This window comes from Diadema antillarum, unplaced genomic scaffold (genome assembly GCF_040938485.1).
Source record: "Diadema antillarum isolate AM-2024a unplaced genomic scaffold, OU_Dant_1.0 seq00001232_RagTag, whole genome shotgun sequence".
In the NCBI taxonomy this organism is placed as follows: domain Eukaryota; kingdom Metazoa; phylum Echinodermata; class Echinoidea; order Diadematoida; family Diadematidae; genus Diadema; species Diadema antillarum.
Window position 1 is genome coordinate 125,042 of NW_027272020.1, and position 127,423 is coordinate 252,464.

The following is a 127,423-nucleotide window of genomic DNA, read 5'->3' on the forward strand; positions in this document are numbered from 1 at the left end:
TATGAAATCTCTCATAAACTATTTTGATTATATTACGGAATGAAATTATATCGAGCAGAGAATCGATTGATATTTGTGTATTTTGCCTGCTTTTCTTAATATGTTTCTCTTCATATCTTTTTAACCAAGTTTCCATGTAAAACGTGTCAGGATTCAAATACTTAAGAGTTTCTTTATTCTTGCCAAGGAAGTGAGTTAAATCGAATCAATGCTGTGTATACATTTCTATAATTCCTTGATGAGCAATGCTGTTGCACGACATTCCTTGCTTAGCTTGCTGCATCCATGGCGATGAAACTTCTCAGTTTTAATTTCCTTTAACCTTTTACCTTCCAAAGTAATTTCTTGTGTAGTCTTGAGAAAGGCTATCATAGGCATGATAATCAGTAAAACAGTGGAACATTGAACATGACTGTGGCTCGGCCTGATGAACTTGGGGAATACGAAGAAATCATGTAGCGTGGTATCAAAGCTGCAGCGTTAACGAAGCATGTCAAATTAACCCAGATGCCCATCACGCTCGTGGCACAAGACTATTTTCTGAGCTTTCGTTCTGTCTATCTTGGCAGTTGTTTTGGTTTTTATGATCGTCTTCAAGGCCGGGTGTCGCATCATTTTCGCTACGGTCTTCTTTTTTTATAAGACGATAATGACTCGCTGTCATCCCAATATCATTAACCTTTATATGTGATTACCTTGCCCTCCATCCCACCCCACCCCCTGTGGAACCTGTTTTGTTTGCTTTTCATTTTTCCGTTTCTTCTTCTTATAAATGTCTCGCACCTACAAGATGTCCAGTAAAAGGGTTTTACCTTTATCAAATTGATATCCTCTCTCGTTTTATATTCAATTTTGTTGTTTTCATTTTGCTACTTACAGTTGGCCCTTCTCCTCGACAAACTTATCCGAGATAGACAACAATGACAATGCCGCGTCATGATAACACTTTCCGGCATTAGTGTTTACGTAATATCTTATGTCCAATAGCTCTCGTAGTGCGGCTATTTTTTAAACATTAAAAAGCATTTCCCGTGGAACTATGTACTTGTCGTATCTATCCATCAACCTGTTTGTAGAAGACTTATATACCTGTCTTTAATTTACAAGGTATGTTTCTATCCTTTTAGGCCTGTGTTATCTCTTTCTAGTCTCCCTCTTTTACACCTCCCTCCTCACCCACTTCCTGTCTTTCTCCCCCTCCCCCGTCTGTTTCTCTTCCTTAGCCTGTCTTACATAATCATGGAAGATGATATTTGCTGTTCTCTCCCTTGAGTATAACAAGAGGCATTCATGATGTATGGATGAGGACATTATTCAGCCTGTCTCTACGCAATTTTATACGTCGAGGTTTTTTCATTGTCTTTTTTTTTCTCAACCTGCTTTGAGTTTGATTCACCTTGCCATGTAGAGATGATGTCGTAGGGAACGGCCGGGGGGATAATGAAGAAAAGAGGCCGAGAGGCGACGGGAGGGAGTCATACCTTGAAGTAATGCCGTACGTAGAATGGAGCAAGTGATAAATCCCAGTCAATATTGGTGTAGGCGAGCCCGCCATTAGCATTCGAGTGTGAAGTCTGGGAGAGAAAATAGAGAAAATGTCAATCTTCCTCTTGCGCAGCCAATTTCACTGCATCATGCACGCGAACTGTGACTATATGGGGAGAGAGTGTGTGTGCAGATGCCGTAGCGAAGTGCTGCCACGGAGGAGTGAAAGAGACGACTCCTGACTGGTCATCTATAGGATGGCGAACGGACCGGCGCTGGGAAGGTTTGTGATTGTGATCAGTGGGTGTGACGACGACGGTATGAGATTTTGTGTTCAAGCAATGCCCAGCATCCCCGAAATTATACTATAACGTATTTCCCGTGCCTATATATCAAGTTACAAGAGCAAAACATTTCCTCCCATCTCAATCCCCTCTTCTCTCCTCCCCCCCCCTCATCTTCTATCTCCTCTCTCCTCCCCCCCCCCAACTCTCCTCCTCTGTGCATCTCCCATGGCCGTATGTATTTTTATTGTGTCTGTGTCTCTGCTTATACCGGTTATGAGATTCAACTTTGATGATATGGATGAAGATTTATACGTACATAAAAACGTGCGATATGTTTATATGCATCTATCCGTATCTCTTATATACTTATGAGCTATAAAGATTTATGCAAAGATATGGATGAACATACATGGATAAAAAGATAGATAGATTGATAGATAGATAGATAGATAGATAGATAGATAGATAGATAGATAGATAGATGGGGATAGATAGGTGGATAGATACACAGATAGATAGATAGATAGATAGATAGATAGATAGATAGATAGATAGATATAGATAGATAGATAGATAGATAGATAGATAGATAGATAGATAGATAGAGTGACAAGAGAAGTATTATGTTACGTTTTGTCTGTTTGTCTATTATGTGGCAATTTCAATTGGATTATTCTTGTCACTCGCTACTGTGTTTCTTGCGATTTGAAAGTCTTCAGTTTTGTTCGTGGCGACGTGGATCACGGCACTTAAGTTTGTAACCCTGACAGCCTCCAGCCCTCGCATAACATCACAAAGTGGCGAGGCAGCTTTCGTTGGGCACAGTCATGCATAATCGATTCATATCACTCAGTTCAGAGTTTCATCTCCTCCCCCTCCTCCTCCAACGTGCATTTTTCGTGACCTGGAGAGCGCGTGACAGCCTCGCACATCCGTAATTGGACTTGTAACATATCGCTATTTTTTTTGTGTTTGGGCACGTTCAACATCGTGTCTGCGAGCATGTGTGCTCAACGCTGTAGATGTGCTGCACTAGACACAGTGCTACGTCATACCTTATATGCAAGAGAACGTCTGAGGAGGTGGGGAGCTTCGCCACAAATAATGTAAACAAGCGTCGAAAAATCACCGATGGAGACTTATATCATCCAAAAAGCGTGCACGCAAGTATTAAACCTAGCTGGCGACATTCCACCCGTATTCAAAGCGCGCACGTCTAGTAATACATCGCCATTAGGTACAAAACTCTGAGACGTTTCAGAGTTTATTGCCGCATCAAGGTTCAAAGGTCTCTTTTTCTGTATTCGTTTCCAATGTGTCACAATGGTTACAGTGATTCTCGGTTACCAGCCCTTATCAAAGTATTATCTTCACACGGAAAATCTGGTGAGCAAGCAGTTATAGCGAAAGATCTCGGTCGAGTGCATGTTCAACCTTTTCCATTATTTTCATTTTCTATTTAGTCATTTACCTTTTCTTGAGGTGAAGACATGAATGTTCCACATGAAAAAAGTAAAGATTTATGTTTTCAACGCAAATGAGGGTTGTACGTTGTAATTTTGCTTTTTCAGACTGTGTATCTGAGAATGCATATGTTGTTTGAAAATGCAGCACTAAAATCAGAACAGAACGCATGTCATTTTGTATTTGTTATAGTTAAACGTTTCTGGTAAAGCAAAATAAAAGATAAGAAAAAAAACGCTGTTTTTGTGCAACTCGAAATTGTGGTGGACAGTATGTAAAAAGCAATCATTTATCACTGATTCATCTGATAATTTTATATGTTCGCATCCATGATCATGATGTGTTTGTAATAGTGCTCATCAGAATTGTCGGTATGATAATCAATAATGAAGATGATGATGATGATGATGATGATGATAATGATAATGATGATAACAATAATACATGTAACAAGAAGGACGAAGAGAAGAACAAGTCAGAAGAAAGTGATGTTGATGGTGATGATTATGGTGGTGTTGATGATAGTGATGATGATGATGATGATGATGATGATGACGACGACGATAATGATGAAGTCTAATCATTTTCATGATTGTAGTGATGGTTGCTCTCGTCTCCTAAGGTGGCCTCTTCAGTATTAGTTTTTCTCTTCAGGCGGGCCCTATATACCAGAAGATTATCACACCAGTATTATCTGGTACCTGGGTGTTGCTGTTTTTTTCTTAATCTGAATAAAGACTAACATTTTGTGTGAAATCACAATCATATCCACACACACACAAAAAAAAATCAACGCTCTGGAGGATTCGAACTCGTAACTCTTGTTTAAATGGGTGGTATGGTTTTGGTTGAGATGGGGCTTCGGGTTTCCATTTTTTTGTGAGATGATTAGAAACCTTTTATGAAAGAGCTTACAATTCTAAGAGGAAATCAAAGTTATTAGATGAAAATTGATTTTGAAATGGCTGAGATATCCAAAAACAAAGAGATTCTAATATAAGGAGGGACCCACTTTTTATCAGGACCATTTTGTTTTACTTTGTTCAAAACCAATTTTCATCAAATAATCCCCCTAATAAGTTAACATTTGAATCCCCATCTCAAGCAAAGCTGTAACATCCCTTTAAGGTTCTATGGGGGCTTGTTCACTGCAATAAGATACACATTTAACATTGAGCTTTTAGTTCGCGAGACATCTTCTTAGTTCTTCCCTAGTGACTATGCCTATAACTCGGCCCTTTCCATTCAAAGATATTTGAGGGTCAATCGTTACGAGTACCGGTAGCATGAGAAATCGCATAGAGGCCCAATTGAAGGATGGAGTTGAGTGTATACTTGCTCCTTCTAGAAACACAACCAACGCCAAAATGCACAAAAGCTACTCATGTTGACTTTATGGCCCGAGGGTCACCGCTTTTGTTTAGCTTCCCTACGGTAACGGGGCAAAACAATGACATTCGCCAAAAAGAAAACAACGTGGCCCCGTCTCGCACCCATTTGGCCTACATAAGTTTGAGAAGAGCTCCTAGACTCTAACCTGTTGAGTCCTCCGGTAGTGAGCACGCTGGTTTGTACAGATTTTTAGTCCTTGCAATGAATCTCGTGCGTGTGGCTTTAACCTCTCCTTGGGGATCCGTAATGCGATAGAATGTCACTATAACCCTTCTACTGGAGTAGTGTAATTCTGTCTTTGAAGACGATTCCTGGATAACTTCTGGAATAAATCATCAGAGATGGCACTATCGAGACTCATCCAAAAGGTATAAATCTTCAGAATAGCATATCGCTTCTTGATATCTGTCTGCAGATCGGAGAAAAACCTGAATGCATGAATACTTGGTAGACACATAGACCTATATCCCTACGATATGTTCCGTAAGCCTCATTGCGCTACTAAAGCATGTAAGCCCATTTTTTTTTTTACAAGATTCTATATTTTCATATTTATACGTTATAAAAATATGCATCAGGGTCCCACTCTACCTTCATTGTAATTAAATGTATTCCGGTTTATTAATGTGACCTTTTCGATTTAGTAATTGACTTGTACATCTGTATTATGATTCAATTTTCTTCAATCCCCTTCAGTGATATCAGATGCCAATTATAGAAGTACTGCACAGGAATCACCCGGTGACTTCTGACTTTTTAACCTGGGTAGTAATGTACGATTGATGATTCAGTATGGTACGGTGCATATTATAGTAATGATAGGCAGCCAGTATACCCTAGGTGTAAGTTACAAAAGGGCGGCGACACGGCACGCGTGAATGGTGTAGATAATAATGGAAAGCCAATATCGTTGTGTGCGGCAATGTTTTACAGGGCGCCCTTGGTGGTTATTGTAGTTACTGGAAGTATGAGAAGTCCACTGAATATATAATTGTACTAGAGTCAAGCTGCGCTATCATATAACGCCCATCCACTGATGTTGTTCAAACCAACCCTGTCATGAATATTGCCTAATATTCCAGTGGCGAAATGTGTAGTGTAATAGCAGTATACACGTACAATTGATAATCAATATCATGCATGATATGCACTGCGATTAATGATTCTCATTTATATGTGCATGTGTGTTAGTGGGAGGGGGTTCAAAAGACAGAGTATTGCTAATATACCACTACTTCCGCTACCTGACACTGCTGCTACTCCTACAACGACAACCATTACTACTTTTAAAAAGATTGCATCTGTTTTGATTGTAATAGGTGGTAATAACAGAAGCCAGATTTATCATCAGTTGTATAAGAAGTCGCAGAAACTGACCAATAGCAGCAGTATCATAGTTACAATAGTGATAGTAGTTGTAGTAGTGAAGTCCGGTAGCAGTAGTAGTAGCAGCATCAACAGTAGTAGTAGTAGCGGTGGTGGTGGTGAACTCAAGTATCATAACCAGTGATTGAATACTGATGACGGTGTTTGTTTGTTTTTTTTTTTTGTTTTTTTCTGGTAACTTTGCCGCCTTCATCAACTTTGCACCAGTATCGCTCAACTGAAGAACTGATGGCGATATAATGCGTACCTTTTATTATGAGTCGCATAGATGTCATATGCCGCCATAGAGATCTCATTCCCTTAAAAAGACTTACCCCACGAGATCAACGTAAAGCACGGCAGCACCAGAGCGCAAGAAGGGAATGCACTTCTTGGAAAGCGTCGCTCTATCCCGGAGCTCGATTCCGCACAGGGAGCTAGAAGAGGATGATAGGGGATCACTTAACTCTTTTTATTAACTAGAAGACGCATTTACCGCCAGGCGCGTCCCCGCGGAATGCGCGCGCGAGCCGATCGGAGCTCCACTGATCCCCGTTCAAATTGCTTTGATTACTGGAGTACGCTTTCTCAACAGGAACCGACGAGATTCCTATCCCACTCATTCAGAAGCCATCCTACCTTAATCGAGATACTAGTGTGTAACGATCTACCGTTCCGCCCCTGTCTCCTACGATAGGTAATACATGTTTTTGTTTTGTATTTCTGATCCATGATTGCACCCTCTGCCATGATTATAATACTGCATAATATATACAGTGAGAGATAGGGAGAGATAGTAACTGGGATTTTATGGAAACGGCGTCAGTGGTGAAGAAAAAAATCCCTGAGTTCAGTTAGCAACCGCTTATTATTCACACAGTTCTTTCCGAGCTACGTTTGTCATTTGTGTCGAATTTGAGTAATTTCTTTTCGTTCTAACTGCAAAGTCATAGAGAATCAACAAGTGTTTATGTCCTCATTTGTGACGTATAATGAAGGCATCATTGTATGCGTGATACATGTACCATCTTCATGCAGGATATTTCATTGTGATTCTTTGGGCGGAAACCAGTAGCGGTGATGAAAAAGAAATGAATTCCGAAATGGCTATGCTCGATTTGTTGTGTTAGGAAGAAATAGGATACAAATTAGCCATTTTTTTTCATATCACAAGCAGATTTTTTTTTCTCCGTGGCCAAAATGTATGAAGAAAAAAAAACGCATCTAAAACTCGAAAGCTGATTACATGTGTCGTGTAGCTTGCAGTGTGTATAGTACTCATAAGCATAGCTATTGTCGTCATTCTTGAAATACGCATATGAAATATTATGTTTTCCACTCAGCGTAACTCCCGTGCAATCAGTCTAAATAGCTCAAATCGAATGGATTTACCTTTATGCATACATGTCATGCACATTCCTGATACAGTTTGAGTCTTCGTTAATCAGTTTCGAATTGTCGGCGCGCTCGGACACGGTCATGTGGGCATCCACGCGCCGTCCAGTATCATGGCAGGTCGTTGAACCTCCGCCGTCGCATCATCGTCTGACAGCGGTCATCTTTTGTTGGGGATTATGACGGATCACTTCGGCGTGTCTTGAATTATGTATCGCATTAAACCTTTCCGCGTAAAGAGGGTGGGTCGGCGGAGATGAGAGGGTACAATCGATTGGCGGGTAACTTCATCTCATCAGTCTCCTTCCTCTCATCCTCCGCGTCGTTTTTACCGGTGTCCAGTCGTCAACTTGTATACACACAACAGTATCAACGTCCATTTTTCAGTGGAAGTAGGTTATTATAGCTTAGATACAAAGTAAAAGGGCGTTGGTACGACGCTGAAAGCAATGAGGCTTCAAAGCTCACTGGTTTTACCTTTTTCTTAATTCAATTCAATCAATTCATTTCACCTCTCTTAATGTACATAGACATATATCATATAAACATGACGCAGAAAAATACACAATTTCGAAACACAGATAGTACCAAGGACTGTTACATATATAGAAAGAGAATAGTAAAACAGTGAAGACAGTTAAAAAGAAAAAGATGCAGGGGGTGTGAGGGAATGACAACGGTCCTTTGCCTATCAGAGGCCAAACCCTAGTAGACTGCATCTGATAAATTATTTTGACACATTATAAAACTTATATTACTTAGCTTAAAAGACATATTGGTATACATGAACGTGAACGGAGACAAAGAGAAAGTCAGGCAGGAAAAATAGAAATGAGAAACCTGGCAGGATGAAAGCACTGACACGGCAAAATCAGATGAGAAAGAAAACGAAGTACTAATAACCCTAGCGACAAGGATTATAGTTGTCATGGTGATGACAACAGAGATATCATAATCTCTTTGGTGATGGTGGAGATGATACTGGTGACAAGAATGATTGATAATTCTCATAATAACGATAATAACGATGATTCTAGGTCTGATGATTAAAATAAAGATGATTATGACAGAGATTTTGATGATGACACAGTGATGATGTAGACAGAGTATGAAGATCACACATGGAACGATGAAAATAGTAATGATATCAATAATACCATACATAATTGGTGATCATTTCGTAATGGTCATGATGGTAGGATGAGGATCACGATATCAAGGATCATATTGATAATGATGAAGCTGCGTCCAATAATGCTTTCTTGAAAGTAGAATACTTTTCTTTGCTTGATTTCTCCATTCTCTTTCTGCAATTTCTATACTTTGAAGAGTTTTATTCATACTTTATGGAACAAGTAAAAAGGAATACATTTATGTTAAGAAAAAAAAAAGGTCCAATTTGATGAAAAATGGATTCAACACCTTTTGGAAAGGAGCTCTTCGCATATGGGTACCACTCCCATACATGCGCAGTTTGGCAGTGGTGATGGGCAGCAGCCCCTCCCCCCCCCCCCCAAAAAAAAAAAAGAAAGAAAGAAAGAAATTCTCTGGCCCTGCTATAATACAGCTATAACTTCCCTCTCCTCTTTATGAACGTCGGCTGGACTGCGTATCTTGATCGATCTTCAATGTTTAATCCCCATATGACTTGCTCACTGGCAGCATGCTGGAGTCGTGATTGATACATTAATGCTCTGTTTTTCGCACGCCGCCGCTCCGCGTCAAAAGGTCATGAGTGATTTCGCCGACCCTCGGCGTGTCTCGGCATTGCGTTTGCAAATACCGCGAGTTCAGCGAAATGATGTGGGCTTCCCCTTTACCTGTGTGATGTCGACAGAATATCATTCATCCACTCATAACTTTGACATTTTTCGGTTCAGAAGCTCCAGTTACCCTTTGAGGAGAGCGTGATACCCCTCCCTCTTCTTTTCAACGATATTAACATTTTCAACAGTACGTCCGATGGCGGTCAAAAGTGCCCTGTACCGTAGAAGTACTGGAGAATGAGAATGAAAAGTCACTGTTTGGGAACTTGGCAACTATTCAGCCCCATGATCCCACTTATACTCTACCGTCTTATTCCCCTCCCCGTTCCTCCCTCTCTCATCTCTTTCTCTCTTAATTTCTTTCTCTTACCCTTCTTCTTCTCCATCTTCTTGATTTTTTTCTCCTCCTCCTTCTGCTCCCTCCGCTTCTGCTTTTATTTTTGTATCTCCTGTTTCGTTTCCCCTTATCCTCTTCCTTCTTCCTTTCTTCTCTTTCTTTTTCCTTTTCTAACCAGTAGGCCTATATATGCGTGTGTGTTTGAATTACTTGTATGATACGTCTGAATGTCCAGTTATTTGTAAAAGTCCAGGAAAGTAGATTTTACCTGGGAACTTTGGGCAAACTAGTGTATGCGGGGAAACGTTTAGTTTTGTGTAAACATTCAGAAAAAAAATACAGAAAACGTTTCGTCATTGCCCGTTTTAGATGTAAATTACGCATGATTCAGCTGTGCAGGTGATTTATAATCAAAACTTATAAGGAGCCTGTCAACCCCTCAAACATCGCTTTATTAAAGGCATACGGACCCGAGATTCATGAGGGCGCTGTTCTACCGTATGATGATCGATCGCCACCCTTTGATTACGAAGCTCGATGATATCAAGCCAGTTAAGTGTCATGAAAGTAGATGCGCTCTTTTCTTCTTCTTCTTCTTCTTCTTCTTCTTCTTCTTTTTCTTCTTCTTCTTCTTCTTGATTACAAGTTCAATAGTCGTTCACATTCGTTCACATGCCGAATCAAAAGACGGACAACGAACTAGAATTGGCATTGTTTCGACTAATATCAACATAATTGTATTATCCATGAGAGTCAGTTTTATTCGGACGTTCGGAACGTGGCAGATGCGTTCATGCAACAGCGCTCTCTTGAATGCTGTGTCCGTTTCCCTTAAGATGTTGCGTTCCTCTCCCATCCTTTGATACACCCGAGAGTGTTTTATGATTGTTTTTTAATACGCTCCACTCCGTCGCATCTTGTAATATCCTTTGCATTTTGCATGATGAACGTACTTAGTGGGTGTGCGGCCTGGCTTCATCCAAAGCAATACAGTCTCATGTGCTCAATTTCAGTTAGTGTTCTCTTCAATTTTGTCGTCATCTTTTTTTTTCTTCTTCTTTTTCTCTCAATCCCTCACGCAGATCGTGAGCTGAGTGACAAGCACATGCCGTACGTGCGTATAGGTCAGCCAAGGTCCCCGGCTCGCACCAACTTACTGTGACCAGGTGTAAAGGTGTGGAGACAGCAGAGCACGACTTGTTCCGATACGACTTTCAACAGTGGGACATTCATCATAATACACATCGTTTAAAGGTAAGCGAGTAATCCAGCGGAGAGACGAGAATGGTGGCTTTTGCAAGATTCCCTCTAATGTTTCTTTTTTTTAATAGTCTGAGTGGCGCCCTGGTAGCTTCACTTGGTTTTTAAGCGCGTGCGTCCAATGTCCTTTGGTTTATTCTACGTCAGTGACTCGCACGGAGTAGTCATGCCTAAAGCCCGGGGCCTGTTCCACTATGCCGTTCTCGCTACGATTTGACAATTTTCTCAGATCGGGAAGGATCGGGTAAAATCTGAGCCGATCAGGGGAGCATTTCATGAAGGAACTTGTCGGATAAAATGTCCGACAAGTCAATTATATCCGACAAGTTCAGAGAAATCAGCCAATCAGACTAAAGAATTTCTCAAAACTTGTCGGATAAAAGTGACTTGTCAGATATTTTATCCGACAAGTTCCTTCATGAAATGCCCCCCTGGACACAGTACGATGTTAGAACGCTCTAAGTACGCTGCAGTTACGACTAACACGTGCTTGCTACGCTCTTACTACGATGATCGGGAATGAGGCATTACGATCTCTGTCGCTGCAGCTACGCTTTAGAACGATGTAGCTACGCTGTCAGAGCGATGTTGCCGATGTAATCCGATCGATGTACGCTGTATCTACGCTCTGAACGATCTATACGATCTTATCACGCTGTCACCCCGTTCAGAGAGCTGAAAAGTGCCCGGTGTGCCCCGATGTACCCCGATTCGACTGTCGATCTGCAGTCCGTCAACTTATTAGTATGCAGAACCGAAGAAATATACTGTGTACCTCGAAGAGTCTCCTCAACTCCCGGTTCTTTTGCAGCAATGCATTGTTATAAACAAAGACGTGCTGATTTTTCCAAGACTTTTTCTTGATGTCCTTGCTTTTATAGTCCGTCTTCTTCCAGTTGTAGATGATTTCACATTCTTCAAAATTTTGCTATGTCCTCTTCCTCCTCTTTAAGCATCACGTGCAGTCTCTCTTTCTTCGCCTTTTGGGTAGCTGCTTTGCTGCTTTCTTCTCTTCTTTTTCTTCATCTCTTCTCCTTCTTCGAAAATTTGAGCTCCTTCTTCTTCATGTTCTGCCCTGACAGGTGCAGTGACAATGCCATCCTCCTCCTCAACAGTTCTGCCTCTCGATCTCCTTGATCTTCTTCTGGCAGACATTTTTGTGTAAGTTTTCTTCCCGTTCTTGTGCCGATGTTACTACGCTCAGAAAGACCTTGTTACGCTCATCCCGCTGCGTTTACGCTGTCACTACGCTCTCCCCGCTGCGTCTACGCTGTTACTACGCTCTCCCCGCTGCGTCTACGCTGTTACTACGCTCTCCCCGCTTGCCGTACGATTGAAAATAGGTCAATTTTGATCGGGGAGATCGGGAGGAAATTTTGAACAGGTTCGAAATTTCTTCCCGATCTGAAAAAATGCCCGCTCCAACCCAGACCTCCACACGCTGCTGCTACGATGCTTCCGATCCCCGCACGCTTTTGCCGCTCTCTCCAGATCTTCTAGATCGGGACAGATCGGGGTCCAGATCGTGATAGTGGAACGTGGGCTTTACATCGAATGATGTGGTTTAAGGTCGTGCTTTTGCGGACGTCAAGGGAAGCGCTGCAGGATCATGAGCGCCGCAACAGTTATTGCTCAACGGACTTCCATGAGTGCTAAGTTGTCGTTATTGTCTTAAGTGTGAACGCAGTTGCAGGTTTCACCTCCGTCGAAATCGTGGTTGTTATGAACCCGCTTCCATCGTCTATGGATAGTACACTGTGTAGGGTATGTTCAGAAACATACCACGCGCTCGCTGTTGCGTCAACACCAAGTTAACAGGTCAATTTACGTCACATTTACGCCTCGGTCACCATTAGTGTTTGTCACTTGAAATGACAAAAACAACGAAGTCGTTGCAGGTGTTTATTTCTTGATGGTAAACTTCGCGATACGATATACGAAAGCAAAGGGGCACCTAACGTTTTGCAAGTATGACAGCTGGCAAGGAATGTCAAGGAATGTATACACGTCGTTATTTCGTTATTGTTTACTTACCCTTTGCGCAAACATGACAATAGTAATTACAAATTTCAAACCATGCCCCATTGTCTAATTGTCTCCTTTTCGATTTCATTTTGTTGTTGTCAAAAGGACATTGCTTATGGGTTAAAGGCAACGAGATATCAAACATTTACTCAACGGGTAAAGGCAAGACGCACGTGTATACAACCATACGTAATTATGTCATTGCGTTGAAATTTACAAGCCCTGAGCAATGTTTATGCCGGCGACGCGATGTAGAATCTAAACCAATTGAAGTCTGAGTGACGTTTGGCCAATGAGATGTGAGTTTTTTCTTGCGTCATCCGCTAGATAATTTCAGGCGCGATGATTTAATTTTCTTAGTGCACTTGATTCCAAAGAGAAAACGGATAATGATGTAATTACCTTATGGATGGTGCAACCATCTACGGCATTAATTTCTTCAGCATAGTAGGAAAGTGCTCAAACTCTACACTGAGGCCGTTAAACGTAGACTTAGATTTTAACACAATATTTCATTCGTGTTGTGAATTCCTCTATATTAAAATAATGAAAAACGTGTCCTGTCTTCCAAAGTGGCACAATGTTCATTTTTATAGAGAAATTAAAAATGAAATTTCTTCAGTTTTTATAACTTTGTTAGGGTACATGCAGGTAATATGAGACTGCAGGTAATATGGCACGCGTGACTTAAAAACCCTTATTACTCCACCTGAACCACTTCCAAAATGCATATAGCGCCATCTGTAGTTTTATATCATCACTGTGCTTAGTTCTTGATGATTTTCCTGCTCGCTGACTGAAAGTTTGGTGAGAATATCACCAAATACTGAAAAGATATGTAAAAATTACAGTATTTTTTAGCCTTGATATAAGATTTGGCATTTCACCAATTACACTGGTGTAAGTAAAGTTATTGTGTGTGAAATCAATTCTTTGCATTTTACGGAAGCTCATTGAATGGTTTAACCAAAGAAAGTGTGTTTTGGTCTATATACTATACTAAATATGTGTTATATGGCTTCAAAGAGGACCAACAAGACCCAACAAGCTGCAGGTAATATGAGACGTCAATATGGCGGACAGGTTTTATTGACATCTCTCATTTCAAGTGACTTGCCCAATTAGATAGAAGCCAACATCAAAATACCTCATTTTCTTCTCTGAGTTTTTTATATTCAAAGTATATAAAAATGTATCACAAAGTACAACACACAGCTGTATGAACATGTATGTAAATTAATATTTGTGTACTTTAGATAGGGTGCTTCCAAATTAATGCCACAATTAATTTGGTTTGCTATAATCTTCAGTTTAAGTGTTATTTTATATGTGTTAGATACTGTACACGATTACTTCAAACATATGAATTCACAATTTTCATAGTTTTAAACATAAAAGACTGGGGTCTCAACGTTTTGTGTGATATTTCCACGGTTTTTATTATTTTTTATCAATTTTCTTTTTGCAACTGAGCTAGGCCAGGCCTAGCTCAGTTGCAAAAAAACAAACAAACAAGAATGATAAAATAGTAATAAAATGCCCATCAGGATTATCTTTTTTTCTTTGAACTTTTGTGCAACATTTGATACCAATTTTGTAAAAATAAAAGTAAAAGACCTTTACGTAATAATCTCATGTCGGTAATGAAATCTCATGTCGGCGTCAAATTTGAGAATTTCTGAGATTTGTGTACAAACACACGGAAAATGGCGTTTCATGCTTAAAATCAATTGTTAGCTTAAAATTGTGTTATTTGTCTCAGTTTTAGATAATATTCATATGATATCTATTAAGATTAGATAGTCAAACAACACCAATAGAAAAAAAAATCATGAATTTAAGACATAAGATTGTCATTTTAACATTGACACAATGTCTACCATGCACAGTCTCGTATTACCTGCACATGCAGGTAATATGAGACTTCTGCGATGATGTCATAATTTGCATATTAACTGTCAACAAAAATATTTGATTGGTGCAAATGCTATATAAAAGGAAGGATGAATAGTTGCTAATTCCCCAAAACAAAGTTTGATGGGTTTCTCTTTATGCATCTTCATGCCAATTATGCAAATGAGCTTAATAGTCTCATATTACCTGCATGTACCCTATATATAATATGTGGTAAAGTTGTGCAAACAATGTCATACGATGTGACGTGACATGTGATACGATATAATATGATATGGAATGATATGATGTGATATGATATGATATGAAAACAGGATATTCAAGTTCCTGTTCAGCAGGAAGGGTGGGACCCATGTTCGCAAAGAGTTCAGTGTTTTTTCCCCGTAAACTGGGTACAGGGATTAATGTGGTCAGATGGCCGCGATAGCTCATGAACGCTATATGCAGATGATGACGAAAAGTCGTAAACGTTATCCCACGACGTCGCCGTGCAAATGTATTTTGGATTTTGTAATCCCTATTTAGCTGTACGCAGCATTTCACCATCCTTATTGGCACTTGTATATCTTGATACGGATCCAATCCAATCCAATCCAATATGGATCCAATCAAAATGATATTGAAAATTTGTGTGGTGTATTGAAAAGGTTTCTGAAAAGGTTTCCCTATCTAGCTGTACGCAGCATTTCGCCATCCTTATTGGCACTTGTATATCTTGATATGGATCCAATCCAATCCAGTCCAATGTGGATCCAATCAAAATGATATTGACAATTTTTGTGGTGTATTGGAAAGGTTTCTGCGTTAAGTACATAGAGCGGAAAGTGGGTATACCAAATTCGAAATGCCTGGTCATCTGCGTCCAGCTCTCATTTTTCTTCCGACTCTACATCTTTGCTAAAACTCTGTTTTAACAGACCCTACCCTGACAACGTCAGGAAAACCTTAGGATAGTTTCCACTAAGGGGATGTGTCCACTGATGCGACTGCCTCGACCACCGTCCAGCGCCGCCTATCGTTCTAGATAGTGCACGTCCAGGTACAGATAATCGTGTTAGCAAACAAGGTTACAATCACTGATCTTAACTACGCAGAGATCCGTGGTTACTATCAATCATTCTCTGTCTGCAAGGCTGCGCATGCGTGCTGAGTGTATCAAAAGAATGTTACCGCAGTTGCGGTCTAATGTAGAAGGGTTGTCTGGGTAATGTCGGGGTAATGTCGGGGTAATTACCCTATAACCGTGGCTAGGGTAGATTTTGGCAAAAGTTACCGCGACAATGTCTGAGCAACATTTTGCGGTGACCGTTGTAACAGGCAAGGTTAAACCAAAAAAAAATTAAAAAAAAAAGATTACCCAGACGCTACCCGGACGTTGTAGTGGTAACTCTTGTTTGAAAGACGCTGTTAAAATGCCACTTAGGTAAGCCATTCCTGGAGAAAGGGGTTACGTACCAGAGGAGTCGGCGATTCAAATCAGACAATTTGAAAAAGCAATGGTCAACTATATCTAGCTTTCATGTCGAATGATTTGCAGATTGTGTTATGGGCTTCCTCTTGCCTATCTATATGGAAAATCAAACTTTACATATAAAATGGTGTAATATAGGTCCACTGTACTTCACTGCTGCCTTGCGCGTCTGTTACAGCATGGAGCTACTTGAAGCTCCATGGTTACACACTCATTTGAATTGCGCACTCCCACTCCTACTAGGTGACCTTTGAATTGAATACTTTGGCCGCCTCCAAGAAGAGCCATCCCGTGAATCATGCCGCATATCTGGACAAGGAGTTTGACTCTACACTCGTCGTCAGTTGGAGGGATAAGATAGGATGGCTCCTCAAATTTCTGTCAGTCCATCCACTCCCCCCCCCCCCCCCCCTTCCGTCTCAATCAGCAATGACATGTTTATTTCATGATCTTAAACTGGAGAGCGGCTGATTACATTTACGTCTCCACCTGTATTTTTTTGCTTTACCCGCCAACACGCATTTCCCGCCAACAACAAAAAAACAAAAACAAAAAAGCGGCGGAAGGTGACGGGGAAATGGTATAGGACAGGCATATCAGGACAAGACGTGAGAACGAGGAGGAGTTTGATCCACGACTAGTAGAGACTGGCTTGTTGGCATCATCAACAAGCCAATCAGGGCAAATTTGGCTCAGTCGGGAGCGCGTCTGCCGCTGGATCCAAAGGACCCGGGTTCGGTTCCCGAGCCTAATTGAGCAATGTTGTGTGTAATCATACCGTCCCCTCTAATAAGAGACAAAACACTCTGTCCCTCGGATAGGTCCCTCGGATAGGACATAAGATGGAGGTCCCGTGTGTAAAGAGTCACAACTCATGCACGAAAATAGACAAAATCCTGCTTAATACATTCATCGCAAGGAGCAGAGTGCATGACCCGGTGAAGTGGTCCCCCTCGCATCCAACTGGATCCTAGACCAGCTACCGTGTAGCTGCATATGGGCTATCCAGCCATCTTTCTCAGATGAAAACAATCAAATCATTGGATCTGTCATCAACAGCAACAACACCATTGATTTCCATGTTTCTAGGAGAAAATGAGGATCACGGGTAGTGCATTATGGGGAGTTTAGAGAGAGCTCAGAAGAAAAAAAAATCAGAGCATGAGGTAAGATGCAGGATGAAAACAAAGGCGACAAAAGCTCAGAGAAACATGCAAATAAAGAAGCTAACGCACAAAACAAACCTTCCGAAGCAACCCGAAATCTCTATCCTTTAAAAACCCAGGCTACGATCCCAGATTTCTTCACTAGTTCGTTTATCTCATTATGTAGAACACGGCTGGAGCGATGCATAATTGATCCCGAAGGGACGAGTCGGAAATGACGCACAATGCCACAGAGGCGGTCGAGTTTCAGCGATCAGCTAGCTGGTCCCAGCTCTCAATGATCACATCTTATTAACTCACGTGGGACGCTTCAGCAATAATCAGAGCATTATTAGTTTTCAAGTGTTCTTCTTCTAGCCCTGTTAAGCTCATTTTCTGTGCAGGAAAAAATTGAAAATATATCGTAAAACTGTAAACATTAATTTTCCTCTAACAGCAGACATGGGAATAACGTGCATAGAAAGCAATGTCTTCGAACGAGCACCGAGGATCGTAGGGAATACCGAAAGGGGTTTTTATCGATATACTGGAAGCACTGCGTTGAAGCGCACAATGGGTACACGACAACTTATCAAAAGTGGTGTTACCTATAGTACAGTAAAACTCCTCTGAGTGATGTCCTTGATCTTCATTGCACAGTGTCTGCCAAGAATCCGTGCATAGCATGATATCTTGTATCCTTCTCACAACAATCCCTAAACAGTATATAATTTTCCTTAACACTCCCCGTCCACTTCCACCCCCACACGCCCAAAAACACGTACTTTCCAATAGGTGTTTTGACATCAGCCCGAAGAGAATTAGCACGATTTTTTTTTTCTCGAAATAATTCGATAGCTGAGCATGCGCAAACAGCGTCGGTAGAGCGCGCACCTTCAAACGATTACCCGCGCGATCGGGTCACACACGCTGTAGGCATGATGGGATGCATCGCGTGAATTTCTTCGGGCGATTTCACATTATCAAATAGCGCGCTTGTTCGCAAATCATCCCGCTATTTCGGAAATTTCCCGAGTTCCCGAAATTTTCTCTATCAGAGCTTTCAAATTAGCGCGGTAGTTTGAATTCGCATTATCAAATAGCGCGCTATTTCTTCATCGGGTTAATTTCCTAAATTGCGAAACATCGGGCTGATATGAAAGCGCCTACTGTCACCACATTCGTACGTGCGCAAGGGACGTACGCGCGACTGCATATCTGATTGCACGGTCAAATTCATTTACACTCGGCGAGATTATATCGTCATCTTCGTCGCACCACTCCCCGCAGTAATTAAAGGGAGTATAAGGAAGTTACGGCTGATCCGCTCTCGACCCCGAGGTGGCAGCTGTGATCGTACCCCCCTGGAAGCGAGCGTGCGCATTTTAATCAGCCCGCGTCACGGCTTGGGCATGTTTCACGGGGACCGAGACATTAAAACCAAACATTTCTTCACATGAGACAAGTGCGTCATCACCGACCTGAGCTACTGTGCAAACATTTCTGCTAAGTGCTTGTCTGAAAGAGGGAAGGAAGAAAGAAATAAAGCCCTCACCAACTATACTATTTTTTTTTTATCTACACGAATATCAAATTCAACGACAGAATGCTTTCTTTTCGAAAACTGCTGACGAACAGAGCGCATTACCATAAGAAATAAAACGCGGTGAAGATATGGCAAATTGTGCTCAAGGGATATTTCTTGTTTCAACGGTATAGCTGGTTTCCTAGTAATGTATTTCACTTGCATTGTCGCTTCTCTCCCTCTACCCCCCCCCCCCCTCCATCTCACTATCATTCTCTCCCTTATTTCTCAAACCTTTCTAATGTGTTTGTGTATGAGCACATGAGTCGATGATCATGTGCTAGCTACACATTCTGTATTAAGTTCTTTGTTCTGCGTCTGAAGCGATACTTAAAGCGATGTATGTCTGAGGGAGTTAATTTGCATATTATGTTAAGTGCGTGGTGTGTGTATGTGTGTGTGTATATATATATATATGTTTGTGTGTTTGCGTACCGTGTGTGTATGGGTGTATTATGATGAGGTATATGTGAGAGCGTCTGTGTGTTCTCCAACATAATTGGAGCATCATGTTATACCCCCATCGCCTGCAACACGAACGTGATGAAAACTTGAAAATCAGCCCGGGCTATCACAGACACAGACACACACACACACACACTCACACTCACACTCACACAGAGCTCTACACGAAACATTTACAATATCGGGAAGGAGGAAATCCCCCTGGAAAGGATGAGCAGACACACTGCGCATGCTCCATGAAAGGCGCATCCCTGGATACCAAAATGACCGCGCCTCAACATCCATGCAGCCATTTCTGGCGTCTAGTGGTGGCAGTGATCTAGATCGACAAGAAGGAGTAGATGGAGAGAGAGAGAGATGGGGAGGGGTGGGTCGAGATCGAAGCTGGAATATCACATCGCTCTGAAATCTTTTTCGATGAGGCCAATACCTTCTCCAGTCGACGATAGAGTAAATAGATGGGAAGCCCGTCGCCATTCTAATGTCAATGTGGCGAATATACAGCGTTTTACCTCCCCTCCACCTCTCCCTCTCTCCTCTATCCACCCTTACCCATCTATCTCTGTTTGTCTACATCATTGTCTTCTTTTTCACTTTATCTTTCACCCCTATCTATAATATATCTCTCTTTCTCCCTGTGCCCTTCCTTCCCTTTTCCCTCCCCTTATACTTGTTTGTCTCCCAAAAGTCTCTCTCTCTCTCTCTCTCTGTCGTTCTTCTCTTTATCTTTTATTCTACTCGTCTCTTTTTCTCGTATTGTTCCCTCCCCTTCTTCCTCTGTTTGTCTGTTTGTCTGTTTGTCTATTTGTCTATTTCTCTTTGTCATTCTTTCTCTTTTCCCTCTCTATCATACATCAATTGTTGTTTTAATTTTTTTTTCTCTGCCCTTTACGATAGGAACGTACGTCATGCGCTCTTGAAAATGTTATTCGTCGTACATGTTAGCGGAGTGGCAACGCTCCAATGGAAGTCGAATTGAGGCTTCTAAAATTACCCATTTCAAATCCCGACGTCTCCCTGTCTATTTTCGTAGCATCGCGGTCGCCTGCGCTACGTGGTTCATTTTCTGCACTTGGCTACTGACGTTCCCGCTAAAGTGTTTTCCTCGCTTCTTTAACCCGTCCCTTCTCCCTTTCGTTCCTGTTTCTTTCTTCTTTCTTTAAGTTTCTATGCCAATATCTTCTTCGTTCTGTTTCCTTCTCTTGTTATTCAATTAATATAATCATTTTCTTTCTCTTTGTATCCATTTCCCCCTTCTCTTCCATGTCTTCGTTTCTTACTCTGTATCCTTTCACTTATACACTTCCGTCTGTTTTCACCGTCTCTTATCATACTTTATTTACCTTATTTTCTCTTCACACTCTCTGTGGGTTTTTTTTTCTTTTACACATTATTTGCAGCCAACTTTGTTGTCACACGTACATGTACCGTCGAAAAGTTTTGCTACGATTTTCCAAAAAGACGTCCTCTTCTCTCTGTTACCCCTCCTCCTTTTTTTTCTCTCTCTCTCTGACGCAAACAACAACAACACAAAGACACACAAAAACACACATACACACACATGCACAGACACACTGATGCATACTTTTTCTTCTTCTGGATACATGAGCAAAGAAGTACAACCAGTATCCCAGTTGTAGAGTTTTGTTTACAACAGCCGGAAGAAGAAGAAGAAGTGCGCATACCTTATGCTGTGGCACCAATGCGGTTGAGGGCGCTTCCGGGTTGAACATTAATCTCCCCAACCTCCTCGATTGGAGAAAACATAGCTAGAGATCAGTGGTATAGAAGCATGCGAGGCTATAAATTGTAGTGCGTATTGCCACGGTGGCCCCCATACCTTCTGTCGCAAATTACATTGCCACCCGCCATCTATCTTTGTAACGTTATATTTCCCCTGTCTCTGCTTCAGAAGAGCATTCCATATCGTTCTCTTTACCTCTCAAACAAGAAAACAGAATCAATACGGATTGGTTTGATAAAAGCGAGCAAACATGCCCGAAGATGCCACGAAAAAAGCTCAAAATTGGCGTGTTCCGTTTTGTGTGCATCAGATATTGTGACATGACATAGCACTAGGCGTGATTGTTACAGATGTGCATAAGTCATTATATACACAGTGCATAAGGGCCTACATTGCCCGACAAGTAACATCGACATTTCAGAAGAAGGGGGAAGGGAGTCGTACAGTTTTAGCTATTGAGTTGGGGTTTTTTTTTTCGTTTGTTTGTTTCCTTTGTTGTTGTTGTTGTTGTTGTCGGAAAAAAATACAAGACCAAGACCTGTCACTACTATTCTGAAGACTCGAGTAAAACAGATAAATATGTATATAGTAGGACATGGAGTCAGTGTAAAAAAACCTATATGCATGGACCACCACATAAAGAATGGCGTTGACATTGTGGTCGTACAAGCTGCCGATGAAAGATCCCAATGACAGGTAAATTGAGGACAGGTTTTTGAGTTAACTTGTGATTTTCTTTTGAACCTTGCGTCAGCCCGACAAGTTATCAGAATTTGATTTCAGTTCCAAAAAATAAAGATTCTCCTTCTATCCATTTAGAACTTGACAGACAGAAGCACGAAAAGAACGAGCATCAAGTGAGGTCCACTATACAGCTCAAGTGTGAATAAGGACAAGAAGATGAAGTGCCCATTAACCAATGTCCAATACAAAAACTTGCATTGAGCAGTGGTCTCTTCTCGTCCAGCGCGCGCGCCCCAGAGCAGAAAGTGATGATAGGAAAGTGTGCCAGGCGTCATTAACACGCCCTCCCGCTTCCAGCCCCGTTATATCGAGTTTTGCCGCCACCTGATTATAACACGCCGTTTACCAGTTCCTAACCGTGCATTCGTCTGTTGCGGGGTCTGGTGCACTTTTGTACAATCAGTGCTGCTGCTTTGGATTGTACCGAAGCTGTGTCTTAATGTTGCCGTGATGAGGACGGATATTACTGACACCGCGGAAGTCTGGTTCGGCGGTTCGATATGTGTCGCGATCATTGGCACCGGCCCTAGGGCTATGACTGAAGCAGGAACCATCCTCCAGAAGCTCTATGTGCATTTACATATGTATTGCTCATGGCTTTAGTCCATTTTTCACATTCTATGTCTCACCCACTGATCAGTTTGTGGACATCCAAGTCATCAACAAAATATTCCAACTAGTAGTACTATTCGCTAGCTGCATTAGATCTGCGACGCGAATGCTAAGACGACGCAGCCTCCCGGGTTGAACAATGGAAACAGCTGTCTCGCGCACGTCCACAAAACCATTTTTAGCCTAACGGCCATTAGCTCCGTCTTTAGCATTCACGGCCTATAGATCTAAAGTTCGTTATTATAGGCATGCCTCTTGCGTAAAGCAAAGTCACCATATACCATCATGGAGCCACACAATTTTGTAGCTCCATGTTACCATTCAGTCAGCATGATTATCAGCATATTCATTGCCACGTATTTTCATTTTTTTTTTAATTATCATTCAGTAAGGCCCGAGTACACGAAGGTGGTACAATTGAAACCATTGTTTAAACCATGGACGATTTGTATGGAGCGCCAAGTGTTGCATTGCCTATTTCGTTACGAAATCAGACATTTCGTAACGAAATGAGAACATTTTGTCGACGAAATGGTCATTTCCTTAACGAAATGACTGATTTCGTCAACGAAATGATCATTATTTTCGTCGACGAAATTACTCATTTCGTAACGAAATAGGCCATGTGACACTTGGCGCTCCATACAAATTGTCCATGGTTTCAGTTGTACCCCCTTCGTGTATTTGGGCCAAAGTGTTTAAAATAGCCAATCACGTACATACTTGCTTGTTTCGGGATGAGAGAAGTCACGGCTGAGAGCGTCGGGAGTCTTTAAAGCGGACTCTCATGGGTCAGGTGTATTATGATGTTGTAATAATGGCGCATGGTTATTACATCGCTCGGTTGGAATCTAAAATATGCTTGCGTCAAATTGGCAATGACCACAACGCCGAACAGGTGGAGAAAACTCAACGATGACGAAATGGCGCCCGGCTCTGACAAAGCTATCATTCACCCAAAACAGCATTCCATTGTGGTAACACGGAATGTCGTTTATGGCGGCTTCATCCGATCGCTTCTTGACTATATGAGGGGCACGGGGTGATCACCAGACCATTCAGGACATGTCGTCATGCAATGATAGCGGTACTAGGGTGTAAGTTATTTTAATGTATTAAGATTCATAGGAAAATATTTTCAGTGAGGAGACAAAAGATACGTCCAGACGGTGATCCTTGACTTTGAGGGTGAGCTTATTTCGAGGATCAGCTCGTAGGTAAGTATGGGGCGCCAAGTGTCGCATGGTTGCTCTTTCGTCACGAAATCGGCAATGTCTTCACGAAATGACAGTTTCCGGTCAACAAATAACAATTTCGTCAACAGAATGACAATTTCGTCAAAGAAATAACAATTTCGTTGACGAAATGACCGATTTCGTGACGAAAGAGACGATGCGACACTTGGCGCCCCATACTTTACTACGAGCTTATCCTCGAAGTTAAAGATCATCGGATCAATGTAACTACGTGTATACATGAATAGTCACTACACCTGTTTTCATCAAGTACACTACTTCAATACTTGGAATCCAACTGCGTACACTACTTGTTTGCATGCCATGTCGGGCAAGCATTGTTTGTTTATTTGGTTGGTTCGTTCGTTTGTCCGTTTCTCTCTGTTGTTTGTTTGTTTGGGTTTTTTATTTTAGGGGTTACACTTGTTGAGGGGTGATTGTAGGAGAAATGCATAAGTTGTAAAAATAAAGCTTGTCTAATGCCTAACGTCTATCAGGAGTGCGTTTTTGCTCTCCGCTCTCATGCACCCTCTCATAACTCGAAGTCGACGTGAACAGATTACTGACGTTGGTTTTGCATGCTTTGTTCACAAAAGAGTGCCTTAAAAACTTGAAAGTTTGCCAGAGACTTCCATACCAAGCAACAACAGATGAATGCTGAAACTTAAATGGAGGGAGCAGGTTGAGAAAATGATTCGTTAGTAGACTGTAAAAAAGAGACATCCATGAATTTTGATACATTACAGATACGGTCTAGTATTACAGCGGTGTCTCACATGTTTGTTTTTCTCTCCCTCTCTCTTTCTCTCTTCCTGTCTCCCCCCCCCTCTCTCTCTCTCTCTCTCTCTCTCTCTCTCATTCTTCTCTCCCAATCTACGTATGCATCTATTTATTTGTCTATCTGTTTATCTAGCTGGCTGCAAAAGTCTTGTAGCTATTCATCTCTTTGTCTCATTTCTTTATGTATGTGGCAGTTTTGCTGGTTGATGGTGGCGGTGATTATGGTAACTTATGTGGTAACTTATGACGCCTCGTTCGAGGAATTACTGATAGTTAAAAGGTCGTCGGTTACTTTCGATTTTTCTCCTCATCAGCAGCGATGCAATGATCTATTTCTTTCGCGATAATCGAAGCATGAATTTGAACCGATTACACTGTGGCTAAGACATGTATAACCTGTAATTGACGACCCCAGGGCAAGATATATATACGAATATATTATGATTACGTATATGCATATGATACAATATGATATAATACGTTTGTATGATATGAAATAAAATAAAATGGAATAATATAGTATATAACATAGAATAATTTGACATTGTAATATTTTCTGTTTGATATTATATATATAAAAATGTATCTTATATGTGTATATATATATGATGGTTGTAGTCCGCGTGTTGGTACCAGACCGAAAAGATGACGAAGTAGGGTAGTAATGCATTTCAGTCTAGCAGTGCTGTTTATTCAAACCAAATTTTCGACGCATGTACACATGTTTTGTTTTGTTGTTCTTTTTTTTTTTGGAAATGATGGCCCTGATGTATATATATATATATATATGTATGTATATATATATATATATATATATATATATATATATATATATATACATGCATATGTGTTTGTGTATGTGCGTAATTTCTTGCATTGTATCTATGGGTCTGCGTTCTCTGTTAATATTGTCCGTTGTACTTCAAAGAGGAATGCTCCCCTCCTTCACCACCCTCCCCCCTCCCCCCTCCTCCCCTTTCCCATCTCTTTCTCCGCCACATCCATCTACTTCCGAATTCATAAATTACGACTGCGTCCGATTCGACATTGAGGTCGGCGATGAGTGAAGCACTTCGGCGGGCTATCATGTCTTATGCATGAAACCATCGGACAGGCTTAGCACCGCCGATCCATCACAGTTTGAGATGCATTATGAATGTGTTCAATCGTCGGGCTGTGATTTCTCGAGCTAGCTGACATGACGCGTTTACTGTTGTGCGCAGACGATTTGATGATTGCAAATCATATCGCATCATTTCAAAGCTGCATGTAGAGTATTTTGTCCACTGTTTGTTTGTGTACCTGTTGTATGTTTGTATGTTCGTTTGTTTGTATGTATGTTTGTATGTTTGTTTGTTTGTATTTATGTGTGTGTGTGTGTGTGTGTGTGTGTGTGTGTGTGTGTGTGTGTGTGTGTGTGTGTGTATCTAATCCGTCTTTATCGCCCACCCTGGTCTCATCCCGACCCTGGCAACGTGGCCCATTCAAAGCCCCATTCAAAGCCCCACACTCCGGCTCCGCCCCAATTTTTCCTTCTTATTCACTCAATGTTCAACATGAGAGAGACACAAGTCTCGCATAGCAGTTCCTTTATCCCTGTACTTCAGTACTTCTATGCAGTTTGTGTTCACAAAGGTAGTAGGTTTTCCTTTCCTGAGCATACCCCGAGTTTTGTTAGGCTGACTTGCCTCTTGGATGCATCACAACGCTGGGTTCGTCACCATGATATTGAGGCAGAATGTAAGAGATTGTCGTTTCCTTGCTAATGAAAGTCACTGCATGCTATCCACTGTGATGTGTACGCAGCACACTCACACCACACACACTTTGCACAAAGTTGCACAAACATGCACATTACACATGTCCATTTGACACACACACACACACATACATACATACAAACATACATACATACATACATACATACATACATACATATATTTCTCTACATGCGCCATTAGGCATGTTAGGTGGACATTTGGGTTAAAACAAACTGCGTCATTAGGCGGACATCAACATTAAGTGGGCAAATCCATGTCCTGTTTTGACCGTCATCTGTGACGGAATCCGTTTACCCACACACCTCAACTTGTGAGTGAATGTTGGGAATTTATAAACTGTAAAAGAACAATCGAAGTAACCCCCATAGTCTCTTTTCAAGTCTTTTAGAAGACTTTTAATTGAGGTATGTTTATTTATTTTTTTTTTGGGGGGGGAGTGAGACAATAAGAAGACACTGCTGTTCTGCCGATTGAAAAAATTCCAGAAGAGTATATCTGTATTATCATGTATATCATTTTCCTTCATTTTCTATAGAAAACTAACATTTTGTACTTTTGTTTCGTTAGGATCCCTCTTTTACAAAAGAAATAATTACTATGAATATACCCCTGTTTGCCGCTTCTACAAAGTCTGGAAGAGTATAATTATCTGTATTATCGCCTATCTTTTTCTTTCATTTTCATATTTGTGAAATGCCCATGCTTAAGTAGGGTTACAATGAATAACATAATCAGTATAATCAGTATATATATAGAGAGAGAGAGAGAAAAAGAAGGAGAGAGAGAGTAGATAGATAGATAGATAGATAGATAGATAGATAGATAGACACACATTCACGATATGCGTATCTCCTGAAGTACATCATTTGAATCGTTGGCTATCTTTTCGTTTACTGGGCAAACCCTAATTACCAAGATGAATAGGCGCCATCTATAATTTTAATGGATTGAAATTCCCAGTTCTCCCCTTGTTTCAACGCCTACATCCCTCCTTTAAACTTGCAATTCCCCCCCCCCCACACACACACACACAAACGCACCATTTCAGTTCAGTTGCCACACCCTCAGATAGTATATGACGAGGAAGCTTAATTAACATAAACCATAAACATTTTGAGAATTATGATCTGAAAGTCAACCGCGCATGGAATGAGTGCAAGAGATCGGACATATCAAAAGCACGTCGTGGTTGGTAGAGTGTACTCGCTGAGTAATATTAGCTGTTTTAGTTTGCGTTGGAAGGGGACTATATTCGAAACTAAGTATTTTATTTTTTTTAGGGAGGTCAATCCAGTATCTGGATCCAGTAAAAAAACAAAAGAAATAAATAAATAATAGAAAATTACATATATATTTATATATATATAATACTAGTATATATACATGTATATAATATTATCTTTGCGAAGATGGTACGAATACGGGGAAGGTGATAGACACTCACTCGCGAGTCCTGAGCTCAACATTTTGCTTTAAGACACACATCATTTTCTGCAAATGCAAACTTCGTGCATCGGGACGAGAAGAATAGGTCGTGGATATTATCATACCATTCTGAAAATAGAGATAGATAGATGTTCGTTCGACTGTGCGCAAATAATGTCTAAAGTCGGTGTGTCATGTACAAGCATCGTCAATATTCTGCCTCCTGTTATAGACGAATGTGTGTATATTGCCTTTTGAACACACAATATTATCTTGTCGCGTTTTGGCTATGTAACAATAACGATGGTTTTGTTGTTTTCGTCGGACGGTTGGTTGGTGGGTTGATGGGTTGGTTGTCGTTTTTGTTTTGTTGTTACATCGCACCTTTTATCGCCCACACTCCAATCATATTTTTCTTGGAAAATAAATAAAGGTTAAACAAAGTGTCTAAGAGCATCAGGAGTCTTATCTCTTTCGCCTTGAAGTCGACGACATGTCTATTTTGTTTATAAGGTATGGCCAAAGTTGAATCCTCCTACGCCCAAATAAGTTAAATAGCGCGCGAAAGTGAAATTAGGCCTTCCTGCGAATCAGTAATAGCTCTTCATTGTCTGTCAGAGCTCAGTTTTGCAACTGACTCGATTGTCTCATGATGTGACCCGGCATATTAGAAGATCGGTATCAACGCACTTTTCGAATATACCATTATTCGAAATGGGTAGTGTCCTTTTCTAGAGACAGGACGCTTTAAGCGAATTTCTAAACAGACAGTTTGCGTGAGATAGCTCCATGTGACACAGCTATTAGCGAAGGAGTTTAGGCCTATAGGAGAGAGAGGGAGGAAAAGAGTACAGAACAAATTTCTCCAGAGCGATGTCAATGAAATGAGAAGGTACCGCTGAGAATAGGGATGAAATCAAAATATACGACACTGGGAAAGATGGATTGTCCATTAGTCATTTTATGAAAAAACATGGCGTCCTCTTGACACCGACGATTTCTCACTTCGTGGAGATGAATTAGTACATTGGATTACCCAAGTGACCAGGATGTGTCCGAAACAGAAGAAAATATTTCTTTCAAAAAAGAAAAAAGAAAATAAGATGTGATGTAATGGACTGATCATGCGCAATGCATGAGGAGGTACTCTTTAAATGACGTCACCGTCGCCTGACTATTAAAGAGAGCAGATGTTTATTGTTTTAAAGAGGAAATCCACCCCCAAAATAAGTAAACTTCAAAAGAAAGAGAAAAATGTTTCCTACAGAACGATACAAAATTGACAAAAATCAAATAAAAAACAAGGAAGATATGACATTTTGAAATTTCACTTTTTTTAAATCATCTCTTGACCAGTCCTTCACGTCCTTATGAATATTCAAATCAGCAAGTAGACGATGTCATACTCTCATAATTTCTTATTCATTTCATAATTTATACAGAAATGACAAAAATCTCATATTTCAGCTGTATGAATACAAAACTTGTCTTAAAACCACCCAAAATTAAAAAGAACTAGTGTTAATTCTGATACATCTTGATATGGGGACATGCTTTTACTTGTATGAGCTAAAAATATTTTTTTCCGAATTTCATATAACATACATGTAAAATTGTGAGGGTATGACATCATCAACTCACTCATTTGACTATTCATAAGGACTGTTCAACAAATGTTTTTGCGGAAAAAAATGAAATTTCAAAATGTCATATCTTCTTTATTTATTTATCCAATTTTTGTCATTTTTTATCATTCTGTAGGGAATATATTTCTCTCTCTTTTGAAGTTTATTTATTTCGGGGTGGATTTCTTCTTTAACCCTATAAAGCCCAAGGGGGGGGGGGGCACATTGTGCCCCCCTACCAGATTTTCATTTGCCACTCCTTCGCCCTTTATCCGATTTCAACCAAATTTGGTGACTTTTCCTAAGATCTTATTGCAAACATTTTGATATATAATTTAGCTATATTTGATGTTGCTGGTTGCCATGGTAACCATAAACTGACAACCATGTCAGTCAGATTTTGCATCTTTTTTTCTGTTCCCATTTTATTTAACAGCATTACAGTGGATGAAATGGGTGTTTCTTGGCTGAAATTTGTTGAAGGAGAAGAATTTGAAGTAATTATGGTCCTGGAAAGTTTTTCTTATTATTTCCTTTGTTTTTATGAGACAAAGGCATAAAACAATAGATATAATAGAGATAATTGAAAAAAATAATATTTTCTAAAGATTGCCCTCCTATTTTGTATTATTTTGATTCCCTCACCCAAGTTATGCCTCTAATATCATTAGTTTATCATATTATCAATTTGCAATCTTGAAATTCCACTATTATGCAAATATGAAGTGTCATAACTATACATGTACCCATCCGAAACATTTCATCTCAGGTCTCATAATGTATTATTATGTTGACATGAATAGTGCCCCCATGTGGTGACCTTGAGAAATGTCAACTGTAACAAATCATAAGATTCCACTTGCTTATCATTTGTGACAAATATGAAAATGATTGGTCAATAATAAGACATATATAATGGGGATAAAGAAATTATACAGAAAAATCATATTTTTAGCATATTTCCTATGTATTTCTTTATATTTTGGAAAATAGCGCCCTCCATGGGTGACCTTGAGAAAATTCAAATGTACGGTCATGTAGAGTATGAGTTACTCTACCCATGTGCCAAATATGACGATGATACATCAAATAATAAAAAACTTATACAGGGGGGCACAATGTGCCCCCCCCCCCCCCTTGGGCCTGCGAGGGGTCATTAGCTTGGGCTAAATAGGGTTAAGGTATGCGGAGGTGCCACATTAAGTGACACGCACTCACAATAAACTACATTGTAGTCATGTTCTCCTTCGTAATCATTAATCCATGTTCCTTCTCCCCCTTCGCTTATCTCTTAACTGATCTACTGGTATTGCGACACTTATTTTTATTCAAACAGCCCCCTCTCCTGTCACTTATCTGGGCATATTTTCTCTTTCTTTCTTTTCTTTTCTTTCTTTTTTTAGTTCATATTCATACTACCGTGCAACCTTTTCTCACTCCAAGTTGATCTTTTCCGATCACTTCCGACCCATCTGCATTCGCGTTTTGGTCTATACCTCCCCATGCAATACCGAGCGAGGGTTACAGATAATGCTCCGTGCGGTACTGTCTTGTCCGCCCTCATCACAAATAAAATGTGGATTATCTCGTTCGAGGCAAATGGCGGGTTGATGTTGATGTTGATGTTGATGTTCTCGCTATGGCGGGAGATTGAATTAAGATTCTATCGAGGGGATCGTCGTCTGCCTCATAACAATATTCCCTTATGCTCCTCTGGGGTGCATGAATAGGAGAAATGATCCAAAATAGAAATCAATCGGAAATGCGATAACTCACGTTGATGCATTTGTTCGCATCCCTAATAAACCTCATCATGACAGCATCTCCCCCCCCCCCCCGTTCTCCATTCATCCTTACCCCTCCCCCCCCCCCATTTCATTATCTCAGTTCATTCGCAGTAATGATTAAAGTAAGCTTTTCTTGGTCATGTGAATGGCTCCTACCACCCACATGCACATACGACCATCCATACACTCCCGCTCGGACATTCTCGGTAGCCATGGCAACGGTAAAGCGTGCAGACGGCACAAGAGCGCCGCTAATTGATCTTCGCGCGCCGATGACGCAACGCGATGTTGTTATGACGTGATAATTTACGTAGGAGAGAGTTCGATGTGTTTGTCAGTGGCTTTCATTCGCGCTCGAGATATACCCTAATATTCCTAATTTTAGATCGCGTCGAAAGGGCACCCAGATCATCTGCATAATCGTCAAAAGTTCACGAGTTGCTGGATAGTCGGCGCGCGTGTATACCCACTCCAATGCGATGTTCAAGGATAAAGTTGACGAACATCATTCACCGTGTTCACTGGGGCTCCGAAAAAAAAAAATGCGTAGTCACGCCCGAAGCTGTAACATAATATTCTTGGAAAGTCAAATTTAAAGCTGGCTAAAATATCTTGCATCTGGCAAAAGAGCATAAAATGGCGTAGACTTTGTCGAAGTCATTGTTGTTGTTGTTATTGTTGTTGTTGTTGTTGTTGTTGTTGTTGTTGTTGATTGTCAAAGAAATTTCGGGTATATTCAACATTTTCTCTTCATATATTTATCATATACATAATGGTTATAGAGAGAATATCAACACACAGTGCCACAAGAAATGCATGGATGTACGTACCTTTGTATGTATGCATACATGATTGGATAGATAGATGATATATGGATGGAAGGATAGATAGATAGATAGATAGATAGACAGACAGACAGATAGATAGACAGATATTGATGAAGATGTGTATAGGTTGTTAAAGAAGAAAGAGTGATGGAAATCAGATTGCTGTGATGATAAGAAAAAAAAAGACAAAAAGGAAGAGGAGCGGGGGTTCCCCCTTCGACCATCCCTTTTCTCTCATTCTTCGCTCCTTAGAAGGTTCTAAAAACACAGCGTCGCCCTGCTTGCTAGTGACTATTCTTTGCCCCAACTGTAGGGTAACTGCCTCGGTTCGAGGATGCGCACACGGCATTGCTCCTCATCTGCCTGGAACTCGACGCACGGTTTCCACGGAAGAACAATTCTTAAAGATACGGGAGATGGAATGAAAGAGAGCGTGGATTTGGTGCGCAGGGCTGTCTAGTCGTCATCTTGCCAATAAACGTCCGCTAAAAATAGAAGCTCTGAGAAATGGTCTTAACGACCATGAACTGAAGAGCATCGAGAAATGATACGTAGAATTGGAGGGACATGACTTGATGCATTGATAATAATCGAGGCACTTGAGCACTTACCATTCACCTTATTACACCGACTGTTTTGGCGGCGGGTTGGGGAAGGGAGTCAGCTCTGGAGTCGTTCGGGGAACGTCGACGCAACGTTGATGGCGCTATCAAACACCAAACGCACTACTATAATTCTTCTTGGTCTTTCCATCTCCTTTTCCTCCTCCTCCTCCTCCGTCGTATTTTACTTCTTCTCATCCTTTCTGTCTTGTTTCATTGTTATCATAATTACCCCTCTCTATTTACTTCACTTTGTCTACTTCTACTCGCTAGACCTGCTTGAAAACAAGGTAGTCTTGGTTCAGGCCAGGCTTGTCTGTGTATTCTTCATATAACCACCAATATGAATCAGTGTTCTAAACTCCTTGGATAATCTGAGATTCTGCTCATTCAAAACCCTAAAACTTAATATAGTTCAAACAACATTAATATTCAACCAAGGGTCATCGCCATACGCCATGAGACTGAAAACCGAAACTAAAATAAAAAGATAGTTAGAATTGAAGAGTTTGATCGCAAAACGGGTGAGGGCGCCATTTCTAAACGTTTTAAAGTAAGTCCGTAATCAGATAAAGCCCCCCCCCCCAAAAAAAAACAAACAAACAAACAAACAAACAAACAAACAACAACAACAACAACCCCAAAACAAAGGAAGCTTTCCAACCATACCTCATTTGTTGCATAACAGGGAATAGTCCTGAAATTAATGATTTAAAAAATCCCATAATTTCTTATTATTTTCTGTGATTTTCAGCAGATTTGATCCCAAATATCACAAATTGACAAAAAAATTAAGTTATTTCGTTTTGCGATGAAGTTCTTCAAGTTATGCTTGCTGCATATCCGGAAATCTTTCGGTTTCTTTTCATTTGAGAGTATATAGCGCACACCATTAGTATACATCCTGCAGCCTCCTATCTCCGTGGTCTACGAGTGTATACTGCTGAACTTTCTTGCAAAAATGTGGGAGCTTACAATGACAAGCAACCACCTGTTTTTTATCCTTTAGAAGGTGATATGAAAATTTTCCGATTTCACCATCCTTGGCAATCTTGGAAATTATTCTGTCGCTGATTATCGTTTGACGTCAATAGTACACAAAATCGTAAAAAGAAACAAAGTAAAAACAGAACAACTGTCAGAAAGAGGTATAGATTGTTCTGCTGTCGATGGTATATATAGTCGGAAACGTTCTGAATCATTTATACGGACAGCGCGAAAGGTATATAAGGGCATTCCTTTGATTATTCTAAAACAGCAGTTTTGTTTTTTCTCTACGAACACGCGGGTCACTTGTTCACCTTGAAATAACCTGCGTTGCCACCTGCACGCTGTAAACGTCCGTCTACCTCGGTTTCGCTCGATGGTCGCACTGGTCTCCCCCAGCCTATATTAGCCCTACTCACGCTCTACTATGCTATGTTAACCCTTTCTGTGTCAGGGACATTGAAGAGTGTGCGGAAACGCAGAAAACAATCGACAGACAAAGGGTTAATGTCCGCATTGTGATTCTCACGTGCTCCAAGACACTCAGCGACTCTATAAACGCCACTTTTGTCACATCGATACCATATGATGTTATAATGGTGCCACGATCAATGCAATGTAGTGGCCGTATCATTTTCAATCATTTTTTTTTTTTTTTTTGCTGTTGATTCTTAAAAGATTAATGATTAAAACTAAGTATTCCTATAAAAATCATTTTTATATTTCAAGATGCAAAAAGTTTGTCATTAGTTTCCTATGATTATCACTGTGTTTATCATTATCATTATGAATGTCATTACTGTATGATAAAATATTGCTATAATTATATAAATGCTAGCGTGTTTATCAATGTTATCGACGCTGTTTCTACTACCATCATTATCAGTATCACCGCTGTAATCACATTTAGTTAATTTTGAATTATGTCACTGACTTTTCTGTATATAAATACTCAAAGGAAACTAACAAACTGTAACAATAGTTCAATAGAATGACGTATTTTGAAAATGAATGATCATCTTGTTGCATTGCAGCCAAGAGCCTGAATGCACCTACATCAACAATATTATCTTCGACACGTACATAATATCTTTTTCTCTATTCCAAAGCCCTTCTTCACTTGCTAAGTAATCAGAGACCCGGATGCCTCAGCTTGCCTCTTTCTACCTCATAGCAAAGTCATGAGAGTGACTCAGGGTCTATAAAAACAGACATTTCTTCTCACGGTCCAGATGTGTCGCGAAAAAAAAAAATCGGTCCCGTTTACCACTTTTCCTATATCCCCTTGTAACAGAATGTATTCATGGAATTATGAAACTTCTGATGTTGATCATTTCCCTGTGACGTCAAAGCAGAATACTTTGTCGATGCCATCACTGATGCAAACTTTTTTGTCTTCTCGCTTATCCGTTCTGCAGGTATTCCTGTGCTACATTGATGACCACCGACTGTCTGTGTAGTGAACAGCGCCCCTTGCGGCGATGGAGCCCCAAGCATCAGCCGAGGCGGAATCAAACGCCTCGACTCCCAACGCGGAACGCGGTCCAGAATCCGAGCCATCGAGTCGTCTGGGCGACTCTCAGCCGTCCGAGCAGCGGGAGTGGTCGGACACCTCTCCGCAGAGAAGTGACGGGTCGCGGGGTAGCGAAGAGAGCAAACCTCAGGAGAGTAGCCCGACGGACTCGTCACCCACTCGCAAGCAGTCAGTGTGTACGCTGTCCCACACACAGAAGGAACACGGGACACCTCAATCCCAGGCAACGCCTCAGGCAGATGGGACCCAATCAAAGAGACGTTGTTGCGTGCGATGTAACCCAGTCCACATATGCCTTGTGTTGGGGATTGTGGTCGCCTCAGGAAGTGTGGCCATGACCGCATGCGGATACATGTCGCACGAAATTGCCATGCAAACCGTCGTGGTCGGCAACGACACGATAAAGATGGTTGACGAAAAGCTCCGAGCCCAGGTAGAGCGGTTCCGGACATTTGGACCCGTCCTCATAGGACTAGGATCGTTTATCGCAATGTGCGCGTGTGTCCTGATGTGCGAAGCGCGTGATGAGGCCAAGCGCCAAGCGAGGAAGCTTCTCGACGAGGACCAGGACTACGACGACATCCAGACACGACAGGAGCACATGTACGCGCTCCAGTGTGAGGTCATGAACAGCAACACGAGACTGAAGAGTACGTCCTGTCCGCATATAGCAAACAAAAGACTGGATGATGTAGCCTATGCAGACGAGTCATCGCACAGTTCGCCCGTTGTTCTCGTCCACGGACCTAGTCTAGTGGAGGGGAGACAGCGAAACGATTCCCAGGAGTCCAACGAAAGTGAAGCTGCCAAAGTAACTCTACTGAAAAATCCGTCTCAGGAAGAATCCTTAGATGTGTCCAGTATACCGACGTGTTCAAACTACGTAGGCCCGGTCAGGTCAGATGCAGAGACTACGTTTTCTACGACTACGCGAACGTTAAAAAAGGGTGTAGCTACAGTTCCGTCTCCAACTTTTAAGCACGATCCTACTAGAATCGAAAGACCTACACAGCTGTCGCCGATAAAGGCAAGGAGCGTCAATGGCCCTATTTCAATCAAATCATTGCCACCAGTAGAGGGCGTATGTCTATGTGGTGTACCACCAGTATGCACAACACCACCGCCACCAAGACAGACAAACTCAAAGGCAAAGCGAGTGAAGAGGGGAACCAGACACAAGAAGAAAAAGAAGGATTTAGAGAGTAAATCCGCCGGGTCCGACTCCGGGTCCGTCAAGTCCGTGCCAAGAAGTACTAAGAGTGTAGCTACGCAAAACTCGGATCTGACTACACACGTTAATCCTCTGCATGACATACCTTTAGTTAATTACACAAGTAGATCTCCTGAACGAACCGGTCCGACCAACCCTAAACCGGACGTAGGCAGTGCTGCAACGCCATGCACTGAGCTGCCGAGTGCCGCCGCTTCTCCCTTAGCACCGGTAGAGACGACGAGAGAGAGCCGCCCACCGGTCCCACGGACAGCCGACCGAGTGTGCTCGAGGAATCCCCTACAGAGCTCCCCCACGAAGGGTCTGAGTGGCGACTCCAAGAAACTCGTGTGGGTCAAGCAACAGCCAGACGAGGCGCCGAATAATAATAACGGAGGCAGCGAGGGCGACGACGAAAGTTCGCCGCCGATGGACGCCCGCGGCGCTATATGCAAACCTGAGAAGTCCATCAGCAATCGTGCAACTGTCAATGAACAGCCACGTGATAGCAACTCTAATGTGTCAACGATGTCTTCCAAACAACTCTCACCAAAAGCTACGCCCCCCAACGTCACATATGACGTCATACACGACAAGGGACAGCACGTACATACGTCGAAGAGTGAAGTCGTTTTATGAAATACGAGTCGTACTGCTGAGGCGCGATGGTTTTTTAGTTTTAGACTAGCGTGGTAAATGATTATTGTGATACGCAGTAGACGTAGAGTAAAATATCGTTGGTCATTTTGTACTGCACAGAGCAATGTGCCGTCTAATAAAGCCAGTGTGTTTTTTACGCATACTTATTGTAAGCTATGTAATTCTAAGTAGAACACCACGTCGAGTACAGGACCAAAACATTCCGCCTGTTTAGTTAGTGAAGGATGATATTTACCTATATGTTTACGTTTTGTTTTTACGATTCATTACCAAGAAGTCTCATTCTTTTTTCCTTTTTTTTTTCCTTTTTAAGCCTTTATAGGAATACCTGGTTCCACCATTAGCACCCTTTAGCCCGACACTATTATACAGTATAAAACACTGTTCGACATGAGACAAGACTCATTCTATACACTTGTACGCCATACAGATTCTGCGGGCAATTCACTGTCGACGAACACTTAATTCGTACACAAAAGACCTAGCTATTTTTATCTCTTTTAAGTCTCTTTTCTGACGAGTTTATATCTTCTCCTCACATTTAAATCTCAGAGAAGATTTGATGAGTGTGTTAAGGAGGACATAAAGTTATCAGCGATACAAGTTGTCACATTTCTTAATATTTGGGGAAATTAGTTTGTGTGGGTGCGATTCTTCAGCCCTTAGCCCCCCCCCCCCCCTTACTTCCTCAGCCAGTTTAGAAAGGTTATACATTGTGTGTTCTGTTTAAGCTCATTATTTTAAAATGTAAAAATGGTATTCTTCGGCGATTATTTTGTTGTGAGTTTTTTTTTTTTTTTTTTGGCATTATCAATATCACCAGGGTCCTATTCAATAAAGAATTTGGGTGTTTTTGTCAGTTACCAATAATGTTGTTGATTATAATGAAAAAATTGACAATTTTCAGCTAATATGCTGTTTGCCTTGTCGCTGCTGTAGTATTTGCAAGCATTTTGTAAGTTGAAATTGTCGACTTGTTTGATAAACGTGTGATATGAAACTGTGCCCAAAACTTTATACAGCTAGACTTGCCTCTTGGCTTCATCATTAACTGGGCCATTTAGTCGCACAATCGCTGCATAGTTTCAAGTTGTCTGCTAAGATACGTTGGAATGTGTGCATGTTTCTCTTAACCAGAGAATCAGAAGATATCTCTGGCGTGCAATCATGGATAGGTGACGTCACACTTTCCCGAAATTGACACCAGATGTCTAAACGGATGTGGAATTTTCGATTTCATGCAAAGTTGGCCCCAAACTTTAGCAAAAGCCAATAGCCGAAGCAAGACAAATGCCTACAAGTCATACGATTTCACCCGAACCCACACGCGAATGCTACACGAAGATACAGAGGTAATCTTTATTGAGACGTTTACCCAAAGAAAACAAGAGTGAAACTCGATGGCCACATACCGACATAAGAATTTTGCCACGGCTCCCGAAGTTGCAGCTGGAGCTTTAGAAATTCTGCCAATGGTCACACGATGGCTTAAGATGCCCTAACGAGCTTGACCCGATGTGTCTATGATCAGAGCCGAATTTGACCCGATGTGTATACGATCAGAGCCGAATTTGACCCGATGTGTATACGATTAGAGCCGATCGTGTGTCCATCATTGCTTAATTTCGGGACAGTGTGACGCCTGCAGTAGGATTCATCGCAAATGTAAATGAAAAAAAACTGTTGTTAGTACGCACGTCTTAAAACGTCTCTCATTCTGCCAATTCAATTTACATTGTACTTAGAGTAGACTCTTTGATCAGACAGCACATGAAGATTCACCGAGGTTTCAAAGAATGGTGGACAGTGCACGAAATACGTTCACTGTTTATGCCTCCGCCGCAGAGGGCGTCAGAGGTATTATGGTTTTGTGGATTTCCGTACACTAATTAATACACTAATTACATTTTAGGCAAAATCTGTCATGGCCAAAGGTCAAAGGTCACTGAAATTTTGCTAAAAAGACATTATTTCTACATCTAATCGCATCTACGTAGGAATGGCAAGTGGTAATAATTATAATTGGTAGCAAGGAAAGAAATAAAAAAAGACAATATTTCCATGATATAATACTGGTGTGGGGTCAAAGCTCACTGTACTTCTGAAGAAATAAAAATGAGATAATAAAAAAGTTCTATCCAGTTATTACTTTAGCTAGGAATGTCCAGTGCTGATGTTAGATGATCAGATGAACAGGGCAGAAACGTCAAGGTCAAAGATTACTAGAATTCAGCTAAAAGTTGTTTACATTCATAGAAGGAATAATGGTATTCGGTGTAATGGACAGAAATAAGATGGAAAATATTTTTCTTTCTGCAGATATTATTATAGGCCAATCCTCGTCCAGTGGTCAAGATCAATGTGCTTTGTCGAAACGTAATAAAAGAGCCATGTTCTCATGACAGATATAGTGATTACGTCAAAAGCGGAGGCATCACAGCTGGTTGACTGTGCGCAAAAGTCGAGTTGCCATAGTTTATGCGTATCACCTCCGGTCGGTTGTGTGCGCGGGATTTTATTGCCCAAGCTTTTGATTTATTAAAACTAGTGGTTACAGTAACTGGAGATAGAACGTGACAGACCTGAGTCAGGGATAAATTTTCTATCCAGAAGTCCAAACCCTTCTCAACGTTGTCCAGATGAAAATGCTTCTCACTCATTTCATGAACAAGATCAATTTTAATGATGCCAAATAATGCCATGGCCATACTAATTCTTACCTTATAGCTCGGCTTTCCAGTGTCACCAAAATGATCTGCCATGCATGCCCGGGGCCCTGACTTTACTGTTATCCAAGCTTGGTTAGGCATCTAGTTATACGCCTATGCCAAGGGGAAATGATAATATCGTGGATCAAACGTCTAGTCCCAGGATGAGCGAACCAAGCAGGCGTCGGACGGTGTCGTCTTTTGAACATTGTAGTCTTAATCGTTTGGAAATCGAAAGTAGTGTCAATCAGATTTTAATCAGTTACATCTCAAATCTATTATCTCTCTCAAAGTAAAAGTATGGTAGCGTTTATTTCAATCATTAAATATTAAGTCCAAAAATGTAAAGTTTGCGTTATACGGCGACTTCTAATGGCATCAAGCGTGTAGATACAAATGTGATAAATCCTTCGACTCCTAAACAAACCATCGGCAGTAGCTTGACCTGAGTAGACGATGCCATTGTGAAGATACGTTGTCACCCGTCCGTCCGTCCGTCCGTCGAAAGATTCGTTCGTAAGGTCAGAGTGATTCGTATAGGGTAAATACGTTTCGGATGGATATCTTCATGTTAGTCTTTTATATTTCAGGCAGTTCTTTCTCTGGGCAGTGAAGTATCATTATCAGTGATATAAGTCAATGTCTCATTCCCATCATTCAGAAAGTGAAAGGGACAAAAAAGATTCGATAAAACTATTATTGATTTAGAGGGCTATATGAGGAGTTAAACCAACACTGAACTAGAGAGGGCGTCAGCTTCTTGCAGCACTGGTTATTTTCTCTATCATTGTGATTATGTGTGCCTGGATATATTGTCGATGCTCACATTGCAATAATTACGTTATCAAGTTTTGTGCACTTGTATTATAAATACACAACTCAATTTCATATCAAGACATAGTGCCAAACGTACGATTTGACTTTCCGTAAATAACATGATTGTAGGCCATGTTGGTGGATCGTTCTTGTGCCGCTTTAAGAAGAATTTTTAATACATTTCGATGAACGGATGGTAGTATGCTTGTGTCTCACGGTTATTAGGTGATCCGAGTATCCTCTCGGATCACCTATTGTATCTGTACGGATTCTTTCTTTCTTTCTTTCTTTCTTTCTTTCTTTCTTTATTTCTGGACAAAAGTTGTGCAGAGGTTAGCTCAGAAAGTGCATTGCCTATCAATGTCAAACTTATACCATATATGTATCATATCGCAAAGACGGCAGCGCAAGTAAAATCATAGTGATCAGTCAACCGTGACGTCACTATGACGTCATTATATGAAAACACATTTTCAATCATATCTCATTAATGGAATGGAGTTTTTCAATGAAATTTACGTCACATATATTTCAAGTCAAGCGCATTCTACTCATATTCTCAAAATTCATCTATGCCTTAAAACGTGCGCGTACGCGCGCGTTGAAATATTTGTATGCTCAAATCGAGCTCAAATTTTTTTTGCACACGTTTCAGACCATTTGGAGCATTTTTTGAAAAATTGAAAAAATCGGACGGACGCGTACGCGCGCGCATATATACGCACGCACAGCTCAAATGCAACAGAAATTTCCCGTTTTTTCACACGCATCGCATGTCTGAAATGCCAAGGTATATTTCTATCAAATTTCAAGTCAATCCGACTCAATATGACGTCATACGGGCCCGTCAAAGTTGAAATTCCGCGCGCGCGTCAATGGCGATATACAGTGCAACTATGCCAAAAAACCGCCAAATTTAAATCTGATTTTACTCGTCAGGATGAACGGTGACCCCCCATTTTCTTTACATATTTTAAAAGCTGGTGAGTTGTACATGTCATTTCATGGGTTGGCGATACTGAAAAAATGATGAAAAGATATCAAATTTCTTAATAAAGTAAAAAAAGTAAATTTTCAAAATGACGTCATCAAATTTCAAATTCACTCGAGCGTATCTCACTTAAATTTCGCCAATTTTCACCCAGATTTCAGTATGTTGTAGCTTACGAAATGTTCTTTCATTAATGTAATAAAAACATTTTGATTGGATAACGTCATCACCTCGTAAAAATGGATTGAAAGTATCCTTGTAAAATTTGACCAGTTTACGTGTTATCTCTATGGGAGAGCAGTTTTTCTGGCAGTGAAAATTGACATTACTATCTTTTTCGAGCACTAGCTCACTTATGCTTCGGTGAATTTTCCCCAGATTTTAGTATGTTATAGCTGAGACTTTGGGCTATCGTTAATGTGCCCTTCATTTTTTCATATGACGTCGGCATCACGTCGAAAAACTTGGTTGAAAATGGCACGTAGTTTCGATGCAGCGTCATTTTGCTTAATACACAGGGCCTATGGAGCATGAAATAGGTCATTGCATAGCGCATCCGACTCGTAATCCTAAGGTCCCTGGTTCGAAGCTCACTCCTGCCAATATTTTTTTTTTATATTTTTTAAACACTTTTTTCTTCTTTTTCTTTAGTTCGTCTGAATCTCCTTTCCTAGCTTCATCTTTCTCTGATTTTTTTATGCTTCTCCTTTAAATTTCTATAAAATAATATAATTTTTTCTTTATTTTTCTTTCTTTCTACTACTTTCTGTGCAATAGATGAACAACAACAATGACTATCAGCCCCATACTTAGCACATGTTTAGTTCATGTCACGTACATTATTTCATAAAATAACAACTACTTGATCGGACACCATCTTGGGTATGTAAATTAGGGTCAAAGGTCATAAATGTTTCATCCAGTATCTTGGCGAATACATATCCTATCTTTCCAATATTTTGCACGCGCAAAGACCATGTTACAAGGATCAGTTCACAAAATAACCACTTTTTGTTCAGATGTCATCTTGTCTGTGTAAATTGGGGTCAAAGGTCATATGTACCTTTTTCTCTATATGACGTGTTATCTCTATGGAAGGGAATTTTTCTAGATGCGAAAATTGACATGATTGTCTTTATCGAGCACTAGCTCACTTACCCTTCTGTGAATTCCTCCCAGATTTTAATATGTTGTAGCTGAGACTTTGCGCTATTGCTAGTGTGCCTTTTGTTCTTCATACGAAGACGAAATCATGTCAAAAAACGTGGTTGAAATAAGCTTATCTTTGATGTATTGAATTTTACAAAATAACCACTTATTGCTCAGATGCCATCTTGTCTGTGCAAAGTGGGGTCAAAGGTCATATGTACTTCTTTCTGTATCTTCGTAATGACGTGTTATCTCTATGGGAGGGAATTTTTCTAGATGTGAAAATTGACATGATTGTCTTTATTGAGCACTAGCTCACTGACCCTTCGGTGAGTTTCTCCTAGATTTTAATATGTTGTAGCTGAGACTTTGCGCTATCGTTATGTGCCCTTCGTTTACTCATACGACATCGAAATCACGTCATAACACTTTGCTAAAATTAAAGCTTAGCTTCGATGTATTTTTTTCATATTTCTTTCTTTTTGCAACTTTCTTTGCAATAACTCAAGAAAGACATTCCCTATTACCCCCATATTTTGCACATGTTTAGTTCATGTCACATACATTATTTCAAAAAAATAACAGCTACTTTATCGGACACCATCTTGGTTATGTAAATTAGGGTCAAAGATAAAAAATGTTTCATCCTGTATCTTGGTGAATACATGTCCTATCTTTTTCCACATTTTGCACACGCAAAGACCATGTTACAAGAATCATTTCACAAAATAACCACTTTTTGCTCAGATGTCATCTTGGGTGTGCAAAGTGGGGTCAAAGGTCATATTGTATACTGTACTTCATTCTGTATCTTCGTTACTGTATACGAAATTCGGTACCAAAGATGGCAGGTCTGACTCCCTTTTCTAAATGAGAATCCAAACATCACACAGCCAATGTCCCCTCAACACCGATAAAACATGTATGGTCATGCCTATTTGGATCAGGACTCACATCATTGATTTCCAAACAGATCGGATCACCTAATTTGTCAGTGTTGACAAATTCTAAGTCTAGTCTCTATGTGGTTTGTATATTTCTGCATTCATCTTTTACACTAACTTGTCAGTCTATTTCGACGATCTTTGAGCAAAGTAGCCCGTGCAGTTTGCTGACTTTTCATTACAAGAGTCATGTTCATATAGGCTTAGTTTTTTTTCTAAGAATAACATTGACATCCCATGAGTTTACTTGGAATCGAGTCAAGTTAGTTTCACAAAAATGAGAAGTGAGTTCGAAACAATAACATGGAGATAATGTGTCTGTTCACCTGCAGTCAAAATGTCGATAAGCAATCGTATCAGCGTTTTAAAGGAGATCAGTAAACAGTATGTATCGCATTAAAACATGCTTGTTTGCTTGTTTGTTTCGTTTTCCTTTTTGTTATAAAAATGTATGGAAACTGGTGCCATCCTTGTGAGTGAGATTTCAAGGTTTATATCATTCTTTTAGATCATCCTACTCCCTCTTCCTCTGATGAAAAGCGCCCTCTACGTGGTATCTATTTTTGTTATAAAAACGTAATTAATTTATCTTGAATTTATGAGGTCCATTGTTGGGATTATGACTATATTAATTTTCGAAGGCACGAAAAGTCGCATGATACATTTGCATCAGTACTGTATACTTAGAGTGAGAAAAGTATTTTGAATAGGTGAAAGCCACTCAATTTTGTTACAGTAGTTAGCACCACAGAACTCTACATGGTGTGGTGTGTACAAAGTTTTGTGGTTAGCACGGTTGAGTTTCTTTTTGACAGACCAACATTGAGGGCAGCAAACTCACACGTAGTGTGCTGCCAGCGACGGGGTCTGGTCGCAACTAAGTATTGTACCGAGAATCGTACATAGCCGCAGCAGGGAAGGCCTGGGTATTGCAGCCGATATGGGTTGCAATCGGGGCAGCGTTGAGTCAACACGGAATGATTATTTACACTGTACATTGGTCGTGCTCATTAGGTTAACTCTCATATTGACTGGACATTCTTTTGTTATTTAGCGTATAGTACAACTTGTTTCCTAAACATCTTAGAGGTACAGGATCCTTAGAAAGTGACTTCATTGTTAATGTTTTGATGTATTGCAAAATCCTCATTTGACACTGTTTGTAATATCTGGGTTCCTTTTTTATCATATTCCGTATTTTTTAATACAGCAATTTAGAGAAAGGCAAGAATTTCACACACCCCAGGATTGGACTCTTACAATTCATCTTCATAATAGTCAATCAAAAAAGTACCAGTAATAAAATACCTCAATCTGATGACTAATATGATTCTTTACAAATCTAAAAGTCAGGCGAAAGCCAAACCAGCACATGAATCAAAGCTATCGTATTTCGACTCCTGCACATTTATTCGAGGTTGTTGTTGTTTTCATTTCATTAGTACAAACCTACAGAATCACTAAAAACTGTCATGCTAGTATAATACGTGTCGTAATCTTTTTAACAAAATTTAATGATATCAATAAATAAATATTTTTGTCCACATACACAAGGGCAAATAGCCATCTTTTCTGCTTAAACAAGGAGGTCTAACAAAAGCCAACAAATTCTGGGAAAAAACATCCACTGTGCCGTGTACAGGCACTAATTTTGTCCCCTCCCACCGCCCCCCCCCCCCCCCGAAAAAAAAAAAGTAGAAAGATTTTACATAAATTTTCGCGAGGTATGTAAGTGATGTCTTGATAGCACCTTGAGAGTTTACGTTCCTTTGAACCTCAACCCTATTTCATAGTCATGATGATATTGCTGTCAACACCATCCTAATCCGGGTAGAACCTTAAACAAAATGTCTATATTCTGCTATATAGTACTGTGTAGTTTGTGCACAATTGTTTTTTCTTATTTGTCGTATAGCCCTTCATTGAATTAGTTCGTTTATACTGCTATTTCTGGTCAACGACTGTAAGTTCTAATCGGATATTGGCCGGATAGAACGTGCAATTTTTGTTCTGAGATATTGAATTCAACGATTGCACGGGCTCCCTTGACAAATCATGATGAATATCTCCGTATTGATATCATTTATGATAGACCACCTATTTCAAAATGTCTGTTCACATAGTCATTAGCGTAACTGATCACAAAATTCTGTCGATAGAGGCATGTTTTTATAATGCAAGGCTTTAGTGCCTGTTTTGTTTTGTCCTCGCGCGTTGTACGTATTTTCCCCGTTGGTTAAAATAGATTACTCCGGCGATTTAGCGTCGACGCTGTTTTCTTTACAGAGAAATACGAGGTTCTTAACAATTTTTGTGCAATTATGGTTGAAATATTTCTCACGGCAAAATATTGTGCGAAATCTCATAGTCATTAGCGTTGCCGTTTCTTTTGATCTCTTGTTTAAAAAGTAAATCAATTACTCTAAATGATGGTGTTGTAGTCAAGCTTCATTGTGTTTGAAATCTTGATTAAAGAGAGTTTTGTACTGGTATAATTAATCAGCTTATTTTTGGAAGCAAATGAAGTATTATATTCTTGAGCATTTACTTATCTTTATCGTTTTTCTTAACATTTTGCCATGTCACCTAATCTTTCATATTGCAAAGATTTAGAAAATGTCATAGTCGTTGTTCCAGCAAGATCAGTTTCAAGTTAAGGAGTTCTGTAAAATTCATCACGACATTTAAAAAAAAAAGTAGAAAATGTCAACGCATGTAACGCATTTTATCTTCTGTTGCTATGTCCAAAGTTGAGTGAAATATATTTTTGTTCTATCTATTTCTAAAACATTTAGTTAAATGAATTCACTTCATAAAAGAGTACCGTCACTGTGTCAAAACAAATTTCAATATTGCAATGACGAATAGAGCGTGCGGTTTAAATTTGAGGAAGGATAAGACAAAATAATGTTAGCAGTTTCCTGTCAAACTGGTTGTGTTCTTCAGTGGGCGCCTATACAGGCGACTCCCGTTATAACGAAGTCCTCGGGACCGCAGGTTTTCTTTCGCTATCGTTATAACCGAGGAGTAAAGTATGTTAAGATAATTAGATGATAATTAAGGGACACGATTTTTTTTTACTTCGTTGTATCGAGAATTTTGTTATAACCGTGTTCGTTATAACGAGAGTGCACTGTAGTCGAAACTTGTTGAATTCTCAAGTCCAGCATTGACTTCAAGTGGCAAGTTCAAAGTGCATGTGACTAGACACCCTGCTCGTTTTAGATATTGATACATCATACATTCCAAGTGTATTTCTTGCAACCTTGTAAAGACGTAGGTATTTTCTGTTTTTCACCACGAGGAATTTTGTACTGTCCTATATTATAGTAAATTGGAAAGAATTTTGAAAATTAGATGGTTTATGTGTTGGGATTAAGCATGTCATTCACTATATCCAACTGCTCCCAACGATGATAATGAATTTCACTCTTTTTATATGATTGTTTGATATTCTACGATGTTCTGATAAATCATGGTAATTTAGTTTTCATGCTATCGTAGCTATCGTAACTTTCGAGAGATAATTCTGGTAACGGCTAGGTCTTTCGTCTGTTCTTCACGAGGGTTGGTCATTCTGTGTGAAACATCGCGGCAAAAGAATTACGTGTTATGTCAATGGACTGTAAATGTAAAGGCATACCAATTTTGTAGATTACCTATACAATGATATATTAAAGTAAAGTGGCTACGAGTCGTCAAAGATATTTTGTGAGATACGAGTTTCTTTATTGTCGGTAAATCAATTTCGAGAAAAACACAACGAATTTCCTGCAATACAATAAATGATGGTCATGTTTTTGTGACAGCACAATTCAAATTTCGTCGTGTTTTATGTGCCTTTTTTTTTACTATTCCGAATCATTGTCAGACAAGATATTGCCACGAAGATAGAAACAAGGATTCTTGGACATAAATAAAGACAACAAACGAAAGGAAATAGAGGTGATTAGAGGAGACGCGCACTGACGTTTTTAACTTGATGTATAACACGTCAGACCTCTTTTTTTTTTCGAACAATGCAAACACTGGTGGCATCTCTGCATGTTTTAATAACGAGCTTGGATTACATAACGGTGGTAAATCTATGCAAAGTTGGAATGCTATGAACGGACCATCAGTGAATAAAGCTCAAACTCCTATAGTAGAAGCAACAATACGTTATTTCAAGGGAGCGTATCTTAGACTCACTTATTGTTGATGGCTTGGATCTTATTTTACAAGGGGAAACAAAAGACATGCATGTATTATATGACAAAGATTTTGGTCTTGGCATGTTCAATAGTCTTATTAATTTCATACCCCCCCCCCCCCACACACACACACACACACACACTCAATGTTCATAGATATTTTAAAATGCAAGGGTTAAAATTTCAACGTTACACCAGCTGGTTTCAGAGAAATTTCGGCATTGGCTTTCAGGTTCTTATGTTCCTCATTTTGGGAGTTAGGGTGGAATGAGCAAGTTTACCTTTCATCATTATTATTGTTATTATCACGACAATTTTCATTATTATTCTCATTATCATTTTCATTATTATCATTATTTATCATTATTATCATTACAAAATTGTTCAATCGAAACACGATCTGCTTCTGATGCAGTATGAAGAGGCTAAACAGATTCTGAGATTTCCGTTGGGTAAAGTAGAATTGAGACATCGCATCTCAAGTTGAAAAAAAAAATGAATAATCATCATTTATGTCAAAATATCCTCATAAAGTAATTGCAAATCATCGTAATGTGTCTGTGTGTGTGTGTGTGTGTGTGTATGTTTGTGTGTTCCTTGAATATGGTAGACATGAGTGTGAAAGTGAAGTGGTAATCTTCAACAATGAAGAGAGGTTTTTTTATATACAATTATAGTTTAATCACAATAACGATTGTAGCCCGTTACAGCCGACGACAATAGAGTGTAGAAACAATAAAAGCATCGATAACAATAATAGGCCTAATGTTTAACAGATTATCATAATTATCACTATATACCATGAAATTAACACAGTGATACCCTGTGCTAACCTTGCAACAATCATAGTGATATCAATAATGAAGATACATTCTCGGCATTTATTGGATCAAGTATACAACCACAAACACGCGACACTGAATACTGAAAAACAGAGACGACACGATTTAGTCTATCATAAACGTTGCCCTAATTGATTTAGTTTTAAACCAGTGCTACTGGTTGATAATATCATAAAATTAATGCGAGAATTCAGGTGTTTAGACATCTTTTCAGTCTGTTTTAGCTGACAGGCGAAATGACGTGTGAATTGTCAAATTCCGGTCTCTGTGTATTGCGTCATTTTATCCTATGAGGCATTTCACCGTAGATGGTGCTGTTCAAGAATTGGCAACAAATCCTGATTCGTTGATCAACAGAGTACACATTAGTGGACTATAAAGGCAGTGCACAGTATGTTGATTTGCGTTGATTCATACCCTGATCACGCCTTATGTGGCCATAAGAATATCTAAATATGTGCCATATGATTTCTGATAATGTTTCTACTTTTATTTTTTTTCTTCAGATAACTTGGATAGGGCCTACGTCGATTTAGGTTATCCCTACTCCAGTGCTGCAGCTATACACAGAACTGAACAAAACGCTTGAAAAAACTAGAAATGTCGCTATGGCAACTGGTATGCCTCCGCCATAATGCATGATTCTCGTAATAGGTCTATATAGTACAATGTCTTCGCAATGTGTGATGACAGTTTCACATAATTGGCAAAATATCAAAATGACAGGTTTGTCACAAATGTGTTGAATGTTCACTTTCCTTGAACTAGGTTTAATTGGATGAATGGCCATATTGTCTAAAAGTGCAGGTATTTGGAGATTTGAGGATTTTTACTTGACTTCTGACCCTTTCACAAGTTTAAGGAAGAAGTGAAATTTGGCAATTTCACTTGACCTTTGACCTTTTGGCAAGAACTTCCAAGAAAATCTCTAATGAGTAATATATACATACACAGAGACTCCAACCCAAAGCACCTTCTGATCTGGAGATTCTCCCGCCTGAGACCCCTAGCAAACGCGGGAGACTCCAAGTTGATGTGTGCGAAGCTCCAAGTTCCTAGGGTTCTGGATGCTCTCTGGTGCTATCTAAGGCTTATTTTTTCAACGTTATAGCAATAGTATACGTAAGAATCCTTTCCAACGGGAGACACAGAGCCAGGGCGGGAGAAATTAAATCTCAAGTGGGAGAACGGGAGATTTTGCAAAAATGGGTTTTCGGCGGGATATCTCCCGTCGAAAATTGGAGAGTTGGAGCCTCTGCATACACTAAGTCTCAGGAAAAATCCGGGCAGGTATGCATAGATAAGAGGGAAATAGTAAAATTTTGAGCATTTGACCTTGACCTTTGACCTTCAGCATGTGTGCCCAAAAGTTGATAGGCACAACTTCACCCACTCATACATACTGATTTATACATGCTAAGTTTCATTAGGATGCCTCAAACGGTTTTTTAGTTACGCTGTCCACAAAATTGATTAAGGACGGAATGACGGACGGACGAACGGACAACCCGAAACATTATGCCTCCGGCGACACTTCGTGATGGCGGAGGCAAAAAACCGAGAAATGAATGCTTGTACGCTTAAAGGGCATGGCTAGTAACCGATCAGTGGGAATCAGTGGGAATGCTGAAGGATGATTGTTCCAATCCTTGTGGGATTCATTTAAGAGTACATTATATATCTACTGTTGTGTGAAAATTATTTGCTTCAGAACGGTCTCATATTCAAGTAATGTGCAGATTAATGCCCCGTCACTGACCAGGGACGCTTACCTGGAAACATTAAACTGCACATTACTTGAATATGAGACCATTCTGAAGCAAATACTTTTCACACAAGAATAGATATATAATGAACTCTTAAATGAATCCCACAAGGATTGGAACAATCATCCCTCAGCATTCCCACTGATCAGTTACTAGCCATCCCCTTTAAGGATACTGATCGAGACGTGAGTTGCTCGATCAAACAGCTTTTACTAATAATAGGACACCTAGGCCTACTTTCTTTCTTTAAATTCTGATCGTGTTGCATACAACATTAGCATGCCATTCGAGGTTCATTGACAAACGATGAAAACAATGATGATGATGATGATTATGATGATCATTATGATTTTACCAAACTCACAAATTGGCAAATTATACAAAAACTACACAACGCCATTGCACGCCTCGTTTGTTTGTTTGTTTGTTTGTTTGTTTGTTTGTTTGTTGTTGTTGTTGTTGTTTTACTATTTGTTTTTTTTTGTTTCTTTTCCTTTTGTCAAGCAAACGCAGTCACTTTACCCCTATTCATGTCTTACAGAGTCTTCATTGGTTGCCCGTATAGAAGAACGTATATAATCTTTCAAATTCTATTACTTCATTGAGGGCATCAGTACCATCCCACTCGAACTCTTCGATCATCAAATTTTGGTCTTTTACAAATTTCGCGTTCTATTAAATCTTGTGCATCGGGAAACGAGCTTTCGCTCACTCTTAAAAGACCAAAGACTCAAACTTTTCAACGTCCTATAAAGGAGCAACCTACAATCATATCCTTGTTTAACCGTGTGTTCTGAAGACGGATATTCTTTCTTTCTTTTATGGCAATTTCTGTCATTTTCTTTTGGTGTTAGGCCCTGAGCTCCTTTAGTTGTTCACAATGGAAAATGGCGCTATGAAATTGTATACTATGTAGTTATGTATTTCTATCATGATGATGATGATAATGATGATGACAATGTAAATATGTATTACTAAACGATAACAATATACTACTACTTCTGCTGCTACTACTATGATGACGATGATGATGATGATAATAACAATAGTAATCACACCCTCTTGTCCCCTTTCACCAACAATCTATCAGTGCATACTCTGTTATGTGGCCCTATTTATATTACAAAGACTTGGGGATTTCTTGAGATTTCTATTGATTCGTTTTCTTCTCCTTCTAAAGTTCTTTTCTCCTCACAAGATTGCATTCTCTTAATCTTCAGCACTATATAGGCCTACTTTTTTTATCACAAATATAGGCCCTATTAAATTCAATGCTGTCTTAGATTATCTTTGAGATCACATGCACTCTAAAAATTTACCCAGATGCAAAGAAACAACATCTATCAATATACTTTCTGTAGGCCTAGATGGGAATACATTCATTGTGCATAACTATAAATGTAATAAATAGGCTTACATAGGCCCAGCAGGCCGGCCTACATATGGAACTACATGCAGAGAGACAGATAGGCTGACAGAGTCTACAAACAGACAGATAGATTGAAGGATAGATGTGTCAATAATGAAAAAAAAAAAGAACTACCCTCACGGTGATGATTGAAGAATGCGTTCCTTTTATTACTGTAAATCAGTGTCGATATAGTTAATGTATAGGCTAGTTTTCATCGATGATTAAGACGCATTCACCACCGAAAGTGCAGTGGAAGGTCACCTCCCGATCCTAGTTTTTATTAACCGACGTCTTGGTGCTAAATGTTAAGGGCTGATGTGAAATGTCTGGGAAAGGTGCGATTTTGAACGAGGTTGATAAGGTACTGTGTGCCATTTTAAATAATAGATATGCATTGTAGGCCTACTCAATAATGGGTGATTTCAAGTTCGGGATTATCGCTGGTAGGCTTTATGTTGAGATAGCACTGTCAACAGTGGACATTTCCGCGTGAGTAATTTTTCGCGCTTGGTCTGACAAGATGAACTTCGAATGTTCCTAACTCAGCGGGATAAAAACATTTCAAAGTATTGTATTACATACAAGCAAAACAAAACAAAACAAAAATCGCGAAAATTTCCTCTTTACAGCACTTAAACTGGAATCACCCAGCACAATGTGTACTGTGGTCCATTAGCGTTGAAGACTTGAAGTGCACTGCTGCCCTCTATGTAATTTTCACACTGCAGTATTTTCTGGCTCGTCATCTACTTGGCTAGTCATCTTTTGAGGAACGTTACTCACTACGTTGGTTACTGAAGTACACTGTAGTTTGAACTTGTGTTTAGTTTGGACATACAGTACTGTAGTAAATTAGGCTACAACGGAACGAATGAAGATGTTGTGGATAAGTAAAACAAAACAAAAGAATGCATTACCGATAGGTCATCGCGCGCCATTATCCCAGAGGCATAATGTACGTGTGTGACGTGAGCAAGCGAGCGCGCGCAGATTACTCGTAGTCGTTGCAAGTGCATTATTCACCCACGGTACTCGTTCGTGCGTACGTTACAGAAGCTGCGCAAGAGCGGATCGGATCGGAGCGAGCGCGCCACCACTAGTACATTCATTTTGAGCTCCATGGGGTATGCATGCTAAACATTCGCGCCTACACACACACTACAGTAGTACCGTCGACTAGTAGCTCTCCTTAAACGCAGAATTGTCCTTGCATATACTGACTGTGTGTACTGTATACTCTGAAAGCAGCACAGCGACAAAGACATGTACACATCGTGACAATTCCCTTGAAGACTCTAGTTTTTTGTTCTAGCGCCCGATGATGCCGGTCACGGGAGGGAACGACGAAAGAACTAAGTCTCCACGGGACAGTGGTGATGAAACTGACGACGAGGAGGAAATATTAGAGGATAGTCCGTGTGGAAGATGGCAGAAGCGACGGGTAAAGGTACGTACACATTACCGTATAGACGGCCGCTACCAGCTACAACGTGTCTGTATCATTCTGCTGCGTGTGTATGTAAACCGGTGTATATGGTGCTCTCGTCTGCAAGCTTGCATTGCTTCCTACAGTCGTGCACAGCTTACGTAGAAATCTACTGCACCATTTCACCACTGCACACACATTGGTTACCGGCTGTAATCTAATCAGCTGCTAATTGAACCAGACTGGTGCCAACATTTTAGTCGAGTCTATTTTAGTGTTATTGACGGTACATTGAATACCAATATCAGTGATCATGCGAGTGGTGCATGGTGATACCTTTTCATAGATGAAGTTGTGTTTTTTTGTTTTGTTTTGAACTTTTTGTTTTGTTTTGTTTTGTTTTTAGTAGCCAACCATCTGACCATAGACAAGAGTACCGTATATGGGTAAACTCGGCCTAGCGGGTAAAGTCGGCCCCCAGCGCGCGCATCACAAGTAGAGTAAAAGCCCCAATTTTCGGACACTTAAGCTTTTTTGCAATATTTATTCAACTCAAATAGATAATACTCCACAAAATTATATCTATAATAATGTATGTTAAATATATCAACCTAATTTTTCCCAATATTTATTTTGTCAATCAGATCATAAAATTTCACAAAATCCCCAAATATTATGACCTTGTCAATTCCCCAAAATTCGGACAGTGTCTCCAAAATTCGGACACGTGCGCAATGTCAATACGCATACAAGGCCGCTGAAAAATCCGCACGCGCCATACCTTGCGTTGGCTCAAGGTTGCATTGGGGATGTTGCGGCGCCCGTTCGTGTCCGAATTTTGGATACTCTGCACTTGCATTCAGCCCCTGTACATTTATTCACTGCATTGGCATGTACGGAGATTTTGTTTTTCTTTTGTGTTTTTGAGGATACCATCACACTCTGAGCTTGCGATAAACGAAAAATCTCGTGACAGAACGACGTAATTTTTCAATTTTCAGCGCTTTTTCGGCAACCCTGATTCTTTACACGGGACCTAATTCGTGCGCGCTTTGGAAAAGTTGCGGCGATTCCGCGTTTTTAACGGCAAAATTTGGGATTTTAGATGGATTTTTGGAGGTGACTCAGGCACTTTCCTGTCGTGAACGAGTGTGTTGGTATGTGAAACGATGTGATATGCTTGTGTTGTGACAGTCCACTTTGCTGCCTTGTGATAAGTGGTAAGTGTCCGGATATTGGAGGCTGGCCGAAAATTGGGGTTCTTACTCTAGTTGTACTGTGCGCGCTGGGGGCCGACTTTACCCGCTAGGCCGAGTTTACCCATAAACTACGATAAGTGTCCCGGTTTGCGGCCGCATAGATAAGGATTTTTCCACTCTGAAATGCAAACTTGCAAATTCCTTCATCCCAGGTTAAACTTATATTGTAGAGCTTGTCCACTTGCCAATTCACGTTGTTGTCACCATTGCAAGACCAGTGTCCATAGGCATCGCGATAGTAAAAAAAGACCACGGCCGCGACCCGGTACAGCGTCCGCTGGTTCGCGACCGTGATAGCTCGGTTCGCGGCCTGATGTACAATTCCTATTTGACCGAAAGATCGGTCTGTATCTGTCCGTCGGGGAATGTTCCGCGGAGACTGCGTCTGGCTTCACGGATCCCCTCCGTATACAGACCGAAGTCAATGATGCCAGCTCCTGTGTGGCAGTAGCGCACAGATCAAACGTTACGATAAACCAAATTTCAGACAGCTTTTTTACATTCAAACAAGTTTGACATGACATGACACATTATGCAGCAATATTTGGGGTTAATTTCTCACATTGTGCAATCGAAATGCTCACAGTAACTCGGTTATAATGCAGAAATTTTATCCATATCGCAACATCGCCGTTCGTTAGCCGTAAATCGCCATTTTGAATCTGTAAACCAATCACATGCGAGGTACGTGTTTTAGTAAAAAAAACACGTAGAAACTACCTCGCATATGATTGGCTAATAGATTCATACTGCATGTTTCTGCAGTTTGAACGTGACGACGCGACGGGCTGGTTGATGTGTGTTTTACGTTGAAAATTCTACCGAAATGTTGGATTATTCATTAATCTGGTGAGTGTAGTGTATTCTTGAATAGTTGATTTCACTATACAAGCTTAAATTTGCCGACCTAGGGCCGTGAATTAGATGCAATCGAGAAGGGTGAGGTACCTCACCCAATTTTCCATAGAGACAGTCGTTAAGAATATCCACACAGCAATGGGTACTGGTACCTTCCGTCTGTCTACGAAGGACAGCGTTAATGGCAAAATATAAAAGAGTCCTCCGGTCAGACGGATCTTTCTGTCTAAATTCCTATGTGCGATACACGTGTGCTCCGCGATCTTCTGCTGAACGCCTTCATTTGGCTTGCGAACGTTGCGTAAGCACCAAGTCCCGTCGCGAAAGCGCGTGAAAAGGGCTGGCACGTGTGCACTGACCACAAACAGGGATTGCAGTTGTGGTGGTGTTACTGTTGTCTTTTTCATGTTTTTTGTATTTTTTCGATCGTAACATCCACTTCCGGAAAAAAATGGCGACCCACATCGGGTTGCGAAAGTTCTATTTCTATGTGAGGACATGTATTCAAAATCCATGAACATCAGGAAAATGACCAAAAATAAAAGTCCAGTTTCTTAGACCCCTTGTTCCTTAACTGTGATGTTGAAAAGTACCGATAATGAAAGTCTGGATGCGAGATGTCGTCATTTAGGTGAGAATATTTCACTTTTAGGTGGAGATTTTGCCCATGTCATTGGTTGATTTTTGTAGATTACAGTAGCAGTGTGTTAGTGAATGTGTGGTATACACTTGTGTACATGTATAGAGCTAACTACAACTTTGTATACACAGCCCTGTCGCTGTACACAAGTGTCGCGACAGGGCTGTACCGACTGGAGGCATCGTAATCTTTAAATTCTTGGGCGCCAACACTATTCTGAATTTACTATACACCATATTTGTCACTCAGACTATGTAAAATGAAAACTTTATCTATTTAGCTTCCGTCTTTAGCTATCGATATTGATATACAGATATCCAACTTACCGAAAATGAAGCCTTTTTTAATGGTATTCGCAGCAGAAATCATAGAAATCACAGAAATGATTCGAAATATCGGCACAGCATAGTTTTGTTTTGTTTTTCTTTGCTAGAAGCGCATCCATTACACAGTCTGGCCTGTATTTCTCTGTGATAACGAGTCAAGCACATTCAGAAACCCGCATTTGTGTATTTTTCCTCGTATGCGCAGGGCAGAATCGCCACATTACTTGTATTTTCTGTCTACATTGAACATAAATGTCTTATCCTGGTACACATTATGGTAGTTGAGTTACATCATTGTAGCACTGATTACCAAGAGATTGTTTGCCAATGAATGGGGAAGGCTCCAACACTGCAGATTCTCAGTGGATGATTTCAAGTTCAGTGCTACAGTAGTGCTAGTGCTAATGCTGTCTCAGCACTAGCACTGGCGATAAAACCGAACTTGAAATCAGTCAGTATTGGGAGTTTGACTTCAAAATCAAGATGTACAGTATTCCCAATAGTTGGTGCTGGGCCTGGTGTTGAGTGTCATCTGCTGAGCCAAGTTCCACCATTTGTGTAGGCATTGCCTTTTCCCCATTAGCCAACACTAGCCCCTACACAAATAGGAATGATCATCTTTGTCATTTCAAGTTCAGCGTGACTAGTGTTACATACATTGTAGCCTTTGCTGTGCGAGACCCAATTTAAGGCAGTTGTTTGGGAGATAGCAGTAGCACTCACACCGAACTTGAAATCACCCATTTTGTGTTGGAACAGCAATGGTTCTATTGAAAGACGGGAGAAAAGAAAGACAAACAGTTTCTGTGAAGTGTAATGCAGTACACACACAAGGAACAGAAGTCCCAAATACAAAGTACATATTTTACATGTGTACATACATAGGCCTACACGTAAAGTGGACTCCTGTTGAATAAGTCATTATGACCAGCAGTTTCCTTTCGTTATCAATATCGAAATTTCATTATAACTAAACAAGTAACATAGAGCAGATAATGTTGTGGCCTGAATTTTTATTTCGTTGTAATGAGAATTTAGCAGTCTTATATTTGGGAGTGCACTGTACATTGTACATACTGTTTTGTACATCATTCATGTTCAATCTATAAACTGACAAATAACACAGAGACTTCAAATGGTTGAATAAATTCTTTGTTGTACTGAAATTTCTTTATGGAGATAACACCGACAGAGAAACACAGGGGGTTCCCAATTTCGTGAACAGACCCATGAATACATACGCGGTACATTGTACATGTATCCATACCATCATCCTGTCTGAATTGAGAACAGCAAGTGGAGAAAGAAAGTCCCTACATTGTATGCACTCCCCCCCCCCCCCCCCCCCCCCCCCCCCCCATTGTAAAGTTCTCCAAAACACCAGACAGGGCCCAAGGCCTAGTAGTGTTTTGTCTGAGAGGCAATAGGGCGTAGCCAATTGCTGACATCATATGGCAATTATGGCATCAACTTTTTGCAAGCATGTGTGCTCTTACACGTACGTACATGTTTGTAATAACGTTCAATGGCAGTACGCTATTTGTACACTGTAGATATTTGTGTATGTTTTGCATGCTACTGAACCTAAACAGTTGACAACCAATGTCTACAGCCAAGACCTCTGGGGCATCTCAAAGTGAACTGAATGCATCATGATCTTCTTCCTATTGGCATCACATGCAAGTGTATGTTGTAGATGGTCAATTAGGAGTGCCATGAAGTTAATCTGATGTCAAATTTATGCCTTATCTTTAATATTTTGCAGTCTTAACTTTTAAAATGCAAACAGCCTGTATTATTAGAAGTCAAAAGAAATAGAGAAACAGTTTTTAAAGGAAATCACTCTGCATATTGAGTGATGCACTATCAGTCCAAGGTTGTTTTCTTCTTCTTCTTCTTCTTCTTCTTCTTCTTCTTCTTCTTCTTTTTTTTTTGGGGGGGGGGGGGAAGCTCCTATACTGTGCTCCATTTCACATAACATTTTTATTTTAAAGAAAGTTCAAAACAATGAGTATGGTTACAGCAAAAAAAAAAAGTATGTTTTTGAGAAATTGCTTTGTTGAAGAAAAAATTTTGAAGTTATTTCCTTAATACTTGTACCTCAGTCATACACAGTACATCTACTGTACATTGTACATGCCTATTTGTACATGTACATTGATCTGTACAATGCCATTGTTTTCATTTTATTTTCTTTGTCCTGATTCCCTATTCTATGCAAAGCTTACAAGTATAAAATATGCACGTACAATGTACACTCTGAAGACGAAATTGCATGCAAGCAGTTACAACTACAGTACTGTATACTGTATTAGTATGCCTACATGGTACAACTATCAGTTTGAATACAGTACATGAAGTTCAGTCTAATTTTATACATCATGAAACCAAAAGTAAAAGCTGTAATTGGCTTCTACAGGGCAGTGATCATTGCACACACAAAATCAAAATCAGTGCCGTGACCACAGTATGAAATCCTGTTTAGATGCATCCTTTAAATAGACTGCAGAGCTGGCCTTTGGAGGGTGACCATTTCCAACTGACCACAGCAAGGTAGGCCTTCATAGGAAATCCAAGCTGCCCAGTGTTAATTTAGCATCAGATGAAAAGAGACCTCGTAAACTGATCTGTGCGTCATCTAAACAGAGTGTCATCTTGCGCGTCTGGAAAACAGTTCTCTCTTCATCACTTCAATATTTTCCATATTTTGGTGGAGGTCCGTCGGGTATTTGGCCACAGGGAAAGAGATTAGATACGTGGTGTACATTGTACATGTGAAAACAAGGGTTGGGTAAAAATGAAAAAGATTTTTTTTTTTTTTAAGCCCTTACATGGTACACATGTACATACTGTAGTATAGTACAGTAGTGCACATTCTCATGTAGGCCTTCACTCTATTGGGCACAGAACCCTAAGCAAGCAGTTTGATACAATATGACCACAGCATCCACGGGTAAGGTGCCAGTTAGAGTTGTACGTTATATGTTTTATAAGCATAAAATGTGAATATGTACCTGCAGTATTGTATAGCTTAGTTTGTAATGAATTAAGCAAAAAAAAAAAAAAGTTTGGAAGTTTAAAAGAGGGTGGTGGTTTCCCCAAATAATGTGGAGTCAGTGTCAGTGAATACAGAAATATTACAGTGTACTTGAACACAAGTAGGCCTATACAGCGTGCATGCATGAAGTTAGTGTTTATGAGTATGTTGTGTAATCTACTGTATGTGTGCTCTTCCATGTGCTCAGGGGAAATGCATTTTTATGAACCTCAGAAATTATAAATGTAAATGCTACTGACCAAAGAGAGGGATAAAAAGAAACAAAGAATATGCAGCTTGGTAGAAACTGCAAGCAATCATTCAGGAAAAGGAGCAATAACAATGTAGTGCTTGCATCTGTACAGCTTGTTTAGAACTCTCTTCCACCAATATGTGTACTTCTTGTACATTGTAGGCAAACATATTTAATGAGTAAAGAGTGTTTAGAAGATCAGATTGAGTCTCACTTGTATAAAGTTGAAAATTTGTATTTTGTATACATGTAGGACCTACACACAGCACTACTGTAACTTGTATTAAGCATCAGTAACAGCTCACACAAAAGTGTCAACGTACACTGTGCTTGGGCATGAAATTGGAGAATTTCTGTTGTACTACAGCTGTATACTGCTGTGAATTGAACTCTTGTATTTTGATTTGGTGTCATTCAATTACAGGATGTGTAAAATATCCTGGCAAGTTTGTATTCCAATAATGTGTAAACTGTCAGGCTACAATATTTCTTGCCATACAGTGTAGACATATGTTCTACAAACACATTGGTCCTTTCATACAGTGTACATTGTAGTTGGAACTGCTTGTTCAACAATATGTCAATAAATGTGTGTGAGTGTGTCTGCATTTTTCCTTATTGCAGTGAGCAATGTAAAGATGTTCGTACAGCTCAAGAAGTGCACATACGTTGTAATGGTATACAGTCAGTGTGACAGCGTGGTTAGAACTACTACCACCAGTGCACACATTTCAACAGCAAGCCGCCTCTCTCATTCATGACTAATCAGAGGTCTAGACATGCCAAGTGTGCACTGGACATGCTGACGTTTGCCGATCACATTTGCCCCATGTAGTAGTCTCCTTTCAGGCAGACCCAAATTCGCTGGCACTGCTTTCCCCCTGGACATAAATCTTTTAGCTGAATACAATGTATTTGAGCAACACTTCTCATAAACTCACATCAAAAACTATTCACACCTGATACAATTGTGGTGTAGGTTTTTGTTTTATTTCTTGTGCACAAGCTACGTAGTAGGTAAATATCTTTTGTTGCCATGGAACCCTTCATCATTTTGACAAGGAAAGATTTGTACTGTGTGCTCAGTATTCCTGACAACAAGCGCACACCAAAGAGCAAGGCATGGGTGTTGTAAAGGGTGCATTTTTCAACTCACTTCTGCTGCAAAATTATGGTTTCCAAACAACTTTCTGGGAGTTTTGGGTAGTTGATAAAAGAGAAAGCTGTTTTGATTATCTATGGGGTTAGAGAGAAGTTTCTGAAACATGGAAAAAAGTGCGATCACAAATGAGTTTGAGCCAGAAACATGTTTCTCGAGAATCGATATTGACGATAAACACAAAGTCGTTTTAATATAAAATACGTTTATAGCTCAGACCTGCCCAAGCCAACCACTGCCAACTACTAGTAATTGTACACATCTCGCTCTTCGGGTCAAACTGCGCAATGGAGGTGGGCAGTGACAAGACCTCCTGCAGTCAACTCATGACAGAGTTGATAAAACGCAACAACTCGAGAAGCATGATGTTTGCAAACTTGTTTTGATAGTACAGGTATTGAAACGCGTTTTAAACATGGGAAAGTTGATGGACACAGCTGTAGACTTACACCACAGGAGTTGTATGTGTTATGGAAATCCACCCAACAAAATTTTAGTGTGAGTGTAATCTCATACAGAAGTTCTTGTCTATAAAAGTTTAATGTGCATGTACCACATCTAATGTCATACATGTACATGTATGATGTTTCCTTTCAAAGGAATGTATTTTACAAAGTGTACCGTAGATACCAAGTTTAATGTGCATGTACCACAGCTACAATTGTATGTAGATGTACAATTAATCCTGTCTCTTTGCGAAGGAATGTATTTGAAATACTAAGATTATGCAAAAATTTTGAAAATATAATGTGATAACCCCAAATTTGCCTGAGTTTTGAGAATGGAAAAACCCTCCTACCCATGGGCTGTAAAACTCTTTCTGGTGGGCCACGATGCCGGCCAAAAATAAAATAAAAGATTTGTAATCAATCTAACTGGGCCTCAAAAAAATTTGTATGAGCCAAAATGGGCCTCGGGCTAAAACAGTTGAGAAGCACGGTTGTACAGGATCCTGTGTATCAAGCTACATTCATTTCCCAGAGTCCTGAATCATGCAGTGCAGATCATCTAAAAGTTTCATCTACCCTATGAATTATTCAACAAGCAGTGCATGAAAACAGATCCACAGTACGGTCTTAATCTCTTGTCCAGTGATGGGGGCTGGTTTAAGGGGACTTGTTGAATTTCACCCCATGTTTTTGAACTTACTGTGTGAAGTTGGGTAAAATCCTGCAAGCAAGACATTTTTTTTTTTCATTATACTGTAACAGTATATTAAAAAGAAATGTATATGATTTATAAGTGAAATTCTAAAAGTTTCATCATTTTCATTAGTTTCATTTTGTGTGTGTGTGATTTCAATAAACCTTGACATTTTGACTTACATTGTACATGTAATGCATTTTACATGTCATTCTAATTTTGTTTTTTAATAAGTTTAATTTTTATACTAAATAAAATTGAGTTGAATGTGAAGGGGAGTTTTCCCTCTTCTTCAGAGAGAAAGTGGTTTTCTACTTTGGTAAAGTACAAGTTGTGCATGTATGCACGCAATCCATGATTCATGCAGAAGACATGTTGTGTACATAATATCACAGATACATGTAGTGTACAGGTGTCCTATTCCCATAATTGCTTTTAACAGTTTATTATTTTTTTTTTTTAGTGAGTGAATATCTCACTGTTTTTGCAATGGGGAGAGCACTCAGAGATAGTAATGAGCACTAGGTGTAGTGTTTTGGTATTATCGCATAGCTTTGTATCATTATACGACTGTACTGTACACTAGCCTTTGTTTCAGACTGACTGAAAGTTTCCTTCATCCGAAACAGGAGTTCAAATAGATGTCTATGGAATTGTCACCAGTCATTTTATCACAGCATGGGCGTGCTAGTGAGTTCACATAGATGATTGTTGGGCTGTAGTCTTTATTTTATCTGGCTGACACAGTTGATGTTTCAAAATCAGGATCAGTGTATATACACAATCACAGTTTAGAGATGTACACCTGTGGATAGACAACAAATGTTAAAACAACATGGAGGCCAGGGCACACCTGTAAAGCCTGGCATGCAGTCTGCTTGTAAAAGCTGATTTTTCTTCTTATGGGCCCCTATTGGTTTTGATCCATTGTTCTCGCTATCTTGAGTGGACTCTAACTTGGCTCAGGTTGTATTTTGAGTGGATCAAGTCTTCATTGAATGTTTTTATATGTGTGGGTTGTAGAATACATTATACCTGGAAGCAAGTATTATGAGAAGAGGCTGGGTTCTACTGCTAGAACACTTGGAAAATCTTAGTAGAGCCCTTGAGTAGAAATGTGTTGCTAATAGGACCTACACGCGTACATGTACCACTCAACTGCATACAAGTTGTACGTCTTAGCTACATTGTAGAATGCTGAGGATGCATGTACTAGTATGTGACCTACTCTGGAGAAGATGGCAGTAACAACCCGTATACACATTTCTGCATGTGCAGGTGACCCAGAGGGATGTTCCAGGCATCGATGTGGCCTACCTGGCCATGGACATGGAAGAAGGTCGTGAAGTGGTCTGGAATGAAGTTCAGTTCTCGGCCAGGAGAGACTTCAAGGACCAAGAGGTTTGTATTTTTATCTGTTTTGGTGGTATCTATTGTCTCTTCAGTTTAATAGTCGGTTAGTTATTTAGTGACTTAGTTGTATTCATTCATTCATTCATTCATTCATTCATTCATTCATTCATTTATTCATTCATTCATTCATTCATTTATTCATTCATTCATTTATTCATTCACTCATTTATTCATTCTTTCATTCATTCATTTATTCAATCATTCATTTATTCATTCATTCATTCATTCATCAGAATGTGTTATTCATGTATTTATTTATTTTATTTAAAAAAACATCATTTTGATATATGATGGTCAGCCAAGGTACATCTTGTAAGCTACCATCAGTGTAGCCTGTATTGTAGTGGCTACCTTATAAATCAAAAACTGAAATGCGTGCCTTTTTTACATACTTGGTTTATATGGTTCATTCAATTTATAATATTCACATGAATTGCAAGTTATTATTTGTTTTGTTTTATTTATTTATTTATCTATCTATTTTTTTGTAAGTAAGGGGTAGGAAGCAAATCTTGAAGAGAGTGTGTTTTTCCCCTAATATTGTGTCAGTTTCTTTTGAAAACATTATCGGGGGCCATTGCTATCATGGGACTAGCCAAGACATACATGTAGTAGCCCCTCCTTTGCTTCTTTCTAGTCATTTCAAAAGATGGATGGAACCAGTTTAGTCCCTGTAGTGATACATTTTTGAAGCAAAGCCACAAGGGAGTGATACTTGTACAGGTGCTTGCAAAATTGAATATTTCATGTACAGCTGTGAATTGTTTGATCTTTAACATACAATGTAGCATTCGTCTGATTAGAGTCATGCATTGTTTGTATTGATATGGAAATATGAAATATTATTATCCCATCAGATGTGCCAATGAAATGATAAAACTGTAGATACCTCCCAGTGAGTGCCTAATAGCATGTTGCCACGGTAACGTGAGCTTATCTCTCTGACAAGCCCATGTGTGCTGTAGCCTAAATTTTTGTAACCTTTGAGTCTGCTTTCCAAGTTGATACCTTTGGCAGAATGACATGTTCATATCAAAGGTTATCTGCACATGAAAATACAAAGGAAGCCTTAGAATTTGATAATACATCTTTATGTGTGTGCTTAACGGTATAATTTCTATTCCCTCACCGAAAAAGATCCAGACGAGAGATAGAGTCGTGCACCCTTATCGCATGCTTCTTCTTTGTGAAGATACAATTAAAACTAAAAGTCTGGGAGACTGGCACTTCAGGCAGTTTAATTGTATTTTTCCCCCTTCTGGCTTTCAATAACCCTCCCATTGTGCATTAATACTCGCGCTGCATATAGTTACTCCCTCGGGGCTCTTATTCATCCCATCACTGCTCCTTTTATGTGTTCCTTTGTCTGTCTGTGGGAGAAACTTCCCTCTTGGCGCGCACACCTGAGCAGCGTCGTAAAAGTGACACAAACACGCCCACCGAGTGGCTGTGTCATGTTGTCAGCTCGCCATTTTGGGATGTTCTTTGCATTTCTGAATAACATGACATTTCGGCGCACATGCATGATTATGCACTTGTACATATATTTTAGACGACGGGGCATTGTGCATTCATTTTCGCAGCATTGTGCATTAATTTTCACGGCATTTAGCAGCATTCTTTTGGTGCAAGAGAAAGCATGCATACATGTAAGTTGAGCCAAGCACTTGCGGCATGCGTGTTGATATTAGTATAATGGATGACGTTATCATATTTGCTATTTTAACAAACAGTCTAAAAAATAAGGTTGTGCAGTTTGATATAGAATCTAAACACTACAAATGATAAGGTACAATTGTACATTGTAAGAAGAAAATAATTCAAGTGAAAATGGCTCATGTTGGAGTTTATTTGGAGAAGTCTACCCTTATGAATATTATTTGATGCTATACAAATACTGTTGATCATCGTCATCATCATTATCAAACATCAATTTTCAGGGGATCTGGGATTGCAAAAAATGATCACAGATGTAGTACAATCCAAAATGATTTTTTGCTTTCAAATGGCAATCATCCCATTTTAATATTGAAGGCAAAAAGATATAGTGTAGATAAATCAAGTGAAAATGAATGGCTATTGCTTTACTTTGTCGCGACAATCTGCTGACAGTGGAGATGCGAGGACAGATTGAAGCTGGAGAAAAGCCTGGACATGGAGTCTAACTCACATAGTTCCCGCAAGCTTTGACTAAATAGCAGTGCACATGACATTGGAGACAGTATTATTAAAATGTGTCTGATGCTGGTGCCAAAATGTCAGTTGTGCCCCTGGGGAATCAGATGGTGGGCCCGAGAAGGTGGCAGTTTCCTTGAGGTTTTTCTTCAAATGATTGCTACAAATTTAGTGTCTTTATGTGGGGAGGGGGGGGGGGGGGGTAGAAGAAAAAACTAAAATCTGACATTGCAGGAAAAAGATATGTTTCATGTCATGAGATGAGAAAGGGTGGAATCATGTCCAGTTGAATTATTATATCATTTTGATAAATGATGAATGAAAGAAGCGGGTCTTGTATGAGAACGGTGACTGTCTTTCTGTCTGTTGTCGGTTTGTTGAGCTACACCGTATCTCATCCTATTCCTATACTGTTCCCATTGTATGTTCTATCAGACCACAACACCGTTGAGTGCAGGCGTAGACCTTTGGTTTGAGCAGTTCAACCAAAACTTTTACAACCATCAGGAAATCACAAGGAAGTGGGATCACCTTTTCGGAAGGAAACGTCTAATTTTACATAATTTTTTAAGACAGATAATACCTATCTAACTTCAGTAGTGATGATTTTAGGTTTAGGATATCTATCATTCCTGACATGACATTTTTATGAGTTGATGCTGAGCTGACAAAAAAAAACAATGAAAAAATGATTAGAATATGAAAGTGAAGATCACAGACACTGATAATGGGTATAGCCTACAAGTCAGTGGTTCACTGTCGACTTTTACAAATTACATCGCTCATCAACAGGTTTGTGATTTTCCAAGATAGAGGAATAAGTGTGAAAAGGACGGAGAAAAAACAGAACCAATGACGTGTGCAAGAGCGAGAGAGACACTGATAAACATATGTTTGTATGTTAACAGCTTTAGTCTGCACTTTCCAAACGTCATAATGCACTTTGGAAATAAAGTGCTGGGACCCAAGGTAATACAATTTGCATGCGTTCAGATGAGAGTTCTTGACAAAGACATGCCTGGAAGGAGGCTTTACCCCTGGGAAAGGATTTCTCCTCCTCCTCCTTCAAGATACATTTATAACAAAAGCAGAAGCAACATACTTTGATACCCAAAGTGCTTTCTCCAGAATGGACCAGATGTTTTGAAAGAGTGATGGTTTACATTCAGCTGTACAATGTAGAAAGGTTGACAGCCATGAGTCATGGAATGTGGCGTCCTACTGGGCCCATAAAAAGAGTTAAATTGTGGAACAAAGCTGTTGCTTCGATTTCAAAGTTTGTGAGACTGTTGTACAGGGTCTCCCATGCATTGCTACATTGTTTTACTCGTCTTACACCAACCTGGGCCTTGAGAGTTTGCTGAATGATGATGTCACAAACACAAAGTTTTGTCCTCTCATGCAAGACAGAAACATTTGAATTTGCGTGAAATGTACAAAGCCGTTTTGTAGAGCATTTGCTATTACTGTCATTTTACGTGTTGTACATCAAACACAACAAACTCTTCCGTTTATCTGGTTCTGACAGAGTGCCTTTCAGTAACTTAAATCCAGCTGCACATGTTAGTACATGTATTTGATATGTCAGGCAAACCTTTGAAAAACTTTGTGGCTGCCAGGAGCAGTCTTTGTTCTCAAAGTCTGCTTTACAATATAAAACTGGATCCTCTGGTCCATTGAGGGGTACATGTATCTTGCACAGTGGGATATCATAGTAATATAGCCATGAAGCCTAATACAATGTAGGCCTACAAGTATGAAGATCCCGTTGAAAAGTTGAGCTGCAAGCTCCGATGTTGAACCAGCCTAAACTTTTTCGTTCTTCTGGTGTGTCAGAATTGATTTTGATTTTGTCAGTGATGATTTTTGTTGATCCGTAAACTGCCAAACACAGTCTTTTACCAAGTGTCCCTGATTCTGCGCGAGCCTTCGTAATAAAGGTTAGTTGTTTTTTTAATGTCCGGATAGAAGGTATAAAAGCCTGTCCGATCTGGGAATTATTGGCTACATATAACATGCAAGTAATGCCATGACAGTACGATCCCTGAAAGCTCTCTTCAACCTCTTTTTAAGCTTTTCAACCTCCCAGATTTTGGTGTGTTCTCTTGGCACCGCTGCAGACATCTCTCTCATACACCCCCAAGTCATGGTAAAGAGATTGGTCTTGAACTTTGGTACCCTTAATGGAGAAAAGGTCTTGACTCTTACTTCTGTGTTACAGGGCATGTAGGTCCTACAGTGTATGGACATTTTTTTTTTTTTTTTAATTATTGTCCCTGCAGACTTGGATGATGTTCTGCTTTCTGTGCCTGCCTGGTCAAAGGTCATTGCTGCTACATGTATGTCGCCTCATGTTCATGGCTTCCTCCTAAAGGCAGATTAAGTGCTTCTCAGCTCACAGAGGAGAGATGAGAAATTGAAGGAAGGAAAACATGTGACTTGGGAAACTGCAGTATGTTGATGTAAAATACTGAAGTAAAAAGAAGACAATTTGGGCTTGAATTAGATCAGTGTTATATTGTCGTTTTATAGATGATTTCAGGAACAGAAGTACGGCTGTGGTTGCTTACTTGCTGATCCCGCCAATATGGCCTGTAGACCTACATGTAAATGTCTATTATACAAAATCTTCAATTCATGGGAGTAAACTAGTCTGTCTTTCTTCTCACATTTGCACCTTGTGCATTGCTGCATAAAACTGAATTATATTCACATCACGTAGTTTGTGGGTGTAACCTAGACATCAGTGCAGACCAGGAAATATTTTTGATGCATAGTGCTCTGGCCTCGACCAGCAAATGCTTTGAAAAGCCTATTGAATCCTGGATTTAGCCAACTGAAGATCGGCGGTAAATGGAGGTGAAACATCAGTGGCATTGCCCCTCTACTAGCATTCCGATCTGTTCCACTATCATCAAACATGTCTTTAATCAATTGAAGCTGAAAATGTTGAGATCGTTCCCCTTCGTGTTGAGCTCAGGGTCCCTAATCTTATCAGTTTATCTACAAATATGCATAGTCATAACTGCCTAGATTCACTAAATAGGTGCCTGCAAGTACCCCTTGCCGTGGTGGTACAGTGAAATAGATAACATAGTGGGATCTCTACAGGGACAAATAAATGAATGAATGGTTTGCTGAAGGAACACTTCACACACCTGTACCAAGTATCACACAATAGGCATGAGGCTTGCACCTCAACCTGGGTCTTTCTCAGCCCATATGCCTAAAAAGTTTCTTTTTGTGCCCCCCCCCCCAAAAAAAAAAAACAACAACAAACAAACAAACAAACAAACAGACACAGAAACAAAAAGATAAATATGGATTTCTAACCCCAAAATTACAGTTTGGGACAATTTTTTTTTTAAATCTGAATATTGAAAGTCAAAATATATTTAGTATTCCCAAATGGCATGATTTACAGATCTGTAAAAATGCTACAAAGCTCTCTACTGTGGAGACAACCTTCTTTACTTCCTTTGGCGGTGGTAATGCACCACAAAATTAAAGTCTCATTCCTTCAGCAGTTGTTCTATGACCTTGGCGTCTCTCACTTCAAGGTGACGGTGACTTTGCTTTGAAAGGAACCTGCAAAGAGCACACATGAACACTATGTCACTATTTCTATGACTGTAGGGGAGCACATACATTGTACAATCAAACTATTCAATGTATGACTGCACAGTATGTATCCTTGATGCCAGTTTTGCCTTTGTCTAGCCACATTTTCTCAGAAGTGCATTTATTTGCCGTGTGCAGTACGTAAGTAGTACATCATTCACTGATCCCCACAAAATTCACCTACCTACTGTATGTAGGGGCCTCGCCGAAAGCAATGACGTGAGGATTTGGATACGGTCCTGGAGCTGAAGAATCATGCCACACTAGAGAACCCTGATATTGGAAGACTTCACTTTTATGTCTTCCTGTCGTAGAAGTAATCCTGATTTGTGTGTTCATGGCAGTACATTGTAAATGTACACATACAGTGTACAATATGTGACCCTGCACCTCAAAACAAACAAAAAGTCGCCAGACATGAATTTTTAGTTAAGACCATATTCTGAAAAAGCAGACTTTAAGCTTTAAAATGATGTATAACTCAAATCAAATGGACTCTCCTAACCTGTCTAAATATTGGAAAGAAAGCACAAACTCAGGAAAAGTGTGAACTGAGAAAAGAGGCTCTAAAGTACAGTGTCTATTCAAGCGCTTAATCTTTACCAAACCGTGCTGGCTGTGCGATGAATGGGACAAAAAACAGGAAGTAAACCACCAGAGTAACAACAATGAAGGGATTATCATATTAAACCGAAATTAAGCATGCCTCATTAACACATTCTGTCCATAATTGATGCCAACTTTCAAAGCAGTAGCACTATTTTTTCAAAAGTTATTAGAGTTGAAAGTGAAGAGTGTGGACAAGGTTTTCAGAAATGAAAAAGGGATTCTCAAGACACACCTAGTCACACTATTCTACCAAAAATGTTCGAGAAAAAACTGCTAAAAAACACACTTTCCTGCCCGTTTTATGATACCAAATTTTAGCATAATGTAAAAGAAGACCCACTCTTTCAGAAAATATGAAAAAGTCAAGTTCGGCTAGGTCGACCCATTTCACTTATTTTCAGTCCTCACGCAAAATCAGTGTGTGCGACTTTATGTTCGTTTTGAGGTGCACGGTCACATATATGTTCCATCTGAGATTGGTATTCTGCTGAAAGATAGAGATGGCTCTAGGAAGATATACTACACATGGATAGATAGATAGATAGATAGATAGATAGATAGATAGATAGATAGATAGATAGATAGATAAGATAGATAGATAAGGAGAGAGAGTGAGAGAGAGAGAGAGACTACATGTAGCTGTGATTTTCTTTAATATTTTGCAGCCTAGTGTTTTTTTAGGTTTTTTTTTTTTTGACGGCTGAAAGTTTTTGTTTTTTTTTTTGGGGGGGGGCGGTTGTTTTTTGTTTTTTAGAGGGCTTTTAAAAGGAAAAATTGTATAATACTTGTTAGTACTTGGCCACACTGCCCCACCTTCATTCTGCTATCTAATCAATCAACATACATACATTGTACCTTCTTTTTTTTTTTGTAATAATTACATTCTTCTTGTATTTTGATTCACAGGACAAGATCCAAGTAGTGTTTGACAACCTCATCCAACTCGACCATCCCAACATTGTCAAGTTCTACAAGTACTGGACAGACACCAAGTCGGACAGAGATAAGCCAAGGGTAAGAAGTCATGCCCATAAGTTTATGACTCGGGTAGACCATGAGAGAGGTCTGTGTTAAAATGCCAATGGCATGAGCAAGGTTTGTGAATGAATGAATCCCACATATGAATCATTGTGGTAAAGATTGTTTTTTACATTGCATATACATACACGTACAACTGTACATTGTACGTTGATGAGGCAAGCTTTCACTATTCCTGTTTGTTCATACTGTCAGCAAGTACATTGTAACTCAAATATATGTTTGCACTTTTGTCATTAAATATCTACCACAGAGTTGTTGATGTTTTTGTCGTAAAGGCTGTATGATGGATTTTCTTTGATTTTCATTTGAATTGTGGTATTGTTGGTGGATGGCTTAAAAGAAACTGGTGCCAGAAAAAAAAAGTTGGTCAGCATAGAAGCAACAGACCAATCTAAACTTTTAGGAAAAATCAAAAAACAGAAGAATGATTTCTAATGTGTTTGAAAAGGTTGATCTTTCTTTGTCTGAGCTAACATCATGTGAGTGTGATGTCAGTTGTTATTAAAACTGCTTTAAAAGAATTACTGTATATGAACAGTTTAAAGAGTGCACAATATCATGGCTTTCATGGATCACATGATTGTGTATTTTTTTTTATTGCTGTCCTCACTCTATGCAAAGAGACTATGCATGCACACACACACACAATTTTAAATGACCTCTGATGCGGTCTGAAAGGGTTGACCTTTCTTTGTCTTGGCTAATATCAGGTGAGTGTGATATCAGTTTATTACAGGTTGGACAGAATTGTGACTCAAAAGAGGCTATAAAAGAATGTAAAAAAAAATATGATTTTTCTCAAATTCTGCTGGGTCTCTTGCAAGCATGGTCAGCAGTCAGGAGATCAAAATTGTGCTTTAAAAAGGAAAAAAAAAGAAAAAAAAATCTTGTGTTATAGGAAACCTTGTAGCATTGTACACACCTTCCAAAGTCCCTGGCATGAAAAGGCTTGATGGCATGTGTGGTGATTCACCGACATTTTATTATAGCAATAAACTCTACTAGTACACCTCCAGTTTACAGTTCATTGTACCTTCAAGCTCAAAGCATCAAAATCTATCTTGCAGTATTTTGTACTCTTTTTTTTTTCTTTTTTTTTCTTCAAAAAATGCTGCAAGTTACAAGGACAATACTGTTTTCCCAAAGTGTACAATGTATCTCTACACTTGTCTATTTCAAGGAAGGTAGAAAAATGTTTATCCACCAGTTCAGCTAAATTAACTTCTAGTGTAAAACCAGAAAATGTTCACATGCATTTTGATTTTGCAAATTATGCGAGAGCCAAGATTCACTATATTAACATGCACCCGAAATTCACAAAAATTTCGTCCCACACAAAAGGGCGTCAGCTCCCATTCGCAAAAATTTCATACCGTAAAAATATCTTGCTTTTATACAGCGCTGCAATACTGTTTACAAGAAAGGCATCCCTGCTTTATCAGTGTCTTTAAATAGCAATGTCTCCTCCTTTTGTCTATTTATCGACACATTTGTGATTTTAGCATGATCTACATGTATATCCCTGCCCAGGTAATCTTCATCACTGAGTACATGTCGTCCGGCTCACTGAAGCAGTTCCTGAAGAGGATCAAGAAGGACAAGAGGAACATCCAGGAGAAGTCCTGGAGGAGATGGTGCACACAAATTCTATCAGCTTTAAGGTAGGCATCCACATCATCAGTAGATAGACAATCAAACCTGCCTTAGCGGTCACCTGCCTTTAGCAGCCACCTGTCGAGTAAGGCTACCAAGAAAATGAATAAATAGATAAAAAAATATTTCAGACAGAACAACCATGGTAAAGACCCTGTCTGTAACGGCCACCTGTCTATAATGGCAACTTTTTTGTCCCCCCCCCCCCCCCCCCCCCAGGATGGTCACTATTGACAGGGTTGACTGTGTATGTGCATGCTATGTTTGTTATGGTGGCATTTTGTTTTGTTTCTGTTTGTTCTTAAATAGCAGACCTCCAACCTTCTTCCTCTTTTTCTCAATATGGCATGAGGTGTCCAGTTGAAAACAGTTTGCTGGCTGTTGCTTGCCACCTAGGGCAAACATCATTGGGCTGGTATCACGGTCGTCCATTTTCCAGAGTGTTTGTGTGTGAGGACAGATTACCATCATGACTAAATACTGGGTCTGTACTCCAGCACAATGCAAAGAGTAAAGTAGGACCTCTCACGAGTTGGGGCTCTCTTATTTGGAAATCGTCACTTTCTATCTTCTCCAAGAGACACAGTGTTGCCCGTGAACAGAGGGGATGGCTTGGTGACACACGGCATTGCTTGTCGGTCTCACTGGGCCTCTCACGATGGAGACATCTTGATTATGATCGTACAAGGCAGGCTTATTACAAACTGCTGGCTTAGTTTGCACGTCTGTCTTCCGTTGGCGTACAAAACAACCTTGTACATCACAGGAGGACATATATAGGGAATCATTGGGAGGAGAAAAGGCAGAAAAGGATTACGATGAGATGGAAATATGTGAGAATGTAGAATGAGACGCAGAAAGAATGCAAGAAGGGGGCACTGATTACCTTGTCCTTGCAACATTTCAAGGTACATGTAGCTATATAGTGGCTCCGAGTTAATGTAGCTGTGTAGTGGCTCTTGTATATATTCCTAGAGTTAATAAACCTGACCTGGATCCAGTAAACTTCATTACGACAGTGTAATGTGAATACACGCGAGGCCTTGCTCACGAAGATTGGGAAGACTGGACATGTCTTTATTACGTGTTCTCGTTTTACACTGCTTCATTGTGCAAGATCATGCGATTAGCTGGAGCTTGTGCAAAATAGACTTTTCTGATGGTTTCTATAAGGAAAATAAAAAACAAAAGCAGGACCTGTGGAAAAGAAAAATTGGCTTGAGGAAGACATTACTGTTTGCTGGTGAGAAGGCCAATTTCAAGGAGAGATAACATTCCATTTTGGAATCCCCAAGAGTCTCAACTTGATCTTTGGAAGATATGAGATTAGTACAGGTGGCTCAAGGTAACATGGTGATTAGTGCACCACTTTGTGATAAATATTACTCTCGACAGTAGAGTTACTTCGAGAACTGGTGTCCAATAGCATCGCACGATGTATGGGTCCCCAACCTACATTAGGTGAAATCCTGTTTTCTTCTCTTGTAGATCAGTGTTTTATTGAACTTCATTCTCTTGGCTTGCATGTGGGAGACTTGGCTTGTATGCATTCATTTAGTCCTGATTATGCTCTATATCACATCCATTAGTACTCATCACACGCTGTGGCACCCACATCAGCACATCGTATTTGTGAGAATAGGCAGGATTATTTAACAATCCAAATTGGAATACAGTGTTGGTGTACAATCTGCCCAGGGTTTAGCAGGCGCCTACGTCCTATCTCTTGGCATGGTGCATCAAATTGCTTTGGGTGGATTATATGTTTTCCCCGGCGGAGAAGGGTTTAATGTGAACCCGACCCCATTCACAAAACCTGGCTCATATGATGCGGGTCGTGGAAAAAATTCTTTGCCAAGACTGCTTTGTTGGTCCCAGAGTGAGCTGGAACAGGGTTCCCCATCAAAGCTTGAATGGAAATGTTGGTGACACGTCTTGGATGACATCCACATTACAAAGCCTCCCCCACACAGATGTCAGTCTTCACCCCTCCCCCCCCCCCCCCCCCCCATTGCCTCTCACTCTTCTCATTACTTTTGGCAACCTGTTTGCATACAATGTCAAAGGTAATTTGATGTGACACCCCGCGAGCGGATGACCAAAAATGTAAGATGATATTAGGCTGGGTGCACAGGATCACTTTCTTGCCTCCAGCAGTTGGAAAAAAAAAAACAAGTATTAAAAGAAAAAGAAAACTAACACTATAAAACACGTACTCCAGCAAAAGGAATTAGAAAGGAAGTAGAAAAGCCAGTTTTTAAAGGGATTTCTTTTCTCTGTTCTTCCAATGTGACAGGCAGTTTTGTTACCGCACTGTCCTTTGCTTTTAAAACCCCACTGTCTTATCCATAATTTGGCAGTTGCAAAATAAGTTTAGTATGAGTTATGCACAGCCTGTGATGATTGGGTCATGTGGGTAATTAGAGCTTGCCCTAATTAAACCTCTGACTAATATTGATGGCAGGATTGTGTGTCTGGTTGACCCCTTTGTTGACTGATTAGACAATCAAGTGTTCAGATTTGAGGACTGGTACTGTTCGTCGGCCAAACACTGTAGGAAAGTATTAATTGTCACACAGGACATTGCATAGTGCATCGCCCTTTTGTTCGACAGTGAAGTTACATAATTTTCATTGACGCTCCTAATCAACACTCTCTGAAGAGGGTTGTGATGTCACTCCTATTGTGATGTAAGAAGTGAAGGTACATTTGGGGCTGAGCAACTTTAGGAAGTACATCCTGTATGGACATGCAAGATGTGTATTCTAGTGTACATGATAGTGAAACTTCAGAAATTGGCCCAAACCAGAATTGTACTTTCTCTTCAAAGCAAAGCAGCAGGTGTTTGTTTTGGGTGCTTGAAGTAAACCTGGTTGCCTCAAGGCTCCCTTTAATTCTATTAAGAAAAGTTTGTCCCTTTCTATCAAAGTTGGATAAAGTTTTTTAACTGTACAGTACACCTTGCTCCCCCCCCCCCTCCTTTTTTCTTTTCTTGATGAGCACTTCATTGTATCTTTTCAGATAACTTCCTGATGCCGATGTGTGCTTGCCGTAGCAGGGCATTACAAATGATATTTTAGCCACTTGCCTGTATAAACATTGGAGCAAGGGTCCTATGTAGTAAACAGGCAACTTTCTGATTCAATTTGCTTGTCGCATGGCAGATTTTAATTTCCCTGGACACATAGTCAAGCCGGGTTCAGCACCCTGCCTTGGATAGGATAATAGACAAGTGCTTGCAAATAATGGGGCCATTGGTGTGTGAAAAGGGGAGGGGGAAAACAATACTGTTTTCCCCTCAGCTTGGATGGTAATTTCAATTCTGTTGTAATTAGCTGCTGTACCTATACAGTAACAAAGTGTAGTGGTGCATACCGTGCGTTGAACCATGATAACCACACACACAAAAAGGAAGGGGTCATTGAAGAAGGAATCTTGAGAGACTTGTTGCCCTGCCATGGTATGGTCCAGTGTGCATCCCTTCCTGATGAACAAAAGCTACACGTAATGTACATGAATGCAATGTAGTGTCAGAGTAAAGAATGTCTAATGAGTAGTAAGCTTGATGGGGGGGGGGGGGGGGGGGGAGGGGGTCAAATTAGGTTACAGGATACAGGTACCAACAAATATTTGTTCAGTGGTAATTGTTCTTTCCTGGTTTTTGTTGATTTTTTCCCCTTTATGGTATCTACTATGGAAAGAGAGAGAGAGAAAAAAAATCATTACCTGATGTTAGAATGTTAAATTCATGCCAAAGGCAACTTTATACCATTATTTATTCTTTTGAACATAAAAGGTATACTCCAAGTTCATATTTTTAAATGCTTGATGTTAGTCATTGAATATCTGCAATAAATGCAGCTCATTTTCCCGAATCTTTTCCATGAATCAACTGCGGGATGGGGATAGGCCAGAAGAAGATGATGATGATGACAAGATATTCAATATAACTTCTTGATCCTTGAAGAAGTAGGGACCTAATCCCTGTTGCAGCTTTTCGTAGGAAGCTACAGCGTCTGTGTGGAAGGGCCTACTGGGATGGTACACGGTGACATCAAAGACCAACGGACAGAGTGTATTTACAGATAGCAAATATAATCAATTATACAAAATGAAAATTAAACTTAACTACTTATACCTTTCTCACAATCTAATCTGTCATTCACTTTTAGAGCTCTAGGAAATGTGCTCTCGTACACTTTGTTATGCTACATGACTGGTGAAGTTTGTTGAAAACTGTGATAGTGTCCAAGAGAATGTACCCTGCCATAGCTTGATGCACTCTGTAAACAAAATAATCAAATCTTGTTCAGCCTCCGAAGAGGATCTTGGCTGCAAAATTTACAAACCCTGCCAAGTTCCACATAATTTGAGGCCAATGTGTGTATTGGGAGTGTGTCAGAGAGGGCTCAATAGCATGACATTCTGAAGATCAGACTTCTTCCTTGTTTGCAAATATACACAAGTGTGTTATTGTAAATTCCTCTCAAATTTTGGAATGCATCTTCTGTTCTTAGTGAGCTAGAAAAATTTTCCATAGATACGGTATAAAATGTTTTCAAGTAAAATATACTGTACATTTTATGCACTTGTTTTAAACATGCTACAGTCATTGAATAGCATTTTATATCATTGCCCCCCTTCCCATTCTATCACCAGTATTGTTCATCTCTGAGGTGGGCAGCTGGGTACAATCACTGTATGTTACTGTATACCTACAAGTGTAGGCTCTAAAGTGTAAATTCTGGGATATAAACTTGTAGGCCTACAAACCTGATGTAAAATAAGTATGAATGTACCTGTTGAAAGCATGGGGCCTTTGCCTAACTGTCCATCAGGGCAGGTGAGAGAGATATTTTTTATTTAATAACACTCTGAACTCCAGCACTTTGGTAGTGGAGTTTTTACTTTATTTTATTTTATTTTTTTTTTTTTTTTTGGGGGGGGGGCGGGCAGGGGGAGGGGCTTGGGCTGTTTGAGAGGACGGAGGCCAGGGTATAAGGGTCAATGGTAAGGAATTCTGTCATAAATCAACTTGTGCTTACTGCACATGTAGTTTGTGCTCTAAATAAAGAGAAAACTGGTCAGGGATGGCCACCAAATGACCCAGGTGCCAAGCTGTTATCACAGACTCAGATGTGTGTTATACAGGGGCAACTTCTAGAGTTCTGTTCGGAGGCAGTTCTTGCCGAAGTTGTTCTTTGGGGAGTGGATTTCGGGTTATAAGGAATGAGTGGAATTCATACTGTAGCTATGGCACGCTTACACAAATGTAGCCATTGAAGCTGCCTCATGAAGCCACTGTGGCACAATTTGTGTAGGCCTTCATGTACTGCTCGCAGGCAACAGCATAGGGCAATGAGTCTAAAGTAAAATATAAGCTTACTACAATGTGCAACTGCATGTTCACCTACACAAATGCATGCAAACACACACCATACTCACGCACGCACAAACAGAGGGAATTGAGATTCATCAGTTTGAGATTGTGTGTGTGTTTGCATGTTTGCATTTTTGTGTAGGCCTACATGGAAGTTCCTCTGAATAATTCCCATTTAACCCACTTTTGCTGGACTGCTTACTGCCAAGTCTCGGAATACCGTTGTGTGCAGTTTAGTTTCTGCATACACGTATTGTTGTCAGTGTCTCCCATGTTTACCCAGACACTTCAAAGCAGTCCCACCACCAAGACTCTGGGGGGTGATATCAATCACACTGGAAGACGATGGTTGATGCTCCGATCGGTCCCTGTCCCTACACGTAGGGCAGCCCAACACCTGGGGTGATGCTGCCCCCACCTCAGCGTGACACCGTGAGCATCAAATGGCCTGGGTCTTCTATCACACCGAAATTAGCTGCAGGCCATCACCTGAGCATGATTGTAACTCAAAGTGCTCTCACCTTTACATTAATCCTTACATTTCATAGACCGTGCCTTTTTACCCCCCTCCCCCCATTATTTAAGTTGTATGTTTGTTGCTGTTCAGAGTAGTTACTTCGGATATTTTTGACATAGGGGCCTACTGTATCAAGCTGTTTTGGTATATATTTCTATCGTATCATTGGTTCTGCTATGTGATGACACTATTTTTCTGAATCCAACTTCTGCATTGGTACGTCTGTATCATTCTTCAGATGAAAGTCACTATAAGAACAAGGAATGGTTTGAGTTTTATACAAAAATTGCTGCTATTTTGAACTAATAGTATTACCTGGTAATTTTTGTCCTTTTCAAAGTTTTTTGTTTCATATCAATTTCCTTTTTTGTGCATTCGTGCTTCTATTTTGTCAATGTCCTATTCTGTTTCATTTTATCTCAAACAAAGTCAGTAAGAATGGCATGAAACTGATGTAGGAACTCCTTATACACACAGCTGTACATTGTAGCACTGTGCATGACTGGTAACGGTACTACTGTAGTATTAGGCCTACATGTATGGTTAGAGTTCAAATGCACTCTTGACATTTGATCGTGCAGTAAGGTAGAAACTTGCCACATTTACACGTTTGTATGGAACAAAGAATTTATGTAGAGTGCTCAGTCTTTTCCACATTAGTAGAAGGATGTGGCGAGAGAACAGAAACCATTTTGATTTTTCCCCTTCCTTGGTCTTCCTTTTTGTCCAGTTTGTTTTTCCTGTGTGTCTGTGTGTGTGTACACACACACAGACACACACACACACACGGGGGGGGGGGGGGGGGGGGGGGGGGGGGGATGGGGCTTATGAAAGCTTTGTTGTCGTTTCCCTGCATGGGCAGACTCGATGTATTTATGACAGGATGAACTTCACACACTTCATTGTGGAAAAATCAAAACAAGCAACTACATTGTACGCCATGAACATCCAGTACAGGATGGCAATACAATGACTGTCAATTTGGGGTTTCATTTTACCTTTTCAGACATTGTCGAGCATTATGAAGTGCAATGCACTTTTTGACAGTTTTATCACAATACACATCATATGTGAGACAAGATTTGTACTGGTGTGCAAAAGCCAACAGGATGCCTTTGAATATAGTTGGATTTACTGAACATGATAACCCCATTACCAGCTGCATGACAATGTTTATACTGCCCTTACGTAGGAATTGAATATCAATACAAAGCAAGGTTTGGGCATTCTTTGGATGGTTTTTCTTCTTCTTCTTCTTCTTCTTCTTCTTCTTCTTTCTTCTTCTTCTTCATCTTCATCTTCTACTTCTTCTTTAAAGGTAGGGGATACCTTTTACAGACCTCCCAAAATGCAGCAAAACATTAAATATGAACCTCAGGGGACTTGCTTAGGCCACTGCTTAGGAATTTGGAAGTCAACAGTTATCTAAAATTTGAATAATGCACAAAGCTCAACTACTCAGTAGTTCTGTGTGTCAGCCACACTTCAGCCTTTTTGTTGCATTCTTCTGTATTTGTGATCTATAAACCCAAATCTAAAAGTACAAGAGCTGATGTAATAATAAATAGTAATAACATATAGAGTGTGTGGCAAGAATGTATGTAGAAATGTTTGTAAGTGTTGATGAACTTTCTTCACAAAATATACATGATGGACACACATGCAGTACATGGGTCTGCAAAGGTAGCCTAGTATAAATGTACTGGAATTTACGGTGAGTCCCGAAAACAATTCAATTCAAAATCTAACGGTCAAAAAAAATGTACTAAATGTTACCTTCCACTTTCAATACTTTATGGGAGTTTCTAAAATGATACTCTCTTCAACATACCACTGTATTTATACAGCTCTTCATTTAAGGCGTGCAAATGGGATTCCCTACCTTTAAGGTTAATAATGATGTGAGTACAGTTTATCCTACCCTTCAGACTAAATAATAGTTTTAATATTATGTGTGTATTGTAACTTATGATGGAACTCCTGTGGTATGCTGGCCCATACAAATCATCAACACAACTCAACGCAGTATCCTGTATCATATTCTTTGATAGCAAAACACAGTGAATATGCCCATAGTGGCATAAAATACCTGGTATCAATCTCTAAACTGTTGAAGGGGGAGGGATGTGATCATATCTTCCTGTTTGTTCTTGTGGTGAGAAATTGTAAATATTTGTTTAGGTTTAACAGAATGGATGGTGTGAAGTGGTTATAAAGAAAAAAAAAGGAGGGGCAAGTAATTGTAAAGATAAGATTTCCAACTTCCACTAAAGCCAAGGTCAAGAGTGCTGTGCAAAGGCTCAATTCATTTGTGGAGATAATCTGTACATTCTTCATTCAAGCCCCCCAGAGACTAAATGTCCTTGTCCTTAGAAGTTCAGACTGCATGACTTTCAAGTAGTAGGCAAATCTGGGTCTGACACCTCAGACTCAAACTATACTTGGACAAAGGCTATATGTGGGACAGTCAACTATTTGCAGGGATGAGAGTTGTGTTTACAAGAGGGACTTTGGGATTTGTCTTCTGTCTCCTTCCGTTGATCTACCCCCCCCCCCTTATTTGACTATTGGCTCTTTCCCTTCTCAGCCTAAGCTTCTCTCTGGTTGTATCCAAAGCACAACTTCCAATACGATGTGTCACTCTGTATGAGCAAAATGCCAGGATGGCTGCATTCACACACACCTGTAATTGACTTGAAAAAAAAAAAAAAATCAATCTTGCAACGTGGTTCAAAAACTGATGATTGTTATTAGTGGTCACCAAGATAGTCACACAAAAATGATTTACTCTCATGATAGGTACACATGCATATCATCGCTGGGGCGACAAGACCTCGTATCTACAAAATGTCAAATGTTCAGGAGAGCCAGAAAACATGGCGGCCAAAGCACTATAGCGAATGGGATAGCCTTTCCTTTGACATGCCGTGGTGGCTTCATTTTTGGAGTAAGACAGTTGGGATTTTGCCAGGACATCACTTAACCCATTATTTGACCATTAATTTAAAAAAAAAATCATTTTCACCAAAATTTCAGATACAAGGTCTTGTCACCCCAGCGACGATATGTACATTGTGATGCCAAAATCGGTCCAGCTTGATTTCTTTTTTTAGTCTTTCAGTAATAATCTGCCCCGTTTGGCATGTGTGAATGGCATGCAAAGACCATCAACTTTTTTAAACCCATAATGCATCCCCCCACACAGGGTGAATACACTTTGGTGCTCGTGATCACGCTCCAGTCATTATTTAAGCCTACATGTGGGCATGTGCATTCTGAAGATTCAGAATGGTTCATAATTGCAGCTGTGTGATTTTTTTTTTTTTTTTTTTTTTTTTTTTTTAAAGCCGTGCATTATAAATGGTAGCAAATAAGATAGATGTTTGCATCCCAATGCAAAAAGCAGACAGGCATAAGTCCTGTGTGTGAATGTGACTAGATAGTTTGATGGAATAAAGTCAGATGACCCTGTAAGGTTAATACCCCATCCTATTTCTCCCACAAAACTTTTTTACATTCCAAAAAGCATACATGTGCACAAAAAAGAAAGAAAAAAAAACCAAGATGACATTGGTAAATATTAAAAAATCTGAAATTTAGAATTGATGATAATTTCAGTAAGTTTTTTTTTTTCTCTCAGTCTCACATCAAACATGTTTGAAACATCAGGATCCAATTTATATGTGCTGGTGTCACACTGTGATCATGATTCTGAGCACTGTGATGTGTAATTTGTCAGAGTGCCTGCTGTGCTCCAGAGGGCCATCACTGAGCAAGACCGCCTCCCCTTCCCCACCCCCAACCTACCACCTTCTCCTCTGCAATTTACGCAAGGAGACTTCACAGCCATGGGCATCCTCCAGGCGCTGTAATGACTGCAATGAATATTTCATGAAAATCATACATCTTATGAGATGAACATGATTTGAATGTCTTGAAGTTGATGCACATACGTGTGTACATTGTAGAGAACTGTGAACCATTCTCTGCTGTACCGCACATCAAAACTCTGATCTGCAAAGTTCCCAAATACTCCCCTCCCCCTCCACCTTTGGCATTACTCTGCAAATAGATAGAAAAATACAAAGAACAGCTGCATTGTAGCTCTGGGATTCGATGATCCCATTCTTTTGTGATGTATTGCTATTGATGGGTCTGGTCAAAAAGACTAGCCCACCACTGTAAACTAGACCTGTGTGTGTACAGTGACTCAAATGACGAGGAACCGTAGAGGTGTGAAAAAGGGTGAAACCAAAGCCTCAGTTTACGGATGTATCTCTCATGCAGGAGAGAAGCGCTGTATCGAAAGGCTAATGCATACCTTCATACTATTGACGTATTGTTTAACCCACTGGTCCTCAGCAGACAGAATTACCCCCTGTCTTGGCCCCAAGTTCACAAAAGTACTCAGGAGGGAATATGCCTCAAAAGATATCCCAGTCTAATCACGTTTCTGGTTTTGTGAACACACTATTCCTGTAAAGGTTTTGAAAATTTTTGCAGTAATCAGGTAGTGAAGCAAGTCTCCTCACTGATCACTACAATTTAGTGTAGGCCTATTGGTGCCTGAGTCTGAGATACAACAATCGTGTCACAAACTCAGTGACTGGTCACCCAAACATAAACTCTTTGTATGCTTTGTAGACATGCAACCTGAATTACACCTGAAATATTTCCTGTGAAATAAACCTACATGTAACTAGATGATAAAAAGAAAAGAAAAACAAAAAGTACAGTGTATCTTATCTTAGTACACCAAATGCTGCCATTACCTATATGTTTGAACTCATGCCAAACTGAAGGGGGGGGGGGGGAATAATCTAATGCCATGACATACTTAAAACTTCAGGAATATCATGGAGTGATGCAGTTTTATTAAAATCAAAATGTACTATCATTGAAACGGTAATCTCTGGATCATGTTTTATTGACAGCACAACGATAAAGTACATGTATATAAAATTTCCCCAAACCAGAATAAGAATTTGAACTCTACAGTTTCAGTTACATATTCCTTTCAAAGCTTTCGTTTTTCTTTTCTTTTTCTTCTTCTTTTTTTTGGATCATTTTTACAGCAATTTCCAGATCCTTACAAAAATGAATGAATGAACAAACTTACAGCCTGTAGATAATACTTTTAAAGAGAGATAATTTGTACAGAGCATCAAACCTTCACTACAGTAACAGCACATAAACCCACACATTTAACCTGTTGAGGACAGTCTGATTTTGCTACAACATGCATTTCCAATAGACACCTCCCCAAGTATACTTGGGACTCGTCCTCAACGGGTTAACGATATTCTTGACGGTGTGGAGAAAGAGAGGTACCTCACTCACTGGACTGGTGTGTCTCTTGAGGTATTTATCGAGTTAAAATCCTCACCTAGGGGTTTCAACGTGCATCAACAGCTTCAAGAATATTCATTCCCACTTTTCTCACCTTTTCCATCGTATCCAGTGGGTTGTGTTTTTATGCCCATTTGTATACTTTGGGAAATGTGAGGAGGAAAAAAAAATAGGAAGGGGGCGGAGGAGGAAGGAGTGATCCTAAGGCATCTGAGCTGCCAGGCCCTATGCATGTGGGTAGAATATTAAGATTCTGGGACCCGTAAGACATGGAGAAACAGATCTTTAGTTTGCCCGGGCGAAGGATGTGTGATCAATGCAGGGGAGAGGAGAAGACAGCATGAAGCTCCATTAACCCTCAGTGATTTCCGTCGCCATTGAAAGGGGATTATCGCCGACAAAAGATATGTATCAAGCTTCATTCACCAGCGTTCCCCCCATCTTCAGTCCAAATTGATTCTTGGGAAGACGGGGGTTATTTTCAAGTCATTGTCTGGCTTGGTTGACTCAGTATAAACACATTCTCCTTTTTATCATTGATTGGTAATAATCCCTCCTGTTCAGAGAAAGGAAAAATTCAAAGAACCACCCCACATCTGACGTGCAATGCTGTATCCGCCTTATGGTATCGGTCAATTGTGGACCCCATATTTGTGAAGCAAATGCACGAGAAAGAGTCAGCAGTCACTTCTGACATTTTTGACAGATATAGATTACAGGAATGGAAAAAAAAAAGAGATTTCATATAGCACAGGGATGTAAAGGTATTATCAACACTTGCTGTTGAAATACAGTTTACCTTAGTATCAACTAATCAAAGTAAAGTGAAATCCACCAAGTCAGTTGCCTCCACCATAGCGACTGTAGCTGTGTTTAATAGATATGGATTCTATTTATTGATTTTATTTTTCAGCAATGATGATTTTCAAAGTCTAAGGATCTTTATTGTGATTGATTTTTATATGAAAAATGTTTCAAGCAGACAAGCATGTGGGAAATAATTCTATGAGGTATGACCCCCTGTGTCTCAATCGAAATACACCACAGCATCAAGAGATATTGTTCATGCTAGGTCAGTGGGGAATGCTGAGAGCGAGTAGACTGAGCGAATATTTTCAAGACAGCATCTGGAGAGGAGGCCATCCACTAATGAGTTGCTATCAGGAGATATTCATCGTTTTTTATTGACTTCTGGGTCGTAAAAGGGGGTCAGCCAGGCTCAGGAGTGTTCATTTTTGTAGCTGTATTGATTTAACCCCACAAGAGTATATTGTGCCAAGTTGGCTGTGAAGATGACTAAACTTGAACTGCAAATTGATCCAAAGCCAAATTCACAAGTAGGGAACATTCAATTGTTGGCTTGGCAAGCAGACCCCCAAATTACGAAGTGCTGAGGGAGGTCCTGTTTTATATGAGTGGATATACACCTTTGTAACTACATGTAGGTGGGGGATGGGGGGGGGGGCAAATTGAATCCCTTGCATCGCCATTTCCAAATGTTGGAGATCTGTGATGGCAGTGTGTCTGATACTACTTAAGATTCCACTTTGGTTATGGCTCCTAGCCATTAGTTGGTTCTCCAAGAGTGTACGTGTAGCTGCTTCTTGTTATGTGGCTTTTGACTGTGTAATGAGTTTTTGAGCATCTCACAGGCTGGATAATTATCGTCTGCTGCTGTTTTCCAAAGGCATCATGTTTTTCTGCGTGATGTCATCTGCTGTTGATGGAGCGCAACACGCACGCCAGTATGACATGGGGGAAATTGAAGCTATCCAACCGTTACTGTTGTTTACATTACTGAATAGATCCCATTCCAATCACTCACTATTAAAGAGAAGTACCCACAAGGCGTGTCTTCATCAGCCCGAAGTTCAAACTAGCGGGATATTTTGCGGTCTTTAATAGAAAATAGCCCGATACAGCGAATGTGCGTCTTCATCAGCTCGAACAGCCTGCTTCAGGAAATTAGCCCAAAAATTGACGCATGCGCACTTTGCAATATTACTCTGCCTACATCATTGTAGCTCGCGGTTCGAAAGTGGATTTCCCCACTCAAAATCTCCTATATCACTGTATGTACGATACTTCAACCAGGGAGGTGAGCAGGAGAGTATATTCTCTCCAATGCCACGGGATATTAATAACGCTACTCTTTCTTCTGTCCAGTGAGGCATCTTATATGAAATTAACGAATTGCAATGTTTAAACAAATCCAAAATACACACAATCTGCAAGAATCTTCAGCTAAGGTAGAGTGGACCAGAAGAAGAAGTTTACAAAAAACAGTTAACATGCACGGCACTGAGTTTTAATAGGGAGGTGAGAGAAATCACCTCTAATTTTAAAGATGTCAACAACAGTAGGCCTAGTACACACATGTGATCCTTGAATAAACCGTGCATGTACAGAGTGTGTACTATACACAATCACTGTTTGTAGCTTGTACATGCGCTTTCCATAGCCAGCTGGCTAACCAGAAGCGTGGAGGGATCGAGAAAATTTCGGGCTGATGGAGACGCACCCAAAATAGCGCGCTATTTCATGAATTAGCGCTCTAGTTCATGAACTAGACCAAGATTTTGGGGAAAATTTTCCCGATCAAATAGCGCGCTATTTGCATCTTCACTACACAGTTAGCGCGCTATTTTGACATCGGACTAGTTTGGTAACCGCAAGATAGCGCGCTATTTTGAAACTTCGGGCTGATGAAGACACGCCTACACATACTTGGTGTTGATGGGAGTAGTTCATTGGAAAGTGAAAATTACCAATGCAGAAGTCACATTTCGAAAAAAAGTAAAGCACTTGTGAAAGTAAATCCGTTCAAATGTTGGTAGCTAAATTGAAAACTCATGTAACATGCCAATGTGCAAAACTGTATCATATAGTCTTCTTTCATACTGTATGTACCCTGCGATCAAATATAGGCCTACATGTAGAATGTACATTGTATGCATGGCCTTTTAAACTGAACCTTTCGTGCATTAAGAGGAAGAAAATTGAAAATTGACCTTTCTTGACTTCCCATCTGGTCACTTGTTCAATGCATTCATGAAGAAGTACAGTGTAGGCCTACAATTGTACCTGTACCACAAGAAGATGCCCTGAATAAGTCTTTGGCTTTCAAGAAATTGTCTGCTAGGTACAGACAAAGCAAAAGACAAATTATTGAGGGTTTTTGTTTCTTGGTTTTGTTTTGTGTTTTTTTTTTTTCTTCTTGGGGGTGGGGAGGAGGTTGCATTAATGCAAACTTCCTGGTTTTCAAATATAGCAAGAAAAAAAAAACAAATTAAGAAGAAGAAGAAAAGAAACTCATTCAGCTGCTCGGGGAAACACGTACAATCCCATATCTGTGCTTGCCTGAACAAAGACGGAGCATGACCCTGGGCACCCTCACCCTGGACTATTGCACAGTGTGAGAAGTTGCTTCACTGATTTTTTTGTTTGTTTGTAAGAATCTACAAACAAACAAACAAAAAATTGTGCAGTTCGCGCAAAATGTATGGCTGTATATTTTGATAACACATACAAAAAGAGTTCAAAATGAACTGATTTTTGTATCCCATTGCAGATTGCAATAATGACTTTTTTTGTGTATGTCACCACATAAGAATTGACTGTTTTTTGCATTGCAAACATAGATTTTTATGGAACATTATTTTCAGATGTGTATGAACAGGCCTTGAGTTTTCTTTTCATCTGAGTTGTTGTGCACACAATCCCAGGGGCCTAGGATCGAGACAGCTGCCAGGCTACCCACAAGACACCATTTTAAGTGACTGCAAGATATTTCAGTTGTCATAAAAATTTTGCGTGTTACACACCTTAAACTCGCTCAACCCTCCACTGAGCCGTTGATGATTTTTATTTCCATGATGCTGCAGATTTATAGATGACATTCCTCCGCGAGCTAATACCTCACTTGATTTATGCTTGAGATTTAGGTACATATTTTAAGTATTGCAATCCTAGTCTGATGACATGGTACTTCTCTGTGTCACCACAACCCAAGCAGTTGAATTGATGTTAGGATCATTTTTGTATCGACCAAAGTCCGTTTTTTTTTGCCAGAGGGACCATGGGGCTTTGTGGTTTATTGTCTCAATTCACTGGCAAATGCAGGAGAACTGTTTCTTGCTCTTTGTGGATGATTGCAGTCAGTGATTATAAATACAAATTTCCACATACATCCTGTTCTCTGCTGCATCTAGATTGAACACATTGATGATGTTATCATAATTGACCCAATATCGACACAGACAGGTTTCATATTCCCTTTTTATTTGTAATAAGTTGCCATGGTATGATGATTTGCACCATTGGATTGCTGGTTCTCAAATAACTTTGACGGTGTTTTTTCTTCCTTATTTAGTGTAATGTCTAGGCCTACAGTTAATCTTTAAAAAAAAGACTGTCCAGTCTGAAAAAGTCCCATTTTTGTTTTGCACGAAGCCATCTGAAACATTCAACTGCACCGTTCCCTTAAAGGGTGGACACAGTTCTGGTTGAGATGAGGATTTAGCTTTTAACGTTTTGCGAGATATTCAGAAACCACTCTATGAGATGTCAAAGAGCATGCAATTCTAAGGGGTATCAAAAGTTGATTTGATGAAAATCGGTTTTGAAATGGCTGAGATATCCAAAAACAAGGTGAAACAAAGAGATCCTAATAAAAGGCGTGGCCTGTCGCCTTTTATTATTATCATCTCTTTTTTGGATATCTCAGCCTTTTGAAAACAAATTTTCATCAAATGAAAGTTGAATCCTTCTTGAAATTACATGCTCTTTCATATTTCATAAGAGGTTTCTCATTATCTCACTTAGGAATGTTATAAACCTGAATCCCCACCTCAACCAGTACTGTTAGGACTTTATAGGGTGACACCGGTCATAGGCTGCGTTTATCTAAACTTGAGAGAGAGAATCACATTTCAAAATACATGTAGGTTTGGAATCGTGTTTGCGATTCTTGGGTTGCTGCGTTTATCTACCCATCGAATCGCAATTCAAGTGTTGTCACTGTGCAGCTGCTTTGCGCAGTTCGACCCGAGGAGCAGAGGTCAACTGCGGTCGGTGTTGTAACTTGCGGGTTGTATACTGCATGGAGATATAAACACGTTTCAAAACAGCATTGCGTTTATCTACTCCCAAGAAAGGTGATCGTGGTCTCGGATGTATTTCAAAACACCCTTTGAATGGCGTTTCAAGTCGTCATTTCTAAATGCGTTTGAAAAAACGGTTGCGTTTATTCATCACGCGAAAATGCCTCAAACGTGTTTAGGATCGTGATCCTGCCTCAGAAAATTTTTAGATAAACGCACCCATTGATACAATGTAGGTTTGTATTGTGTTGTTGGGGAATCCCTTCATCATGCCTTTTGAAAAGGGGCCTCTAGTCTTCACCACTCACAGAGTGTTTGTGTTGTATGTATGGGACATTGTACCTACACAGCATTCTCGAGTTATTTGGGATGTAAGGAATTCACAGAATAGTTGATCGCAATACGCCCATGCATAGATTTATCAGAGTGAGCTTATTCATTACATTCATTTTGGACTGCTCTGTGTGTATACAGTACAAGTGTATGTATGCAGAAATGAAGAGGGAAGTGAAAAAATGATAACACTAACAAGCACTGATATCAATACAGCCAGCACAAGTGTGTACAAGGTTTGTGTTTGTGAAGCCAGATACTGGAGTACCATTGGTCACTCCTTCAAAGAGGAAACTGCAGTTACTACTGGTACCTTATGGTCTCTTGCAATGTTTATACATTGTACAGTGGACGGAACTGATGGTCTGTTTCAAATCTTGTATCCGGACATACTAAATTATATTGAAAGCACTTTGACAGTTTTTGCCCCAGTAAATGTTTGCCCTGTATTATTAAAGACACTGCAAATGCTTACGAGTTAGCTGATAATTATGTGTGGTATTCTGTATTTAAATCCTTCCAGCTGTGAATCACTTTATACAGGTAGCAGTGGCATGAATGTGTGCAGCAGCTTCTGACAAGTAGTGAACCAAGAAACCGACGAAGTGAAAGAACTTCACAAAGATACATCCTGTACCTTAGAAATCTTTGTGTGTACACACTTTCTTCATTGATTTGGAGTTCTCTGCTTTGTGGCAAATTAGGTACAAGTAATCTAAAATGATGACTCATTTTAAAGACAGGCCTGAACATTCCACCGATTGTTGTATTGTTAGCACCGCGTCAATGAAACTTTTTGTATTTCTATTAACGGAGGTTGAACAGCCGTAGGCTAGCTAGTAAAGTACCGGTATTCAAATATTCCAGTGCATCAAGTTTCTTTCTTTTCAATAGATCTTTGTGTTGTAGTCATTCTGGGTAGAATATGACTTCATCATGTGATGCCAAATTTCATCTGCTCAGGAGTTTTAATTTCTTTAGAAAATAGAAAATAGAAAATATGGAAACAGAGTTTAAAAAAAAAAAAAGTGTATTCACGCTACTTCCACCAAAGGTGAGTGATCATGGTTGGTAGTCGGGGAACCTCTTGCACTGCACTTGCCCCAGTGGTACTTTTTGGTTGTCCCACTCATTAGTGTAGCATTTTGATTTGTGTCTGTTTTGCTATGTTTGTTTGTGTGTGTGTGTGTGTGTTTGTGTGCTGATGCAAGCCTCAATACTGAATGCATGTCGTCAAGTTGTGCCTTCTTTGATTTTGCTGTAGGGCATGCTTCCTTGTAATCCTTGCAGAATTTTGCCCAATGCCATTACATGCTTTTTTTTCAGCCAGCAAGGAAGTTGCAGAGACAGCTTTATACTTGATACTGTAGGGTATAAATAGCATCAATCAAAACATCCACCCCCCCCCCACACACACACACACACTCGTACACATTCTGACACTGCAGTATCCTGTCATACTGTGTCACTTGTAATGACATTACAGCGAAAGATATGTACATGTAGGCTTTAATCAAATGTCTACTGGCAGTGATTAAAGATCTGTTCACATTGGTTTTGGATGTCAAAGGGGCCTGTTCACAATCTATTTTCAGGACACAGCGATAGGCCGAATCATGTGAACAATTCACATTTAAAACATCCACCTATACAAAAAGGCTTTCCAGCAGAGTATGGGACAGTGCTGGTTTTAGGATTTGTGATGATCTAGATGCGTCTGTTGCCTTATTTAGCCACACTTAATGTCGTTCAGCAAACACTACTTGCGGAAAGGGGCTTGAACTTGCAATAGTGTTTTGATTATAGTTGCAGGATTGGCATGCTGCCATCATGGGCTATACATGTATCATGCAGTGTACTATGTCTATCTGATTTACTGGAAAAAAAAAGAAGGTTTTCAAGCAAACTTAAGTCGGAGAGAGAAACAGAGAAAAAGAGAATAGCATACAAACATTACCCTATCGATTTCAATACTACTTCTGTAAATGATCTTCCCATGAAAAGTACTGTCTTTTGAATGTATAGTGTTCTCATGCAATTTGGTAATGGCAGCAACATTGTAGATCATGGAATTTTAATAGATTGTGGCACTCTGCTGTTATTTTAACCTTTTCTTTTCTTTTATCATCACTTTCCTCTTGTTTTTTTCTTGTTGTTGATGCAGTTACTTGCATTCCTGTGACCCGCCCATCATTCACGGTAACCTCACCACGGATACTGTCTTCATCCAGCACAACGGTCTCATCAAGATCGGATCAGGTTAGTCAGGATGTTGTGATGTTGGCATCCTACAGATGTATGAAGAGTTTCATCACAAAGCAGGTTTAATAAGTACCAGTTGTATACATTTCAAAAGTCCATCATCACATAGAGCAAAATAAAACCTTTCCACTGTAATATGCTTCACTTGTTGCATAAAAAGGATTTTTTTTAAGTTATTAAAAATATGCCATATTTTCTTATTATTTCCCCACTTTTTTGGAGATTTAGTCATATATATCTCAAATTCACAAGAATGGAGTTAACTCTTCATACATGCTCTAACTTGTGATTCATGCTGAAACTTTTCAGGTAGCAAAATGATTCAGATAAAGCAGTATGGAGGGTCTGTGATAGTTGCAGCCATGACCTGTTTTGATTACATTTTAATCATACTTACATATCATTCAGAACAGTGTTTTGAAGAAATAATGGCGCCGTACCCTGTTTTGAGAGCCACCGGCAGGCAAACTGTTTTGTAATGTTTGAGTTCAGCAACTCATTGTTGATTAGAATGTTTAGTAATTTTGCAATTATGTCTCAGTAGCCCACCTCACTTTCTTGTTGGACTTGGTTAACTTTCATCTTTATTATCTCTATAATGGGCAGGTAGAAGATTATACAGTATATAAAGTGGGAAGTTTTTCCAATTTCGTCCTGTTTTGTTTCTCTCGTTTCAGTTGCTCCTGATGCAATAAACAACCATGTGAAAACGTACACGGAGGAGCAAAGAAACATGCACTACATCGCGCCGGAGTATGGGGGTAAGTGTCAGTGGATGGATGCTGGGAGGGGATCACTTGCTGTCTTCATGGGAAACCTGCTAGGGATGAGAGTGGAGGAGGTGGAGGAGGAGAAGGAGGAGGAGGGAGGGGGGGGGGAGGAGGGGGAAGGAGGAGGAGGGGAAAGAGCGAGAGGAGGGTCCCTTGAGAGAGAAAGTGGCAGGTGGATTTATTGGGGGGGGGGGGGTTACATCAGGGAAGTGTAGCCAGCTCCCTGGTTATATAGACCCTAGGTTTTCTTTCTTTTAGCCATGCTTGTGAGAAAGGATGAGGGAGGGAGCTGAAGTCATTTCCCTGGGGAGGCCAAGTTCACAACCTTTGGGTAAAGTTCATGACCCTTACTGTTTATTCACTAGGATACAACAAGAAAGTAGAATCCCCCAGTGTTGTTAACAAACCATGAGATAGAAGATACACAACAATAATGCACTTTGAGAAGGGACTGTTGTGGTCATGACCTAAATGATCTAAGAGCTCAGGTAGAAGGATTAGCAAATGACTGTTAAGTAGCCACAACAAAAGAGAAGGATTATGTATTACATGATAACTTAAAGGGGAGATTATAGAGGTCATGACCTAAATACATTCACAGAGAAGGAGGTGACTGCACAATGTATCCTACAATGTTGCAAAGGAAAGGAAAGAAAGCTGGTAGTCAGAGTGGTAGCTGGTAAATCCCGCAACAATCTGGTTCCTGCTCCTGAGTCAGACCCAACCGGAGTATACCGGTCAGTTACATCCTTTTGTCGCTCCCCTATTGATCACCACTCTGGGTTGATTCTCTTTAAAGATGAGCTTAAAGAGGTTGTTTAAAGTACCATGAAAATTGCTTTGTGGGTTTTAGCTGGGTGTTGGGTTAGAAAAGGGGGGCCAGGAGTGGGGTCTGCATAACAAAAGGACTGGTTCCAGGTAATCCCCTTTTAAGAGAAACACACTTGAGGTTCCCTGGTCTATTCATATAAAAGCATGGTCTATTCATACAGAAGCGTGTGACGGTGGACTTAACACAGTTTTAGGCTTTCGGCCTAAAAGAGTAGCATACATAACCCCCTGGCTTTTATGCTGCCAGCATTCACTGGTCAGTGAAGTTTTACTGACAAGCAACAGAACAAGTAGTGTTCAGTTATAGGCAGGATTTGTTGTTATCTGTGCAGGGAACCCCAGCACTAATTTGGATAAAAGGCTGTTAGCTGGCTACCAGTGCTATCCAATAGTAGCCTACATGTTATGTAATCCCCCTGAACCAAGAGCTTTAGGGCCCTTTAAAGTTGTAAAGGCTCACTTGTCTTCTCTTTAAGACATTCCATGAATGTTTGTTTGAAAAGATAGTGTACATTTATATTCGGGAGGGGGGGGGGGAGTACATTATGTACATTTCCTTGAATACATTTTGGTCAATTGTGAAGGAAATGTACCATAAGGTTCATTTTGAAAACCAATCATCAAAGATTTGGGTTTCTACTGCATTGTTTATGTTGGCCAGGAAGTTTGCTTGTACTCAAAGTTTGTTTTTCTGTTTGTTTGTTTGTTTGTTTCGTTTTTATAAGAAGTTTGCACACCTCCCTCTGTATTTGGTGTGTGGAACACCCAAACAGGTGCAGGATTTCATTATTAGTAACTAGTTATATAACCCCTTTACAAATTGTATGCTTGCTTGTGGCCCGAGTGGGGAGAGTTACACTTACAAAACCCAGAATTTTCATTGGTGAGAGTTGTTGCAAATGTTTACACTTTCAGAAGGGAAAGAGGGTGGTGAAAAAAAACAACAAAATGGCTGAAGGGCTTGCAGTGTTTTGAAAATGTCATATTTCACAAATTTCAAAAACTCCACACAAAAGTCCAGAATATTAGGAAAACCTGAGTTTTTAGCCACCTATTCTGACTGCTGATGTTTTGCCACAAGGCATAAAGTATAAAGCACTCAAAATTAATCTCCCATGATGGAGAATGGTATTCACATTGTCTGTGTTATATTTGTTTTGTGCCAAAAGTGGTATCAATTTCTTGTCACGTATGGCATTGTTTTCAAACCGCTTACCTGAGGCTAACACATTGTATTAAGAAACAGTAGAGGTTGAACTTTTATACAAAAGTCAAGATGTACAAGTGTATCATACACTGGAAGTTTGTGTACAAAGTTTCGAGGACTTCGACACGTACCAGTGAGTGTTATCAATATTGTGTGACCGAAGAAGTGACTTTCAAGGTTACCTTGAAATGGCCTGATACGACTTGATCAAGTAGTTTTCAAACTGTCATAATATCCTGGCCGCTTGAATGGTTTTTGTTTCCCCTCTACGAGTCTGTTACTCTTTGTTTCAGTCGGTTCATATAAGGAAGCTGTTTTCTTAAATAGTTGTGATGCAGTCCTTCTATGACAAGACCAAGTAGGACTAGCCTTTTTCCAAGACCCTCATGCTGTTGCTTTTAGTGGCGACAGTTGCGAGTGAAGAGAGCAAAGCCTATAATGCTGTATGTCAGAACAAGGGCCTTCTGAGATGAAATGTGGGCTCTTAGATACGAGATAAGTTCATACTTGTAGCTATGGGCAACGCTGAGTAGAAGAAACTTGCATGTACAGTACACACCTATTAGGTTTTACTCAGCTAACCCTGCATTTTCAAAGGCCTGTTTGATGAAATGTAACCAGTGATTTCTTGGACTTCATTTACACAATGCTGTCAGCCGTTAAATCAATTACAAATACAAATGTACACTGAAAATGATATTGCAGCTGCCAGGCTGGACCTCCATGCTGGCTGCAGTTCTTGGGATGAGGTGAAGAGACTGACAATGAGGCTACTTTTTAGGCTTCATGGTGTTGTGATGAACATTTAGAAGGGTGTATTGTAGATTATATGGATGCTCAATGTACCTGTTATGGTTAGCACACAGTGTATACGAAGTGAAATTTGAGCCAATGCAGCCATGCTCACATAAGAGTTGGAGAACATGCTGTGTTTTTAAATGAATCCAATACCGGTTTATATGAAAAGGGGGAGGGGGGAGTTAGCTCTGCTTGCTTTATTTGTGATCATGAATAATTGATCCACTGGGGCGCTATGCTTCTCGACTTCAGAGCGAAAATGAATTGGTCCATGCAGGTCGGATGCTCACAGATAGATCCACGACCTTGACAACACGCGGACCTTCTGTTGCTAAAACACCTGCTCCCCGCTCAGCTCAAACCGGAATGGACTAATTTCTGTCCATGGCAGAAGTTTACGATGGTTTCCACTGCTTGCCGCTGCAGTAGATTCATTTCACAGGTTATCATTTGTTACATTTTAAAATGACTGGCATGCACAATTCCTCTCTAGTCTATCACTTCAGTACCCATCAAAATTGTGGTCTACTGATAATTACAGTGTACATTGAAGCTATGCTTTTATTCTGGATGAAGAGCAATGCCCCAGGCAGATCGCATTGCTTAAATTTGTGTAGATGGTCTGCGAGTTATTCACAGTTGTGAAACACTTGTCAGTAGAGATGTACACCTTTATAGAATGAGTAAGAATGAAGGATTAAGTATTACATGTAAGAGAGACAGACATACAAATGGACAAACACATAGTACTTTAAAACTGTGGCAACCCCATTAATTAATGGCTTTATGGTATTTGCCTTCTGCCTCCATTGTGATAGTAGGGCAATAGAGCCTATTGTTGTATACTAGACACGTATGTCATATTACAAACATTTTAGGACTTGGTGCAACCAGAAAACTTAAATGCAATAAGTCAGAGGAATTCCTCTGTCAAAGTGAAAGATGGTGGTTTATAGGAAAGTTTAGAATGGATAATATCATAGGGAAGTTAAATGCAGTTACAAATAGCATATCATGCTTTCAGATTGCGATGCAGAATAAATTGTGATTTTTTTTTTTCCTCTTCCCCTTCGTCAACAGAAAGCTGCACTAAGTGGACTAAAGAATTCAAAGAATGTGGCCGGAAATGTTGAAAAGAATATTTCCCTCTCACGGCCCACAAGTAGAAGTCTGCAATAGTCCATTTGCCTTTTATTCTGAAACCATATATGCAAAGCTATTAAAGGACAAGTTCACCTTCATAAACATAAGGATTGACAGAATGCAACAATAATAGTAGAACACATCAGTGAAAGTTTGAGGAAAATCGGACAATCGATGCAAAAGTTATGAATTTTTAAAATTTTTGTGTTGGAACCGCTGGATGAGGAGACTACTACAGCTTGTGAGTCATATGCGTACAACAGTATAAAGAAAATGTAAAAGAAAATTCAACATATTTTCACTTTTTTCGCATAATAAAAGAGCACTTGACTTGCCTCTTTGTGAAGGCGGGGGGAATGATATTACCCATAACATATGTCGGTAACGAGTCAGGGGAATGTGTACTTTTTTCAAAAGACGGAATTTTGTGAAATTCTCTTTATATTTTCCTTATATTGTTGTACGCATGTGACATCTAAGTTATACATACACTGCAGTAGTCTTCTCATCCAGCGGTTACTGCACAAAAACTTCAAAAATTCATAACTTTTGAACAGATTGTCTGATTTTCCTCAAACTTTCACTGATGTGTTCTACTAATATTGCTACATTCTCTCAATCCTTATGTTTATGAAGGTGAACTTGTCCTTTAAAGAATGAAATCATGTCGGAAGCGAAAGTAGGTTGAGATATGGCTCGCAGAGGTAGCCTACCCCTTTTCCTTGTAAATCAATGCAGCCCTGCAATATTACGGCCTTGCAATATTCTGGCCTCTTCGTGAACATGCAAAAGCAGACCCATGGTCCCCGCTGCAGATCTATACAAATGTCACTGGTTTGCCCGGTTCACCGTGTGACATATTGAGCAAAATTAAGTTGAGGTCACTGGATGCTTGTTATTGATTGAGAGAAATTTAGATCAGGATGGCCGTGTTTACTTTTAATTACAACATCCCTGGCTCCCGAGCGGATGCAAAAGAAATCTGGACTGAGCCCAGTACAATCGTAAGGTCTATACAGAAAAGAAAATATTGATCGTGATGATTATTATATTCAATTTATTTCAGCATTGCCCTTCTATTTCTTCCTTTTTATCATTTCCTTTTTAGTCTTTTACCTTGACATTTGGCAAGGTGTGTGTTTGCGCTGCAGCTCAGGAATGTTGTCAGACAACATGTTTTAATACACTGTATGTCTGTATTGATGGTTGCAAAATACAGTAGCATTTAGCAGCTGAGTGTGTGTGTGTGTGTGTGTCTGTGTGTGTGTGTCTGTGTGTCTTTGTGTCTTTGATTTTGTGTATGAGTGCTTCAGTGCAAGAAGCTAGAAAAATAAGCAGTGCTGATTTCCAGATTTATACAAACTTGAAGCTTTAACAGCGCATGTAATGGTAGGAATTATTGTACATATGGTGCCAATTTTCTGTGATATCTCCAGCATTGACACATCAACAGTAACAATCTGCCGTGTCTGTTTTTCTTCGTGCTTGGTCAAAATATTACAGTATAAAACTCTTTATCTCTATCATGATATGGGGTTTGTGATATAATCCATTGTGTGATAGGTGTGATATTGTTTTCTGACTGTGCCTTGAGTACAGCTGATGCATGCAAACTGGACTCAGAAGGATTGAATGCATGTGGTATGCACAGCTGGATGGAATAAGTGGTCATTAGTTCCTGAGGGGAAATTTCCCCATACATTGTACACACATACCAAAACACACACACACACACACACACAAAACAAAACAATACAAAACAAAACAAAACCAGCTGCTAATCATGCATTTAATTATTTGGGACAACATAGGGGAAGGTTTGTACATGTACATGTTTGTGGGTTTTTTTTAATAGTCAATGTCAAATTGTATTGGTATCATTTCTGTTTCGGAAAATGTTTATATCCATTTTAATGTCAAAACCTTGCCATGATAAAATACGTCAACTGTCATATATCTCCTTTAAAACTTTTTTTAAATCGGAGAGATATTTAACAGTTCACTTTATTTTCATAAAATACTTAATGAAGATTATGTTATGTGACAGTTGTCCGGGATAAACTCATTAGGAGATATTGTAGCATCACTCAAAAAGTGCATGATCATATTTTTTGTATTTCAATCTGTCAAGCAAAATTATGTTTTTACAATCTTCAGGAGCAGCAGTGCACTCATTCTTTTCTTTTATTTCTATTTTCTGGGGAAATACTGCCCATAATTCAGCTGTTTAAGCCATCTGTTGGCAAACTTACTGTGTGCTTTGATTAAGGTACACTTGGTGATGCTCTCCTTTGCTAATAATATCTCTCCAAATACCTCTCCAGTTTCATTAATCTAGAAGACAAAATAGATATTTCCATTAGCTCTTTCACAAATTATCAACATAAACTCCAAAAATATTTGTAGTATCAGGATGAGATACAATCTGATATAGTTGCATGCTTGTGAAAGATACGTAGTGTATGCATACATGTATGGTTCAGAAATGTTTCATTGAATACCATTATATTCACAAATGAGAATCTTCTCTTTCCTTTTCTGTGCTACAGAGGGGCAAGTGACGGTCGCGGCAGACATTTACGCCTTTGGCATTTGCGCCCTCGAGATGGCCGTCCTGGAAATTCAGGGCAACGGTGACTCCAGGCATATATCACGGACGGCGATCAGGAACGCCGTCGATCAAGTCGACGACGTTTCGCAGAAGGTGGGTTATCAACAGCGGTGGTCATTCAACCCATAGCTGTCATCTTTTGTACTCTGTTTTGTTATTGATGTTCTTTTTTGTATGTTTCTTATTTTTGTTCTTTACGAGCAGTTACATGTTAAGTGGGTGTTGACACAGCTGGTCAGATGGGCTGGTATGACATTTACAGTAGAATGATTTTCATGCAATAAGTTTGGGCTGCCATTGGCAGTCATATGAACTGGTCATAACATTGCAAGCTAGCACTTATTCCTTTCATGTGGCAGCTCATTGTGTTGTATAAAGTAAAATCGGACATGTCCCTGTAATCGTTGGATAGCATTCTATCAAAAGTTAACTTATATTGTGCCATTGGTTGGCAAAAAATTAATGCGTGGCAAATCTAAAAGCAACAACCCAAATTTACTGAAAATGTTGTCAAGGATGGAGGAGCAGCAACAAGTATGGAGATGTTGCATCTAGTTGCAGGAAGGAAAATAAAGTGTGGTGTGTGGTAAACATGTAGAAAAGATAGATTAGATATATAGATGGATAGATAGATAGATAGATAGATAGATAGATAGATAGATAGATAGATAGATAGATAGATGGATAGATACAAGTAGATAGATAGATAGATGATAGATAGATAGATAGATAGATAGATAGATAGATAGATAGATAGATGCATAGATGGATAGATAGATACATGTAGATGATATCGATGTAGTTGTGCAATTCAAAGAGCGCATGAGAATGATGTACAAGATAGATCCAGATATCTCTTTCCCATTTGTTACTTTAAAAATGAAGGAATGATGTACTTTATGCAGATTGCCAGAGATGAGTGTCATGCAAATGTTTGATTCAATACAAATAGGGCATGATCACTTTCTTGCCAGTCAGATCATAGAGATTCTGAACTCCATCCGATGATGCGCACTGCACACAAGTTGTGTGATGGCAATGTTCTTACCATGACTCGCTTTCTGAATGATCATCACTTCAGTTAAGTTGATTGTGTACATAGCCTCTTGGAAAACCTTTCATGCTCATCAAACCAAGGCCTGTAATTACATCAGTGTAAGGCAGCCATGGCTAATCCTGCCATTGCTTTTAATGGTAGGCAAGTGAAATGGTTAGAATATTGAAAAAAAAGTCATAATCATATCAGCTCATCCACAAGAACTTTGACAGGCATACCATTGTTTAAAGTCATTTTTTATTTATTTATTTTTTTTTTTTTAGACAGCCAGCCAGTTGGTGAAAGATATGGTACTTGAAAATGTGTTTCAAAAGCAACTGATCATGAGTGCTTCACTATGCATTAGTGGTTGTGCCATTTGACAATTTGATTACACACATTATTGGGTTGTTGTTGGGTTTTTTTTTCAGTATAAGAGAAATCCTATAATGTGGATAAATGCCACAGACCCAAAGCATAGCTCATCTTCCAAATCTGCATCATTTTTCTCAAATTCTGCTGTCTCAAATAATTGAGAAAGTTTTAGAATCGTTTTTAGTCAGTTGTACTGTTTACCACTTTGTCCTACGATATGTCAAAATGTTCAAAAGTATCATTTAAAGTCAAAACTGTTTGAAACTTCCTCACCAAAGTGAATGGCCGAAGTGAAGGGCCAAATTGCAAAACTTTTTAAACTTGTGTAACTCCCTGTCACAAATTGAAAGTGATCGCCACTTTGCTATTTAAAACTGGTGACATTTGCAGGATTTCATCCACCGGTCACTGGATGATGTCCAGCGGCGGCCGACGGCAAGGGAACTCCTTCTGCACCCCGTCCTCTTTGAGGTCCATTCACTCAAGCTGCTTGCTGCCCACAGCTTTGTCAAGAATGAGAGTGAGTGCAGGGATATTTATTTATTTATTGAAATCATGGTGTTCACTAATCCAAGTTGCTGTCCTCCCAGAGTTGATGATACAGTGCACTTCCGTTATAACAAATACAATTATCAAAGAAAAAATCCAGGTCCTAATATTATCACCCTAGATATATCTTTATATACTTAACTGTTTTGCTCTAACTAAATTTTGATATAACGAAAGAAAATTGCCAGTCCCGAGGGCTTTGTTATAATGGGAGTTGCCTTTAGTAATGTTTGCAAAGTCGTTTCGTTATCGTTATTGTAGAAGACTGGAAGAACCCCAAATGATATCAGTTGGATGTCTGAAGTATTTGATCCTACCGTTCATATAAAGTTATCCCATGCTGTAAAAGCAGGGAGGACAGTTTGCCAATATGCTGTACCACAAAACCTCAGGCACCTGCCATTGAAGTGGCCTCGCAGTTGTTTGAGTGGATTGGATTTGCCAGACATGTCAAATGTGGATCATGGAGTATTAAACTGGCTTGTTCTGGGAACTAGACAGACCGTACAGCAAATGATAATCATGCATGCATTACATCCATGTAGGAGATGTTATTTGCGTCATTATGTGCAATTCCCTCTCAAAGGTTTTCTTCAAGAGCACTTGTCGGACAAGGAGCAGAGGGAAGTGAAGAAGGATGAAGTGATCGCCACCATGAAGCTGCAAAGCCAACAAGAAGAAGTGCAATGGAGGTGAGGGGATATCCTAGGAAGATCCCTGATGCAAATCTCTAAAGTTTGGAACAAGGAGAACCTTGTTTCAACAAGGACCTAAGAAAACTGTGACAATTTCCTTGTTGCATCAGATATCTCACTATATCAAGGCAGAAAACAACTTAAATGATAACGGGTTGGGCACTTGCAAAAACACGTTGTTATAAGAGGGCTTTGCTATATTTTTGACGTCTTTATGGCAAGGTTTTCACTGCAGCATGAAACACTTCTTTAACATAGCTGCAGACAAATGGAATGTTGGTGCTAGAATGTTTGTCTCAGGGTATTGGTGCCATATCGCATTTGTCATGACATTAGTGCGACAATTCTCCCGCCCCAGGTCAATGTTATCCCAAGCAATCGCAGGGTACAGGTACAAGTTATCGGGGTTGTTCATCCACTGACAGTCAGCTTATCTATCTTCCTTTCTGCCGTTTGATGCCGTGCCAAATGGCCCTGAGCAATTTTGGTTCATTGTACTTGTGCCAGGAATTCAATTTCAGCAGTCATGTCAAGTTATTCAGTAGACAAGTCCTTTGCAAAATTAATGTGTTTTGTACATTCCATGTAGCCAAAGAGATGCATCGTACCGAATCAGATACTGCTGCAATGAATGAGCTGCCCTCAGCTATACCCCCCCCCCTCTGCCCTACCCCACCCATTACCTCATGCTAAAGATGCTAGCTTGATTTATTACAGAAAGCAAACATACACAAGTGAGAGACATTTCAATTTCGTGAACTGTTCTTTGAGAGTGATAAAAAGACAGACATATGGACAGATGGACAGACAGGCACAAGCACACAGACAGACTACATTGTAAGAGCAAAGCCACAAAGTCTAAATTTAGGTACAGATAGTACCCACTACTATCTATCGTCCAGGAAAAAATCTGCAGTCAGGGATATCCGTTTGTTCCATTGATCGCTGTCTGGGTTCCATGTCAAATGGCACACGGCTTAATGGACTAGAGGCATTTAATTGATAATCAATACCAAACAGTAAATGCCAGTAGTGTGCTCATTCACTAATTCAGGATGATATTTTAAACAGAGATTCTCAATTAAGCAATGTTAAATCAGCATGGTCTCATTAAAAAAGAAAAAGAAAAAACGTGAAAGTAATGAGTACTTGCAAGGAATGTTTGGTTTTGTAGACCTGTCATTTTTACATCTAAATCAATCATTTAAAGGAGACCTCCGGATGATTTTCAGATTTTTACATTTGAAAGACTACAAATTGGTTATACGGAGGACAGAGTTTCAGAATTTGTGATAATTGGGATGAAGAATAAGATTATTTTCAAAATTTAGAACAAATTGCAATGAACAAGGATGATGACATGGCAGAGTCACTATAAGAATGCATGAGTTGGGGCTCAAGGAAGCAGAACAAAAGAAGAAGGCATGCATAGATTATACACAGGTGAACTCGCAAGCAAGCGGTATTGTAATGGGATTACACTGCTACATTTCTGAAATATGTGAACCTCCTATGTCATCATCCTTGTTCAGTGTAATTTGCTTAAGGTTACAAATTTCAAAGTATGGTTTCTCTGCTCAAGAACCACAATAAATTCCACAAATCTATACATGGAGTTGTCGATTTATGTACTAAATGATGTGAAATTATGAAAATCGTCTGGAATGTCCCTTTAAGTTGTGAATTATCCTGTACAATATGTGTACGCTAGTATCTATCTCAGTATTGCCTGAAAAGACACGTTACCCATCAACTGACAAATACTCATAATGTTGCCAGATTCTTACACGTTAATTTGTAGTTCCTGCAATTTTATGAAATACAGATCTCAAGTACTCACTTTAAAATCATTGTGTAACTCATGAGCTCAACTGTAAAAGCATCATTGTATTGAATAGTTTGTGGAGAAGTAGAACACATTCTGACGACAAAATAATCATTGAGTATTTTTTTGAGGAAGCAGAAGAGGAAACATACCATCCTTCCTGCCTTGCAAGATTTATATGTGTGAAGAAGCAGATGTGTTTACCTCCATTTTGTATTCGTAGTATTATACAGCTGTACTTAGTGGTAATGATAGTCATAGTAGTTGTAGTAGTAGTAGTAGTAGTAGTAGTAGTAGTAGTAGTAGTAGTAGTAGTAGTAGTAGTAATAGTAGTAGTAGTAGTAGTAGTAATAGTAGTAGTGGTACAAGTAGTACGAGTAGTTATTATATTAGTAATAGTAGTGGTAGTAGTACTGTTAAGGTGGAAATTTTTGCGCATTTCGCAACACAAGAAACTAGTGCGAAAATATCCACTTTTACAGGAGTAGTAGTAGTAGTAGGTGGTGGTCGTGGTGGTATAGAATTTTATCATTATTTTTATCAGTATTGCTTTTGTCATTACTACCATCAATATAATTTGCACCAATATTACTACTACTGCTACTTGCATCTTATTTGTTAATGTTGTCAGCCTTAGTTGTGAAGCTAGTGCCACATAAGTTCTATGCAGGCTTAAGCGTCACTCGTGCAAAGAAATGTGAGAGGCCTTATTCCTTGTAAGGTAAATCTTAATTCGGTGTGTCCTTTGAAGCCTTGACTGGCCTGGGGTCGTAGGTCAGTGATATGACTCACCATGTTATTGTCTCTCTTTGACCTTTGCCCTCCCAGAGTATCTCAGGTACCCGCCTTAGAGCTGGAAAAATTCCTTGAGGAAGTCAAGTAAGTGATCATATTCCACTCCTCAACGTCTCCATGTTTGGATGCATTATTTCCATCCATTTTGCACCGAAACATATGTGTAGTATAGTAATGAGCAAATCATCACAGCATCCCACTTTTGCAGAAAAGGCCGATGCTTTGCCCCACCCCCTTTTAAACTACCATCAGTTTGAGAAATGTGCTTGCTATATGCACACATACACTATATTTTGGACAGATCTGAAAGGGTGGTAAAACTGTTGAATCTCCCTTCTTCTGATAATCTCTTCAGATCATAACAGTGGAAGAAATGCAGAAACCTATGTATCTAATTTGGACATTGTATTTGCCATGTGAAATGAGTTTTTAAACACACGAGTGTCTCCCCTATAGCATTTTGATCTGTCCTTGATTTCAGTGTGAAAATGTGGGCTGCCCTAAAGTGGCTTGTAAATCACTATTGTGTGGAGTAGCACAAGATGAGCCCAGCTAGTTTGTAGGATTAATGTCTCTCTTGCGCCATTTTTGGAGCATCAGAATGACGAGAACATTCTAACAAACATCTAACCCAATTCTGTACCGTGAAAGTAATGATTATTATATTTTGGATCAAAAATTTGTCTTCCATTAAAGAGCTTCACGTGATTATAGGTATTTTGAACTATTTTAGAGTGTTGGTGTGTTTGACACTCCATGAAGTACTATTTGCAAAATGACGTCACTTTTATGACGACATTTTGCAAATAGTATACTATTTGCAAAATGATGTCACAATCACCCTTCTTTACAATCAAGTGTACCCGTCCGCGTCCGGTCCCGAATTCTAGTGTTCAGGTTTGCAGATGCCATACGAGCGCTTGGATACATGCGACGGGCAACTCTGGCGGTGCCACGGCTACTACGTTTTTCAATTTCCGATCTCTCGCACTGTTGCGTATTGCAGGCGCTGCGCTGCCGCCGCAGTGTGGCTATAAGCCTATAGACGGTCTATAATGATTTTCACTTTTTATTCAAATTTTTGATCCAAAATATAAAACATATATACTTGGCCTAGTTTCGAGTTTCTTGTTAAAACTATGGGCCTCGGTGACTCCAAACTAGTACTATTCACTTCGGGGCTGCGCCCCTCAGTGAATAGTACTAGTTTGGAGTCACCTCTGCCCATAGTTTTAACAAGAAACTCTCAAGGCCAAGTATATTTGTATACTATCGAGTTCGGAAGTCGTACGCAGATGATGTCATGTCCTCTTTTGCTGCTTCAATCGTCCCCCTCGCGCAGGAACGGCATCCACCCGCTGACCGCTTTCGCGATGAAGCGGCACAACCCGGCCAAGGTCCGGCCCCAGTCGCCGGAGACGCAGGAGTCGGTCAAGAGCGCCACGCCCGAACCCATCGACATGGAGAGCCGGAAGATCACCTACATGCAGTGTGAAGTGAAGCAGGGAGTGGAGGAGAGTCCAAACCTACATGTGAGTCAAGAAGGCATCTTATTTAACACTTTGTTTGCCTTTCAGTGCAGGTTGACACAGAAAACCCCCATAGCATCATATACACTGCCCTAAAGTCCCTAGCAGAGAAATGGTTTAAACATCTCTGGCACTTGTTACTATTTCTTATCTTCTTCTTCTTCTTTTTTGTCATCTTTTTTTCTTTTTGGAGGGAGGGGCAATGGGGGCATGAGATAGAATTGGATGTGCAAGAGGGAATTAAAGACTGGCATGGTGTTTTCATTTCTCATTTTTGTTTGTTTATTTTATTTTTATCTATTTATTTTTATCATTATTATTATTATTATTTCCTTTGCTTTGCTATGCTTAGATTTGGTTTTTAAAAATCTCCCAAGAGTAGATTTCCTTTGAAAAAAATTAAGAAAAACAAAACAGAATGGAAATTTGATTAGAATTTCCAAGTAGGCAAAGATAAAAAAAAAATGCATGGAATGAATATGGAATCCTAATCAGAGAGGTGGGAGGGGTGCAGTGTGAGTGTACAATTGTATAATACAATGTAGTATCCAAGCATGCGTTGTAAGCAGGAGAGTTGCAACAGATATTTCCGTATTGAAATGATGTATATTAGTAATGCATGTGTGCTGGTGCTTGTTTGATGAATGGTCTGAGAGCCAAAGTAATCCAAAGTGGTAAACTTAGAGTGAATGTTGGTAATCCTGGAAAACCCTTGGTCCCCTGGCCATCTTGGGTGCGAGGGGTATGTGGGGAAATTTGGGGGAGGGGGGGGGGGAGGAGTGTGTGGAGTTGCAGGTTGTGAGTATTCAGTACTCAGAGAGTCTAAAATAGGATTGAGTCGTCCATTGTGAGGTGGCCACCCTCCCGTGTCAGTGGAAATTAGAGTCGAGGAAAAGCTGATGTTCAAGCCTCGTTGGTGTGCGTCTAGACTGTGTGGCTGCGATCCACTGAAGGAAGATGAAATCATCCCGAGGCCTGCTTGTGAGGTGTGACTGTGTGCTCCGTTTGTTAATCATGGCCTGATTATGTCACAAACTCTTCTCACAACCCCCTCCCTCCCCCCCCCCCCCCCCATCCCACCGCCCACCCCCGAGAAGGATGAGAGTTAAAAGAAACAATGAACCCCACACAGACATGTACATCCCCTGTTACCAAAGCCCGCTAAATGTCATTCTTGGGCAAGTAGATGTGCAAGGTTGCTGATAGTAACTATTAATCTTGAACAGTGTTGGCTAATTGACTGATAGAATGGTGATGGTGATGGTGATGGTGATGATGATGATGATGATGATGATGATTATGATTGTCATGATCATGATCATGATCATGATGAATGGTGATGATGATGTTGTTTATTTTAATCATAAAATAATATGAAAAGGAAGGCAGACATAACAATAGAGAGAAAAGCGAAAGCAAGCAATGTTTTGAAAGATGTGTTGTATGCTAGCCTTATTATAAATAACTTGATATTTTCATGATTTATTTGACAAATTTGTTTTCTCCTGATTTGCAAGTATTAGTCAAATTTCCTGCACAACCAACACTGCGTTGATATACTCCAAAAGTGGAAAATTTTTGCACATTTTGTGCAACAAGAAACCAGGGCAAAAATAAAACACTCAAATATTTTTGCAGGTCATATGTTCCACTAAAAAATGTCTTGATTCAGCGGAATTTAAAACACACAAAATCCATCTCACCCAGCCTAGCACGAAAAATTACTCGCACGAAATTATACTTTTATGGTTGTTCATACTCTAGAGCCTACATGCACTTGTGGATGTCAATCTTACACATAAGTGTATATGCACAAGTACACACACACACCCAAACACTCAAAATCCCCTACACAGAAGGACAAGCATTCATACTTTTGGAGTACTGTGTAGCTACTGTCATGATACACTGTATACTCAAGTGCCTGCAATGCTGTTAATTTGACACGTTAACGAGCATGCAAATGCAAACACCCTCAAAACACTTATGATGCACTACACGGAAGGGGGAGAAGTGCTATATGTGGTCTGCTGTGTAACTTCTGTGTTGATTTAGTGTATGCTCAAGTGCCAACAATGATATCAATTCAACACACACTCATAACACTCATTCATAATGCCCTACACAAAAGGGGAAACATCGCTATTCTTTGATAATGTGATTTTGTTTTTCCCTGGCTCTCTTCCATGTTAGCTGGAGCTGCTGCTATGGATGGACGACACCATGAACCGGCAGCTGAGCTGTGAGATCACCACAGGTCAGTGACACTGGGGTCAGGGGTCGCTGGGGTCAGGGTCACTATTGATGATGAATTTGTGATTTGTTTTGTTTTGTTTTGTGTCTAGATAGCTATCATCGTTGGGAAAGTTTGATTCATGTACACTACAATTTTATGCCATTTATGGAAATCAAAATAGCTTTTTTTTTTCTCTACTGATTGAGGTTGACTCAGTCAAAGCTTCAAAAAGTGCATTCCTGGTGTTCAGATTATCCCTCCTGCATTGTGCATGAGTACTGCATAGGCCATAACAGCGAGTCTAATTTGGGGGGAATCTTGACTTGTTGATAATTTTGTGAGTGGTTAAATTCAAGCATCCATTCACAGAGTAGACACGCCGAGACTTCTTAATAGGCCTACTGAACTGCATTTTCATGCACCTTGTTTGTGTACTGTGTACTTTGGACCAGGACATGTACGCATGCAACATGGCATTCATGTTTGGATCAGATTTGATATTTAAACATGTTGCTTGATTCGGGAATAGCACCTGCCTCGCAAAAATTTGAGAAAAATGAAAACCCCGTGAAATATATGGCATGTACAGTATATGTCCATTCAGATGATACTATTTATGACTGTCATCTTTAAGCATATTCTGATGACATGGTTGCTTGATTGATTTATTGATACAAGATATAACGAAGTGCAGTCATGTGCAGTCATGCTTGTCATTGCATTACAAGTGTACTTGACATCCCAAACAGGCAAAGTGTCTTCTGTTTGAGTTTAGGCTTTTCAGAGAGAAAATTTGTGCCTTTTTCCTTTGAGTTCAGTAATCACCAAATTTATCTTTTTTGTTAGCAAGCCACTCGCACTGGTTATAGCCAATTTATAGATGTAAAACAAAAATGTGATGGGGGAGAAGGGAGTGACACCAACCCTCCCCTGCCCCCTCCGATTCGTCCTTGCGAGAGACCCTATCGGAATTGGTCAAATTTGTTTTCAAATCATTTTACAGGAAATTGCATTATTTCGTTGTCCTTGAGACATAATGTCCATTCAACAGCTGATGTGTATCTACAGAATTAGGGGTCACTTTCATCCGAGCAAGTCAGTTTCCTTATCAATTTCCTGCTCGATGGACATCAAATGATGACTAAATCCATTCCGCTGAAGGCAGATGAAGCTTGAAGCGCTCTCGGGTTTATAGGAACCGTCCATAAGATAATCTTTGCTATTTAATCGTTTGTCAAGATTTTGAATGACTGGTTGTTGTTGGTTTTTTTTATGCTGAGATAAAAATGTTGTGCTGGCAAGAGCAGAACTTTGAGGAAAATGTTGTTTTTCATCTTTTCCTTTTCCAGAGGAGAGTCCGAGATTACTGGCAGACGAGCTGGTGCAATATGGCTTCATTAACGATGTGAGTTTTTGTGTGTTCCCTGTCTTCTCAAATATTCCATGTTCCCACCAAGTGCGTCATTACAGAGGAAAAGTGCCTAATGCTCGTCTGACATTTAAGAGCCTCTGAATAACCCTTATTGAAACTGTCTCCACTTCCAGTGGTATGGAAGACTAAACAACAAGAAGAAATGAGTGGCAAACAAATGCATTTACACTTCTTATCTTGTTCCTTGACTTTGTGGAGGGAAATTAAAAATGTCGTAGAACTCCATTTGTGCATGATGTGGGGACTACAATGTGTATATCTCTTTAAATGCAATATGTATGTAACACATGAAAATGTCTCATAAAATGTGTTGCAAATGCTTCTATGACTGTTGAGTTGAATATTTCCATGTCCGTCAGTGGGTTTGCAAATACTGCAAGGGGCCACAGAGTTCTGTGTTAACGAAACTGAGCAGGATACACTGTATTGGTGTGTGGAAGTTGATGTGTTAATGCCTTGCTTTCATGAATGCCTTCTTGCAGGCCGACAGAGACCGAGTCGCTGGTATGATTGAGGAGAAGGTGCAGACTGTGACATCTCATGCCGTATCCGTGGCAACGTAGCACACAAATCGGTACTCGACCCCCCACCCCCACCCACCTGTAACCGTGCGGCCAAATAAGCTTCAGCCAGCCAGTCTCCAAGCAACCTCATTCCTTCCTCGCTGGTCACGTGACGTGACGGATCTCATGGTCGATGACGGCTGAGATCCCGCCGCGGGATGCTTTTTGTTTACGTCTGCAGTCACACACCGCCTGTGCCATTCACGCTTACATCCTATCTGTGGATCCGCCACAGTGGAGAGACTTTTAGGGATGTTGTTTTGCCTTCGTATTTTTTCCCGAAAAAAGAAAAAAATTGGAAAGTTTGCTCTGCTTGTATCCCTCCCAAGATGTGGGTATATGTGTGATGTCGTAGCTGTGTAGGAAATCTCGCTCTTTCTATCAATGGCTGACCTCATGTGATGCTCTTACAAGACTGTCATCTCGTCGTTAAGACGCAACCTCGCATGACGTTGCACGTTGACGCGGTGCACTGCCGAAATGGCTGCATTCCGGAAATGCTGCGGGGGCAAGTGCTTTTTCGTCGGAAGGAATTTTTTGACGCCGCTCTCGCGCACCAGTGATTTTTCTCCCCTCGTGGAACGCCGCCTGCTGCAACAGATCGTTTCTGTGGAGATGTCGACATCTTGACAACAGCCACTGATATTTTGTCTCCGTGTGTCCAAGAGTGTGTGCTCGGCCAAATGATCCCAGGAGGTCATCATTGACAAGTGCTCCCAAGGGATCAGCATCCAGCAATGACTTGGGTCAAGACTAGTGGAAAAAAATCTCTTTTGTTTTTACTTGCTCCAAGATTGGTACTATAATGTAGGCAGCAGTTTTTTTTTTATTATTCCTTTTCTTTGTGTACATATTTTTCAAAATAACTTGAACTAGCTTAGCATATCTATTTATGCTTCTCTGCATTCCTGCCTCAAAAAAGTACAGATCTCTGTGTTGCTCCGTAAAATAGATTAAGAGAAAAAACACACAAGAAGCAAAGAACTAAAATGATGCATGGATAGATTAGAGGAGAAAGTGAGCCTATGCTTTCCTTCATTAGAAACCTGGAGAGGGAAACAGTGAAGGGAATGGGATGGGGAGGGGGGAGGGCAGGGGTAAGAATCTTGTCTTTGTTACTTACTGTGACTGAAATAGGGCATCACAGAGCAGTTGTCTATCATTTGTGGCTCATACAAGTGACATTAATGACTAATCAGTTTGCATACATTACTCTCCAGGCTACGTCATCGTCTGGCATCTAGAGGTCGTGTGCAGCAAACATTCAGTGACGACCCAGTCATACATATCTGTCCTTTTCTCTTCTTTTTTCCCCCTTCCCTCTAGATTGTGTAGCATTTTATTAGAAAGAAAACTCTCACTGGGGAAACCCCCAATACTTGCTTGCCATAGGGTTGTATATTTAGCTGTGTAGATAGTGAAAAGCCCTGCATCGCTTTGCATCCAGCAGATTGCAGGTGGAAATTCCAACAAAAAAAATGCACATACTTTGCTTTCAGTTGGACATTTTTAAATGTATTTTTTTATTTTCTTTCCATCTTTTGATCAAGGGTGTGGAGGGGGAAGAGGGATATTGAGGAGGTGGTGGATACCACTGAAGTAGAAGAGTCGGTGATGATTTTCCCCCCGAGTTTTAGTGGAGGGAGGGGTGTGGGGCGGACTGTGCATACCCTTGGAACGAGGGCTATGTCCCAAGTTAGGAGACTTGGTCAGGGGCGAAACTTTAATCGGCGTTCCTCTGTGTCGCTGGCTGATCGAGGCTGCGTTGAGCGAGCAGTTCCCAGGGCGAAGGAATCGGGGAAGGAATCAATTAGGACAGCCAGACGAAACAGTTGTTGACAGGAGGCGGGACGGAGGTCGCCGAGACATCACGTGCGCCTCCCCGTCTCGTGCGGGCCGCGGAAGCTGAAGCCTGCCCTCGTCAGGCAGGAGGGGGGGAAGAGATGTATTTTTAGAGAGTCGCCTCAATCTTACTTCACAAAGAATTCTTTTCTTCTGTTGTTGCTGTCATTTTTCTCCTTGTCGTGAAAGGGGGTACATATTTGTGTCACACCAACTGTTCAGCAGCAGGACACATGGGGCGGTCGCAAAATGATTATATTCTTAAATAGATAGCGACAGGCTAAAACAGCAGAAAAAGAGAGCAAAGAAAAGCGAAGATGTGGGTGGGAGGGAATACAGATAATGAGCTGCGAAAATTCCCAAATTTGTTTGGAAAGGCCTGAGGGCCATGGTGATTTTGATTGCCTTGTTCCAACCCGGCAACTTAGGGAAGCACAACGGGGAAAGTCTGACTTCTTGTTTTGTTTGTGTGTCTGTTGCTTGATCATTCACTTGCATTGTTTGTAATGATTGTTGAAAGAAATTGGATAAGTTGAGTCAGCAAGAGAGGTGTCTGAAACAGTAGCAACAAAAATGAATAAATAAATAAAATAAATAAAAGTAATAAACGTGCAAATGGCCAAAAATCACTGCTCTAAGCCCAATGACAGCTTCAGAAACACAGAATAGGCAGTGCTATTTTTTCTTGTTCGTATAAGGCTTTTGACAGTATTTCACTTCCGATTTGACATTGTGATGATCAATATCTTTAAGATGTATCTATCTTGCTATGGAGAGATCCTCATGAAAATTTCCATTCCTAAGAATGTCCATGGCAGTGTGTTAATTGTTCCCACAGACTCAGTCTCCAGCTTCTTTGTTGAATATTGCCGCAATCCTGCTAATCCAGTGCTGTCTCGAAGGTGCAGCCATTTTCGTAACTGACTGCTGGTCTTCAATGCAGAGCAATATGAATCTTGCTTCGTCCAAAATTTATTCTCAGATATTGAACTTCACCCTTTAAAAACGAAAGAAGAAGTGCGAGAAAGAGTGCGATAGAGTGAGAGAAATATAAGAGAAAGAAAAGAGAGATGGAGAGAGAAAGATAGATTGAGAGATAGGAGAGAAAAAGAAGAGGAGAGAGAGGGAGAGAGGAATTGGAATATTGCAGCTGCTAAGTATTGCTTCAGCTATCAGACCCAAAACTAGTTTCAACAAAAGTGGAGCAACTGGAGTGAGATGGAAACAAGAGTTTCAAATAAGAAAAAGAAGAGTGGGTTTAAAAAAAAAAAAAAAAAAAAAAGGAAAAGGGCACAACTGTGTTTCGCTGTCTGCGTTACTCAGCTTCTTGAAAAGAGAGAGAACATACTGATCAAAGCTTTATTAGCCTTGACACTTATCGTTTGGGAATAAATGCTGTAGAACAAAACAGAACAAAGAAAAATGATTAGCCTGCACATCCTGACCGTGATGGTTGTCTAACTAGCTGGCCTTACAACCTAATTCTTTTTTTAGTCGTGTTAGTTTTGCAAATTATCAGAGCAAATTGGAGGCCTAACCCCAAGATTAGGGCATGCGTGATTGTCTGGTATCGGCAGCATGCCCAACAGCAGCGTCGCGCTGGCGCTGCCCCCAATTTCCTTTCCCGTTTTTTTTTTTTTTTTTTTTTTTTTCAAGTGCACTTGGAATAGTGAGCAGGGCTGTGGCAGACTTTGATTGGGAAAAGAGAAATCTAAATCAAAGAGTTTGCATGCAGTCGGTGATAATGTGGTTACACAAGTCATTACAGAAGATACATCCCTCCCCCCCCCCCCCACCCCTTCCCATCTCTTCAAACAAAGACGCAAAAAAAAAAGAGAAAGAGAAAAGAACGAGCCAAGAAAACGTGATGGTGATATAAAAAGACTGATTGCTGTCACCGTCTTTACGCCAGCTTGGATTGATTTCATCAATTAGCTGCTGAAAGGAGCAGTAGGGATAATTTACATGGTTATCACCAGTGATTGACACTGATACATAAATAGGTGTTATGCTGCTTACAGTTGTCTTTACTTTGTTGCTTTTTTTTTAGTCCAATTGTGGAAACCAGTGGAGATAGTACATCTTTTCTCTCCTGTTTTTATTTTTTTTTTTCCTGATACAATGTACCTTCACAGTGCAATCGATAAGTTTGTATATTTTCTCAGATTCCAAGGTGTATGGTGAAGAGAGACACTGGGTGATATCAAGTGCTCTCGCTTTACAAGTTTCTTCAGTTCGGATTTGCACGTTCATGCCTGTGAGTGGACTATTTCAGTTCCAGTTGCTATTTCGTGAAAACTGTCCCCCCTTTTGCGAGGAGGTATGGTCAAAGCTCAGGACGGTCATTCAGTTTGTACATATTCTTGACCCTGGACCTGGCTGCCGGTCAAGAGAGGTGTGGTCCTGCCAAAGCTGGTTCATGACTTAAAAATCACTCAAAAAATATTTGTAAAAGTTCGTGGCAAGGGAGAATACAGAACAAGGGCATTCGTATGTGTTATATCATACAGGTGCAAATGAAAAATGCAGATACATTGAAGCTAACTGGTTTGTTAGCAGTTTTTTTGCAATTTCACATATGATTTTAGTCTCATTAACTCAGACCTCAATGGACCCCTATATATCCCTCCATACAGGAGAAACTATTCCAAACAAAGACACTTTCTAAGTAAAATGGTTTTTGGTGTCTTTTACTGTACAGTTACATTCTGAAGCTCTTCATGCAGGTTTTCTCGGAGCAAAAAATTAGAAAAAGAAAATTCCATGCAACAAAGATTACCAAAAGATTTTCCCAACCCAGTTTCCCCTCTGAGAATAATGGGTGTTTATACTCTGATGCGTGCAGACACGATGTCACCAATCTATGATTTTATGGCATTAATTGAAAATAAGAGAACACAAACTGAAACAACTGCTCTGGATAGGTTCCGCATTCTGTACTACCATGGTGTAGCACCCTGCACTGTGTGAGCCCATATATGGAAGCAAAAGGGAAAAATGTATAATCAAATCAATATTATAATTGATATTCTTAGTTCACAACTCTCTATCTATTCGTATCCACACGCACAAGAGCATACAGCGGGGTTGCATCTGCATCCAAATGTGATCACCTTGACGTATCCCTTTCTTTTGCCCTAATTCCTTTGCGAACATTTCCTATCCTCAATCTCTCACAATGGGAGTTGGCAGACTGCGATCCCTACCCTCTTTGAAAATGTCTTTTAAGAAGGCCAGTCTTACATGTAGTAGTAGCATCATGCATCCAAATTGGATGAGATATCAAGCAACTCCATCGGTAGAAGTCTTTTCATCAGCGTCGGGGGGGGGGGGGGGGGGGGGGATGTACACAAGTTACAAATTCCTACAAGACAGCTGTGGTGTTAAGATGTTTGGACTCGCCGAAATTTTCCCCAAAAAAAATGTTACACTTTTTACAAGTATTTGGACAATTAGATAGGAGCATTGATGTAATGCACAAAGTCGTGTGTCCTGGGATTGCATTATTATCTAATGTACATAGATTTGATCGTGCAGATCATAATGAACGCAAGGGCGCGATTACGCTCACTGTGACAGTAGTAGTTGTACGTAGCATGTAGATTTCTCTGTGCAAGTATTGATCAATCAACTGGCTGTATCTGAAAATATCTTGACTTTGTAAACATCTCTCTCTAGTATTAAGGATTCTTAGACTGATGATAAGTGACGTTGATATTGTTCTTTTTCATGTACATTCCACTGATTAGACGTAACAGATGCATCGTATCACAATGGTGCACATTTCCTTTCAAGTCTCGACATCTTACCGTAATTATATAGAATGAATTGATATTCTGTTGATGATGTAAAGTATGATACAATCAAGCGTGAACAAAAAAAAAAAATGCAAATGGCATATTAATACAGTGAAATCAAAATCAATTGGCCAATGTAGGCCATTCTAATTTGCGAGGACTCTTCTTTTTTTTCTTTTTTTATTTGTCACGACAAAAAACAGGAAAGCATTTGCCAACATTCGTATCGAAAAAGATGTTGACAGTATGGCAATTGACATCCAAGCTTGAATTGTGGATGTGCTGCCCAAGACTTCAAGCCAAGTAGTAAGGTACCTCGAGTTTGTCTTGTCAAAAAAGGTTAGTCTGACCTTCTCAAATCAATTCAGCCCATAATCAGCAGTTCACGTAAAAGAATCACGACTCTACGATAGACATCATTATCAACATTGAAGGTGGTATTCCTTCGTATATTTGAAGGCTGTGTATGTTACTCATGTATGTGTATTACCCCCGTCTTATGTATCTTAAGGTATTGGTACTGTTCTCGAGTTATGCGGAAATAAGACATTATGTAAAAATCTGCTTGTAATGTACTGCAAGCTTGTGCGAATATGAATTTGTATCAAAATGTTTCATGTCAGTATTTTCTCTATGTAGTGCAGAGACCTTCAATGTCCCATGTATATCTTTAATATTTTTTGTCTCAAACAAATTTTGTACATTTCTTCAATTTGTCTTCTATTTCTCTCTATCTCCCTCTCTCTTTCTCTCTTGCTAAATGAAGACACAATCGTTTAACTTTGCTATATTTTGAAGCTATTTTTTTTAATTTGTTGATGTGCGTTACCAAAGTTTCTCATTCTTGTGATATTTGACGAGATTCGCATTTCACTAAGTGCCCGACGTGCCGTCAAAGCAGTGTGTTAACAGTAGATACAGCAGTGATGTCTTTAGGTGGATGTGTTATTGTGGTCTAAACAAGGATCTGTTAACACTCTGTATTGCCTTGTGAACCATTTCCCTCTTTAAATCTTATGTGGAAGCCACAAGAATCACCCGAGCGAGGGCGCTCTATCCTTTGTTGCAATGTGAAAGAAGTGCGTAAATGGGAATTATCACTTCAGCCAACATAAATCAAACTTCATAGTTTGCTGCATGCAGTGTAAAGAAAGTGGTTTTGGTGTAAAGTTGGTTATGGTGTCATGTGCATTGTGTTCCACAATCAGGAGAAATCAGAGTGTTTGTGATGAAATTTGGGCAGCCTGACCTTCATGATTTTACTGGCGTAGCATGCATCAGCATGGGTTTTCACCAAAGTGGTAAATCAGATACTTTTCCATCACTGTCCACTGTGTCGAACAACAACTGAGCATCCCCTTGTCCGTGGACAAATATACCCTTGAGGATGATAAGGACAAAAGAAAAGTGTAAACAGTGAATGATATTGCAAGTTTGATTTTAAATTGTTCAACCCTTATGTTAAGGGTGTATACATTTGAATATCAGTATAAACCACACAGAGAACTAATGCCCTTATTTAGACAGTACAATAATTGTGTAATGGCAATTTCAAGTTACACAATGCTTCTTGTAAAGTTAGTAATGAGTATAAACAAACTGGTAATAGAAATGACAATGGTATTTGTAATCTTGATTGTAATTTTGATTATGATTTTGATTGTAGTATATTTCCGAAATTATAATTATCTAAGAGAAAAGCACCGTGCAAAAATAAAAAATAAATAAAAATAAAGGACACATTTGTACAACACCCAGTCACAAGAGTTCAACTTTTAAACAAAGAAAGGACAAAAATATTCAAAAGATTAGAAAAAAAGGAAGTTCAAAATTGCAAAAGACTTTTTGTTAGACTTATTTTCTTATGTTTATTTGCAAGGAAGTTTTGCATTCATATGAAAAGGTGGGTTTTTGTTTTTGGTAGGGTGTTTTTTTTCTGTGTGTTTGTTGATGTTTTTTTTTTCTTCTTCATGACTCGGGATCATCCGTGACATTTCCACATTTGATTAAGAAGGAGTTTTACGACAACCAGTGTGACCTTCTAGCACTTGTACATTGAGGAATTTTTCTCTGTGCCACATGGGGGGGGGGGGGGGAATGAACAGAGGAGGGGGTGAGAAGTGCTTGCCACCGATGGCTTTGAGGCTATTTTAGTGCCAATTTAAACACTTTTTGTGTACACCGCAGTCTGACCCTGAGCCAGAATTACAAATTAAAAAGTGTGGGGAGGCTGTAATTCTCACTAGGTTGTTTGAGCTTTTGCCCCTGCCTGAATTGGAATGGGGGCGGGGTGTGAGAGGTGGTGGGGGCGGGGAAGAGTCTTCAGGGATTAAGTTCTGTCATTGTCTGACAGTGATTAATGCTTAGTTGCTCCGATAAGGTAGAGAAACGGAACAGACAGGAAGCTAATTAGAAGAGGAAATTGCTGCTCGGTTCTTGTAACCTTTTTCCAGCGCCCTGCCACGAGCTCCACTGCTCCTGGGAGTAAAAGAACAAAACTTTTTGGCATTTAGAGTGCAGACAGTCGCAATTACTGCAGTTTGAAAAATTGGCACTTTTCCTTGATCTGTCATTCACTGGATTCTTCAAATATCAACTTGAATCACAACGCATTTCCCTGATATTCTCATTAATACTCTCTCTTCATCATTGTACATCTTTTCCCCTTTTTCTCTTTCTCTTTTTCTTTATCTCTTTCTTATCCTCTTTCTCTTCTGCATCTCTCTTTCTTTTCCCACCCATATTAGTGGGCAGGTGTGGTGAATGAATTAACATCTGACTTTTAGATCTGAACAAGGGTTGAAGTTTTAAGTCAATATTTGCTGAGCAGGACGTCCCACCGTCTCGCTGTACTGTATTCTTGGGCAATTTCATCGTCAGTTGTGACCCGGTCACTCTCAAGCCGTAGCCATTCTCTCATTGGTAGACAGGCTGGAAAAATTCTGTATGCGGCATATCTCTATCTCTACCTTTCTGAATGTGCTGTATTTCCTATGAAAAAATTTAAAAATGGGCTGGGGTTGAGCCAGACAATTTAATTTCTTGTGCAAAATTTGAAATCGGGCAAAGACCATCGTTGAAAATGTAATAATTTACTCTTTATTCAGATTTCGGTCATATTAATGATGTGTGATTATCATTTCGGACTTCTGACTTTGGCAGTAATATTATCTTTAAGTGGCATGAGTTTGTTCTCTTTCTTGTTTTTTACTTGAGCTATTTTTTCCTTCTCATCTTCATCACCCATCTTCTTTATCTATTGTTTTTCCTTTCTTTTTTTTTTACTTTTTCTCCTCCTTTGTCTTCATTGTTTTCATCATTTTTTATGTCCTCCTCCTCTTCGCCTTTTTCTTCTCCCTTTTCTTTCTTTTTTCTGCTTCTAGTTTGAATCATAATGAGCAATCCAAAAATCCAAAAGATTTTTCTTCCGGTAATTAAACAGAGACGCCGCAGATTGGCAGACATCAGTATTGGGGTGGGAGAGGGGGATTGGGGGGGGGGGGGGTGGGGGGGGGGGAAGAGAAAAAGTAAGGCAACAAAGTAATGAAGACACCAGGGGTTTTTAAGAATTTTGAATATCATATATCATATCAGTGTCTGAGTCAACTGCGCCATACACCATTACGTTGAGGAAGAGCAAGTCAAGATATATTGCAATCTACCAGCCATGAGAGCCGTGACACATGGGCCAATACTAGTACGCTGTGAAATCCCTCGGCTCATTAAGAAAATTGATTCACGCGGATTCACGACAACAGGCGGTGTACACAGACTAATAGAATTAGGAACCACAATTGTTGCAAGTTTTGCCAACCTCTTTCAAAATCAAATTTGTCAAGTTTTCGTTAGCAAAAAAAGGTCAAAAGAATCATATTTCCCTATCCTCCCCTCCCCCAACCCCTCTCTTAATGCAATATTATTTCTGGTAGCTTTTTATGCCTCCATCATGAAGTGTTGCAGGAGGCATCATTTAAAGTCATGGAGAAAAATTCGCTCATCCTCATGTGCCTAGTAGATGCACCATGTGTCATAGAGATTCTTCCCCGCAGTCTCCATATAAGAATATATGGAGACAGGAATGACCAATGTAGAACAATGGTTTTTCCCAGTTTGATATACTCATGACTACAAATGTAGTACAACTAATATTAAATAATCATCAGTATACTATAACCGTGTAAACTAGTACCAGGATTATTACATGCTTTGATTTCATTGACACCCATGATACACTGTACCACTATTGCCATCAGCGCAAATGTTGGAGCGCTGTGCTGTTTGTACGCTCACTGCAGTTGTCCCGCCATTGTGATAATGTCCATTGAACTTAGTGGGGATTACATCGGTAGCACAAAGTTGATGAATCCACTATATGATGCATTCACCACTTTCTCACGCAACAAAACTTGAATATAAGAAGGGGACCCGGCCACTTTTGATAAAAGGTACATGTAACTTCCACAGGCTGTATCTTGTTTCTTCGGAATAACCCTGTTTTTGGAGAGTGGGCAAGCGTTTCTTGCACTCGTCATGTAACCATCATAACACGTGCAGAGTTTACATTGTTAGCGCCTAAATTAATTCACACTGTGTCATAACATGCTGCACTAGGTATAATGTGGAATTTTTCAGCTGTGTGCATATCTCGTGTGTGTGTGTGTATATTGTCTTCACTGCACACAAACGTTGTGCTCGTTTGACGACAATTTGTTCTATTGTAGCAGAAGTACATACAAGATATTTTGATGAAACCGTTTGTAAAAATAAATTGAGATGCAAGAATGTTAAGATTTCTTTGAGCCATGTTGGCCTATAGTACAAATGAAGAAGAAAGAGATTTCTGTGCTTTGGATTAATTGATTTTTTTTTTCCAACATCATAATTTGTACTTTGCACTTCCATTTTACATGTTGTTTATGTTTATGAAATCTTTGTGAGTATTTGCCGTTGGGCTGGGGCTGTGATGACCATGGCCCTGCTAGAAGCCGGAGAACTGCTAATGCCTACTCGTGACATGTATTATGTACTATTTGTAGTGTCACATGGTGGCACACACTACTTGCATTGAGAATGCAATCTTTTTTTTTCCATTTTTTCTTTTTTTGGAAACCTTTTCAAGTTTTGAAAAGAGTTGTGCCTTTTGTTTCAATCTAGCACAAAGTTGCTTGATGTCCTGTTTTATTTGTCCAGTGGACAGCGAAGATCGCATTCAATGAAAAAACTGTGGTGCATTCTCTCTCTTTCTCGCTAGTGCTGTCAGATCGTATGGTGGCTTTAGTGGTCAAAAAAGCTTCACTTTAGAGAAAAGCCAACATTTTCCTTTTTTGTGTGATTATGTAAGAGCACTGGAATTGCTCCTCCAGATGTGCTTGCAAAGTATGACTGGCCAAGAAAGAAGAGCAAAAAAAACTGTTTATGTGAATTTGTCTCTCGCATTCAAATGTTACACTCTGCACAAAGAACTGTGGACATCTCTATGTGTTTGATGCACTGTCCAGTCGCTAGGCACTCCAGTGTTAACATCTAGACTCGCAGATGCGCTGTTAAAAAGAGAGCGATGTACGATCCAAGCCCTCCATCGACGCACACTGTGCCTGGCATTCTGTGCCTACCTGCCTCCTTCATTGAAGCTCACAATTAGGTCACAGCCTCAAACTGGTCTTTTCTTCTAGGAGTGCATATAAACACACACACATTGGCCGTCACGTTCACACATACCCTTCGTTGAGTGTGGCTCGTTTACATCTGTGTCTTCCTCACACGTTATTCAAATAGCAAGGTCAATGCAGTTGAAAAAAGAAAAATATTTGAATTGAAAAAAAAGAAGAAAAGAAGCAAAATGTCCAAAGCTGGAATGTGTGGAAACTTAAGTTGGTGTGCTTATTGTTAGATATACATGTTCATGTTGTATTACATGTACTTCGAAAAGGCTGCAAAGTAAGATTAATGTCACTTGATGCATCAAAACGAAATGCATCATGCTGAAGGTTTTTGTGTTGTTCGCCAATCGGCTCGCACGCTGGAGTGCTTTCTTGGCCGATTGGCACAGATATCTGGAAATTCTTATTGTCGGTGAATTGAGATTTACCAAATCTCCCTTAAGCCCTGTTATGTCACCGTAGCCTCCCTGTTGGGCCAGGGCATATTGCTATACCCCAGTGGGCTTGCTAACTTTACAACTAGATCAAGTTTGGTTGGATTATTAAATGTTGATGAACAAACTTGTCAAGTTAAGCTACATCAGTGTCCAGGCACATGCAGGGTTAAAGCCCAACAACAACAACAACAAAATGAAAGGAAATGAAAAGTGAAAGAAAATGGAAAAAAAAAAAGAATTATGCAACAATTAAAGGCAAGTCAATTGTGTTGAGGCTAAAGGCATAGCATAAACACTTCAACAAGATCCAGGGAGCCAGTGCATTTTGGTGGCAGTGCAAGATATGCATTTTGGATTTTGATGGGAACAGTCAGCTTCACTTTCCAGATAATGGGCAATCAATAAAAAAAGATTTGCTGGCATCAAACTAGGGTAGAGGTGTCCTTGTTTGATGGACACAGTGATTGAGACATGTTACGAATTCTCCTGAATAGAGTGGACATTGTTGATATTGTAACTTTTTATTTCATTATGTGATATGGTGTCACTGAAATGCCAATTTAGATTTCCTACATAGGCTCTCATAATGCTCAAGTAAACAAAAATGTATTGTTTTTGTTTTTTTAAGTAAAGGGCGTGTTGCAAAATGATTGAAGCAATTGCGAATGGAAAAAAAAAATATCTGGATAATTTCAGTCATTTGATCACTTTGCAGTCTACGTTATGGTAGTCCTCTAATGCTTGTGGTGGGCATTGTGATATCGTTGGTTCTGCCATGTGTCAATTTACTTTGATTTTTCCCCGTTGCAATAGGAATTCACGTTCTGTATGTAGATAAAATGTGATGCAAATTCATGAACATGTACGTGATATCCGATACGGATTACAGTGTGTTGATTACAGAGTATGTCAGAGTAGCAACACACAGCCGGTTCACACTGAATGTTAATTTGAAATACTGGACCATTTTTCCTGCTGTTGATTTTCTGGATCCTCTTCTTTACCTCTCCCTTGGTTTCTCTTTCATTGTCATCCTTTCCTTTCATTCATTTCTTCTAGTACTTTTCCTTTTTGTCTCTACTAATTCTCTTCCTTTCTCTTTTCTCTTACTCTCTCTTTCATTCATTTCTTTTTTCTTTCCTTCATTTCTTGTAGCTTTCCTCTTTGCCTCTCATTTCTCGTTCATTCTTATTCTTTCCTTGCATTCATTTTTTCTGGCTTTTCTCTCTGCCTCTACTTTTTCTCTTCCTTTCCTCTCTTCTCGTACATTCTAATCCTTTTCTCTCATTTGTTTTTCTCTATGCCTCATTTTCTTCTATTTCTTTGCCCTTTCCTTTCTCTTAACTCTTGTGGCACCAGGGGAGCCAAGGAAATTATGCCTTTCTTTCTTCTTAACCTTCATTTTCTCTTTCTGTTTTTTTCGCCCTCTTGTACCTACCTGTGTGGTCTGGTTTCATTACGTTCTCACTGATGAGAACTTAGTATACCCACAATGCAATGCTGGTCACATACAGTAGTGCGAGATGGTAATATGTTCAGATGGCGTGCTTGCCTGCCAACCAGATGATCTGGCATACACTTCGTATTAAGCATTTAACTTCAATATCCAGTAGGCATCTTTATCGGAATCTCATAGTGTAACGAGTGTTCCATTATCAAACTGCTTTGAAACGCAAAGTAAGCGAGTTTAAGAGGAAGACTATGTTAGTTTTAATCTTATTTGATGATAAATGTAATTTTTATGACTATGTATGACATTCTTCTGATGACATTTAACATGCAAATAAAGTACTCAAAGAAATGAAGAATTTGTGTGCTCAAAAAGATTGTCCATTTTTTACTGGTGTCCATGTAGCTGGGCATGTGTTCTCCTTCTCTCAAAGACACTGTGAGCATGTCTTACGTCAAGTGAATACTGAAATACATTCTTCGCATTTAAGAGCAAAAACAAAGGGCATTATTCTCTGCAGAAATATTCTTCCACAGTAGATAGTATAACACAAAAAACAATTCACATCACCAGTACTTGCAACTTGTGGGCCTGAAATCACAATGGTGGCTTAAATCTTATCTATGGTATTAAATGCAGTCCATGGACTAGGATGAGTGGAAAATGAACATACAGTGGAAACTCAATATAAAGAGATCTGATTATAACAAAGTACCTGATATAACAAACTAATTCCTCCGGTCCCAATGAATTAATTTCCTTTGTTTTGTATTGTTTAGTGACGACTGATACAGTGCACTCCCGTTATAACGAATTGCTCGGGACCGGCAGTTTTCTTTCGTTATAACGAAATTTCGTTATAAACGAAATTTCGTTATAACCGAACAAATACAATATATAACGAAAACAAGGAAACCACGTATATATATCATATTCTGTTTGCTGAATACTCATCATACACTAGAAAGCTATGTGAAATGTAATGGGATAACTGTATTACAATAATAAACGCAAGTTCCCCTCAGAAACTGTGCGTGACACAAGGAGCGAACACACAGTGGTGTGAAGCGTTCACCCATGCATGCAGAGACGCTATAAATGCTTGTTCCGCTACATATTTTCGAAAGCAATTCGCATTTCGTTATAACGGCCGCACATTTCTTTTGTTTTTTCTTGTCTGTGGCACTCGGAAAAGACTTCATTATAACGGAAATTTCGCTATAACCGTGTTCGTTATAAGCGAATTTTGTACCATAGACTTTAATGGTGATAATTTTGGGACCAGAAGATTTACTTCGTTGTAACGAAATTTCGTTATAACCGTGTTCGTTGTAACAGGAGTGCACTGTATAACAAAATATCTGAGATAAAGAACAAATTGTCTTGGTCCGAAGGATCTCGTTATACATGTAGTGTACCGAGTTTCCACTGTCCATGTCATATTCTCATGATAATGAATTGCTTGGGACACTGAAGTTTCCTCTTTATATCAGGTATCTCATCATATCAGGATAAAAATGAAAAAATATGAAGGAAGCGGACCTACAAAATTAACTTATTGTCATGTATATTGTATCTTCCTCATCCGTCCAACCCTGTTTTATGCGGTTGCACTGTATTAAATGGTATCAAAAGCATATATGCCAGCATGCCCAAAGTTAACAAAATGCCTATTGGGTAATGCAATGTGTCACGGACATTCATGCAGGATTGAAATTTGCATAAATTCATGGACTAACTTTAAACAGCCTTTGTGAATTCTGGTCAAACAGACAACAAACAGACAAAGAGCCCAATACAGTTCAAAACAACCTCGAGGCCAGCAAGCAAACTGAAGACCATTGCATTTACTCCAGAAAGCATACACATGACGTGTTGTCATTTGAAAGTCTATGGGATGCTGAAAGTGAAATATGAATATGATACATATTGGTCTAGATGCAAACATCAGTAGCTATGAATTTGTTACTTGCATTCTTTTTTTTTTTTCTTTTCCTTCTTTTTTTCTACTTCCAGGGCAAACTGACAGCCTTCAATCTGCTACATATTGAGAAATAATTGCTATGTCAGGAAAAATGAGATCTCTGTTACTATTTGTGCGGACTAATTTACCAGGTAGTCTTCATTTTGAGGCATCAATGAAGAACAATGAGAGCGTTCTCCCTATTTCACAATTAAGCCAGCTGTGGTTCTGGCTACAAAATGATAAATTACTGCAGATTTACTCCTCAAATTTGTGCTGCACTTAGGATCCTAGTTCAGGAAATTGCCAATAATATAACTTCATGTAGGTGAACTACAACACACTCCCGTTACAAAGAACACGGTTATAACAAAATTCTGATTACAATGAAGTAAAACTTCAGACTGTAACATTTTCCACTCTGTGTTTTTTTATTGTTTATTTGTCCGATTATAACTACATTTCGATAATAGCAAAAGCAAATTGTCGGTCCCAAGGACTTCGTTATAATGGGAGTCCACTGTACTATCAAAAGTTACGTGGAACATACAGTCAACCTTGCCCAAGTCGAATCTATTTGGACTGAAGAAATAGCTTCGACTTAGAGAAAATTCGACTAATGAGGGATTAAAATCAGTTGAATATAAAGAGAAGTGGGCTTGAAAAGACCTCGACTTAGGCGATTATTCGACTTATGCGAGGTCGACTTATGCAAGGTTGACTGTAATTGCAATTTTGGCAACTTATGGTCACAAGCCTTCTGGAATGAACCCTAGGGGCTTTGTGAAAGACTTGTCAACACAAATAGCTACCGTAAAAGTGGAAATTTTCGCGGTGTTGAAATTTTCACGCATTTCGCGCAACCAGAAACTAGCGCGAAAATAAAAGCGTGTGAATATTTTTGCCTGCCATGTGTTCCTATGCATGATGTCTTGATTCCGCTGAATTGAAAACACGCGAAACTCTTCTGACCCGGCCAAGTGCGAAAAATTAGTTGCGCGAAAATATCCACTTTTACAGCAGTTCAACGATTACAAAGTTACTTCATGTGACAGACATACAGACAGCCTCTGATTCAGTGCCATTGCATATATCTTGACTTAAAACATGTTACACGTCTTGTCTTGAAATAAAGGCAATTACTTGACACTTTAGGAATACCGTACAAACAAATTAAAAAGCAATTTGAAGAAGGCTTTCTCTTCTCACTTGCCTATTAACAACTATTGTAATTGTAGTGTAATTCAAATAAATTAATGATTCTTGCATCAGATTGTTTTTATTGCAACTGATCAACATATTGCCCTTCATCAACGTACGTGTAAATAAACACTGATTATTCAGAGTAGTAGCCATTATCCCCTAAATCATAGTTATACATACTCTGGTAGGAATATGTTGGCCCATAATTTTCATCATGGCTACTACTCACAATGCTGAATACCCGCGAAAATCGGTGTTCATTGATGTTCATGAAGGGCAATTTATCAATCATTTACATTACAGTTAACTTTGGTCCAAAATTTGACTTACTCTACTCAGATAACCTATATGAGCTGTGAGATCAAATCCAACAAACAGTTGCGAGCATTTGCAACAGGGAGGTTCATACACACTTGACAAGATTCCTGTTTCCAGGCAGTTAACACTGTAGGAAAGTATTGGGGGAACCACACACACCTGGGTACATATGAGGGAAGATGCTTCTCAATTTAGAGCAACCCAATATTAAATATTTTTTTTTCTCCAATAGAAAACATGCAGATGATCATTACTGGTTGAGCTGTCTCCATGGGTGTTGGGTAGGGGTGTTACTCACGTTGAGAGATAGTTTTAGTTATCTATGAATTTATTATTTTTCTCTCTATCTTTCGCTCTTTCTCTCTCTCTCTCTCTCTCTCTCTCTCTCGCAGTTCTGTTTTGATATCTGTCCAAATATAATGAAGTTAAAATGAAATGTTGTAAGGGAATATAGTTTACATGGAAATATCAAATTCATACATTGTTCATTAACTGTATGCATTTTCACACGCAGTATAGGTTTTGATGTCGGTAGTCATTTAAGAGCTGACATACATATATGCAATGTATAATTTTTTTTTTCTTAGTAGTATTTTATTTAGAAAATGACCTCTGATATCTGAATGGAATAAGAAAGATTGGTAGGTTCACATATCTCAAATTGACACTTACAAAGAAACAGTTGTTTTGTTTTTGTTTTTTATGTATGCCTGTTAAAGGGACTGTACAGTACTGGTTGAGGAAGGGATTCATGTTTTGAACATTCCTAAGCGAGATAATGAAAAGCCTCTTGTGAGATGTGAAGGAGCATGAGATTTTGGGAGGGATTCAACGTTTGTTTGGTGGAAATTGGTTTTCAAATGGCTGAGATGTCCAAAAAGGTGATAATAATAAAAGGCGACATGCCCCAACTTTATTAGTATCTCTTTGTTTCACTTTGTTTTTGGATATCTCAGCCGTTTCAAGGCCGGTTTTCATCGAATAGGCTTTTGATACTCCTTAGAACTGCGTGCTCTTTGGCGTCTCATAGAGTGGTTTCTGAATATCTCACAAAACGTTAAAAGCTGAATCTT

At 39.8% G+C, this 127,423-nt stretch overlaps 2 protein-coding genes across 2 annotated transcripts; both read left to right on the forward strand.

The window, feature by feature from the left end:
- Nucleotides 1-10,721: 10,721 nt before the first annotated feature.
- Nucleotides 10,722-36,888, forward strand: LOC139745042 (uncharacterized). The gene is made up of 2 exons (XM_071655459.1): nucleotides 10,722-10,745; nucleotides 34,924-36,888. The coding sequence occupies exon 2, from the start codon at nucleotides 34,987-34,989 to the stop codon at nucleotides 36,886-36,888; it is 1,902 nt and encodes a 633-aa protein (XP_071511560.1). The 5' UTR covers nucleotides 10,722-10,745; nucleotides 34,924-34,986.
- A 16,079-nt stretch (nucleotides 36,889-52,967) lies between these two features.
- LOC139745066 (nuclear receptor-binding protein-like) lies at nucleotides 52,968-112,408 on the forward strand. The gene is made up of 14 exons (XM_071655479.1): nucleotides 52,968-53,176; nucleotides 63,109-63,231; nucleotides 70,555-70,662; nucleotides 72,220-72,350; nucleotides 91,188-91,282; nucleotides 91,963-92,046; nucleotides 98,584-98,738; nucleotides 100,447-100,576; nucleotides 101,192-101,297; nucleotides 103,954-104,004; nucleotides 105,263-105,452; nucleotides 107,643-107,706; nucleotides 109,035-109,090; nucleotides 109,600-112,408. The coding sequence occupies exons 1-14, from the start codon at nucleotides 53,048-53,050 to the stop codon at nucleotides 109,678-109,680; spliced, it is 1,503 nt and encodes a 500-aa protein (XP_071511580.1). The 5' UTR covers nucleotides 52,968-53,047; the 3' UTR covers nucleotides 109,681-112,408.
- The last annotated feature ends 15,015 nt before the right edge of the window (nucleotides 112,409-127,423 follow it).

Excerpts from the sequence above, each read along its gene's own strand:
- LOC139745066 (XM_071655479.1), top strand. The coding sequence starts at position 53,048 with ATGATGCCGGTCACGGGAGGGAACGACGAAAGAACTAAGTCTCCACGG. Across the intron at positions 63,232-70,554 it reads GAGACTTCAAGGACCAAGAG|GACAAGATCCAAGTAGTGTT; the intron begins GTTTGTATTTTT and ends TTTGATTCACAG. Across the intron at positions 104,005-105,262 it reads AAATTCCTTGAGGAAGTCAA|GAACGGCATCCACCCGCTGA; the intron begins GTAAGTGATCAT and ends CCCCTCGCGCAG.
- LOC139745042 (XM_071655459.1), top strand. The coding sequence starts at position 34,987 with ATGGAGCCCCAAGCATCAGCCGAGGCGGAATCAAACGCCTCGACTCCC.